The sequence below is a fragment of the Bombina bombina genome, chromosome 6 (genome assembly GCF_027579735.1).
Source record: "Bombina bombina isolate aBomBom1 chromosome 6, aBomBom1.pri, whole genome shotgun sequence".
NCBI lineage: Eukaryota > Metazoa > Chordata > Amphibia > Anura > Bombinatoridae > Bombina > Bombina bombina.
In genome coordinates, this window is record NC_069504.1 from 575,455,138 (window position 1) to 575,599,316 (window position 144,179).

Consider the following 144,179-nt stretch of genomic DNA (forward strand, 5'->3'; position numbering starts at 1 on the left):
GCTTTTATAAGATATACAAATTAGTAAATAATAAATATAATTGACTGTTATTTTAATATATATATATATATATATATATATATATATATATATATATATATATATATATATATATATATATACACACACAGGTATACCTCACTTTACAGCGCTTCACTTTACAGCGATTCGCTAATACAGCGCTTTGTGGAGCTGAAGTTCAACCTCCAAGGATTAGGAAATAGTGCTGTAATCATTGTGAGTTTGTGAGAAAAGTGACTGGCACTATTTTGTTATGCGCAGTTCACTCTGTTTACAGCTTTACAGTGCAATCTGTGTCTCAGTGCTATAGTTTGGCAAATTTTACTACAGTAATTGTCACTATTTTACAAGTACAGTATTTATTGAATTCTGTGCTGTGCTAGTGTTAAACTAAACCTAGCCCTATTGCACCCCTAATCTATGTTAGTTCAAACATGTTTTCAAGTTTTTAAACACACTGGCAAGTGGAAAGAAAGCTAAAACTGCCTTGTTTCACTTTAAGGCGGTTTTCACTTTACAGCGGGGCTCCGGTCCCTAACCCGCTGTATGAGCCGGGTATACCTGTGTATATATATATATATATATATATATATATATATATATATATATATATATTATAAATATTATTTAAATATTAATTTTAAAAATATATGTTTAAACATAAAAACATAAATTAACTAATGATAACTAAAATGTAATTAAATATAAAAAATATTTCCGTTTCTAGGTTGCAACATGTTTACTAACTGACCAAACTAATGTTGTCTGCCAGTTTCCAGACTCTCTCGTTACAGGTCTTGCATCGCCATAAAAAAAAAAAAAAAAACCTTTGTTCAGCCTGAAAACTGCATGCCAACTCCAAAATATTTATTAAATTTGCTGAAATATTATTGTCCACATTGGGTGGTGCCTCAATTCTTGATTCCTCTGATCTATCAGTATTTGTAGTACTTGAAGGAACCGGTGATGTCTGCTGAACTTCTAAATTCAAAACAAATTCAACATTGTCTGATTTGTCTGTATAAAAGAATAAAAAAGAATAAGATAAAATTAAACATACAAAGAGTGCACAATGTCACCTATATGGCACACAAGAACTAAGGCTGTCCGTTTGTAGCGTTCAGTGGTTAGCACAAAGATATCTGTATGGCACACATGAATTAGTAGTGTATAATTATCTTTAAAAATGAACAATGTTTCCTCTTGTTCTTCGACATCAACATCATTCTCTTCTTCAACATTTTTTAAAATAAATAAATAAGAATAACACATTGTAAAAAAAAAAAAAGTATACACACTGTGGAAAACTATACCTACCACCTTTTTGAGGCACACTACTACACTTGGCACTATTCACTGCGCCAGAAACGGCTGCAGCTTGTGTAGGAGGAGATCCTATTAAAAAAAAATAATTACATAAATTCAGTAAATAGTTCTTAAACAAAGTTTAAAAAGACACAAAAAACAACATTTTTATTTCATGAATGAAATAGAGCATGCAATTTTATACAACTTTATATTATATAAAATAACTACTTAAAGGGACAGTGTAGGCCAAAATAAACTTTCATGATTCAGATAGAGCATGTAATTTTAAACAATTTTCCAATTTACTTTTATCACCAATTTTGCTTTGTTCTCTTGGTATTCTTAGTTGAAAGCTTAACCTAGGATGTTCATATGCTAATTTCTTAGACCTTGAAGGCCACCTCTTTTCAGAATGCATTTTAACAGTTTTTCACCACTAGAGGGTGTTAGTTAATGCATTTCATATAGATAACACTGTGCTCGTGAAGTTATCTGGGAGCAGGCACTGATTGGCTAAACTGCAAGTCTGTCAAAAGAACTGAAATAAAGGGGCAGTTTGCAGAGGCTTAAATACAAGATAATCACAGAGGTTAAAAGTATATTAATATAACTGTGTTGGTTATGCAAAACTGGGGAATGGGTAATAAAGGGATTATCTATCTTATAAAGCAATACAAATTCTGGTGTAGACTGTCCCTTTAATTCTAATGGTATCAGTTGTTGTAAAAGTAACAATGCACTACTAGAAGCTATCTGAATGCATTACTTGAGCCAATGCCATTAGGCATACAAGTACAGTCACCAATCAACAGCTTCTGTACCTTTTTATGTATGATTTTTAGAAAAGGATAGCAAGAGAACAAAATAACTAATGTAATAGAAATAAATTGAAAATGCATTTTAAAATCACATGCTCTATCTGAATCATAAAAGGAAAAAAATATTGGAATGGATATCAATTTAATACAAATTCATGCAATACTAGAAACATAAAAAATGTTTTACCTGCATAATCATCCATGTCTCCTTGCACATCTAGTTCCTCAACAACCTCAGGACCCATTAAGTTCCTCACCCTTTTCCTGTTTTTTCTACTTCTGGAACCTTAAAGGGACATGAAACACTAAATAATTGCTAGATTGAATGATGCATTCAAAGAAAATATTACTCTGAGTATAATAGATTTATTTTTTAAAGTTTCATTAGCTGTTAAAATATTGACTAAATAAGTGTTAAGATACAACATGGCAACTCCCATTATTTTATAGACAATAGAACTTAAGTTATCTTCTCTGCTATGGCCCATTAGGGACAATTATAAACAGGCACTAGAGTGTGCAGGCAATGACTGTGCAGAATATAACAGTGTTTTGAACTTCCATTTCTAACATGAACTGAAAAGCTCACAATTTCAGAATGGAATTACAGGAAAAGGGGACAAAATAAATATTGAAACATATTGCAGAGGTTTTTTTATATTTATCCGATTTATTATTTTATATTACCCTCTCAAACACCTAGATTTAGAGTTTTGCGTTAGAAGGGGTGCGTTAGCTACGCGTGTTTTTCCCCCCCCCGCACCTTTTAAACAACGCTGGTATTTAGAGTTCTCTGAAGGGCTGCGTTAGGCTCCAAAAAGGGAGAGCACAGGCATATTTACCGCCACTTCAACTCTCAATACCAGCGTTGCTTACAGGCGCGGCCAGCTTCAAAAACGTGCTTGTGCACGATATCCCCATAGGAAACAATGGGGCAGTTTGAGCTGAAAAAAAACCTAACACCTGCAAAAAAGCAGCGTTCAGCTCCTAACGCAGCCCCATTGTTTCCTATGGGGAAACACTTCCTAAGTCTGCACCTAACACCCTAACATGTACCCCGAGTCTAAACACCCCTAACCTTACACTTATTAAGCCCTAATCTGCCGCCCCCGCTATCGTTGACCCCTGCATTTTATTATTAACCCCTAATCTGCCGCTCTTACACCGCCGCAACCTACATTATCCCTATGTACCCCTAATCTGCTGCCCTTAACATCGCCGACCCCTATATTATATTTATTACCCACTAATCTGCCCCCCCCCCAACATCGCCAATACCTACCTACACTTATTAACCCCTAATCTGCCGACCGGACCTCGCTGCCACTATAATAAATGTATTAACCCCTAAAACCGCCTCACTCCTACCTCAAAAAAACCCTATAATAAATAGTATTAACCCCTAATCTGCCCTCCCTAACGTCGCCGTTACCCAACTTCAAGTATTAACCCCTAATCTGCCGAACGGACCTCGCCGCTACTCTAATAAATGTATTAACCCCTAAAGCTAAGTCTAACCCTAACACTAACACCCCCCTAAGTTAAATTTAATTTAAATCTAACGAAATTAAATAAATCTTATAAAATAAATTAATCCTATTTAAAGCTAAATACTTACCTGTAAAATAAACCCTAATATAGCTACAATATAACGAATAATTATATTGTAGCTATTTTAGGATTTATATTTATTTTACAGGCAACTTTGTATTTATTATAACTCAGTACAATAGCTATTAAATAGTTAATAACTATTTAATAGCTACCTAGTTAAATAATTACAAAATTACCTGTAAAATAAATCCTAACCTAAGTTACAATTAAACCTAACACTACATTATCAATAAATTAATTAACTAAACTATCTACAATTAAATCAACTAAACTAAATTACAAAAACCCCCCACTAAATTACAAAAAATAAAAAAAGATTACAAGAATTTTAAACTAATTACACCTACTCTAAGCCCCCCTAAAAAACAACAAAGCCCCCAAAATAAAAAAATGCCCTACCCTATTCTAAATAAAAAGTTAACAGCTCTTTTACCTTACCAGCCCCTAAAAGGGCCTTTTGCGGGGCATGCCCCAAAGAAAACAGCTCTTTTGCATTTAAATAAACATACAATACCCCCCCCAACATTACAACCCACACCCACATACCCCTAATCTAACCCAAACACCCCTTAAAAATCCTAACACTAAGCCCCTGAAGATCTCCCTACCTTATTTTCACCACGCCGGGTATCAACCATCCGTCCAGAAGAGGGTCCGAAGTCTTCATCCTATCCGGCAAGAAGAGGTCCAGAAGAGGGTCCGAAGTCTTCATCCTATCCGGCAAGAAGAGGACATCCGGACCGGTAGACATGTTCATCCAGGCGGCGTCTTCTATCTTCATCCATCCGGCGCGGAGCGGGACCATCTTGAAGCAGCCAACGCGGATCCATCCTCTTCTTCCGGCGACTTCCGACGAATGAAGGTTCCTTTAAGTGATGTCATCCAAGATGGCGTCCCTCGAATTCCGATTGGCTGATAGGATTCTATCAGCCAATTGGAATTAAGGTAGGAAAAATCTAATTGGCTGATTGAATCAGCCAATCAGATTCAAGTTCAATCCGATTGGCTGATCCAATCAGATTGAGCTTGCATTCTATTGGCTCATCGGGACAGCCAATAGAATGCTTGGATGACGTCACTTAAAGGAACCTTCATTCGTCGGGAGTCGCCGGAAGAAGAGGATGGATCCGCGTTGGCTGCTTCAAGATGGTCCCGCTCCGCGCCGGATGGATGAAGATAGAAGACGCCGCCTGGATGAACATGTCTTCCGGTCCGGATGTCCTCTTCTTGTCGGATAGGATGAAGACTTCGGACCCTCTTCTGGACCTCTTCTTGCCGGATAGGATGAAGACTTCGGACCCTCTTCTGGACGGATCGGTGATACCCGGCGTGGTGAAAATAAGGTAGGGAGATCTTCAGGGGCTTAGTGTTAGGTTTTTTAAGGGGTGTTTGGGTTAGATTAGGGGTATGTGGGTGGTGGGTTGTAATGTGGGGGGGTATTGTATGTTTATTTAAATGCAAAAGAGCCATTTTCTTTGGGGCATGCCCCGCAAAAGGCCATTTTAAGGGCTGGTAAGGTTAAAGAGACGTTAACTTTTTATTTTAGAATAGGGTAGGGCATTTTTTTATTTTGGGGGGCTTTGTTATTTTTTTTAGGGGGCTTAGAGTAGGTGTAATTAGTTTAAAATTCTTGTAATCTTTTTTTATTTTTTGTAATTTAGTTTAGTTTATTTAATTGTAGATAGTTTAGTTAATTAATTTATTGATAGTGTAGTGTTAGGTTTAATTGTAACTTAGGTTAGGATTTATTTTACAGGTAATTTTGTAATTATTTTAATTAGGTAGCTATTAAATAGTTATTAACTATTTAATAGCTATTGTACCTAGTTAAAATAAATACAAAGTTGCCAGTAAAATAAATATAAATGCTAAAATAGCTACAATATAATTATTCGTTATATTGTAGCTATATTAGGGTTTATTTTACAGGTAAGTATTTAGCTTTAAATTGTATTATTTATTTAATAAGATTTATTTAATTTCGTTAGATTTAAATTATATTTAAATTAGGGGGGTGTTAGTGTTAGGGTTAGACTTAGCTTTAGGGGTTAATACATTTATTAGAGTAGCGGCGAGGTCCAGTCGGCAGATTAGGGGTTAATACTTGAAGTTAGGTGTCGGCGATGTTAGGGAGGGCAGATTAGGGGTTAATAAGTGTAGTTGGGTAGCGGCGACGTTGGGGGGGGGCAGATTAGGGGTTAATAAATATTATGTAGGTGTCGGCGATGTTAGGGGCAGCAGATTAGGGGTACATAGGGATAATGTAGGTTGCGGCGGTGTGTGGTCGGCAGATTAGGGGTTAAAAAATTTTATTAGAGTGGCGGCGATGTGGGGGGACCTCGGTTTAGGGGTACATAGGTAGTTTATGGGTGTTAGTGTACTTTAGAGCACAGTAGTTAAGAGCTTTATAAACCGGCGTCAGTCCATAAAGCTCTTAACTCCTGGCTTTTTTCTGCGGCTGGAGTCTTGTCGTTAGAGTTCTAACGCTCACTTCAGCCAAGACTCTAATACCAGCGTTAGAAAGATCCCATTGAAAAGATAGGATACGCAATTGACGTAAGAGGATCTGCGGTATAGAAAAGTTGCGGCTGGAAAGTGAGTGTTAGACCCTTTCCTGACTGACTCTAAATACCAGCGGGCGGCCAAAACCAGCGTTAGGACCCCCTAACGCTGGTTTGGACGGCTAACGCAGAACTCTAAATCTAGGCGAAAGTGTTTAATGTCCCTTTAATAGAATTACAGGGCTTAATGGAAAATTTCTGATATAGAGGTACACCACAAGGGGAATTTATTTTTCATGTCCACAATAATAGTGCATTTCATAAGCCAATTAACTTAGAGCTATTGCCTCTTTTATTTGCCTTTAACATCATTTCAGCAGGTCCACAATGTCCACTACTAGAAAAGAAAAACTACAAGGTGGATATCTGCAACCTAAACTAGAAGAGTTTGACATTAGCAGTCCTCAATAAAGTGGTCTGTGGGGCACACAGCTTTAACCAATTGTAATAATAATAGGGTCCCCTGCCAGTGGAGTTTACCTACCTAATGAGTGCTCTTCTCACCACCACCCCCATTATAATGCTATCCCTTCCTCCTCTCCCTCCCTTCTTTACCTCCTTTTCTTCCAATCTGTCCATCCTCTTCCTTCCCTCCTCGTTTCTCTTCCCTTCTCTCATCTTATTTACTTTGGAATTGTCATGTCAAATTAAAAAAAAAAAAACACTCCCTCAAAAATATTATGGCTAAAAAAAAAAGACCTAAAACCTGTGTGTGAGTGTGTGTGTGAGTGTGTGTGTGGGGTGGGATAGCAGAATTGTGAGTGCCTAGGGCAGAACAAAACCTAAATAGGCCACTGGGCTAATACTTTACTGCACGTGTCATTACCTTGTGTATTATAATAATTATTGTCCTAGAGGCATTGCATATCTGATTTAATGTATTCCTTGGGTGCAGGTATACATTATAGCCACTAGATGGCGCAGATACACCAGATCTTGCCCCAGCCATTCATTGCCCGGTATGCCGGTGATGCATGTTATTGGGTGACGCCTCCGTGCTCCTTTTGAAGAAGTCGCAGAGCGCTGGCGATGGTTGTGAGTGAGGGAAGTAGGAGGAGGTCTCTTCCTCTGGCTGAAGAAGGAGGTGGTGACCAGAGCTACGGGAAGAGGTTATAACAGTAAGGGCAGCCTAGGGCTGCATTGTGAAGCAGTGCCAGCTTCCGCTCCTCTGTGCCCTGCGAGGCAGAGCCGTAGGAGGGTCTGGCAGGCTCTTGCCTGGCACTAAGTATACGTCCAGCTATCTCTTGAGGGCCAAATGGAGTCCGGTACCCATCCAGCGCCAGAGCACGTGACGGCGCCAGGAGTAGAGCCTGGCATCTGGGATATGGGCACCCAGGTCCAGATCAGGGTGGCTATTGAAGCTGCGGAGGATGATGACCCAGAATCGTTCGATTACAGAGGTGGTCTAGAAGGAGGAAGCTGTAGCGAGGATGATTATAGTCGCGGCGATAGATACAGGTACACAATCCCTCCTGTACTCTTATGTCTGCTCATGCTACAAGCAAAGCCTCTCTGGCACTCTTACCCATCTATTGCATGTGTATGAGCAGCTGTGCAATGCGTTGCATATTAGCTAAGGGGTTAAATATGGGTGGAATCAGCAACAATGTATAGAGGAGCCAAATTGTTGCATCAGAAATAGGTTTAGCTTCTGTCTAAAATATTTTCCAATAGCAAACTGGACCTCATTCTAATTATATATGGATACCCAGATTGTAGTTTTGTCACCTTTTTGTCTCTAGATATTCTACAATTATTTAAATTGTCTGTCACAGATTTACTTTAAGGGAAGGTACCCAGTACATGACACACTTTTGTATAATATTTATGTGGTACTTAGGTCATCAATAGTGAACTGAATGGCATATGATGGAAGATGACACAGTTTATCTAATGTAAGCATTGTAAATCTATATGTTTCTGCCATTACCTTTCAAGCACTCATCACTACAGGACTGTCATTCTAAACGGGATGTCACAATGTCGTGGGCTTTTACAGTTTTAAGATAAAAGGAAGGAATACAATATTAGGCCTCGTTAACCAGTTTATGAAATGCATCATTTATTATTTTACATTTTTATATACAGATATTGTGTAGGATATATATATCTCAACATCTGTCACTGTCCATGTTGTTGATGTCATCCTTGACCAAAAAATATCTTTAGTTAAAAAAAACAAATATGTACTGGATGTAAGGAGTTAACACTGGCAGCTTTCCTTGCTCTGATTGTTTACCTGTCATTATAAAGGACTTCAAGCAGAGGAGAGCATGAGCAGCACTACAGTGTCTCTCAGGAACAGAATAGTCTCAGTCAGTGTCTGCCCTTCCTCCAATCTCTGACGCAGGTATCATCTGACAATGTCCTTTGAATAACATCATTGAATGACAGCTAGAAAAAATACCTTTCCATTATGTGGGCATTGTGCACCTGTGGCTCATCTAAAGACCTTCTACAATGGAGGGTACCAGGGTGTATTATTAGAAAGAATTAGAAAGGAAATGCCACTGTGACCTGCAGTGATGTCCTTGGAAATCCTTTTTATGTTTATCGCCTGCTGCATGTCAGTAGGGATTTATGGATTTTTATTACAGGCCCCAGGGTAAAAGGCATTTTTTTTTATTTTTGAACAGCTGTTTTAAGTAAACATTTATAAAAACTGTATATTTATTTCAACAAATGACCTTTACTAGACACAATGTAATGATCCAGTTTTTATGAACCTGTCTTTTTAAAATGTGTCATATACAATTAAGGGATCTATGTATCATTTTATACATTTGAATTTGTCTTGCACATTTATTGTCAATAGAAATGTCAAGATAACTTTAAAATAATTTTATAGCATTAATATTTAGGGATGTATACATTATCATTATGTGAATAGGTATAGATACTGTGCAGCAAATATCATTTATGTTAAATTAAATTATTTAGTCAGTGCCGTGGATACAACATATGTTTAAAAATCTTGAGCTTATAAACACAAGTGTTTAACTGTATAGAAGTGATCATTCTAGTTTGAATCTTAGTGAAAAATGTAAAATACGTAGGGGGAATATGTGATTTGGCACCAGTTTTCATACTTTTCTGTTATCTGCAAATTAAATGCAAAAAAGCATCCACAAAGAGTCAATAAAAAAATGCACTTACAGAACTTAAACCAGTAAAGAAAAAAGCAGGTTATTTATTTTGTTTTTAAAGTTTAAACTGGTTATGAAAAAATGTCACGTTTTGTATTATCTGCACATTTAAAGTGATGGTAAACTGTCCCCTTTATAAAAAAACAAACAAAAACAAAACAGATCTGGAATGCTTGCGATATTTTAGATGGAGTTTAATTCATTAGTTGTAATGAAGATGCGCTATAAGTTACTTTTTAATATAGTCCAGGTAAAGTTAGACTCAGCACATCACCACGTAAGCAGTAGCATGCAGAATCATAATATATGCACATTACCTTCCAGACCCCCTCAATGGGCCCAATCGAAAGTCCTCAGCAAAAAGAAGTGAAGGTGGAACTCATCAATAAGAGCAAACCTTTATTAGAAAGAGCAACGTTTCAGTCCCCAAAACATTGCTTTTCCTAATAAAGGTTTGTTCTTAATGATAAGTGGCACCTTTACTTATTTTTACTTTTTAATATAGATATGAAATTCTAATTCCCCACGCTTAGGCACCCACTTCAAAAGTCAATTTTTCTTTGAGCTAAAGGTTTGAACTGTTCTCCAATCAGCGCGCTCCCCTTTTATTGTAGCTAGAGCACTGAGTAGAGAACAGTTCAGACTGTTAGCTCACAGAAAATTTGACTTTTGAAGTAGGCGGCGGAGCCCAGGGAATTTGAATTTCATATCTGTATTAAAAAGTAAGTTATAGCGCAACTTCACTACAACTGATCAATTCAACTTTATCTAAAATATCACTAACATTACTGAGCTGTTTTTATAAAGGGGAGAGTTTACCATCACTTTAAAGAGATAGGAAAGTCAAAATTAAACGTCCATGATTTAGATAGAGCAGGTCATTTTAAGACACTTTTAAATTTACTTCTATTTTCAAATGTGCTTTGTTCTCTTAGTATCCCTTGTTGAAAAAGAATATGCAAATATCCTAACACTAGTGGGAGCTAGTTGCTGATTGGTACCTGCACACATTTGTCTCTCGTGATTGGATAACTAGATCTGTTTGACTAGCTGCCAATGTTCCTTTAGCAAAGGATAACAAGAGAATGAAGCAAATTTGATAATAGAAGTCAAGTGGAAAGTTGATTAAAATTGTATGTTCTATCCGAATCTTGAAAGAAAATTTTGGAGTTTTCTGTTCCTTTAAGACAGTAATGGCTGAGAATAAATATTGTGTAAAAGAGAAGAATCTCATTTTACCTTTATTTTGTCTAATAGTTTATTTATGAAAAAAAATATTAAATTATATTTATAGAATCAAACATATTAAAACCAATGTATGACACGTTTACATTGTAGTGGTGCCTTTATTAAATACAATTCATAATTTTTTGTATAATGGAGTGAATCTAATCAAGGAGTCATACTTTGCTTTTTATTATATTTGATACAAATGTCATTCTTTTTTCAACGTAAAGATAAAAAAAAACCTGAAAAATACTTAAATGTTTTGGAATATAGAGCAGTGGTCACCATTTTTATTCCTGAGGGACCAAGTCTGACGTATCTTTCCTGGAGTACAGATATTAAACAATAAACAGTCTAACACATTGTGTGCACTGATATGGTACTTATGTGATGTGGTACTGGTATACTGATACAGAGTGCTGGAGTAGGGACAGGAGAATTAATTGGCATATTGGTTTACATATTTGCGAGATTTCTGAACAATTTGCAAATATTGGCTTAAACTTTCTAATGGTTCGTTTTCTAATTAAATTATTTTTCGGTTTATTCAATTTAAAAAATATATTTTAAAAACACTATGAATCATTGAGATTAACATTTGAATGTAAATTCCTACTTTCAAACATATAATATCATAATCAATAGATGCATATTAAAAAGACAATACAAAAACACTTCTGAATTTTTTTTTTTGACAAATTTCAAAGTTAATTCCATTTTCCTCATCAGCCAATCACAAAATACATATACGTATATACTGCGTGCATATTTTAATAATGGAAGAGAATTGGAAAATTGTTTATAATTGCATGCTCTGTCTGAATAATGAAAGTTTAATTTTGACAGAAATGTTTAATTCATATAAAAAAAGTGACATTTGTTTTATGAAAACATTTTGTATGTGTAAACAAATCAATTATCAAGGGCTTGATTCTCTACAGCTCTCTGGTATGGCGGGATTCTATAAGATGCCTCAACAGCATTAAGGGGCCCATCAGGGATCGTTTTATAAGCTTTTTTATACCTTAGGAACTGTATCTTATTAGGGGGAGTTTTATGTTAAGGACAGACACTTACTTTATGTATAATGCTCAGTAAAATAGGCTGAACATTTCTCTTCATGCCAGTGAGTTTTTGAGAATCAGGCCCCAAGAGAGAACAGTAATTCTATCATATGGAAAACATTAATCTATCCCTACCCTAGACAATCACAACATAATTGTCCGTCTGTTTATTTTTTAAAGACAAACAGACTGTACACCTCAATGCACTTAAAACGGAGAAACTTACATGATTTAGACAGAGTACACATTTTTAATAAACTTTCCAATTCATTTCCATTATCTAAAATGTGCAGATTCTTTTTATATGCACACTTTCTGATTCACCAGCTCCTACTGAGCATGTGTAAGATTCACAGGATATATGCATTTTGTCATTGGCTGATGGCTGTCACATGAGAAAGGAAAATGTAATTGACTCACATTTGTCAGAAAAAATAAATAAATCTACTACTACAAATCTACCTGTGCACATATTTCAATGTTCTCCCCAGAGCCTTTTTAGTGGGTGCACCATCCGTCGGATTTTACTTACCACATGGCTAAAATCGTAGACAATATTAAGCTAAAATTTGTTAACATTAAAGTTTTTCATAGTTTATTGCACAAATTATCATTAAATAAATCAATGTTAAATAACAATGCAATTTTTTTGTGCTTTGGATAGCAGAAAATGTTATGATATTAGAAAATATTACACTGCCCCCACCCGGCTACATTTGAATGCCACCCAGCTGGCATCATTTTCTATGGAGAACACTGTATGTTTTTAGATGTGTAAATATACATAAATATATGCACATATAAACACATACATACTCATGAATGATTCAGCCTGAGGAAACAGTACATGATACTGAGAAACGCGTTGCTGTGTTTTTAATGTGTTTAAATAAACACTTTTATTGATACAAACTTGCTACTTCGCTTTTTATTTGGATATCCCTGTTTGGAGCAACTCTCCAATTGCTGGAGGTGGTATACTGCCTTTCCTGACATCCATACACCTTAACTTTGCTGGTGACTACTATCTTGGCTGCTGGGATCTTTAGCCTGAGAGGAGAGTTTACCGGACAACTTTGAGGTTCTGATTTGCCCAGTCAGCACCACATCTTGGTGCTTTCTTACACGTGAGTGCATTTGAGCTACAACTTTTAATTTGGTATACCATACGGAATTATGCTATGTGGCGCCTTCTCTGTTTCTTTATACTCATGAATACACAGACATGTATAGATACATATACACACACATACACATATATATATATTTATATATACACACACACACACACACACAGGGAGTGCAGAATTATTAGGCAAGTTGTATTTTTGAGGATTAATTTTATTATTGAACAACAACTATGTTCTCAATGAACTCAAAAACTCATTAATATCAAAGCTGAATAGTTTTGGAAGTAGTTTTTAGTTTGTTTTTAGTTATAGCTATTTTAGGGGGATATCTGTGTGTGCAGGTGACTATTACTGTGCATAATTATTAGGCAACTTAACAAAAAACAAATATATACCCATTTCAATTATTTATTTTTACCAGTGAAACCAATATAACATCTCAACATTCACAAATATACATTTCTGACATTCAAAAACAAAACAAAAACAAATCAGTGACCAATATAGCCACCTTTCTTTGCAAGGACACTCAAAAGCCTGCCATCCATGGATTCTGTCAGTGTTTTGATCTGTTCACCATCAACATTGCGTGCAGCAGCATCCACAGCCTCCCAGACACTGTTCAGAGAGGTGTACTGTTTTCCCTCCTTGTAAATCTCACATTTGATGATGGACCACAGGTTCTCAATGGGGTTCAGATCAGGTGAACAAGGAGGCCATGTCATTAGATTTTCTTCTTTTATACCCTTTCTTGCCAGCCACGCTGTGGAGTACTTGGACGCGTGTGATGGAGCATTGTCCTGCATGGAAATCATGTTTTTCTTGAAGGATGCAGACTTCTTCCTGTACCACTGCTTGAAGAAGGTGTCTTCCAGAAACTGGCAGTAGGACTGGGAGTTGAGCTTGACTCCATCCTCAACCCGAAAAGGCCCCACAAGCTCATCTTTGATGATACCAGCCCAAACCAGTACTCCACCTCCACCTTGCTGGCGTCTGAGTCGGACTGGAGCTCTCTGCCCTTTACCAATCCAGCCACGGGCCCATCCATCTGGCCCATCAAGACTCACTCTCATTTCATCAGTCCATAAAACCTTAGAAAAATCAGTCTTGAGATATTTCTTGGCCCAGTCTTGACGTTTCAGCTTGTGTGTCTTGCTCAGTGGTGGTCGTCTTTCAGCCTTTCTTACCTTGGCCATGTCTCTGAGTATTGCACACCTTGTGCTTTTGGACACTCCAGTGATGTTGCAGCTCTGAAATATGGCCAAACTGGTGGCAAGTGGCATCTTGGCAGCTGCACGCTTGACTTTTCTCAGTTCATGGGCAGTTATTTTGCGCCTTGGTTTTTCCACACACTTCTTGCGACCCTGTTGACAATTTTGAATGAAACGCTTGATTGTTCGATGATCATGCTTCAGAAGCTTTGCAATTTTAAGAGTGCTGCATCCCTCTGCAAGATATCTCACTATTTTTTACTTTTCTGAGCCTGTCAAGTCCTTCTTTTGACCCATTTTGCCAAAGGAAAGGAAGTTGCCTAATAATTATGCACACCTGATATAGGGTGTTGATGTCATTAGACCACACCCCTTCTCATTACAGAGATGCACATCACCTAATATGCTTAATTGGTAGTAGGCTTTCGAGCCTATACAGCTTGGAGTAAGACAACATGCATAAAGAGGATGATGTGGTCAAAATACTCATTTGCCTAATAATTCTGCACTCCCTGTATATGTATGTATATATGTATATATATATATATATATATATATATATATATATATATATATATATATATATATATATATATATATATATATATATACACACACACACACACATACACACACAGTAGCCCTTCCCAGTCAAACACCCTGTCATATACCATATCCCTTTTACCTCTCTTATATACATTTTTTGATACAAATATCATATTATTAATAATATAATTTTAATAATAATATAATAATAATGTTTTATGTGTAATACTTTATTTTAATGTGTTTTTAGATGTGTTTTGTGCAAAAAATTTTTTAACCCTACAGTTTACTTCTTGTCTAAAGTTGTCCTAAATATTCTAGAACAGTTTTGGCTTTCGCTCGAGCGAAAACTATAACTTTCAACTTATAATACCAGTGCAAGTTAGAGCAGTCGCGATATCCAATGAAAGTATAGGCTGCGCTCAAGGGAAGTTGGCCGAGCTAACCCTTCTCTGGTTGACAAGATTTACCATGGACTTGTAATATCAAAGTCTTGCACTAATGTTAGCGCTATAATTAGAGCTCCACTTGTAATCTGGCATTTTTTTCACTAGAGTTCTCTGTCTCTGTTTTTGACTAAAGCTTGTTTGTTTTAGGACTTATTGCAATTAAAGGGCCATAAATACAAAAGAAAATTCTCTTATGTTTTAGTTGTATGCATGAATTAGTGCAATAATAAAATGCTCTTTGTTTTTAACCTTTGCAAAGGAGCAGCAACTCACTTCTGGTGAGCTAATGAAGAGAGTAATGTTTGTGTAGCCAGCAAGCTTCAGCTAGCTCCCAGAAGTGCATTGTGTTCCTGAGCCTTCCTATGTAAACTTTTCAACAACGAATGTCAAGAGAATCAAGTACAGTCGGTAATAGACAAATACAAAATTATGATAAAACTGCATGCTCTATGTCACCTATTAAAGTTTAGTTTTGACTATTTTGATGTGGTTCTATCCAGTATCTGGACAGATAGGGGTTGATTTATCATATATCGAGCGGACATGATTCGCTATAGTGAATCATGTCCACTCAACATTTCTGGGGAAATGCTTGTGCAGGGGCTGGCACTCATCCCGATCGGATCAGGATTATTTCAATGATGGACAGGTTAAGGAGCAGCAGTCTTATGAGCCTGAAATGACTGGCCTCCAAAGCAGCATTCGCTGCTTCATAAATGGAGCCCATAGTCTGTTATTGTTCTATTACTCTAAATAGTACAACACAGGTACTGGCATTGGGTCCGTCCTCTCCTTGCTTGGTCATGATCATATATAAAAAGTTCAATACTCTAAAACAAACTTTATTATAAATGTGCTTCTGTGTAACAAGCATTTTTTTATAACAAGTTTAAGAGTATTGATAATTTTTGTTGATTGGCTTCCTGCATTGGGACTCTGGGTCGCCTGGAGCATATCTGAACGGATTAGCAGGGAACCCAGGAGGATAAACGCATCAAGCAAGGAGGGGACGGACCCAATACCTGTGCTGTACTATATTGTGCCATATACGTTTGCCTCTGCTTCTAAAATAGGTTCAAATGGTGAGTGTGTTTTTGGCTGTTTGATTAAAGTATTTTATGAGTAACTTTACATATGGCGCTTCTGTTTGTTCACTATTGCAGATTCGTATACAGTTTCTACCTACTCCAGTGGGGAGGAATACTGAAGCTTGGCCACCAATTAGAAGGATCAAAGCAAAATGAAAGAGAGAAACAGCCTTGGGCTCAACTCCAAATCACACACAACTCACCTGCTAGAAGTCTTTTGAGTCTCACACTTTGCTGCTTTTTGGTCAATAGCCCTCTTCCAGGTGAGACCTGTACATGTGATTCAGGAGTATAAGCCAGACGGTTTGTAAATCAGAAATGGCCAACTGGCGGCCCAAGGGCCACAAGCGGCCCTCTGCACTAGTTTTTGTGGCCCTCAGGAAAAAGTAGAGCTGAGAATGTTTGCCATAGTTTTTGTGGTCCCAGGAAAAATCAGAACTAAATATATTTGCTTTGGGGGCTTCTGGTTAGTGGGCAAACTCAAATAAGCCCTCTGAAGGGGAGAAGAGCAGATAGAAGGCACCCTGCAACATTAATTTATTCTGGTCCTGTGGTGCTACACATTATTAGTAACTATATTATTTGTGTATTTAATATCCATATCATTAATATGCTGCCCTTAAGGCTTCTAAAATATTGATCTGTGGCCCCATGTGTTGGCCCTCACTGTACTAAATAATCAAATTAGTCAATCTCTTTCAAACTGTATATATTTTTCATTTCACAAGCTTTTGATTCAAATCTGAGACAAAGTGTTGTGATTTGATTGTTATTTTTTTAACTGTTATTTATATGTTAACAAGAAAACACATCTCTTGCTATGGGAAGAGTTTGGAAAGTATAAATCACCTAACTCACCCTAGTAAAGGGTTAAACCCTTATTGATGGTTGACCTTTATAGACAGAACATTCAGGACAACTGTAATCCCCTTAACGTATTAACATTTAAAGAACAGATTGAATAACTTTAGTAACACATAAGAAACCATTTGTTTTTGCACTAATTTACTGTAAATTATGTATTGTTTGATATCCATAATAAAGCAAATTTGTAGCACTTTATGTTTAGAGGACGAGTTGAAATTATTTGTGATACGGAGCATTCAATGGCCATTAAATAGAGTAGAATTGCATAACCAACAAAGGCACAATAAAGAGACAATGCAAAATCACAGAAAAACTGATTCCCAACACTATTGCTTGACTAGTCACCCCACAGGGTTTCCTTACTGTGGGGTGAATAGTCAAACAATCGTTTTGGGAATCAGTTTTTAAACCATAACAAACATTGCTGTGTTGAGCAATTATTACTTTGGCAGCAATACATTTCAAAGTAGCTACAACCTGAGGGTGATACAGTGTTAGGCAGCCTGAACAAGCATTTTCAGTCTATGGATGTCACAGTGTACTTCAGCTGCAGGTCTCCAGCACTCATAGCAAATGCTTGTGACCTACTGCTGGGCCTAACGCAGGTTACATGCACATTGACAGTTATTAATGTTTAAAGGGACAGTCTAGTCAAAATTAAACTTTCATGATTCAGATAGGGCATGCAATCTGAAATAACTTTCCAATTGACTTTTATCATTAAATTTGCTTTGTTCCCTTGGTGGTATTTTTGAAAAGCTAAACCTAGGTAGGCTCAAACTGATTTCTAAACCGTCGAAAAATGCCTATTAGCTCAGAGCATTTTGAAAGTTTATCATGTGTTTCATATAATACAATAAAAAGTGAAATACAATAAAAATTGATGTTTAAGGATATATGTAGATTTGAGATCTACGTGGTATTTTCCAATTCAGTGATTCAAGTGATTTCTTGCCTCGAATAAAACAAAAATATATAGTGAAGTAAGTTTTAAAAGGTGATGATTCACACGGTGATTCCACCAAGGGGTTACTCACACTTTTTAGGGCCACCCAGGCTCTGGAGTAGACCCACACCTGGTTTTATACTGCCAGGTTCCCAGTATAACTCCAATTGCAGACCACTGCTTTGAAAAATGACAATTATTTTAAAAACATATAAATGTATGAAAAGCCACAAATTTACCACCATACACAAAGTCACTCGGGTATCTGTCTACATAAACTTGAAAGTGCGAAATCACAACAACCTGTTCGGATGAATGTGGATAGTGCGCTTATTATTTCTTTTTTAACTTTAATTGATGAAGCAGGAAGTGTTTGTATCGGTTTGGTGACAGTGTCATCTAATATGGCGGGGTTAATTTCTGTGTGTTTTGCCAATGTGCAACACCGATGTTCTAAAAAAAAAAAAAAATTTGGTGTATATTCAGAGACTATTATCTTCTCCCATCATCGTTAGTCCGAAGAGTATATATCCTTATGGACACTAACCTTATGAACCAGATTCATATGTATTTGTATTTTATTCTGCTTAGAAATGTTCACATTTTATTGTTGTGCATTATTCTTTATCTTAAAGGACCAGTAAATACAGTAGATTTGCATAATCAACAAATGCATGATAAAAGACAATGCAATAACACTTAGGGGCCGATTTACTAAGCAGTCAGTGCTGTTCAGGAGTTAAGAAGCTGCGGTCTCCTTAACTCATCCTCCACCTCTGAGGTAGCGGACAGCAATCATCCCGATCAGATACGATCGGGATGATTGACACCCCCTGCTAGCAGCCGATTAGCCATTAATCTGCAGGGGCGGCATTGCACAAGCATTTCACTAGAAATGCTTGTGCAATGTTAAATGCAGACAGCGTATGATGCAGGCATTTAGTGATGTCAGGCGACATGATCAGCTACAGCGGATCATGTCCGTCCGACATTTAGTAAATCGGCCCCTTAGTCTGAACTTCAAAATCATTAGTATATTTTTCTTTCTGACAAATTTCAAAGTTATGTCTATTTCCACTCCTCCTGTATCATGTGACAGCCATCAGCCAATCACAAATGCATATACATATATTATGTGAATTCTTGCACATGCCCAGTAGGAGCTGATGACTCAAAGTGTAAATATAAAAAGATTATGCACATTTTGTTAATGGAAAATTGTTTAAGATTGCATGCTCTATCTGGATCATGAAAGTTTAAATTTGACTTGAGTGTTCCTTTAATAAAGCTCATTTAAAAAAAAAATGGGATGCTGTGTTATAAGTTTAAGGGACCTAATGTCAGGGTTTTTTCCCTGCTTTGTTTGCCATGTGCTGCTGGCAGCCATTTTACTCACCTCTCTTGCTGACTAATACTGTGTGATGCTGCTCATTTCCTGCACTTCCTTTTATGGCCAGACTGGTGTACATCATCCGTGTGAGACAGGATGCAGTCTCAGAATTGTGATGTCATCACTTATTATTTAAAGGGCCTCTGTTCAGTATGCGTTGCCCTTGCGTTGTCTCAGACCTGTTTGTGAGAGCTCCTGTGTATTACCTGGCTGTCTGACGTCCCTCCTGGTTCCTGATCCCTGGTTTGTTCCTGACTCTGCTGTTCTCCTTGTTCCTGATTCCGGCTCGTCTGACTACTTGCTTTGGCTCCTGACTCGGCTTGTCTGACTACCAGCTCTGGTTTTGATTCCTGGCTTATTTGACTTGTGGACTTTTTTATTATTATTTTTTGCTATTAATAAAGGTGTGATTATTTTTGCACTTCTCGTCTAAGTCTGATTCCTGGCATCCTGACATTACGCAAGGGCCATGAATCCTCATGGTGCTAATAATCCACATTTACCTGCCATAATTTCCAAGATGGATGAACAGGATCACCGCTTGGATCAATTTGCACTAGCCCTGCTAACTCGCACTGCACATTTGGACCAAAGTGTCCCGCAAGATATGGCTGCTCCCGTTTCCGCTGCTGCACCTAGTCCTACCAGGAGCATGTCCGGTTCTGCACCTCCACCTCAGCGATATGGAGGCGATTCTAATCAGTGCAGAGGGCATTTTCTTTGAGATGTTACCTCAGGCGTTTCCCTCTGACAGAGCTAAGGTGGGATTTCTCATCTCGTTACTCTCTGACACAGCTCTTGCCTGGGCTAATCCCTTGTGGGAGACTAATAAACCTGTGATTTCAAATTACCCTGAATTTGTGGCCTCCTTTCAAAGGGTATTTGATGTTCCGGCTCGCTCCTCCTCTGCTGCTAAACAACTCATGTCCATTCAGCAAGGTACAAGATCTGTTGCTCAGTATGCCATTGAGTTCTGTACGCCGCAGAGGTAGGTTGGAACAATGAAGCCCTTATCGCCGACTTCTTTCATGGGCTCTCTGATGCAATTAAAGACAAAGTTGCTGCCAGAGATTTACCAGAGGATCTCGAGGCATTGGTGTCTTTTTTGATCCTAATTGACATCAGACTCAGAGAGAGGCCCTCTTTCAAGGAGCGCTTGCGGAAGCCTCCTTTTCAGTTGTCTCCTACGTGTTCGTTCCCACCCATGCCTCCCTCTCCTCCCATGCCTCCTGGTTCCGAGTCACCAGGTACTGCTGAGCCGATGCAGTTGGGATTCATGTGTCTCTCCACAGCGGAGAGGGCCTTTAGGAGGAGGGAGGGGCTCTGCCTCTATTGTGGGTTACAGGGCCACCTTTTGAAGTCTTGTTCTACACGGCCGGGAAACGCTCACACCTAAGGTCCTGTCGGGGGCAGACCTTGGGTGCTTTATCCTTGTCCCCGGAACCGCTAAAGGAGAAACCTTTGGTCACGGTTTTCCTTTCCTGTGTGGACTCCTCCATAGTCACCCAGGCTCTTGTTGACTCCGGTGCTGTGGGCTATTTCATTGACCGTGCTTTTGTATCAAAGCACTCCATTCCTGTTTTGCCTCGGTCCGTTCCGCTTGCTATTGAGGCCATTGATGGCAGGCCCCTTCAGCCCGCACTCATAACTCACGAAACTGCTCCATTATCTATGGCTGTTGGGGCTCTCCATTTTGAAACCCTCCAGTTCCAGGTGATAAACTCTCTGCATTTTCCGGTTGTTCTGGGTTATCCCTCACTCCAAAAGCACAATCCCAGTCTCAACTGGCACAGGTTCGAAATTTTGTTGTGGTCTCCGCAATGTATTTCCACTTGTTTTCGGAGACCAGTTAAAGTCTTGTGTACTTCTTCGGTATCTCATTTGCCAGAGGAGTTCCGAGAGTTCCTAGACGTTTTTGACAAGGTGCGTGCCAGTACGTTGCCTCCTCACTGGTCTTACAATTGTGCCATAGACCTGCAACCCGGAGTCATTCCTCCTCTGGGCCGGGTTTACCCTCTGTCTGTTGTGGAGAATTGTGCTATGAAGGAGTATGTTGCCGATGCTCTGTCGTGGGGGATCATCCGCAAATCCTGCTCTCCTGCAGGGGCTGGCTTCTTCTTTGTGAAGAAAAAGGGTGGCGAATTAAGACCATGCATCGATTATAGGGGTCTTAATCGTCTTACCATTAAGAATGCTTACCCTATTCCGCTCATTATGGAACTCTTTGACCGCCTCAAGGGAGCTACGGTCTTTACTAAACTTGATTTGAGAGGAGCGTACAAATCTCGTTAGGATCAAGGAGGGCCATGAATGGAAAACAGCATTTAACACCAGGAGCGGGCATGATGAGTATCTTGTAATGCCCTTTGGCCTATGTAATGCTCCTGCTGTTTTCCAGGAATTTATTAATGATGTCCTACGAGGTATGTTGCAACAGCAGTGTGTTGTGGTGTACTTAGACAACATCCTCATACACTCACTCACACTTGAGGCTCATCGTTCTGATGTTACACAGGTTCTTCAGACTACGTGAGAATGGCCTGTTTTGTAAACTCGAGAAATGCGAGTTCCATCAGACTCAAGTAACCTTCCTAGGTTATGTTATCTCCGTTGCAGGGTTCTCCATGGATCCTGACAAGTTATCTGCAGTTCTTTAGTGGCCTCGCCAAGTTGGTCTTCGGTCTATTCAACGTTTTTTGGGGTTCGCCAATTACTATAGAAAGTTTATTAAAAACTTTTCTTCCTTGGTCAAACCTATCACAGACATGACCCGTAAAGAGAATGATCCACTCCATTGGTCACCTACTGCTATTAAGGCCTTTGATAGTCTTAAGACTGCCTTTGCTGCCGCTCCATTTCTGGCTCATCCTAACCCTGTCTTGCCTTTCGTTCTTGAGGTCGATGCATCTGAGACTGAAGTAGGTGCCCTCTTGTTTCAACGTCCTACACCTGACGGTTCCTTGCATCCATGTGGTTTCTTCTCTAAGAAATTGTCTCCAACGGAGTGCAATTATGAAATTGGCAACAGGGAATTACTGGCCATAATTTTGGCACTCAAGGAATGGAGGCATCTTCTCGAGGGTACTAGCGTGCCAGTGCTCATTCTTACTGACCACAAGAATTTAACTTATCTATCTGAAGCAAAACGTTTGTCGCCCCGACAGGCCAGATGGGCGCTATTTTTGTCTCAGTTTAATTATGTGGTCTCCTACTTGCCTGGTAGTAAGAATGTTAGGGCTGATGCCCTCTCTCAACAAATTTTGTCTCTGTCCAAGGAGGAGTCTGTACCCACTCCAGTTATACCTCCTGACTATATTTCGGCTACCATACGTACTAATTTGACTTCTCCCTTGGGGGAGGAGATCCTGGCTGCACAAACCAATGCACCTCCTGAGAAACCTAGTGGTAAGTGTTTTGTTCCTGAGAATCTTCAAACCAAACTTTTGCACGCTTACCACTATCCTAAAGCTGCCGGTCACACAGGCAAGAATCAAATGATTTGGTCTGTCACTTGACAATTCTGGTGGCCAGGTCTTCATTCTGATGTTGCTGCGTATGTTGCCTCCTGCTCAGTTTGTGCACAGAATAAGACTCCTCAACGTCTTCCTGTGGGTCTTCTTCAACCTATTGCTAATGGTGAGCGTCCTTGGACACATCTTTCCATGGACTTCAGTGTCGAGCTCCCTGTTTCCGATGGCAATACTGTTATCCTTATGGTGGTTGACAGTTTTTCTAAAATGTCACATTGCATTCCCTTGAAGAAGTTGCCTACCGCTCAGGAGCATGCTTCAATTTTTGCCCGGGAGGTCTTCTTTGTACATGGGTTACCCAAGGAGATAGTGTTGGACCGGGGTAGCCAGTTTGTCTCCATATTTTGGCGTTCTTTTTGTGCTTAAATGGGGATCCAGCTTTCCTTCTCCTCTGCATATCACCCTCCATTCAATGGGGCTGCGGAACGGTCTAATCAAGCTCTGGAACAGTTCCTCCGTTGCTATGTCTCAGATCACCACAATAATTGGTCTGAATTATGGGTTTCAACCATCCTCGTTACCCGATTCATTCATGTCTCAGGGTATTCTGGCTTTGGAGGAGCATTTCCGGAATCTGCACCCACCCACGTGGGTGCAGATTCAGCGTTGCCTTCATCGTTCTATGAAGAGCCAAAAGTTCCAGGCTGATCGTAGGCGTCTGCCCGCGCCTTCCTACCAGGTTGGTGAGAGAGTTTGGCTGTCCTCCCGCAACTTGAACCTTCGTGTGCCTTCCAATAAACTGACCCCCCGTTATGTTGGTCCTTTTCGGATACTCAGACGGGTCAATCCTGTGGCCTACGCTCTTGACTTTCCTCCTGCAATGCGCATCTCCAATGTTTTTCATGTCTCCCTCTTGAAACCATTGGTTTGTAATCAGTTTACCACTGTGTTGTCTCGCCCCCGTCCTATCTTTGTTGACAACCATGAGGAGCATGAGGTCAGCAGCATTATTGACTCTCGTATGTCCAGGGACCACGTACAGTATTTGGTTCACTGGAGGGGCTAAGGTCCGGAGGAGCGTTCATGGGTTCCCTCCTCTGATGTTCATGCTCACGCCCTCCTCCGTGCCTTCCTTGCCCGTTTCCCCAATAAGCCTTTTGTCCTGAGGGGGAGGGGTCGTTGAGGGGAGGGTACTGTCAGGGTTTTTTCCCTGCTTTGTTTGCCATGTGCTGCTGGCAGCAATTTTACTCACCTCTCTTGCTGACTCTGGTGCATACTGTGTGATGCTGCTCATTTCCTGCCTTTCTTTTATTGCCAGACTGGTGTACATCATCCGTGTGAGACAGGATGCAGTCTCAGAATTGTGATGCCATCACTTATTATTTAAAGGGCCTCTGTTCAGTATGCTTTGCCCTTGCGTTGTCTCAATCCTGTTTGTGAGAGCTCCTGTGTATTACCTGGCTGTCTGACGTCCCTCCTGGTTCCTGATCCCTGGCTTGTTCCTGACTCTGCTGTTCTCTTTGTTCCTGATTCCGGCTCGTCTGACTACTCGCTTTGGCTCCTGACTCGGCTCGTCTGACTACCAGCTCTGGTTTTGATTCCTGGCTTGTTATTTGACTTGTGGACTTTTTAATTATTTTTTGCCATTAATAATAGTGTGATTATTTTTGCACTTCTCGTCTCAATCGGATTCCTGGCATCCTGACACCTAATTTGGATACCTAAACACACTAGACTGAAACCTCTCTCTTCTATCATTGCTTCCAATTTAAAATTATAGGATAAAATCCATAACCTCCTCACCCTACCCCTTCACACACGATTAAGGGTTTGTTGGTAACACTCACGTTGAACTTTGGTCTGAGAAAGATATATTTACTATAACAGATATTGTATGGGGGAGACACTATCTTTTCTTATCAGAACCTACTCCTTCAGTTTGACCCACCTATACCCCTCCATTTTGAGTACTGGAGACTTTGCAGCTTTTTAAGATCCTGGGGTTTTGTCTTGGAAGAAAGCCATTACACTGACTAAAAAGGTTGTTTATTGTATAACACTATACAAATTATACCTTAAAGTACTCTTACAGTGGCACCTAACACCAGTCAGACTATTTAAAATCTCCCACTCACCTAAATGTAGGAGGGGTTGCAATGCTTTGGGAACCCCACTCCACATTTGGTGGACTTGCCCTAAAATTACCTCCCTGTGGCACCAGACGTTTCATTATTGTACTATGGCAAATATTGTCATGAAATTTCTCCCAGTGTAGGCCTTTTCCACATATTCCCCCAATCCCTGTTACAATCAAAGAAACTATTTTAAATGTACCTATTTCTCCAACATAGGTGTGTCCGGTCCACGGCGTCATCCTTACTTGTGGGATATTCTCTTCCCCAACAGGAAATGGCAAAGAGCCCAGCAAAGCTGGTCACATGATCCCTCCTAGGCTCCGCCTACCCCAGTCATTCTCTTTGCCGTTGTACAGGCAACATCTCCACGGAGATGGCTTAGAGTTTTTTAGTGTTTAACTGTAGTTTTTATTATTCAATCAAGAGTTTGTTATTTTAAAATAGTGCTGGTATGTACTATTTACTCTGAAACAGAAAAGAGATGAAGATTTCTGTTTGTAAGAGGAAAATGATTTTAGCAACCGTTACTAAAATCGATGGCTGTTCCACACAGGACTGTTGAGAGGAATTAACTTCAGTTGGGGGAACAGTGAGCAGACTTTTGCTGCTTGAGGTATGACACATTCTAACAAGACGATGTAATGCTGGAAGCTGTCATTTTCCCTATGGGATCCGGTAAGCCATTTTTATTACAGAGTAAATAAGGGCTTCACAAGGGCTTGTTAAGACTGTAGACATTTTCTGGGCTAAATCGATTCATATATAACATATTTAGCCTTGAGGAATCATTTAATATGGGTATTTTTGTAAAATAATATCGGCAGGCACTGTTTTAGACACCTTATTCTCTAGGGGCTTTCCCTAATCATAGGCAGAGCCTCATTTTCGCGCCGGTATTGCGCACTTGTTTTTGAGAAGCATGACATGCAGTCGCATGTGTGAGGAGCTCTGATACATAAAAAAGACTTTCTGAAGGCGTCATTTGGTATCGTATTCCCCTTTGGGCTTGGTTGGGTCTCAGCAAAGCAGATACCAGGGACTGTAAAGGGGTTAAAGATAAAAACGGCTCCGGTTCCGTTATTTTAAGGGTTAAAGCTTCCAAATTTGGTGTGCAATACTTTTAAGGCTTTAAGACACTGTGGTGAAATTTTGGTGAATTTTGAACAATTCCTTCATATTTTCTCGCAATTGCAGTAATAAAGTGTGTTCAGTTTAAAATTTAAAGTGACAGTAACGGTTTTATTTTAAAACGTTTTTTGTACTTTGTTATCAAGTTTATGCCTGTTTAACATGTCTGAACTACCAGATAGACTGTGTTCTGAATGTGGGGAAGCCAAGGTTCCTTCTCATTTAAATAGATGTGATTTATGTGACACTGAAAATGATGCCCAAGATGATTCCTCAAGTGAGGGGAGTAAGCATGGTACTGCATCATTCCCTCCTTCGTCTACACCAGTCTTGCCCACTCAGGAGGCCCCTAGTACATCTAGCGCGCCAATACTCCTTACTATGCAACAATTAACGGCTGTAATGGATAATTCTATCAAAAACATTTTAGCCAAAATGCCCACTTATCAGCGTAAGCGCGACTGCTCTGTTTTAGATACTGAAGAGCATGAGGACGCTGATGATAATGGTTCTGATATGCCCCTACACCAGTCTGAGGGGGCCAGGGAGGTTTTGTCTGAGGGAGAAATTTCAGATTCAGGGAAAATTTCTCAACAAGCTGAACCCGATGTGATTTCATTTAAATTTAAGTTGGAACATCTCCGCGCTCTGCTTAAGGAGGTGTTATCCACTCTGGATGATTGTGAGAATTTGATCATCCCAGAGAAACTATGTAAAATGGACAAGTTCCTAGAGGTCCCGGGGCCTCCAGAAGCTTTTCCTATACCCAAGCGGGTGGCGGACATTGTAAATAAAGAATGGGAAAGGCCCGGTATACCTTTCGTCCCTCCCCCCATATTTAAAAAATTGTTTCCCATGGTCGACCCCAGAAAGGACTTATGGCAGACAGTCCCCAAGGTCGAGGGGGCGGTTTCTACTTTAAACAAACGCACCACTATACCCATAGAAGATAGTTGTGCTTTCAAAGATCCTATGGATAAAAAATTAGAAGGTTTGCTTAAAAAGATGTTTGTTCAGCAAGGTTACCTTCTACAACCAATTTCATGCATTGTCCCTGTCACTACAGCCGCGTGTTTCTGGTTCGATGAGCTAGAAAAGGCGATCGATAGTGATTCTCCTCCTTATGAGGAGATTATGGACAGAATCCGTGCTCTCAAATTGGCTAATTCTTTCACCCTAGACGCCACTTTGCAATTGGCTAGGTTAGCGGCGAAAAATTCTGGGTTTGCTATTGTGGCGCGCAGAGCGCTTTGGTTGAAATCTTGGTCAGCGGATGCGTCTTCCAAGAACAAATTGCTTAACATTCCTTTCAAGGGGAAAACGCTGTTTGGCCCTGACTTGAAAGAGATTATCTCTGATATCACTGGGGGTAAGGGCCACGCCCTTCCTCAGGATAGGTCTTTCAAGGCCAAAAATAAACCTAATTTTCGTCCCTTTCGTAGAAACGGACCAGCCCCAAGTGCTACGTCCTCTAAGCAAGAGGGTAATACTTCTCAAGCCAAGCCAGCCTGGAGACCAATGCAAGGCTGGAACAAGGGAAAGCAGGCCAAGAAGCCTGCCACTGCTACCAAGACAGCATGAAATGTTGGCCCCCGATCCGGGACCGGATCTGGTGGGGGGCAGACTCTCTCTCTTCGCTCAGGCTTGGGCAAGAGATGTTCTGGATCCTTGGGCACTAGAAATAGTCTCCCAAGGTTATCTTCTGTAATTCATGGGGCCTCCCCCAAGGGGGAGGTTCCACAGGTCTCAATTGTCTTCAGACCACATAAAGAGACAGGCATTCTTGCATTGTGTAGAAGACCTGTTAAAAATGGGAGTGATTTATCCTGTTCCATTAGGAGAACAAGGGTTGGGGTTCTACTCCAATCTGTTCGTAGTTCCCAAAAAAGAGGGAACGTTCAGACCAATCTTGGATCTCAAGATCCTAAACAAGTTTCTCAAGGTTCCATCGTTCAAAATGGAAACTATTCGAACAATTCTTCCTTCCATCAAGGAAGGTCAATTCATGACCACGGTGGATTTAAAGGATGCGTATCTACATATTCCTATCCACAAGGAACATCATCGGTTCCTAAGGTTCGCATTCCTGGACAAGCATTACCAGTTCGTGGCACTTCCTTTCGGATTAGCCACTGCTCCAAGGATTTTCACAAAGGTACTAGGGTCCCTTCTAGCGGTACTAAGACCAAGGGGCATTGCAGTAGTACCTTACTTGGACGACATTCTGATTCAAGCGTCGTCCCTTCCTCAAGCAAAGGCTCACACGGACATAGTCCTGGCCTTTCTCAGATCTCACGGATGGAAAGTGAACGTAGAAAAGAGTTCTCTATCTCCGTCAACAAGGGTTCCCTTCTTGGGAACAATAATAGACTCTTTAGAAATGAGGATTTTTCTGACAGAGGCCAGAAAAACAAAACTTCTAAACTCTTGTCAAACACTTCATTCCGTTCCTCTTCCTTCCATAGCGCAGTGCATGGAAGTAATAGGTTTGATGGTAGCGGCAATGGACATAGTTCCTTTTGCGCGCATTCATCTAAGACCATTACAACTGTGCATGCTCAGTCAGTGGAATGGGGACTATACAGACTTGTCTCCGACGATTCAAGTAAATCAGAGGACCAGAGACTCACTCCGTTGGTGGCTGTCCCTGGACAACCTGTCACAAGGGATGACCTTCCGCAGACCAGAGTGGGTCATTGTCACGACCGACGCCAGTCTGATGGGCTGGGGCGCGGTCTGGGGACTCCTGAAAGCTCAGGGTCTTTGGTCTCGGGAAGAATCTCTTCTACCGATAAATATTCTGGAACTGAGAGAGATATTCAATGCTCTCAAGGCTTGGCCTCAGCTAGCGAAAGCCAAGTTCATACGGTTTCAATCAGACAACATGACGACTGTTGCGTACATCAACCATCAGGGGGGAACAAGGAGTTCCCTGGCGATGGAAGAAGTAACCAAAATCATTCAATGGGCGGAGACTCACTCCTGCCACCTGTCTGCAATCCACATTCCAGGGGTGGAAAATTGGGAAGCGGATTTTCTGAGTCGTCAGACATTACATCCGGGGGAGTGGGAACTCCATCCGGAAATCTTTGCCCAAATTACTCAATTGTGGGGCATTCCAGACATGGATCTGATGGCCTCTCGTCAGAACTTCAAGGTTCCTTGCTACGGGTCCAGATCCAGGGATCCCAAGGCGACTCTAGTAGATGCACTAGTAGCACCTTGGACCTTCAAACTAGCTTATGTATTCCCGCCGTTTCCTCTCATCCCCAGGCTGGTAGCCAGGATCAATCAGGAGAGGGCGTCGGTGATCTTGATAGCTCCTGCGTGGCCACGCAGGACTTGGTATGCAGATCTGGTGAATATGTCATCGGCTCCACCATGGAAGCTACCTTTGAGACGAGACCTTCTTGTTCAAGGTCCGTTCGAACATCCGAATCTGGTCTCACTCCAGCTGACTGCTTGGAGATTGAACGCTTGATCTTATCAAAACGAGGGTTCTCAGATTCTGTTATTGATACTCTTGTTCAGGCCAGAAAGCCTGTAACTAGAAAAATTTACCACAAAATATGGAAAAAATATATCTGTTGGTGTGAATCTAAAGGATTCCCTTGGAACAAGGTAAAGATTCCTAAGATTCTATCCTTTCTTCAAGAAGGATTGGAGAAAGGATTATCGGCAAGTTCCTTGAAGGGACAGATTTCTGCCTTGTCTGTGTTACTTCACAAAAAGCTGGCAGCTGTGCCAGATGTTCAAGCCTTTGTTCAGGCTCTGGTTAGAATCAAGCCTGTTTACAAACCTTTGACTCCTCCTTGGAGTCTCAACTTAGTTCTTTCAGTTCTTCAGGGGGTTCCGTTTGAACCCTTGCATTCCGTTGATATTAAGTTATTATCTTGGAAAGTTTTGTTTTTGGTTGCAATTTCTTCTGCTAGAAGAGTTTCAGAATTATCTGCTCTGCAGTGTTCTCCTCCTTATCTGGTTTTCCATGCAGATAAGGTGGTTTTACGTACTAAACCTGGTTTTCTTCCGAAAGTTGTTTCTAACAAAAACATTAACCAGGAGATAGTCGTGCCTTCTTTGTGTCCGAATCCAGTTTCAAAGAAGGAACGTTTGTTGCACAATTTGGATGTTGTTCGCGCTCTAAAATTCTATTTAGATGCTACAAAGGATTTTAGACAAACATCTTCCTTGTTTGTTGTTTATTCTGGTAAAAGGAGAGGTCAAAAAGCAACTTCTACCTCTCTCTCTTTTTGGATTAAAAGCATCATCAGATTGGCTTATGAGACTGCCGGACGGCAGCCTCCTGAAAGAATCACAGCTCATTCCACTAGGGCTGTGGCTTCCACATGGGCCTTCAAGAACGAGGCTTCTGTTGATCAGATATGTAGGGCAGCGACTTGGTCTTCACTGCACACTTTTACCAAATTTTACAAGTTTGATACTTTTGCTTCTTCTGAGGCTGTTTTTGGGAGAAAGGTTTTGCAAACCGTGGTGCCTTCCATTTAGGTGACCTGATTTGCTCCCTCCCTTCATCCGTGTCCTAAAGCTTTGGTATTGGTTCCCACAAGTAAGGATGACGCCGTGGACCGGACACACCTATGTTGGAGAAAACAGAATTTATGTTTACCTGATAAATTACTTTCTCCAACGGTGTGTCCGGTCCACGGCCCGCCCTGGTTTTTTAATCAGGTCTGATAATTTATTTTCTTTAACTACAGTCACCACGGTATCATATGGTTTCTCCTATGCAAATATTCCTCCTTTACGTCGGTCGAATGACTGGGGTAGGCGGAGCCTAGGAGGGATCATGTGACCAGCTTTGCTGGGCTCTTTGCCATTTCCTGTTGGGGAAGAGAATATCCCACAAGTAAGGATGACGCCGTGGACCGGACACACCGTTGGAGAAAGTAATTTATCAGGTAAACATAAATTCTGTTTTTTTTGCAGTGAAGCTGGCCCTAGCACCAACTTGGGAGCAAATTGTTGACATTTTAGAATATATGAAACCGATGGAGTCATATGTCAAAAATAATACTTAGGAACTTCAGTTCTTGATCTGGGAATACGGCCTTGTATAGAGACTGTGCATCCCCCACCACAGATACCCCTACCCTTCCCCTCTTCCTTTTTTTTTCTTTTCTTTTTACTTTTGTCTTCCACCCAGTGGAAGTATTACATTTTCAAGATTTTATTGTAATATAAACATATACCCTTAATGCAAACCTGTTTTATTATGTTTTTTTTCACGTCTTGAGTATGCAAATCAATATACAAATGCAATGTATATTCAGTTTCTAGGTTTGTCTTCAGCTCAGTTAATATTGCCTTCTCTCATTAAGCATCATTATATTTGAATAGAGGCTCATTTAGTTTTCCATTCACACTAATTCACTCTTTTTCATTGGACTCAAAATGAACATTTCTTCCATCATCTTCCCTGTTTATGCAGGACTGTTATTTACTCACAACTGTATGCCATGTAACATGTTTGAATTACCTTTGGATAAAAGTGGAGCGCAAAATATTGTGCGCTGGTATTAAGTTAGGTGCAAAGTGAAAGTAACCTCGCATTCACATTGCACGGAAGCATTGCGCTCATGAGAGTGTGCTTCCATAGACTCTAAAGGATATAGGCATGAGAACTAGCGCAGCGGGTAAGTTGGGCAGCAAGTGTGTGTGTGTATATATATATATATATATATATATATATATATATACACATACATACATATACACACACAGTTGTGCTCATAAGTTTACATACCCTGGCAGAATTTATGATTTCTTTCAGAGAATATGAATGATAACACAAAAACTTTTCTTTCACTCATGGTTAGTGTTTGACTGAAGCCATTTATTATCAATCAACTGTGTTTACTCTTTTTAAATCATAATGACAACAGACACTACCCAAATGACCCTGATCAAAAGTTTACATACCCTGGTGATTTTGGCCTAATAACATGCACACAAGTTGACACAAAGGGGTTTGAATGGCTATTAAAGGTAACCATCCTCACCTGTGATCTGTTTGCTTGTAATTAGTGTGTGTGTATGAAAGGTCAATGAGTTTCTGGACTTCTGACAGACCCTTGCATCTTTCGTCCAGTGCTGCACTGACGTTTCTGGATTCTGAGTCATGGGGAAAGCAAAAGAATTGTCAAAGGATCTGCGGGAAAAGGTAGTTTAACTGTATAAAACAGAAAAAGGGATATAAAGAGATATCCAAGGAATTGAGAATGCCAATCAGCAGTGTTCAAACGCTAATCAAGAAGTGGAAAATGAGGGGTTCTGTTTAAACCAAACCACGGTCAGGTACACCAGCTAAAATTTAAGCCACAACTGCCAGGAAAATTGTTCGGGATGCAAAGAAAAACCCACAAATAACTTCAGGTGAAATACATGACTCTCTGAAAACATGTGGTGTGGCTGTTTCAAGATGCATAATAAGGAGGCATTTGAAGAAAGATGGACTGTATGGTCGAGTTGCCAGAAGATAGCCATTACTTCGCAAATGCCACAAAGTATCCCGCTTACAATACGCCAAACATAACAGAGACAAGCCTCAAACATTCTGGCACAAAGTCATTTGGAGTGATGAGACAAAAATTTAGCTTTTTGGCCACAACCATAAACGCTACATTTGGAGAGGAGTCAACAAGGTCTATGATGAAAGGTACACCATTACTACTGTGAAACACTGAGGTGGATCGCTGATGTTTTGGTGGATGTGTGAGCTACAAAGGCACAGAAATGATGGCAATATGTTATAAAAAAATACTTGAGGAAAATTTGCATTCATCAGCCCGGAAGTTGCGCATGGAACGTACTTGGACATTCCAACAAGAGAATGATCCTAAACACAAGGCCAAGTCGACCTGTCATTGGCTACAGCAGAATAAAGTGAAGGTTCTGGAGTGGCCATCTGAGTCTCCTGACCTCAATCTCATTGAGCCACTCTGGGGAGATCTCAAACGTGCAGTTCATACAAGACAGCCCAAGAATTTACAGGAACTGTAGGCTTTTTGCCAGGAAGAATAGGCAGCTTTACCATCTGAGAAGATAAAGAGCCTCATCCACAAATACCACAAAAGACTTCAAGCTGTCATTGATGTTAAAGGGGGCAATACACGGTATTAAGAACTGAGGGTATGTAAACTTTTGATCAGGGTCATTTGGGTAGTTTCTGTTGTCATTATGATTTAAAAAGAGTAAACACAGTTGATTGATAATAAATGGCTTCAGCCAAACACTAACCATGAGTGAAAGAAAAGTTTTTGTTATCATTCATATTCTCTGAAAAATGGCCAAGAAATCATAAATTCTGCCAGGGTATGTAAACTTATGAGCACAACTGTATATACACACTTATATATTTATGTGTTAATTTGCGTATATACACATAGTAACACAAAATATATGGCTAATTTTATGAGCGCTTGTAACAGATAGTTATTTATCATGCAAATTTGCCTGTTCATGGACGCACAATAAAATAGCGCTCCACTTGTAATCTAGCCCTGTTTATTTCTTTAATACCTTAATAAAAAAAATGTGTTCTCCAGGTTTTATCAAGATCTTTTAGATGTTGAATCTGCTAAGTGAAAAATAGCCCCCTAAGCGTCGCCCAGCATCAACAATATGTATTGTGATTAGAAAAACAGGCCTGGAGTTTGGTAATTATAGGGCCGTTTTTCCCCAAAATGATAACTGGGAAAGATGCTGCAGATAAACAATGAAAATGGCCATTTGAGATTATGTTCTCATGGAAAACGGCTCATCAGTTAACATGCTGCTCAAAATATAGATTGCACTCAACCCCATAGTACTTACAATTTGAATTGAAATAGAATTAGAACTCAAAGTTTTACAGGTTGTGCTGTCCTCATGACCTACCCATCAGAAGTGTGTTCCCTGAATTTAAGGACAGTTAGTATAGTTAGATATACTTAAATATTGTTTAAAATGGACATCTTTAATAGCTAACTAATAGTGGACTTTCTTATGTCATTCAGATAAAACATACCATTGTAAACTACTTTTCAATTTACTTTTTGTTTGTTTTTTATCAAATTTGCTTCATTATCTTGGTTTGTTAAGAGTTTCAGAAGAGGCAATATGTTGGCGCTTCATAAATAAAGTATAATCATAATAATATACAGTTTGGGCAGCCACCAATCAGCTCCCAATAGCACATTGCTGTTGTTGAGCATACCTAGGTATACTTTTAAACAAAGAATGCCTAGAGAATGAAGCAAATTAAAGGGACATGAAACCCAACATTTGTCTTGCATGACCCAAACAGAGAATGCAATGGTAAACAATTTACATCTATTATTAATTTTGCTTCATTCTCTTGTTATCCTTTCTTGGAGAAGCAGCAATGTACTATTGGGAGCTAGCTGAAAACATTGGTAAGCCAATCACAAGAGGTATATGTGCAGCCACAAATCAGCAGCTAGCGCCAATCTCCTGTGAATACAAATGTATGCTTTTCAACAAAGGATAACCAAGAGAATAAAGCAAATGAGATAAAATAAGTTAATTGGAAAGTTGTTTAAAATAGAATGCTCTATCTGAAACATGAAAGAAAAAAAAAATAGGTTTCATGTCTTTTTAACCCCTTGAGTGCTAATGAGGGCTCTGAGCCGTCACAGAGTTTCCCACTCTGGTGCTAATGACGGCTCTGAGCCGTCACTAGCACTCTCCCACCTTGAGGGATATCTGGGAGTTCCCACCCGCTCCTACCCCGGGGATCGTGCCTGTGAAGTGACAGGCATCGCCGGGGCTTCCCGTTTTGCGTGATGACGTCACCGTGCAACTTTATTTATACTTAACAATGTTAAGTATAGGAGCAGGGGGCATGCTGCTTAGAAGCCTGTATCTCAGGCATCTAAGCAGCTACAGACCCACAAGACCCACCCTTGGAAAGGTAATTGCCTAACCTTTCCAACAGTGTAAGCCGTGGGGGTCTGAAAAAAAATATTAAAAAAAAATGTTAAAAAAAATGTTAAAAAAATAAAAAAAATACAAAAATCTTAGCACTCAAAGGTTTAAATCACAGAAACAAATTGGAGATGGTTTATAATCACATGCTCCATCTTGCTAAGGCACTGTGGCTGAGCTCTGTAGCAACCCAAGGGTTGCAGGTTCGATCCCCGGCGAGGTCTACTCAGCCTTTCATCCTTCCGAGGTCGATAAAATGAGCAGCGCCTTGAGACCCTTACGGGTGATTAGCCGCGCTTTACAAGTACCCAACACACACATCTTGGTTTGCTGTTACTGGAGGGATTAAAATCCCAATACAAAATCAAAGGTTGCTAGTGACTTGTGTCTGGTATTAAAGGGACATTAAACAAAAATTGTAAGCTGCATGATAATGCACCTTTTATATCTGAGAAGAATTTTGCAACCAATTTTATGTTTTTTCTTTTCACCGATTTCCCCCAGAATAAAAGAACCCTTGCTAACCAATCATCAAGAGACTGGGGTAGCGCGCCCTCTTATATTTCCTTAAGGTGGTTTAGCTTAGTTACTTAGTAATTATTTAACAGGTATTTAAACAGACAGACATATATTCCTTTCTAATCGCCATCTAATAGCTAAATATAAATATGTATTTATGTATACACAGTAATATTCACATCTAAACTCCTTGAATATCCAGTTATTTCAAAGAATGATTTTCAATCATGATTCTTGATGCAAAACTGATAATTCACCTTAAAAGAACAAATGAAAACATACATGGTGAGGGAGGAGGGGGGGAAACAAAAGCTAAAAGTATTAACCCGATCCTCTCTGGGAGAAAGTGGAAAAAGCACAGATTTCAGATGTAGTTAACAGCAAAGGGAATCAAAATAAAAAATAAATGAATTTTGCAATTATGTTTCACTTTTAATAATGAAACATGTTATGCATTATTGAAATGATAAGTTTAATGATATTTAAAAGGGATATGAAACCTCAAAATGTTCTTTCCCTATTCATATAGAGCATGCAATTATAAACAATTTTCTAATGTACTTTTATTATCAATTTTCTTTGTCCTCTTGCTATCTTTTGTTGAAAAGCAGGGACGTATGCTTGGAAGCCGGCCCATTTCTGGAGCACTATATGGCAGTAGTTTTACAAGAATGTTATCCATTTTCAAGAGCACTAGATGGCAGCACTATTTCCTGCCATGTAGTGCTCGAGATGCCTACCTAGGTATCTCTTCAACAAAGAATATCATGGGATCAAACCAAATTTAATGATAAGTAAATTTGGAAACTTTTTTTTTTTTTTTTTTTTTAAATGGTACACACTGTCTGAATCACAAAAGACAATTTTTGGTTTCATATCCCTTTAAGTGAGAAGTATTTAGCAGATAAAAAAAAATATATCTCTCCTGCAATTGTGATGTAAAGTCAATACCTCAAAATTGGAAAAGTTCCACAGTTTTCATTTAAGACAAAAAAAAAAAAGTACAGAACATTATGTCCCACAAATAAAATAAGCTTCATATGCTTTTAAGATCATGAAGTTCCAATTTTAGAACGTTTCCTATGTGTGAACATATGCCAAAATTCTTCACTCCATTGATTTTCTGATTTATGGTAAATTGTTGATCTGGGGCTAGATTACAAGTGGCGCGCTGTTGTGCACGAACGATAAGGGATATATCGTGGCTCTTTGTGCACGTTGGAAGTAGCGTGTGTATTAGGAGTTTAAAGTAAACTTGTTCATTTGAGTGAAATTTAATTTAGTGCACGTCGGGTTAGCGTGCGAGTAAGGGTGCTAGGTTTTCTCCCCCACTTGTTGCACTCCATTGAAATCTACGAGGGGAATACGTTAACAGGTTCGCGATATTCAAAGTTTTGTTTTTTTGCGCTAGTTGGGTTAACGACTGTGCGCACTCTTTTTACTTTCAACTTATAATACGCTCAAAATTTCAATTTTGACTTTCGTGGTACTTATAGGTTTACAGCAGCGTTTCCTATGTGAAGTGCCATCTTCAAGTGCCACAAGAACACACAGGGTGTAGCACAAAACTAGGCATCCAATTTAAGGGAACTGGACAAAGGTCAATACTATATTCCACATATAGATATTTTAGTTTAATGTAAGGGACATTGTGTTACCTCTATTTGACCCTTAACATTTAATGATGTGGAGGGTTGCATACTCTCCTATACAAAAATACTGGACATCCTGTAGGTGACTACACACATGTGGTGGCTGAGGGTCACATAGTGCCCCTTAAAAGCCCAACACTAGGCCCAACCCTTGAACTAACGTATATTTTTAACAACTGAGCTTGACTCGCCTTGGCTACCAGTGTCATATGGATCTGTCATTGGCAGCAAGAGGTAAAATATTATTGAAGTATACAGTAGAGATTTGACCCCCTTGACTGCCAGGAGCATAGAAAGAGCGGTGATTTAACAGCTGCCTGTCATACAAAAGATAATTATTTTCCCTTTCCTTGGCTACCATTAACACACAGAACATGCACAGTGCAACTTCTTTTTGGGCCATATTTGTAATGCATAGAGACATAGGAGGCCTTTAACATTTAGCTGACATTCATTGGACTTTAAATTAAAATTCTATTGTCCAGCATTTTTGTGTAGATTTTACTGGACAACTTGCTAAAATACTCGACTGCCCAGTTGAATACTGGACATCTGGCAACCCTAATGGGAAGGAAGGAAGGAAAAACAAGGGTGCGGTTAGTGTTTAAAGTGGGAGACATTGGTAATTTAAAGGAGCATTTAAAGTGATGGCAAACTATATATAAACATTTTACAAAGGAGATAAAACGTGCAAATTGAGACAATACAGGAGGGAACTGTATGCAGCCACAAAATAAGACTGGAACATAAGAACTTTATGGGAGAGAATACAAAGAAAAGCATAATAATAATAATAACTTTATAAGTCATCTAAATTGACATGAAACCCAAAATGTTTCTTTCATGATTTGAATAGAGAATACAGTTTTACACAACATTCCAATTTATTTCTATTATTTAGCTTCATTCCTCAGATATCTTTTGTTGAAGAAACAGCAACGCACATGGATGAGCCAATCACACAAGGAATCTACGTGGATCCACCAATCAGTAGCTACTGAGCCTATTTAGATATGCTTTTCAACAAAATATATAAAGATAATGAAGCAAATTAGACAATAGAAGTAATTTGGAAAGTTGTTTAAAATTGTATGCTCTTTCTACATCACGAAAGAAAAAAGAAAAAATTGGTTTCATGATGTGTAGATATTGCACTGTATTTTTTTGTAAGGTCTTTGCTGACAAATTGCTATGGAACGTTAGGAGAAGGGCATTTGAAACACTTCTGTTTTGCAATTCCATTCTTTATTGCTCAACTGTTTTCATCATCTGTTTGTCTTCCTGCAAGATTTCCTATGTTTACTTCAGTCCAGATGTGAGTTAAACCCCGAGCCATTTTTTCATGAATGTTTTTTCATTGGGCGTAGATATTTCGTACAGCAGTCTTTTCCTGGTACAACACATCTCCAATAACAAGCAATATGTGACAGCATCTATTCTATTCTTGAAGGCTAAAATAACTGTATTTTGTAATTATTCACAAAAACTACATAAATGTTTCAGACATATACTGTCCTTATATTATTGATTTTACTTTATAAAAAAAAAAGTGTACTAAAACATTGCTGTCTATTTTGGGATAATTTCCATAGTATTTTACTTTCAAAAAAGTTGTGCTGTCACTTATTGATTATCAGGACTTGCAGAAAGCCTTGGTTACACACACACTATAGATAATTGAGTATAAGTAGTGGTTTTATCAAGTTTATTGCCACAACACATACAGACAGTTCTGATCTTTACTTTGTTTTCTTGTAATGATGTTATTATACAGTGTTGCTGCGCAATACGCAATTTCTAGTGCATGTTGGCAGATTTAAAATTAGCAGACGCATAAAGCTAAACCATGCCTCTTAGAATTTTATATATGACTCTTTATTTTTATTTTACATACTGTATAGCTACATACAGCCTTTTTGTGATGAATCAAATTTATTTAAAATGTATTAATCTCTGGCATATGGGAACTATGTGCAGTTGTGGACTGAATGTCTGTTTTCTCAAAGCTGCAAGTCTACAAGAGAAATATAAAAACCAAGAGCTGAAGATAGTTTAATGTGCGTTTCAAGAGCCCTCAGGCTACGGTAGATATAGCGCAAGCTAAACCAGGGAGTGGTGTGTAAATGGATGATGATGATCTGCATAATAGCTGTCATTAGAGAGTCAGTATACAGAAAAAATTGATTTTCCCTTAATGTCTTTCCAGTGACTTGTTATACCAGCAGTAGAGTACAAAACTGAAATTGTTTCTTTAGATTTTGTATATGAAATAGCTAGTTTTGTTCTTTTACACCACAACCCATCACAATGGGTTGAGTTTGCAGATCTTATGTTATCACTTTCTCTACACATAAATGCTTATCTTTGTATACCAAATCCCAATACTTAGAGAGAACAATTGGAAAATAACATTTTATTACTTAACTCATCTACCTTCCACTGGGAGTGTAATTTTTTTTTGCTGGCTAAATTTATAGTCTTGCAGGTAATTTTTCACCTGTACTTTAATTTAGTTAGGTTATGTATATGTTGATATAAAATGAAACTAATGGGTTGACCAGAATCTATTGTTTGACACTTATTGACATGTCTGCGGAATCACAGTCAGATATTTCCATTGTTTATTGGCACTAATTTTATTATCATTTCATTAAAAAAAATGGTCCTGTACTTGTGTGCCTGTCCTGTTTTTATGATCACAATGCTAATTCTAGATACAAAACAACATATATTAGAGGGACAAAAAAAACTAACAAATTATGCTTTCATGATTTGAAATAGAGTGTAAACATTTATAAAACTTTCTAATTTACTTTTATTATAAAATGTACTTAGTTCTCTTTGTATTCTTTGTTAAAAAAGCATACATGGCGACAGATTTATAATGGTTATACATTTGCTAGAACAGTCAGTGGCAGTAGTGTTTCCTGTCATGTACTGCACCAGAAATGTGCACACTATCTATCTAGTTATTTCTTCAACAAAGAATACCATCAGAACAAAAGTAACTGATACTTAAAGGGCCATAATACCCAAATGTTTAAACACTTGAAAGTGATGCAGCATAGCTGTAAAAAGCTGATTAGAAAATATCTCCTGAACATCTCTATGTAAAAAAGAAAGATATTTTACCTCAAAAGTTCCTCAGTAGCCACCTCCCATTGTAAAGGATTTCTAAGCAGCATTTTAGTGTGTCTGTCCTGGGACAGCTGAAAGGATGAGCGTCGTGAACTCTCATATTATTTCACCAATCAGGTAAAGGAAGCTTACTACGAAATCTCATGAGAGTTAAGTGAAATCTCATGAGATCACAGTAAGAGTTCATGACCTCAGCACTGCTGATGCTGATTGGCTGCTGTTCATTTTTTTTTTTTTTTTTTTTTACCTGCAGCTGGGAGCAGGTGAAGTATAACTTTTTACACAGAACTTACTCTGCTGAGCTGAGGAAATTGTGAGGTAAAATATCTTCCTTTTTTACATAGAGATTCTCAGGTGATATTTTCCTGTCAGCTTTTTACAGTTATACTGCATCAGTTTCAAGTGATTTAGCATATGAGTATTATGTCCCTTTAATTGAAAATATTTAAAAAATTGTATGCTCTGTCTGAATCACTAAAGAAAAATGCATGTCCCTTTAAAGGGCCTTTTTCATTTTTCAGTTAAAAGAACTTGATAGACCTCAGGCAACACTTTCAATGTATTACTAATTACCCCAGAAGTGTTCAGATGTAGCATTGGTTTCTTTCATATAATTGGCAAGAGTCCATGAGCTAGTGACGTATGGGATATACAATCCTACCAGGAGGGGCAAAGTTTCCCAAACCTCAAAAGGCCTATAAATACACCCCTCACCACACCCACAATTCAGTTATACAAACTTTGCCTGACTATGGAGGCGGTGAAGTAAGTTTGTGCTTGATTTTCTTCTATGATAAGCGCTTCTAAGCATTCTGAAGCCCAATTCCTCTCAGAGTACAGTGTTTGTCAGAGGGATGTGAAGGGTGTATCACCTATTGAATGCAATGGTTTTCTTACGGGAAATCTTTTTAAGATTTCTCTGTTATCGGTCGTAGGGATTCATCTCCTACCTCCCTTTTCAGATCGAAAATATACCATTACCTCTGCTGATATCTTTCAGTACTGGTTTGGCTATCTGCTATATGTGGATGGGTGTCTTTCGGTAAGTATGTATAATTATTTTAAAGACACTCTCAGCTATGGTTTGGCGCTTTATGTATTAATATAAAGTTTTAAATATATGTATTTTACTTAAATTTGCCATGAGTCAGGTCTATGTGTATTTCCCTTTGCAGTTCAGCAGTTTCGTTATGGGAATCATGTTTAGGAAGTTTGTCTTACCTGGGGTATAGTCTTTTTTCAATTTGACTTTTTTCTTCTTTAGAAAACTTGCGAGCAAATTAGGCTTGCGAGAGCGCAAAATGCTGTTATTTATTGTGTCATTCTTGGCGTGAGAAATTTTTTGGGCGCTAATGTGCGTCTCATGATGCAAGTTCGTCATTTCCTGCGTCTTAGTTGACGCTAGGTTGTTTTAGGAGAAATTTTGTTTGCTATGACGCGAGTTGTGTCATTTCCGGATGTTTGTTGGCGCCAAAAAATATCTCAACTTCCTTTTGGGTCGTGCGTCATACTTGGCGCCAAAAAAATTTAGTTTTATTTTGCCTCACTTCCTATATACTCCTTGCCTTCTTTATGCTCAGAGGGCTATGCTATTTGCTTTTTTTTGCCAATTTTTAGCATTTGCATTTTCTCCCCATTCCTGAAACTGCTATATGTGGAAATAAGATTTTTTTGTTTAATGTTATTTTTCTTTTTCTTACATTTCACAAGATGTCTCAATCTGATCCTGTCTCAGAAGCTGCTGTATGAACCATGCACCCTGAACACAGTTCTACCAAAGCTAAGTGTATCTGTTGTAAGATAGTGGAGATTATATCTCCAGCTGTAGTATGTAAGAGTTGTCATGATAAGCTTTTGAATGCAGAAAAGGTTTATATTAGTGCTGGTACAGTATCTGATGTTCCTTCAACATCTAAAGTACATGATATCCCTGTTGATATGAAAATTATATTGCTGATGCGATACAGAAGGCTACGGCTGCTATACCGCCTTCAAATAAAAGTAAAATGTCTTTTAAAACTTCTCATAATATTGATTAAATTTTTAATGACCGGCAACATACTGATATATCCTCCTCTGATGAGGATCTCTCTGACTCAGAAGATCCTACTTCAGACATTGACACCGATAAATCATCTTATCTTTTTAAGATTGAGTATATTCGTTCTTTGTTAAAAGAAGTGTTGATAACTTTGGATATTGATGAGTCTGGTCCTCTTGATAATAAATCCAGTAATTGTTTAAATTCTGTTTATAAACCTCCTGTGATTATTCCTGAGGTTTTTCCTGTTCCTGGTGCTATTTCTGATGTGATTGCTTAGGAATGGTCTAAGCCTGGTACTTCTTTTGTTCCTTCTTCAAGGTTTAAAAAGTTGTATCCTTTGCCAGAAGCCAATTTAGAGTTTTGGGAAAAAGTCCCTAAGGTTGTTGGGGCTATTTTGCTATTATATAATATTGCTAAACATACTACTATTCCTATGGAAGATAGTACTTCTTTTAAGGATCCTTTAGATAGGAAGATTGAATCTTATCTAAGGTAAGCTTATTTGTATTCTGGCTATATGCTCAGGCCTGCCATTTCTATGGCTGATGTTGTGGCTGCATCAACTTTTTGGTTGGCTAGCTTAGCACAACGGGAAAAAGACTCTGATTTGCATAGCATTGTTTGTTGCTTCAGCATGCTAATCATTTTATCTGTGATGCTATTTTTGATATCATCAAGATTAATGTTAAATCTATGTCTTTGGCTGTTTTAGCTAGAAAAGCTTTATGGATCAAATCATGGAATGCTGACATGGTATCTAAATCTAGGTTACTATCTCTATCATTCCAGGGTAATCATTTGTTTGGTTCCCACTTGGATTCTATTATTTCCACTATTACTGGAGGGAAGGGATTTTTTGCCTCCAGATTAAAAGTCTAAAGGCAAATCTAAAGCTTTTAATCGGTTTCGTTCCTTTCGTCAGAATAGAGAACAGAAAACCACTCCTTCCCCTAAAGACTCTGGCTTCAATTGGAAGCCATCCTTGAGTTGGAATAAATCCAAGCCTTACAAGAAACCAAAGCCAACCTCCAAGACGGCACGAAGGTGCGGCCCTCAATCCAGTTTTGCTGGATAAGACCTCCTGTGAGAAGATTTTTTCTCTCTCATGTTCCAACAAATCCTGTGAAAGCTCAGGCTTTTCTTAAGTGTGTTTCAGATCTAGAGCTTTCAGGAGTAATTGTACCAGTTCCAATTCTGGAACAGGGTCTGGGTTTTTATTCAAATCTATTCATTGTCCCAAAGAAGGAAAATTCTTTCAGACCAGTTCTGGATCTGAAGTTTTTGAATCATTTTGTAAGAGTCCCAACTTTCAAGATGGTGACTATAAGGACTATTCTGCCTTTTGTTCAGCAAGGTCATTACATGTCCTCAATAGACTTACAGGATGCGTATGACCAGGGTTTCTGAGATTGTCTTTTCTAGACAAGCATTACCAGTTTGTTGCTCTTCCATTTGGCCTAGCAACAGCTCCAAGAATCTTTTCGAAGGTTCTCGGTGCCCTTCTATCTGTAATCAGAGAGCAGGGTATTGCAGTGTTTCCTTATTTGGACGATATCTTGGTACTGGCTCAATCTTTTAATTTAGCAGAATCTCACACAAATCAACTTGTGTTGTTTCTTCAAAGACATGGTTGGAGGATCAATACCAAAGAGTTCCTTGATTCCTCAGACAAGGGTCACCTTTTTAGGTTTCCAGATAAAGACACTGAATCTAACAGACAAGAGACGAATGAAATTGGTTTCTGCCTGTAAACCTTCAGTCTCGATCATTCCCTTCAGTGGCTATGTGCATGGAAGTTTTAGGTCTCATGACTTCAGCATCGGACGCGATCCCCTTTGCTCGTTTTCATACGAGACCTCTGCAGCTTTGCATGCTGAATCAATGGTGCAGGGATTATACTCAGATATTACAGTTGATATATTTAAATCCCAACATTCAACTCTCTCTGTCCTGGTGGTTAGACCATCATCAGATTATTCAAGGGGCCTCTTTTGTTCGTCCTGCCTGGACTGTGATTTCAACAGATGCAAGTCTCACAGGTTGGGGAGCTGCCTGGGGGTCTCTGACAGCATAAGGAGTTTGGAATCCTCAAGAGGCGAGGTTACCAATCAATATTTTAGAACTCCGTGCTATTTTCAGGGCTCTTCAGGCTTGGCCGCTATTAAAGAGAGAGTTATTCATTCATTTTCAGACAGACAATAGAACAACTGTGGCATATGTCAATCATCAAAGAAGGACTCAGAGTCCTTTAGCGATGAAAGAGGTATCTCTGATACTTTCTTGGGCGGAATCCAACTCCTGTCTAATGTCAGAGATACATATCCCCGGTGTAGACAATTGGGAAGCGGATTATCTCATTTGTCAGTCTTTACATCCAGGGGAGGGGTTTCTCCATCCAGATGTATTTTGTCAGATTGTACAGATGTGGGATCTCCCTGAAATAGATCTGATGGCTTCCCATCTAAACAAGAAGCTTCCCAGGTACCTTTCCAGGTCCAGGGACCCTCAGGCGGAGATGGCGGATGCGTTAGCAGTTCCTTGGTTTTACCAACCTGCTTAAATTTTTCCGCCTCTAGTCCTTCTTCCAAGGGTGATGTCAGGGTTTTTTCCCTGTTTTGTTTGCCATGTGCTGCTGGCAGCCATTTTACTCACCTCTCTTGCTGACTCTGGTGCATACTGTGTGATGCTGCTCATTTCCTGCACTTCCTTTTATGGCCAGAGTGGTGTACATCATCCATGTGAGACAGGATGCAGTCTCAGAATTGTGATGTCATCGCTTATTATTTAAAGGGCCTCTGTTCAGTATGCTTTGCCCTTGCGTTGTCTCAGACCTGTTTGTGATAGCTCCTGTGTATTACCTGGCTGTCTGATGTCCCTCCTGGTTCCTGATCCCTGGCTTGTTCCTGGCTCTGCTGTTCTCCTTGTTCCTGATTCCGGCTCGTCTGACTACTCTTTGGCTCCTGACTTGGCTCGTCTGACTGCCAGCTCTGGTTTTGATTCCTGGCTTGTTATTTGACTTGTGGACTTTTTATTATTTTTTGCTATTAATAAAAAGGTATGATTATTTTTGCACTTCTCGTCTCAGGTCTGATTCCTGGCACCCTGACAGGTGATCTCAAGGATTATTTTGGAACAATCGCATGTGTTTCTGATAGCACCAGCATGGCCTCACAGGTTTTGGTATGCTGATCTTGTCCGGATGTCCAGTTGCCAACCTTGGCCGCTTCCTTTAAGGCCAGACCTTCTTTCTCAAGGGCCGTTTTTCCATCAGTATCTCAAATCGCTAAATTTGAAGGTATGGTAATTGAACGCTTAGTACTTAGTCATAAAGGTTTTTCTCACTCAGTGATTAATACTATGCTACAGGCTTGTAAGTCTGTTTCAAGGAAGATTTATTATCGGGTTTGGAAAAACCTATATATTTCATGGTGTTTTCTCATAAATTCTCTTGGCATTCTTTCAGGATTCCTAGAATTTTACAGTTTCTTTAAGATGGTTTGGATAAAGGTTTGTCTGCAAGTATCTTGAAGGGACAAATCACTGCTCTGTTTTATTTCATAGAAAGATTGCTAAACTTCCTGATATTCACTGTTTTATTCAGGCTTTGGTTCGTATCAAGCCTGTTAAATCAATCTCTCCTCCTTGGAGTCGTAATTTGGTTTTAAAGGCCTTGCAGGCTCCTCCTTTTGAGCCTATGCATTCTTTGGATATTAAACTACTTTCTTGGAAAGTGTTGTTTCTTTTGGCTATCTCTTCAGCTAGAAGAGTTTCTGAATTATCTACTCTCTCTTGTGAGTCTCCTTTTCTGATTTTCCATCAGGATAAGGCTGTTTTGCAGACTTCATTTAAATTTCCTCCTAAGGTTGTGAATTCTAACAACATTAGTAGGGAAATTGTTGTTCCTTCCTTGTATCCTAATCCCAAGAATTCTCTTGAAAGATCTTTAAATTTTTTTAGATGTTGTAAGAGCTTTTAAATATGTCGAAGCTACTAATGATTTCAGGAAGACTGCTAGTCTATTTGTTGTTTTTTCTGGTCCTAGGAAATGTCAGAAAGCCTCTGCCATTTCTTTGGCATCTTGATTAAAGCTTTTGATTCACAAGGCTTATTTGGAGGCGGGACAGTCTCCTCCTCAGAGAATTACAGCTCATTCTACTAGATCAGTCGCCTCTTCTTGGGCTTTCAAGAATGAAGCTTTGGTTGATCAGATTTGCAAAGCAGCAACTTGGTCTTCTTTGCATACATTTACTAAATTTTACCATTTTGATGTATTTGCTTCTTCTAAAGCAGTCTTTAGTAGAAAAGTTCTTCAGGCAGCTGTCTCAGTTTGATTCTTCTGCTTATGATTTACGTTTTTTTCTTAAAATGTAGGTGAAATTTATAAGAAAGACTTAATTTTTGTGGATTTAAATTTTTTCAGCGAAAATAGCCATTTTTATTTTATCCCTCCCTTTCTAGTGACTCTTCTGTGGTCTCCCACATCTTGGGTATTTCTATCCCATACATCACTAGCTCATGGACTCTTGCCAATTAAATGAAAGAAAACATAATTTATGTAAGAACTTACCTGAAAAAAATCATTTCTTTCATATTGGCAAGAGTCCATGATGCCCACCCTTTTTATGGTGGTTATGATTTTTGTATAAAAGCACAAATTATATTTCCAGTTCCTCTTTTTGTATGCTTTTTTACTCATTTTTTCACCCCACTACTTGGCTGTTCGTTAAACTGAATTGTGGGTGTGGTGGGGGGTGTATTTATAGGCATTTTGAGGTTTGGGAAACTTTGCCCCTCCTGGTAGGATTGTATATCCCATACGTCACTAGCTCATGGACTCTTCCCAATATGAAAGAAATGAATTTATCAGGTAAGTTCTTACATAAATTGTGTTTTTGTGCATGGACGCAACACCCTGATGTTACCCTCTCTATAAAGCATGGCAATGTCACCAGATACAAAGACTTCCTGCTCAATCAATTAAAGTTAACAAACAATAAAAATAAGCAAAATCCATAACCCAAGATGCACTCATGCCCACTATAGATAATGCCCCTATTCAAATCCCTTCAAACACACACACCTCTATGGTTTTAGAGCATAACCAGCTAATTGCCCACTTCAGCTATAAGCATCACTGCACACTATAAAAAGGGATCAACATTTGAAACCCCCAGAATTTACATTTTGTTTGTGGTTAATTGTGCAATTTGTGAAATTAATCCTTTTGACTGCTAAGCCATTTCCCACCTGGGTGCTAAGCTGGTTTTTAACTTTTTTTAAATATATTTGTAACTTTTTAACTTTTTTTTGCAGAACCTCAAGACTTATACCGTTGGAAAGGTTAGGCGATTACCTTTCTAACGGTGGGTCTAGGGGGTCTGTAGCTGCTTAGATGCCTGAGATACAGGCTTCCCCCATCTCCCTATACTTGTCATTGTAAACTTTAAATACATTTGCACCGTGACGTCATCACGTCATTGCGCATGACGTCACACCGCAAATCGTCAAGCCCCAGCGATGCCTGTCACTATACAGGCCAGATCACCGGGGTGGGAGTAGGTGGGAGCCCCCAGATTGCCCTCAAGGTGGGTGAGTGCTAGCGACGGCTCTGAGCCGTCGTTAGCACTCAAGAGGTTAAAAACACTTTTTTTCCCCCAGGGGCTTCAGGTTTATTAATTGCAGAAGCATTTTGGGATTATGATCACTGGAAAAACACTGAAAATACCAGCCAAAGCTTAGAAATCTGCTGAAAATAATCACAAGATTGTGATCAAATGCTGGGCTGGAAGCATCTTCAATCCTTATCTTCATTGTGGAGTCTGATTGCTCTGAGGACAAAAGTCTTCTTTGATTGTTCTCTTCTGCCAAGGAAATGTTTCATTTACAGTTCCCAGTTTGCTCATAATCTGGTTGAACTAAGATAACTGGGTTGATCATGTACTGATTAAAGTAAATATTTTTTTAAATCATTTGATGGCACTAGCTCTAAAAAAGGGACAGTTGGCACCTTGAGGTTTTTATACAAAATCCTCAGTTAATCCTAGTAAAACAAATGTATAATGTTATTTCCTTATTTATTTTGCCCTCTTCATGTAAATTTATTTCCCCTACATATCTTTCCCCAATTGACCCCAACCGATGACAAATGCAAAAAAAAAAAACATCATGACCATGGCTAGCCTTGACTGGCTCCCCCAAACAAGGCAAGTGGTGGGTGGAATCTAACCATTTAAAATGAATTACAGCAATCAAAAGGTTAATGTCTTTTAAAAAATGTTTAGTCTGGGTTGATATGCCATTCTATAGAAAGACAAGAGAAATGTCTTGCAATACCAAAGAGTTCACTGTCCCTTTAATAATGCAGATTTCTTCTTACGCTGAAGAAGTTATTACTATAACTTTACTGGAAAATGTAACTAGACGGAACTGTGATAAACAAATATGCATGTTTCCTCAGTGACAGTGATAATCGCCATCAGGAATTCAATTACCAGAAAACTCCAATATGGTGGCAGGATAGTCTCTGCTGGCACGTGCAGAACAGCCCATCACACTTCATTATGGAGGGATCAGGCTTGTTCACACAGATGCTTCTGCAGATTGAGGCTACTAATTTTCATCATGTAATCCCATATCTGTAGCTTGCTCCTTAGCATATGAGACCTTGGTTTTGTTGATAGTGGTAATAAAAAGGGAACTGAATAGCCACTTTTGACATCAATGACATGCTTTAAAACTTCTGATGACACAACTGCATCAAAGCTTCTCACAGCTGCTTGTACGAGTTCCTCTAGTGAGCGTGCTTTGTACTGAACCATTTTGTCAAGGACTGGATCACAAGACTTATGATGGCTTGCTATTTTTGTGTTGTCATCCAGATGATCAATTCCAGTCACTCTTACTTCTAGTCTACCTAATGGCTCAGAGAGCAGCCTTCCACCACAGCCAACATCCGGAAGTTTCACAGCCGATAATGGACACCCGGCATCAGGATTAGAATGCTTGCTCGTTAGAATGTCCCATATAAAAGGCACACAAACATCAATCATAGCATGGAAAGCACAATAAACCACTTTCTCATCCCACCATTTCATGGACCAAATCTGGAATTTCTTAATTTCCAAAGGATCCACTGATTGTGGTGTAGAATACATTCTTCTAATAGGACAAATTCTTCTTTTTACTGCTACTTCAGTCACTGGATAACACCTCAGATTCATTAGAACAGCTGTTGTTAGACATGTAGCTGAACTGTAAAAACTGCTTACTCCTGAGAGCCCTCGGGAAAGGCAAAGCTAATAAACTACATATATATATATATATAGCATCAAATAATGGAAATCCAGCGAACCATCTTGAAAGCATAAACTCCTTTATTGAACATCAGGTACAAAAACAATATATCTACATAAAAAAGATAAAAATAGCTAGTGCCATCAGATCAAGCCGTAGCCGGTCTTACGCGTTTCGGCTAGAAATGCCTTAATCATAGACCATGCAGCTACATCCGGCGTTAACCCTTATATAGTCACAAAAGAAATTAGTAATCAAGGATCAACAGCTGTTTCTGGACAATATGTGCTATTAGGACATGACAAAATATATATACATATATACAGACTGAAAGATACTATTCTAATGATACTGAGGGGTTAAATGTTCATAATGTACCACTAGCTAAGGTAAAAAATTCAATCTAGAATAAGTATACTTCATAAATTAAATACAGGTTTAATTAGGTTAAGTAACATTAGTAACTACCTATGCCAATAATTAGGATCCAGGGTATTAAACCTACTTTTCCTTAGTATAGCTCCGCTAACAGTACTCCGTTACACATAAAGGGAAGGAAAACTTTATTATACGTTAGTAACCTCCTAGAATAACTTAACTCTCTACTGCTAATAATAGGCTTGCTTGCTCTGTGTGTATTATGGTCCCTAGTGCTAACATGTTAAAGTACTTGTATATTTGTATACTAAACTGGCTGTAAACCATAAAAAAGTGACCTAATGAAAAAAATACCTTTGCTAAATGGAATGTTATAAACCAAATCAGCCTCTATTGGTTGAATAACATATGTTTTATACAACCTATCCACCAAGTATGGCACTATTTAGTGCATTTGGTTAGAAATAGAGAAAGTAAAAGAAAGAGAAAAAGAAAAAGGAAAAAAGGGAAAGGAATACTATGGTATTTTAGAACTGCCAATGATTGATTATATCCCCTGTGGCATTAAATCCTTGTGGACGTCTTGTCCGCAGGGTAAAGATCCAAAATGCCTCCCTATGTAATAGTTTAGCAGTTCTATCTCCCCCTCGCGGAGAATTTCTGATAAATTCAATAACTTGCCATCTAAAAGTTTTGACCACTTTATGATGTACTGTTATGAAGTGATGGACCAGATCAGAGACATCTATATCTTTTTCGATATTATTCGGGTGTTCTCTGATTCTGAACCTCACCTCACAGGTCGTACACCCCACATATTGTTTGTTACACTCAGTGCACTCTGCTACATATATAACATATGTGGTTCTACAGTTTGTGCAATTAGAGAGTAGAAACACCCTTTGTGTGACCCTGGACTGAAAACGATTGGTCACATTTGTGTGGCTACAAGCAATACAGGCCGTGAAATGGCACTTAAAGTGACCTTTAACTGAAAGCCAGCTACTCCCACTCGTTTGTGGTTTCTTAAGCACGCTGGGGGCTAAGATATTACCTATGGTTCGACCTCTTTTAGGGACAAAATTGCAACCCTCCTCCACAATGTTCTTGAGACTCTGATCACCCGTAAGCACTGCAAAGTGTTTCTCTATAATACCACAAATTTCACTGAATTGTGGGCTGAAGGTAGTAGTGAAAGTGGGTCTATTTAAATTAAAAGACTCATTCTGACTTATACCCTTCTTTAGGAGCATGCTGGATCGCTCCATTCTGTTAACCTCTACATATGCCCTCTTTACAGTTTTAGGGTGATAGCCTCTTTCCAACAGTTGTGCCTTAAGGGTAATAGCTTCTTTTTGGAAGTCAGAGTCAAGGGAGCAATTCCTCTTTAATCTAATCATTTGCCCTTTTGCCACTCCAAACCCAGTATGTCTCGGATGACTAGATTTGGCGTGCAAAATGGTATTCGATGTAATGGGCTTCCTATATAAAGTTGTTATCTTCTGGTTGATGATATCACCAGTAAGAATAACGTCCAAATAAGGAACCGACAATTTCTCCCAAGTAAATGTGAATTGCAAGTTCACTGTATTCGTATTTAAATACTCGTGAAATTGCACTGCTTCTTCCTTAGACCCTGTCCACACGAAAAGCAAGTCGTCTATATACCGCTTGTAAGACTTAATCTTGCTTCTCTGTGTGTTCAATTCTCCAAAGACGTGGGACCTCTCCCACCAGCCCATAAATAGGTTTGCATAGGCTGGGGCAAATTTAGCACCCATCACGGTCCCACGCCTCTGGAGAAAGAAATGATCTTCGAATTTGAAATAATTATGGCTCAAGAGAAATTGAAGTACTCTCAGTATGTAAGCCTTCAAGTTCTCATCATAATTACTGTACCTGTCTAGTGAAAACCTAATAGATTCTAGACCAAATTCGTGAGGTATACACGAATAGAGGCCCACCACATCCACCGTAATCCATGAACAGTTTGTGTCCCAATTGACTTGATCAAGACTGTTCAACAGATGGGTGGTATCTCTCAGGTAGGAGGGCAACTGCATCACCAGAGGTTGCAGGAGGGACTCAACCCAGGAAGAAATCCTCTCGAATAAAGACCCAATGCCTGAAACAATAGGCCTCCCTCTCACCTCCTCCAAGGTTTTGTGCACCTTGGGGAGGTGATGAAAAATAGGGATAGATGGTGTCTTAACGTTTAGATATTCGTAGGTGTCCTGGTCAATGAGGCCCTCCTGCAAACCATCATCTAAAAGATCTAGTAATTGTAATTTAAAGGTTGGAGTAGGATCTCTAGAGAGTGTTTGGTATACCGTTGTATCTAGAATTTGGCGCTCCGCTTCCTGTATATATTTCACTCTGTCAAGCACCACAATGCTGCCCCCCTTATCCGCCTGTCTAATAACTATTCCATCTTTCTCTTTAAGAGAATCCAATGCTTGTTTCTGTTGATGGTTCAGATTTGGGGGGGCAGCCTTGTGGTACCTTGACAATAGTATTAAATCATCCTCTACCAACTTGTGGAAGGACTCTAGGAAGGGACCTCTTTCTTTGGTAGGATAAAAAACTGAACGTGGTTTATAACCAATATGTTCAGTTTTTGCAAAAGAATTATGGTCACCCGACTCAAAGAAAAGATCTTGCAGAAGCTGGAAATCACATGCTTCCATAAAATCAATTGTATCTATTATGGGAGGTATGTCTGTGTATGTCTCTAGTGTGGCTAGAGAAGGGACCTGATTTTCCCCAGTGTTCCCCCTGTTGGAGAAAAACTTCTTTAGTGTGAGATCTCTCACCAGACTATTAACATCCGTTATCGTCTCAAACAAATCAAAGGGAACACTGGGGACAAATCCTAACCCCATACCTAAGAGGGAAATTTCATCCTCACTAAGTACGTTGTCAGACAAATTCACAATTTTTATATTTTGTACTTGTTGTACCGGCCCCTTCCTCTCCTGCCTTTTTGGGCTCTTCCTACGCCTCTTCCTCTTCCCCTCCCCTTCCCCCTCCTCCTTCTGTTTTCATATTAGCTTATGATTATGGATCAATATATGGCAAGGTTAGCCTTGTAATGCCTGCTATGCGCTTTTGCAAACCTTTAGATTATATATTAGACAGTCAAGTTACAATTTGCACATTTCACTGCTTTGATAATCTAATCGATCAGAGCCCCTTTAAAACAGTTATCTGTTTTAAAACAAGCTTTACTTTTCTGAGATTTAGTTAGCAAAGTAAGTGGATAGACAATTATTGGTTGACCAGTACTAATGTTTCAGTTGAAGTAGAATATGTTGCTAGGGAACAGCTAATCAGGTTAGAAAAGCTAAAAAGGTCCTAATCTCCAGTGTCTGCCAAAATAGTCTGTGGCAGAAATGCAAAGTCATACCATTTGTAGTCTATATGTACTGCTGTCTAATTAAGTGAGCTTTAACACAGTACAGGCTTACACATGTTATTGTAGCATAGCTCTTGCCAACTCGATTCCTCAGAGACTCTTAGATGAGCATGTGGAAAGATGCTTTCTCAGACAGTCATTAAACTCAAAATTGACTTCCCCATAAATGAATTAGTTAATGAAACATTATAATATACATTTATTATGTATAATACTGTAAAATACCTTGCTTGTATAAAAAGTGTCCTTGTCCCATGAGACAGAAAATTAAAGTTTAATTCTGTAACACAAGTGTGCTACAAAATAACAAGCTAAAATTACACAGTGATTGCTTAGAGCAGTGGACAGCTAAGTGGCCACAAGTGATGCATGATTAAGGGAACTGTTGCCAAAATGTTGCATTTGTTTGTACCTACTGGAATAAATTTCTAAAGTTTGTTTATAATATTTGGTGCTGTAGATTATTGCAACACTTGAATACTGGAGAGGAAAGCAGTGTCCTCTGTTCCACTGGCAAGCAAAAGAAAACAAAGAAGGAATTATGGTGCTGTTTGTGCATCGTTTGGTGCTGGCCACAAGTAAGGGAGATAAGATACAATTAATTTGTTCTATGCCCCACACACTATAGAGTTTAAAAAACAAAATCTGTAACCTAGGTTTTCAAAATGCTGCACATTTTCTAAGCCATCTATTTTATTTGCAATATACGGAATTTTCTTTTTGGCCCGTCTAAAGAGTATATAGGGCAAGCAAGTTGTTTTTTTGTTTGGGTTTTTTATACACAAAAACAAGTGGCAGTTAATCTCTCTTTAAAGGTATATTTTATTATATACATAATATATATTGGCAATTTGTACTTAAAGGCAAGGTAAACTTGTGTGCACTCGTTAACAAATTTATCAATAACAGACCAAATTAGCATAAGTTTAATTCATCATTTTCTCCAACATAGGTGTGTCCGGTCCACGGCGTCATCCTTACTTGTGGGATATTCTCTTCCCCAACAGGAAATGGCAAAGAGCCCAGCAAAGCTGGTCACATGATCCCTCCTAGGCTCCGCCTTCCCCAGTCATTCTCTTTGCCGTTGTACAGGCAACATCTCCACGGAGATGGCTTAGAGTTTTTTAGTGTTTAACTGTAGTTTTTATTATTCAATCAAGAGTTTGTTATTTTAAAATAGTGCTGGTATGTACTATTTACTCTGAAACAGAAAAGAGATGAAGATTTCTGTTTGTAAGAGGAAAATGATTTTAGCAACCGTTACTAAAATCGATGGCTGTTTCCACACAGGACTGTTGAGAGGAATTAACTTCAGTTGGGGGAACAGTGAGCAGACTTTTGCTGCTTGAGGTATGACACATTCTAACAAGACGATGTAATGCTGGAAGCTGTCATTTTCCCTATGGGATCCGGTAAGCCATTTTTATTACAGATAGAAAAAAAGGGCTTCACAAGGGCTTTTTAAGACTGTAGACATTTTCTGGGCTAAATCGATTTATATATAAACATATTTTATACTCCATAGCCTTGAGGAATTATTTTAATCTTGGGAATTATGTAAAATAACCGGCAGGCACTGTATTGGACACCTTATTCTCTAGGGGCTTTCCCTAATCATAGGCAGAGTCTCATTTTCGCGCCTGTATTGCGCACTTGTTTTTGAGAAGCATGACATGCAGATGCATGTGTGAGGAGCTCTGATACATAGAAAAGACTTTCTGAAGGCGTCATTTGGTATCGTATTCCCCTTTGGGCTTGGTTGGGTCTCAGCAAAGCAGATACCAGGGACTGTAAAGGGGTTAAATATAAAAACGGCTCCGGTTCCGTTATTTTAAGGGTTAAAGCTTCCAAAGCTTTGGTGAATTTTGAACAATTCCTTCATACTTTTTCGCAATTGCAGTAATAAAGTGTGTTCAGTTTAAAATTTAAAGTGACAGTAACGGTTTATTTTAAAACGTTTTTTGTACTTTGTTATCAAGTTTTTGCCTGTTTAACATGTCTGAACTACCAGATAGACTGTGTTCTGAATGTGGGGAAGCCAAGGTTCCTTCTCATTTAAATAGATGTGATTTATGTGACACAAAATTTAGAGAAAATGATGCCCAAGATGATTCCTCAAGTGAGGGGAGTAAGCATGGTACTGCATCATCCCCTCCTTCGTCTACACCAGTCTTGCCCACACAGGAGGCCCCTAGTACATCTAGCGCACCAATACTCCTTACTATGCAACAATTAACGGCTGTAATGGATAATTCTATCAAAAACATTTTAGCCAAAATGCCCACTTATCAGCGAAAGCGCGACTGCTCTGTTTTAGAAAATACTGAAGAGCATGAGGACGCTGATGATATTGGTTCTGAAGGGCCCCTACACCAGTCTGAGGGGGCCAGGGAGGTTTTGTCTGAGGGAGAAATTTCAGATTCAGGGAAAATTTCTCAACAAGCTGAACCTGATGTGATTACATTTAAATTTAAATTGGAACATCTCCGCGCTCTGCTTAAGGAGGTGTTATCCACTCTGGATGATTGTGAGAATTTGGTCATTCCAGAGAAACTATGTAAAATGGACAAGTTCCTAGAGGTCCCGGGGCCCCCCGAAGCTTTTCCTATACCCAAGCGGGTGGCGGACATTGTAAATAAAGAATGGGAAAGGCCCGGTATACCTTTCGTCCCTCCCCCCATATTTAAAAAATTGTTTCCTATGGTCGACCCCAGAAAGGACTTATGGCAGACAGTCCCCAAGGTCGAGGGGGCGGTTTCTACTCTAAACAAACGCACCACTATACCCATAGAAGATAGTTGTGCTTTCAAAGATCCTATGGATAAAAAATTAGAAGGTTTGCTTAAAAAGATGTTTGTTCAGCAAGGTTACCTTCTACAACCAATTTCATGCATTGTTCCTGTCACTACAGCCGCGTGTTTCTGGTTCGATGAGCTAGAAAAGGCGCTCAATAATAATTCTCCTTCTTATGAGGAGATTATGGACAGAATTCATGCTCTCAAATTGGCTAATTCTTTCACCCTAGACGCCACTTTGCAATTGGCTAGGTTAGCGGCGAAAAATTCTGGTTTTGCTATTGTGGCGCGCAGAGCGCTTTGGTTAAAATCTTGGTCAGCGGATGCGTCTTCCAAGAACAAATTGCTTAACATTCCTTTCAAGGGGAAAACGCTGTTTGGCCCTGACTTGAAAGAGATTATCTCTGATATCACTGGGGGCAAGGGCCACGCCCTTCCTCAGGATAGGTCTTTCAAGGCCAAAAATAAACCTAATTTTCGTCCCTTTCGCAGAAACGGACCAGCCCCAAGTGCTACGTCCTCTAAGCAAGAGGGTAATACTTCTCAAGCCAAGCCAGCCTGGAGACCAATGCAAGGCTGGAACAAAGGAAAGCAGGCCAAGAAACCTGCCACTGCTACCAAGACAGCATGAGATGTTGGCCCCCGATCCGGGACCGGATCTGGTGGGGGGCAGACTCTCTCTTCGCTCAGGCTTGGGCAAGAGATGTTCTGGATCCTTGGGCACTAGAAATAGTCTCCCAAGGTTATCTTCTGGAATTCAAGGGGCAGGTTCCACAGGTCTCAATTGTCTTCAAACCACATAAAAAACAGGCATTCTTACATTGTGTAGAAGACCTGTTAAAAATGGGAGTGATTCATCCTGTTCCATTAGGAGAACAAGGGATGGGGTTCTACTCCAATCTGTTCGTAGTTCCCAAAAAAGAGGGAACATTCAGACCAATCTTAGATCTCAAGATCCTAAACAAGTTTCTCAAGGTTCCATCGTTCAAAATGGAAACCATTCGAACAATTCTTCCTTCCATCCAGGAAGGTCAATTCATGACCACGGTGGATGTAAAGGATGCGTATCTACATATTCCTATCCACAAGGAACATCATCGGTTCCTAAGGTTCGCATTCCTGGACAAGCATTACCAATTTGTGGCACTTCCGTTCGGATTAGCCACTGCTCCAAGGATTTTCACAAAGGTACTAGGGTCCCTTCTAGCGGTGCTAAGACCAAGGGGCATTGCAGTAGTACCTTACTTGGACGACATTCTGATTCAAGCGTCGTCCCTTCCTCAAGCAAAAGCTCACACGGACATTGTCCTGGCCTTTCTCAGATCTCACGGGTGGAAAGTGAACGTAGAAAAGAGTTCTCTATCTCCGTCAACAAGGTTTCCCTTCTTGGGAACAATAATAGACTCCTTAGAAATGAGGATTTTTCTGACAGAGGCCAGAAAATCAAAACTTCTAAACTCTTGTCAAATAATTCATTCTGTTCCTCTTCCTTCCATAGCGCAGTGCATGGAAGTAATAGGTTTGATGGTAGCGGCAATGGACATAGTTCCTTTTGCGCGAATTCATCTAAGACCATTACAACTGTGCATGCTCAGTCAGTGGAATGGGGACTATACAGACTTGTCTCCGACGATACAAGTAAATCAGAGGACCAGAGATTCACTCCGTTGGTGGCTGTCCCTGGACAACCTGTCACAGGGGATGAGCTTCCGCAGACCAGAGTGGGTCATTGTCACGACCGACGCCAGTCTGGTGGGCTGGGGCGCGGTCTGGGGACCCCTGAAAGCTCAGGGTCTTTGGTCTCGGGAAGAATCTCTTCTACCGATAAATATTCTGGAACTGAGAGCGATACTCAATGCTCTCAAGGCTTGGCCTCAGCTAGCAAAGGCCAAGTTCATACGGTTTCAATCAATCAGACAACATGACGACTGTTGCGTACATCAACCATCAGGGGGGAACAAGGAGTTCCCTGGCGATGGAAGAAGTGACCAAAATCATTCAATGGGCGGAGACTCACTCCTGCCACTTGTCTGCAATCCACATCCCAGGAGTGGAAAATTGGGAAGCGGATTTTCTGAGTCGTCAGACATTTCATCCGGGGGAGTGGGAACTCCATCCGGAAATCTTTGCCCAAATTACTCAATTGTGGGGCATTCCAGACATGGATCTGATGGCCTCTCGTCAGAACTTCAAGGTTCCTTGCTACTGGTCCAGATCCAGGGATCCCAAGGCGACTCTAGTAGATGCACTAGTAGCACCTTGGACCTTCAAACTAGCTTATGTATTCTCGCCGTTTCCTCTCATCCCCAGGCTGGTAGCCAGGATCAATCAGGAGAGAGCATCGGTGATCTTGATAGCTCCTGCGTGGCCACGCAGGACTTGGTATGCAGACCTGGTGAATATGTCATCGGCTCCACCATGGAAGCTACCTTTGAGACGAGACCTTCTTGTTCAAGGTCCGTTCGAACATCCGAATCTGGTCTCACTCCAACTGACTGCTTGGAGATTGAACGCTTGATCTTATCAAAGCGAGGGTTCTCAGATTCTGTCATTGATACTCTTGTTCAGGCCAGAAAGCCTGTAACTAGAAAAATTTACCACAAAATATGGAAAAAAATATATCTGTTGGTGTGAATCTAAAGGATTCCCTTGGGACAAGGTAAAAATTCCTAAGATTCTATCCTTTCTTCAAGAAGGTTTGGAGAAAGGATTATCTGCTAGTTCCTTGAAGGGACAGATTTCTGCCTTGTCTGTGTTACTTCACAAAAAGCTGGCAGCTGTACCAGATGTTCAAGCCTTTGTTCAGGCTCTGGTTAGAATCAAGCCTGTTTACAAACCTTTGACTCCTCCTTGGAGTCTCAATTTAGTGCTTTCAGTTCTTCAGGGGGTTCCGTTTGAACCCTTACATTCCGTTGATATTAAGTTATTATCTTGGAAAGTTTTGTTTTTGGTTGCAATTTCTTCTGCTAGAAGAGTTTCAGAATTATCTGCTCTGCAGTGTTCTCCTCCTTATCTGGTGTTCCATGCAGATAAGGTGGTTTTACGTACTAAACCTGGTTTTCTTCCTAAAGTTGTTTCTAACAAAAACATTAACCAGGAGATAGTCGTGCCTTCTTTGTGTCCGAATCCAGTTTCAAAGAAGGAACGTTTGTTGCACAATTTGGATGTTGTTCGTGCTCTAAAATTCTATTTAGATGCTACAAAGGATTTTAGACAAACATCTTCCTTGTTTGTTGTTTATTCTGGTAAAAGGAGAAGTCAAAAAGCAACTTCTACCTCTCTCTCTTTTTGGATTAAAAGCATCATCAGATTGGCTTATGAGACTGCCGGACGGCAGCCTCCTGAAAGAATCACAGCTCATTCCACTAGGGCTGTGGCTTCCACATGGGCCTTCAAGAACGAGGCTTCTGTTGATCAGATATGTAAGGCAGCGACTTGGTCTTCACTGCACACTTTTACTAAATTTTACAAGTTTGATACTTTTGCTTCTTCTGAGGCTATTTTTGGGAGAAAGGTTTTGCAAGCCGTGGTGCCTTCCATCTAGGTGACCTGATTTGCTCCCTCCCTTCATCCGTGTCCTAAAGCTTTGGTATTGGTTCCCACAAGTAAGGATGACGCCGTGGACCGGACACACCTATGTTGGAGAAAACAGAATTTATGTTTACCTGATAAATTACTTTCTCCAACGGTGTGTCCGGTCCACGGCCCGCCCTGGTTTTTTAATCAGGTCTGATAATTTATTTTCTTTAACTACAGTCACCACGGTATCATATGGTTTCTCCTATGCAAATATTCCTCCTTTACGTCGGTCGAATGACTGGGGAAGGCGGAGCCTAGGAGGGATCATGTGACCAGCTTTGCTGGGCTCTTTGCCATTTCCTGTTGGGGAAGAGAATATCCCACAAGTAAGGATGACGCCGTGGACCGGACACACCGTTGGAGAAAGTAATTTATCAGGTAAACATAAATTCTGTTTTTATTGTATTATTTTTTTTTACCCGCAAATCTTATTTTTTAATCGGTGTCCTGCAACGATTCCTCGTCCGCCCGACTTTTCTATAGAAGTGATTGACACTTCTCTAACACTGTGGCGTCCAATCACCGCTTTCTCCATGTGGTGGTGAACACAGCATATGAGACGTCATCGGACCGCACTGTGCATGCGTCCGACCCGAAACATCTACACTGTTCAACGCGCTCGTTCATAACTAGCGCATGCTCCTTTGAACTGTCAGTCTAATTTTTACAATCGGCTGCGCAGACATCGTTCTCGATCAATAGTAAGTACAATCAAGTTTAGACTTGATCAATTCTACATATTTGTGAGTACTTGTTTTTAAATTTGACGAATATGGAAACGAAAAATGAATAAATATAACAATTGTAATAAGAATGATACAAAGTATCGTACGAAAATTGCGCATGCGCATACAAATTGTGGTCCGTGAACGCGCAAAATGCTGACGTAGAGTGCAGGTGGGTTGGGTCTCTACGATGAGAGCAAGAAAATAGGAAGTAGAAGCGGGGAGGAGTTTTACAATAAACTGTGCGCATATATTTTAATATTTTTCATGAAAATAACAAATCAATTGTGTAAAACAACTTAGCGACTGCATTGCAGTGCTAAATAGAAAAGTAAACATGTTTTAAAACGTAGCGAACTTTACCATGCCTTTAATTGAAAAATATCATATTAAATTTAAAAAAAAAAAAAAAACTGACACTTTATTAGATACAAAATGTTTCTCTGTTCTAACTAAATAGAATGTTTCATAATGTACTACACAGTCATTTGTTCTTTGGAAAGAAAAGAAAAAAAATGCTCCTGTACTGAAAAGATCACTTTTTTCTGTGATTAGTCCCTGTCAGTCTGCTGAGCAGAACTCAGTTGTACAAATCATGCTACAAGCTGCCCCCCCCCCCTCCCTCCCAGTTATATATTGGACACCTTGAAACCCTAAATAAGATAGAGACTTATCATTAAAGTAGCTTCCCGCTAAAGTCAAATTAAAAAAAAAAAAAAAAAAAAAAAAAGTAGCTTTATTGTACAACCACATACAAGCCTATTTTCCAGTGACCGTACGCTTGTTGAATGCTTAAATATTTTAGAATACGAAGTTTAATTACGTGCAGTAAATAAGGTAGTATTTGTGTTTTTAATTTTATTAGAATAAGTGGGGGCTTTTTGGTTACTGATGCATGCTTTGAGGATTCTATAACGTCCCAGCAACTAAAAGGCTTTCCTTAAAGAAACACTTTTCCGGATTTGGGCCACATTGGATCATGGGACTTGGAGTTTCAGGGAGATTGCATTCCATTTGCTGGCATCAGGGAAACTCCCTGAACTTGGAATGTCTGTGTTAGTTTGTAAGCAGAACTCAGTTGTGCAAATAATGCACTTCCTGTCAGTCTGCAAGCAGAACTCAGTTGTACAAACCATGCACATTTTTAAACACTATTAGAACATGTATTCTGTATGCCTGTATTTTCATGTGCATTGCTTAAAGAGACAGTAATAGTGGTTATTAAAAAAGGTCCATTTAAGTGCTGGGTGCAAGTCCAGTACAACGGTTAGTAATTACCATGTTGTTTTTCCTCCTGTGCTTGCATCTCTAAATCAAAGCTATTCACTTATTTTAACCCTTCCAAAGTGCTTGTTAGTGAAGCTTTGCATCTTAAAGTGAATGTAAAGTCATTCTGGCTGCTAAACACAGCATTAAAATGTATTTGAAAATAGGTATACTTTAATTGATGATTTTTGTAATAAATTTGTATTTACCGAGTATTTTGTATTTAGATAGCTGTGATCGTACTTTTAATCCTCCGCCCGCCATCTTTGATGATTGATTGACATAGTAGGCTCGATCTTGTCAACCAATCAGTGAATCCACCACGAGGGGACCAAACCTTTTTCTCTACGTCATGCGTCCGTAATGTGCTTGCATTAGAGCGCTGTTCTAATACTGATCTCAGACACGCGTTCACATTTTGCGCATGCGCTCTTCAACGATTTTGGGTCTTAGTAATTTATTCCCCAATTTTGGATCGCAAGGTATGTAGCGATCATACAGGGGCTGGCTCGATCGCTGCTGTACTGTCTTCAATGATAGTATTCAATGAATGTTTTCATTCATTGAATACTATGTTACTATACAATTACATTGGCGTGTAACGCATGCGCAGATGTGCCGATAGCCGGGAGCGCGCATTTCCTCTACGTAAACAGCAGGTGGGACCGCTGTATATGTAACATGGAACAAAATCAGGAAGTTGTGGATGGGAGGAGCTGGTCCATAAAACGGACCAAATTGGTAATAAAAGTATAATATTTATTTTACATTTAAAAAAAAAAAAAAAAAAGTGGCGGTTTGAATTGTACACCAAAAAGCAAATAAGATAAACGTTCAAAGTAGAGAAAATTTACATTCACTTTAACCCTGGGCGTCTCCATCTTGGATTTTAAGTATTCTTATACCCTGTGACAGAAGGGGTGCACAATGCACATTTACAAATCATTGAAATTCTTGTCTTCTTGACAGGCCATATGTTGCACTTAAAGGGACAGTCAACACCAAACTTGTTATTGTTTAAAAAGATAGATAAATCACTTTAATACCCAATCCCCCGTTTTGCACAGCCAACATGGTTATACGAATATACTTTTTTACCTCTGATTTTCTTGTATCTAATCCTCTTTTGACAGCCCCCTGATCACATAGCTATGTATTTATTATCTATTGACTTGCATTTTAGCCAATTAGTGCAGTGTCATCTACAACCCACGGGCGTGAGCACAATGTTATCTATATGGCTCACATGAACTAGCAGTCTCCTGTTGTGAGAAGCAAATAAAAAGCTTGTGACAAGAGGCTGTCTGTAGTGACTTAGAAACAGGCAGGAATTTAGAGGTTAAAATGTTATAAAGAATATTAATATAACAATGTTGGTTGAGTAAAGCTGAGGAATGGGTAGTAAAGGCATTATCTATCTTTTTAAACAATAACAATTGTGGTGTTGACTGTACCTTTAAGTTTAGCATTCACAATACTGAGTGCAAGCTGTACATCTCAATATTTTTCCTGATGGCTTTTTATGTTTGTTGTGTAATTTTACATTGTTTTAAAAAAAACTGCAAAAATATAACTCTTCTGCTTTCTAGTGTGAGTTCATCCAAAGTGCAATGTACAGCTGTCAAAAAGCCAGTAACATCACAATCTGTGAAAGTGCACTGCTTCTGTCTCAGGATGTAACAAAACACGTGCTGCTACAAGATGGCGGCTCCCAGTATAAAATGCAGAGCTTTACTGGCTGGCTTCTGTAATAGTTCAATAAGAGAGCTGCTGGTACAGGAGGAAAATCAATACCATGAGTAGTAGTAACCTGCTACTATTATAGTACTCAGCAGTTTAATGTCACTAAGTAACATTAGCTTAGCTGTACCTGTATGTTCTGAATACAGTGCAGAATTATACAATTAAAATGGACATAAACCCACAATTTGTTTCCAATTTACTTCTATTCTTTAAGTTGATTTTTTTTTGTTTCATATCCTTTGTTGAAAGGGATACCTAGGTAGACTCAGGAGCTACTGATTGGTGGTTGCACATATGTCATTATATTAGCTCAACCAATGCATTCAGCTAGCTCTCAGTAGTGCAAGATAATAAAGCAAATTAGATAATAGAAGTTAATTGGAAAGTTGTTTATAATTGTATTTTCTAGGGGCTTCATGTCCCTTCAATAACTAGGTTTACTGTCCCTTTAAATACCTCTTGGTTTTGTGTATAAATTGTAATTTGTCACACTTCCTAGAGAAGCCAAAAGGCAGTTTCTCAAATGCTGCATGTTGCATAAACCAGCTATTTGATTTTCAGCATTTCCAGGTTACATAATTTGCTTTTTTGGCCTCCTAGGGAGCATGGGACAAGCACAATTTCTTCACAAAAGCAATGCCCTTTAAAAGGGACAGTATACACCAATTTTTATATAACTGCATTTAATAGACACTGCTATAAAGAATAAGATGCACAGATACCAATATAAAAATCCAGTATAAAATCCATTTAAAAACTTCCTTAGAAGCTCCCAGTTTAGCTCTGTTGAAAAGGTTACTGGAACACCCACTGCAAGTGGTTCTATAGCAAAAAAAACAGAAACCTCCCTTCCTCTGCATATGAAAAGACCCTTTACACAAACAGAAGCAAGCTGGATTAGGTATACATCAGTATTCTTCTAAACCTTTGGGGCTTGGTCAGGAGTCTGAAAATTAGAGCAATGTTATTTAAAAATAAAGAAAACTATACATTTTTTTTTTTTTTTTAAACTGTATGGGCTATATCAATAGATCATCTACAAAACGTTTATACAAAGAAAAATCTAGTGTATAATGTCCCTTTAAAGTGCTACTATACGCTGTGCATGTTAAATAAAATAAAACTTTAAAGGGACAGTAAAGTCAAAATTAAACTTTCATGATTCGGACAGAGCAGGCAATTTTAAACAACTTTCCAATTTACTTCTGTTATCAATTTTGCTTTGTTCGCTTGGTATCTTTTATTGAAGAGTAAAAATAGGCATGCTCATAGAGCAAAGGAGTGTGCATGTGTCTTTAGTACTCTATGGCAGCAGTGTTTGCAACATTATTTGTAGCTTTTTGACTTTACTGTCCCTTTAATGACCTATACATTGTAGTACAAAACCAGGCAAACATGCAGCAGAATCTGGTAACATTTGAAAATGTCTTATGTGTATGCTCAATGAATTACTGAAGTACTTAGTGTGATTTTAGTCAAGTTTACAAAGGGCATTAATACTGTGCTTTTAGTAATACTATTCTGTATTACATTAATCTTGTATGCCCCATTCCAGGAAGGCAGAGAAAAAAACTGCATAGTGCCAAAATGTCCCAAGAACTATTTAGGAATTATACATAATGGTGTGCACTATTGACCCTGTCTGTGTGTTTTAGCTCTGCATATAGTTAAAGTTCTACTTGGGAGCTGCAGAGAACTGCTGGTCCCTAGCAGGCATGGCTAGTGAGATCATGCAAATACCATAGCTAACTGGCGTACAAGCCATGCTCATGATCAAGGGATCTCTGCAGTTCCTAAATTGGACTTTACCTATGTGTTTAACCGCAAAGACTTCCAAGGTCCTTACAATGTCCTTTAAAGGGATAGAAAAGTCATAATTGACATGTGCATACCTGCATTTCAGACTGAAATAGAAGCATTTTTTGCAATATACTTCCATTAGCAAAAATGCTTCTAGTAAAAGTCATTATTGTTTTCTGCAGCATACTCACATATCCTGTGAGGGCCTGTGCGCCAGTATTCAAGCTTACAGAGCACAAGATGGTGTGTATTGCTTCTGTGAAGATAGAACTTGTGTCATACATGCCACCACTGACTCTGAGAAGGTGTAGTGAGTACTGGTGCACAGGCCCTCACATAGAGTTGCTACCTGGACACTTATGAGTTACACATGCTACAGGGTGTGCAGAGGGAAACATGCATAATGCTGTTGGACAGCACACAAATTGTGACCCTGTACTGCACTATTCATGTTACTCCCTGCAGCATGTGTAACTCATAAGTGTCCATGAAAACATGGTTGAGGTAGCAACCCCTACCCTCACAGGATATGTGCGTATGCCCCAGAAAAACAGTAATACCTTTTACTAAAAGCATTTCTGCAAGTGGAAGTATATGGCAAAAATGCTTCTATTTCACATTGAAATGCAACTATGCAAATTTCAGTTTTGATCTTCTTTCTATCCCTTTAAGATTTTGCTCCAAAACACCTTACTGGCATCATGTAGAGGCTACGTCCGTACTTGGTTGGATCAAAGTTTAATTTTACGAGTTTTAATATAATCAGCAGCCACAGCTTGTTTTACATGTGGGAGAAAAAAGCACATTTGCAGTGTATTATATTTCTTCATATATAACTTGGAAAGAAGGGATATTTAAATATTTGTTGCCTAGAAAGGAATTATTTGCTACTCTGTGATACCTTTTTGAAATGATTAAACTTTGTTACAGATTTTAAATGTGTTTAACATTCTTAAACTTTAAACTGTTAATCATGTTTAACTGTGTATAAAGATACACAGTTTAACATGATTAACTGCAATGTACCTGTGGATAGAAACAGCAATTATTGCAAATGGAGAACTTCTACAATATCCTTTTCTATCAAAGAAGAGCAATTAGCAAACCTTGTTGCTGCTATGCATAATGTGAGTGAGAAAACCTTTTCTAATTAGTAAAGTTGAACTTGCTTACCTTGTGTGCATCTCCATTTTCCCCACACATTAAACTAATTAGCAATATCTGGGACTGGGCTTTTTTGCTTTTATCCAATTAATTCTGGGTAGTGTGTTAGCATCAGTGATTGGAGGATATATGATTGCTGTGTCCTCTCTTTTCAGCTGAGAACAGCAATCTGAAACTGTAGGAAGGAATACCTTTGATAAATCAGTTTTGGTTAACTATTAAGGCATCACATTGAAGATGTATGTGTTAATGGATATATTTGCTTACTGTTTTTTCTTCTTTTTGCCACCTTCTTTTCTAGACTTGCTATACCCTGGGGATTGGTGTGAAAGGATGGGTTTTAGCTGCTTGGGTGGTAGGAAGGGGAAAAACCATGTAGAGCATATGAGACAAAAGGAGGTAGTGGGAGGTAATGCTTTGCTAAAAACACAGTTTGGACAAGCTTCACTCCTTTGGGGATTTGGCACTCAAAGGTTTTGGGCAGTGTGGAAGACTGTAGACTGGCATCTCTGCTCTCCATTTTTGTTGCAAACCCTACAGAAAAGTCTAGGCTTGTCCAAGTCTCTTTATCAATTGGAAGCTATGGGGCAACAAAATATGATGCTGCAAACTAAGGATTGCTTTTCTGCTGTTTGTAAATCAAGCTCTACATCTGAACTAGAGCCTATAAGTCCTACTAGGGATGGAGAAGAATCTGATACTGCTCCTATAGAAGAAATCACAGAGAGTAAGATAGAAGTGTTTCCTAAATCAAAAGGCGAGTTAGAGACCCTGTTTCCAATGTCAGGACACCACTCTAAGCCAGAGCTCAATTCTGAGAGCTTTAACTCTGTGCTGTGTTCTGAAATTTACTGTAGTCATTCATTTGAAGATACCTTGGTGCCCTCAATTGAGTCTGGAAGAGAGTGTAGAGATTATTTTGGCGCATATGACTGCCAGATGGATGATGATTTAAGAACTCTGGTTGGTTATCTAGAAGATCCAATAGACTCTGTCGTAGATTTCAGGTACTCTGATGAAAATGACACGTGGCTGTCACTGGAGCCCAGTGTAACAATGCAGTCTGTTCCTGGGCAATGGCCAGATCTAGAGCAGATAGAAACTCCTCTCAAATCTGAGTTGGAATTTAGCTCATCACCAGAAACTGAGTCTGGTAATTACCTGGCACAAATCATCAGAAATGCAAAACCAGCTGAAATCCCTAGAGGAAAAAATAAAATTCTGGAAGGAGAAGGCTACAGTGACACTGATTCGAGACATGATAAAAACAGGTATTCTAGTTCATTTATTGTATAATGTGTCCACATTTGTTTTACATCATACATTACTGTGCATTTTAAACTAGCCATATATTCTTTACAGAGTATTATTAGTACTGGATGTTGTATTGTCATATCACTATTCTGACATTATAATACTTTAGGACAAATGCTCTGTGATATCATCATGTGTTATTTCCTTTTTAGATTCCTTTTTTTTTTTCTCCTAATTTGTAGCTTAACTGTCAGCGCCAGGTGCTTGACAAAGAATTGATTTACTGAATCTTCTAAGTAAATTTCAAGGATATTTTATGTATTGTAATGCTTTATGGTGCATCATATTTATACAACAGTATATTGCAAACTACTGGAAATGACTAGCCCAAGGTTAAACTGCAAGGCCTTTTAACCATTTGCATGCAGGGAAGACTGCAATATTGTGGTGCATTCCTCTTAGGCAGCTAAGGGGTTAAAACTTCTTTAACATTCTAGGCAATGGTTAGCAAGATGTTTTATCTAAATGTAATTACATGTGTATTATGCCATAAATCATGGTGATCCCCCTTTTTTATTTATTTTTATAAAAAAAATGCACCATTGTAGGAGGAAAATTTAATCCCATTTTTACCTACATAGTTAAACTAGAACCCATGTTTATAGTTATGTAGTACAGGCTTGACTAATGTGTTAAAGTCACCCAAACATTAGATGAGCAAGAGACTTTGTCTTCATTGTAATATATAAATCTAACCTCTAAAGTATTTTGAAATGTATTATGTTCTTTGATTTCTAAAAATGTGTTGCTATCCTTTCTTGTGGAGGTTTGTCCCTCTCTACCAATAGAACTGGTGGAGTTCTCCTCCATATGAGCCTGTGAACATTTTGATATTTAATTTTATTTCCTGTTTTAAAGGGACATGAAACCCACATTTTTTCTTTTTCTTTCATGGTTTAGAAAGAGCATGCATCTTTCTAATTTACTTCTATTGTCTATTTTGCTTCATTCTCTTTATATCCTTTGCTGAAAATCATATCTAGATAGGCTTAGCAGCTGCTGATTGGTGGCTGCACATAGATGCTGCGTATTATTGGCTCACCCATGTGCTTTGCTATTTCTTCAGCAAAGAATATCTAAAGAATGAAGCAAATTAGATAATACAAATAAATTGGAAAGTTGTTTAAAATTGTATTCTTTACCTGAATCATGAAAGAGAAAAAAAATTGGGTTTAGTGTCCCTTTAAGTTTAATATCGTTTAATTGCTTTTATGTGGAAATAGTTTAAAGGGCTTTACTTTGTCTTTAACAGTTTTAAAAGGATTAAACACATAGTCAAAGCTGTACTTCTTGAACACCCCTGTTTTACTTTTAATGGCAGTACAGAGAGTGATTGGAGCATATGCATATATGCCCGCTTCTCATTGCTCACCAGCCTTCTGTAGTTGCTCCACAGGAGCACAACTTTGACTTTGAACGGGGTTAGTAAAAAAAAAAAAAAAAAAAACCTGTTTTAAAAAATGAGATCTGGTGAAATAGATTCTGTCTTGGTATCTCATATGTTTGCTGCTTTTTCATGTGTACAATAGTTGTGGTGTGTGTTCAAGACTAGTGGCATGGTATTATGACAGAATGCTACTATTAACCCTTTAGGCCAGACTTACTCAGCCTGTGGGCCAGAGCCCTGTCTGAGAAAAGAAGACAAAGTGGCCTCCTCTTGATCCACACCTGACCCCTCCCTCTCAATTCTTTGTCTATGCACAGTGGGCAGAATTGCTCACAGCACGCAATTTTTTTGAGAAAAAACCCCAAACCCTGCTCTTTTCCAGCAAGACTAGGGTATGTGGAGCCTCGCGAGCCCCGATGCAGACAAGGCGAGGAGGACCAGTGCACAACGGTGGAGAGCAGCCATCTTTCCTTTACTTGCCGGGGCAGACAGACCACGTCACCGGAAGTTTTCCGGCAACCAATAACATAATTCCACCTCCTGTCTTTGGCCAGCCAATGGGCACTGACTAGACACTGGGCGTCAGCCACGTTTTAATAGGGACAATGACGTTCTTCCCTCCAATATCTTAGATTATATTTATAGTTTAACAAATTTACGTAATAACCACAACTAACTAGGCAAGTGGAATTATATGTCAGGTAAAGACATGCAAATTGTCTTTATGCTAAAATTTTGAGGGGGGGGGGGAGTAAGGTCAGCTTCCAATTTCAAAGATGGCAAAGACCCTGGAAATAGATGGATTGACTCAAGACTAGCAGCCAGAGAAGGACAACTACACCGTCACGGGTAAGCGGGAAACTGAAGAGCAGAGTTAGCTATGTTGTTCACATGACGACAATTCTGTCAGGTGTGTGCTGTGAGTTTATACTGGGACAGTTAAATCCTACTGTGGTAAAACCCTGTAGTTTTGTATGGAGGCCATTGGCATTAGAAAACAATGTAGAGGACTGTACTAAAAAATAAAAATCTGTGATACATATGAAAGAGCATCTATAGACTTGTAGAAGTATTTTTTGTCTACAAATAAGTTACTTGACAGCTGTTTTTAAATTGATACTAATACTGTGCATCTTAATTCTCACTGTCTTGTAAGGATAACTGCCTCAGTTTTAATGCTGGAGAGTAACACGTCTCTTTGTATTATACGTGTGACAAGAAATCAGTGATTGGTTCAGCACAGCAGCATGTGTGTTTAACAAAAACAACACAGAATATTAGATGAAATAAAGAAACTCCAAGTTGACTAAAAAAGCAACTTTCTAATTTAGTCCTATTATCAATTTTTCTTTTTATATCTGTAGTGTTAAAGGGACACTAAACCCATTTTTTTTTTCTTTCTTTCATGATTCAAATAGAGCATGCAATTTCAAGCAACTTTCTAATTTACTCCAATTATCAATTCTTCTTCTTTCTCTTGCTATCTTTATTAAGAAAAAAAGGAATTTGATGCATAGGAGCAGGCCCATTTTTGGTTGAGAACCTGGGTTTTGCTTGCTTATTGGTGGGTAAATGTAAGCCTCCAATATGAAAGCGCTATCCATGGTGCTGAACCTAAAATGGGCTGGCTGCTAAGATTTACATTCCTGCTTTTAAAATAAAGATAGCAAGAGAACGAAGAAAATTTGATAAGAGTAAATTAGAAAGTTGATTACAATTTCATGCTCTATCTGAATCACGAAAGAAGAAATTTGGGTTCAGTGTCCCTTTAAATATTTTTTTGTGATGGGCATATTGGGCTTTTTTTTCTTTCCTTTTTTGTTACAGATGCAAAGTATTATTTTTTTTATATATCAGCAATTAGTGCATTAAACTTTTAAAACTCATTTTGTTAGAGAATTGCATTATTATTATTATTATTATTATTATTATTATTATTATTTTTTTTTTAACACTTGTCTCCAGTTCCTATTGAGCATGTGCAAGAATTCAAAGAATATACATATATGCATTTGTGATTGGCTGATGGCTGTCACATGATAACAGTAGAAGTGGAAATAGACATAACTTTCACCTTTATCTGATACAAATCTGCTACTCATTTGAAGTTCAGACTAAGTGCTATTGCATTGTCTTTTTATCATGTATTTGTTGATTATGCAAATCCACTTTATTTACTGGTCCCTTACATAAACATTTCTGTTGTGTTCTAGAATTGCAAAAAAAAAAAAAAAAGTCTAACATATGTTTAAAACCAATGAAACTGAAACTATTTTTCCATAGCTTAACTCTACCTGCCATTTGCCTTTTTTGGAGGAGCCAATCTGGGCTTTAGTCTGCAGGCACCAAGGCTAGTCACGGACATAAAGTGAATTGTTTTGCAGTTGTTGAAGGGACAGTAAAGTCCCAAAAAAACTTTCATGATTTAAATAGGGAATGTAATTTTAAACAACTTTCCAATTTACTTTTATTACCAATTTTGCTTTGTTCTTTTGGTATTCTTAGTTGAAAGCTAATTCTAGGAGGTTCATATGCTAATTTCTTAGACATTGAAGACTGCCTTTAATCTGAATGCATTTTGACCACTAGAGGGCATTAGTTCATGTGTTTTGTATAGATAACATTGAGCTCGTGCACGTGAAGTTACCCTGGAGTGAGCACTGATTGGTTAAAATGCAATTCTGTCAAAAGAACTAAAATAAGGTGGCAGTTTGCAAAGGCTTTAGATACAAGGTAATCACAGAGGTAAAAAGCGTATTTCTAGAACAGTGTTGGTTATGCAGAACAAGGGAATGGGTAATAAAGGGATTATCTATCTTTTTAAACAACAAATTCTGGTGTTGGCCGTCCCTTTAACAGCTAAAGTCAATTAGGGACAGGCATGTAGCAGAATTAGCCTTCATACATCGGCACGGCGCATTTCAAGTAAAATAAACTATGGCCATAGATTACAAAGTTGTTTCATTACACACGTCTGCTGTACCACCTCCAATAATACTTTCAAAATAAGCTACATTTCAGTATTTATCCTATAGATTGTTTGTCAGATTTGTGATATGGCAGACTTTTTTTTTTTTTTTTTTCTTTTTTTTTCTGGCTCATGATATTGTAAAATTCACAATGAGTTTGAAGCAACTGCTCAATAACTGTCTGGCAGGGGGTTAGATACAGGGCCGAGATCAGGAATAGGTGGCAGGTAAATGTTACATGACCTTGTAAAACTTACATCACACAATGTCACTGTTTCTTGTTGGCCTCTGCTGACCTTTGTGGCTGCAGGATTATTCATGTATTAGTTATCTATTTTATGCCTTTGTGAAACTACTCAGCTGTGCTCTAGAAATAACCATCTGTCTTATGCTACCAGATTTGTTTTGTTGCTTAGAATAGTGAGTGATGCTTTTATTACAGTGCAACACACTCACAGATAGTTTAGGAGGCCTTTGTTTCCTTAGTACAGTTACTAATTAATATTAACCATTGTGTAACCCAGTTGTATATTTTGATTCTATTGCTGTCAAAGTGGACCCAGTGCATTAAAGGGACATAAACCCAATTTCTCTTCCCCCCCCCCATGAATTAGTGCATACAATTTTTTTAAACAACATTCCAATTTACTTATATTATCAAATTTTCTTTGTTTTTTTGTTGTTCTTTGTTGAAAAGCAGTAAAGTAAGCTCATGAGTGTGTACGTGTCTGCAGCAGTTTTGCAACAATGTTATACATTAGCAAGAGCACTAGATGGCAGCACTGTTTCCTGTCATGTAGTACCTCAGGCATGTGCACGCTACCTACCTAGGTATCTCTTCAACAAAGAATAACCTGAGAACAAAGCAAATTTGATAAAGAATAAAAAATTTAAAAAGTTTCTAATTTACTTCTATTATCAAAATAATGAAAATACATTTTTGCGTTTCATGTCCCTTTTAACCCGTTAACGACCAAGGACGTGCCTGGCACCACCACCTGGGGTTTCAAGCGCTGGAAGCCATCATGATTGCTTCCAGCCGCTTTCAGGTTATAGCAGTGATGCCTCGATATGTAGGCATCCTGCAATAACTACGTGTTTTTTTTTTTTTTTTTGTTTTTTTTTTAAGCATCCGATGCAAAGAGAGAGCCACAGTGATGGTGCCGATCATTGGTGGGTGGGCGGCCCATCGCTGGAGCAGTACCTTCTGATGTGGAGCCAGTTCTGGGATGGCGTCAGGAGCGTGCGCTACTTAGTCTATTTAATGCATAAGAGAGGGGGGGTAAGGGATCTGGAAGGGTGGAGGGTATTGAGGGGGGCAGCTACACTACATACATTATATATATATATATATATATATATATATATATATATATATATATATATATATATATATATATATATATATATATATATATATATATATATATATATATATATATATATATCAAATTAATTAGAAAAGAGCTCTAACATATCAAAAGAGCTAAAGCGGATACCTGGCCGCACCAACACACCCCTACAGTATACTAAGGAATGACATCCTAAACAGGTATGCTGAACATATGCTTTTAATAAAAACAAAGCCAAAAAAGATACATGCTGAGAAAAATGGCAACAACAAGATACAGCACACAAACATATACCAAGCGTAGTGCACTACTGTCAACTGTGAGCTAGCATTTGCATAGTATTGTTAACTCATGAGAAAGTCCGTTCTTGATGCCGGGCACTTAAGTGTTAAAAACACGCTCCGGTTTAAAGATTTAGACTGATTACCGTCCTTGATATCTCATTATGTGTATTTGTTCCGGTACCGGATTAAGGATATAATGTGAGAGTCCAAAGGATGGTACTAGTACTATTGCAAACTTTATCCCATGTGCTAATGACAGCTCCAACTTTAAACTTTCAGTGTGCAAGACTTATTACTGCATGGCTTACCTCCGCTATCTTCACACACTCTACGGTATTACCTGGCAGGATCTCATCCGTGGTGTGACTTACAGCGATGTATTCCGCCTATGCAGCTCTTCACTTGCTTGGTTGTGTTGTGTTCACTTGATATCGTCAGATTCACAGCATATCCACCATGCTGGCGTTCTCCACACTGTGTCTTGTTCTACACATTACGCGTTTCGCCCCTCCCCCTTTCCGGGCTGAACTCAGGGCTTCATCAGATGTGTCTAATTAGACACCACAGCAGACTTTATAACACTTGTGCAGATACAAAGTTACACCTCCTTCATGTATGTTAAAGGGAAGTGTATAGTGCATGTACATTTCAATGGCTACAATTAGATTACACTACACATTTAATATACAACTAATCTATACAAATATGGTATTTTGCAATTCACACATTTTTGAAAACTGCTTATTATATACTGATAAAATACAGCATTAGATTTAAATATACACTGAGAACCACTTATGTGAACATTTTTTCATGCTCATTACTAAGCTGCCGTGTATTATTTCATACACATTTTCTAACAGTGTTAATAAATAAGGAATACTTATAGAAAACAGGAAAATTCGATTTTTTTTCATTCAAACCAAAGGGAGAGAGGGTATTGAGTCTGTACATCCAGCGTGACTCATGCTGGAGCAGTAATTGGTCAGTATTACCTCCTCTCCTCCTTGGTTTGATGTGTTCAATACCCAATACTCTTAGGAGAGAGAAATCAGTCATGCATTTTTTGGAAGTGTCTGGCCACTGGACTGTCTGACTCCTTATCTTTAATGCTATCTCTGTGTTCCCTCACCCTTTCTTTTAATTCACGTGTCGTTTTCCCAATGTAAAATTTGGGACACGAACAGTGTAACATATAAATGACATTTGAGGTATTGCAGACTATTCTTTCATTGATGTGGTAAGACCTATCTGAATATTCAGTGCAAAAATTTGAGGCTTTAACGATGTACTTGCAGTACACACACATCTGCCACAAGGTTCGCAACCTTTTCTAGTCTGTGCCTGTGTTAGCCAATTTTTTGGGGTGTCTCTTTGGAACTCACTACGAACCAATTTATCCTTAATACTGGGAGCTCTTTTGGCTGTAAGCAGTGGGTACTCAGAAATAAATTTAGCAACTGAACTATCATTTAATAAAATGTGCCAGTGTTTATTAAGGATATTCCGCAATTTGTTCCAATGGGAATTATATTTTGTTATTAAACGAATACTATTCTCTTCCTTAGGCTTTTCAGTTGTTCTATATAATAATTCATTTCTGGGTTTCTGCCTAGCTCTAAGCCATCCTTTCTTAACTTGATTCTTAGAGTACCCTCTCTGAAGGAACCTCTGAGCCATCTCTCCGGCCTGCCTTTCAAAATCTTGTTCAGTGGAGCAGCACCTCTTGAGCCTCAAGAACTGTCCCACTGGAATGCCATTTTTTAAGGCCTCCGGGTGGTGGCTGGAACCATACAACAGATTATTAGTTGCTGTTTCTTTTCGAAACACTTTGCTTTTTAATAATCCATCTTCAATGGTGAGTTTGAGATCCAAAAAAGTAGTTTCCTTATTACTAATCTGGTGAGTTAAGAACAAATTTCTGTTGTTATTGTTCAGAATCTCAACAAATTTATTGGCTGAAGTTTCATCCCCTTTCCACAAAACTAGGATGTCATCCACATAGCGCAGCCATAGGACGACGTGAGCCTCCACCCATATATCTAATTCCTGGAAGACATCAACTGCCTCCCAGACACCTAGATGGAGACAGGCATAGGTGGGGGCGCACGCCGAACCCATGGCTGTGCCCCTTAACTGTCTAAAAAATTTGCCATCAAACATAAATATGTTATTGGTTAACACAAATTCCAATAATTTGAGTACCAAGGTAGTGTTGTCACTGTACTCTTCTCCACGTAGTTTAAGGAAGTATTCTGCTGCTTCCAAACCTACTTTATGTGGAATAGAAGAGTACAGTGACTCCACATCAAGAGTGAGTAGAAGCATATCTGGTTCCATTTTAATTTTATCCAATTTTCTTAAAACGTCCCCCGTGTCTTGCACATAGGAGGACAGTTCAGTTAAGAAGGGACGTAGAAAAAAATCTACATATCTACTTATCCCCTCTGTTGGTCCCCCAATCCCAGACACTATGGGACGTCCTGGTGGGTGTGTGATGCTTTTGTGCACCTTGGGGATGCAGTAGAACGTAGGAACTACTGGGTGAGTCGGACTCAGAAATTCAAATTCTTTTTTAGTCAGTAACCCTGATTCTTTTGCTTGTCTCAAAATGATGAATAAATCATCACAAGGTTTGTCTAGTGACAGCCTCATATTGTTCTTTTACACCTAGCTGTCTCAGGACTTCTTTCACATAGTCAGCCTGGTTAAGGATGACAATATTCCCACCCTTATCGGATGGTTTGATCTGAATTTCTTTTTTGCTCATCAAATCTTTAAGAGCTCTTCTCTCTTTTTTGCTCAGATTGTCACTCACTATGCCTGAAACTCCTATGTCACCTACTTCTCTTTCCACACATTTAACAAAAGTGTGGACACTGGGAGATAAGGATAGTTGGGGCATAAATTTAGACGTAGGTTTAAAATTTGATTTTTTGGGGTAAATGATACCTGTATCGGTTTCCTCCTGTTCTTCTAATAAGGATACTAAGTTTGCAACTGCCTCTGCATCCTCACTCTCAACAGGGCCACAACTCTGGGATCTATTACCCCAAAGTTTTTTCAATAATATTTTCCTTGCAAAAAGGTTTAGATCTTTCACGAATTCAAATTTATCTAAGCCATTAGAGGGACAGAATGATGATCCTTTCTTTAACAATTCAATGTGTACCATATTTAAACTAACTGAGGAGAGGTTAATTACTGACATTTCCTCTTCTATATTAGTTAGTTTGTGTTTTCCCAGAATTGACTCTTTCCTCTGATTCCTGGTTGTCATGCGATACTGGGGATTGCTCCTGTATCTCCCTCCTCTGCTCCTTTGTCTCTGTCTGCTGGAATAAGCTCGACCACCTCCCCCTCTTTCGTCTGCCTCCTCTCCGGGTCCTACCCCTAAAGGGATTCTCCCCTGTAATGCAGTTCTTATATTTTGGGGGGCATTCTCTAATTCATTCTCAGAGTTGTCTGTACCTGAGTCATATGCATATCTGGTACTGTACCAGATATGCATATGACTCAGGTACAGACAACTCTGAGAATGAATTAGAGAATGCCCCCCAAAATATAAGAACTGCATTACAGGGGAGAATCCCTTTAGGGGTAGGACCCGGAGAGGAGGCAGACGAAAGAGGGGGAGGTGGTCGAGCTTATTCCAGCAGACAGAGACAAAGGAGCAGAGGAGGGAGATACAGGAGCAATCCCCAGTATCGCATGACAACCAGGAATCAGAGGAAAGAGTCAATTCTGGGAAAACACAAACTAACTAATATAGAAGAGGAAATGTCAGTAATTAACCTCTCCTCAGTTAGTTTAAATATGGTACACATTGAATTGTTAAAGAAAGGATTATCATTCTGTCCCTCTAATGGCTTAGATAAATTTGAATTCGTGAAAGATCTAAACCTTTTTGCAAGGAAAATATTATTGAAAAAACTTTGGGGTAATAGATCCCAGAGTTGTGGCCCCGTTGAGAGTGAGGATGCAGAGGCAGTTGCAAACTTAGTATCCTTATTAGAAGAACAGGAGGAAACCGATACAGGTATCATTTACCCCAAAAAATCAAATTTTAAACCTACGTCTAAATTTATGCCCCAACTATCCTTATCTCCCAGTGTCCACACTTTTGTTAAATGTGTGGAAAGAGAAGTAGGTGACATAGGAGTTTCAGGCATAGTGAGTGACAATCTGAGCAAAAAAGAGAGAAGAGCTCTTAAAGATTTGATGAGCAAAAAAGAAATTCAGATCAAACCATCCGATAAGGGTGGGAATATTGTCATCCTTAACCAGGCTGACTATGTGAAAGAAGTCCTGAGACAGCTAGGTGTAAAAGAACAATATGAGGCTGTCACTAGACAAACTTATGAAAAATCTTGTGATGATTTATTCATCATTTTGAGACAAGCAAAAGAATCAGGGTTACTGACTAAAAAAGAATTTGAATTTCTGAGTCCGACTCACCCAGTAGTTCCTACGTTCTACTGCATCCCCAAGGTGCACAAAAGCATCACACACCCACCAGGACGTCCCATAGTGTCTGGGATTGGGGGACCAACAGAGGGGATAAGTAGATATGTAGATTTTTTTCTACGTCCCTTCTTAACTGAACTGTCCTCCTATGTGCAAGACACGGGGGACGTTTTAAGAAAATTGGATAAAATTAAAATGGAACCAGATATGCTTCTACTCACTCTTGATGTGGAGTCACTGTACTCTTCTATTCCACATAAAGTAGGTTTGGAAGCAGCAGAATACTTCCTTAAACTACGTGGAGAAGAGTACAGTGACAACACTACCTTGGTACTCAAATTATTGGAATTTGTGTTAACCAATAACATATTTATGTTTGATGGCAAATTTTTTTAGACAGTTAAGGGGCACAGCCATGGGTTCGGCGTGCGCCCCCACCTATGCCTGTCTCCATCTAGGTGTCTGGGAGGCAGTTGATGTCTTCCAGGAATTAGATATATGGGTGGAGGCTCACGTCGTCCTATGGCTGCGCTATGTGGATGACATCCTAGTTTTGTGGAAAGGGGATGAAACTTCAGCCAATAAATTTGTTGAGATTCTGAACAATAATAACAGAAATTTGTTCTTAACTCACCAGATTAGTAATAAGGAAACTACTTTTTTGGATCTCAAACTCACCATTGAAGATGGATTATTAAAAAGCAAAGTGTTTCGAAAAGAAACAGCAACTAATAATCTGTTGTATGGTTCCAGCCACCACCCGGAGGCCTTAAAAAATGGCATTCCAGTGGGACAGTTCTTGAGGCTCAAGAGGTGCTGCTCCACTGAACAAGATTTTGAAAGGCAGGCCGGAGAGATGGCTCAGAGGTTCCTTCAGAGAGGGTACTCTAAGAATCAAGTTAAGAAAGGATGGCTTAGAGCTAGGCAGAAACCCAGAAATGAATTATTATATAGAACTGAAAAGCCTAAGGAAGAGAATAGTATTCGTTTAATAACAAAATATAATTCCCATTGGAACAAATTGCGGAATATCCTTAATAAACACTGGCACATTTTATTAAATGATAGTTCAGTTGCTAAATTTATTTCTGAGTACCCACTGCTTACAGCCAAAAGAGCTCCCAGTATTAAGGATAAATTGGTTCGTAGTGAGTTCCAAAGAGACACCCCAAAAAATTGGCTAACACAGGCACAGACTAGAAAAGGTTGCGAACCTTGTGGCAGATGTGTGTGTACTGCAAGTACATCGTTAAAGCCTCAAATTTTTGCACTGAATATTCAGATAGGTCTTACCACATCAATGAAAGAATAGTCTGCAATACCTCAAATGTCATTTATATGTTACACTGTTCGTGTCCCAAATTTTACATTGGGAAAACGACACGTGAATTAAAAGAAAGGGTGAGGGAACACAGAGATAGCATTAAAGATAAGGAGTCAGACAGTCCAGTGGCCAGACACTTCCAAAAAATGCATGACTGATTTCTCTCTCCTAAGAGTATTGGGTATTGAACACATCAAACCAAGGAGGAGAGGAGGTAATACTGACCAATTACTGCTCCAGCATGAGTCACGCTGGATGTACAGACTCTATACCCTCTCTCCCTTTGGTTTGAATGAAAAAATCGAATTTTCCTGTTTTCTATAAGTATTCCTTATTTATTAACACTGTTAGAAAATGTGTATGAAATAATACACGGCAGCTTAGTAATGAGCATGAAAAAATGTTCACATAAGTGGTTCTCAGTGTATATTTAAATCTAATGCTGTATTTTATCAGTATATAATAAGCAGTTTTCAAAAATGTGTGAATTGCAAAATACCATATTTGTATAGATTAGTTGTATATTAAATGTGTAGTGTAATCTAATTGTAGCCATTGAAATGTACATGCACTATACACTTCCCTTTAACATACATGAAGGAGGTGTAACTTTGTATCTGCACAAGTGTTATAAAGTCTGCTGTGGTGTCTAATTAGACACATCTGATGAAGCCCTGAGTTCAGCCCGGAAAGGGGGAGGGGCGAAACGCGTAATGTGTAGAACAAGACACAGTGTGGAGAACGCCAGCATGGTGGATATGCTGTGAATCTGACGATATCAAGTGAACACAACACAACCAAGCAAGTGAAGAGCTGCATAGGCGGAATACATCGCTGTAAGTCACACCACGGATGAGATCCTGCCAGGTAATACCGTAGAGTGTGTGAAGATAGCGGAGGTAAGCCATGCAGTAATAAGTCTTGCACACTGAAAGTTTAAAGTTGGAGCTGTCATTAGCACATGGGATAAAGTTTGCAATAGTACTAGTACCATCCTTTGGACTCTCACATTATATCCTTAATCCGGTACCGGAACAAATACACATAATGAGATATCAAGGACGGTAATCAGTCTAAATCTTTAAACCGGAGCGTGTTTTTAACACTTAAGTGCCCGGCATCAAGAACGGACTTTCTCATGAGTTAACAATACTATGCAAATGCTAGCTCACAGTTGACAGTAGTGCACTACGCTTGGTATATGTTTGTGTGCTGTATCTTGTTGTTGCCATTTTTCTCAGCATGTATCTTTTTTGGCTTTGTTTTTATTAAAAGCATATGTTCAGCATACCTGTTTAGGATGTCATTCCTTAGTATACTGTAGGGGTGTGTTGGTGCGGCCAGGTATCCGCTTTAGCTCTTTTGATATGTTAGAGCTCTTTTCTAATTAATTTGTTTATATTCATTTAGGATTGCCAGCACAATACGCTTTACCCTTTAGTTCTATCTGTGTGCACCCTATCTCTTGTATCAAAATATATATCTATATATATATATATCTCCTAATTTTTTTTATATTTTTTTTTTTTTTCTTAGCAAACTGGGTACTGACAGCTGCCAGTACCCAAGATGGTAGGTAGAGGGGGGAGGGTTAGAGAGCTGGTTGGAGGCTAAGGGGGTATCCTATACTGAAGAGTGTGCGTGTGTATGTATGTATTTTATTTAAAATGTTTTTTTTTTTTTTATTTTAGTACTGGCAGACTTGTGGGGGAGAGAAGAGATTGGTTTGAAGGGTCAGGGGGTGGGATGTGTCAGGTGGGAGGCTGATCTCTAAACTAAAATTAGCCCTACAAGCTACCTAATTAACCCATTCACTGCTGGGCATAATACAAGTGTGGTGCGCAGAGGCATTTAGCGGCCTACTCTCACCTTGTGCTATAAATAAAGAAACCTATAGGTTTACATTACCTTATTTTTAGACTTCGTATATTCCAAGTGCACAGTCACTAGCAGTGTATTGAAACGAACATTATTCAAGCTGTGACTCTATCATCTAATAATGGTATACTATTCACCTATTATTTGAAGCTCTATCTAAATACGACAATTTAGCTATTTAAATCCTAGCTTACGATGTCCTCCCACTTACAACTAATCACATCCTGTTACATTTATCAATGAAAGTCTGTATTATCTAACAACTTTTGAGAACACTCTCATAAGCTACAATTGCCAAGTGTTGTTCGTTACTGTATACACCAATCACTCTACACAATATACCTTTCTGTGCTGTTAATTTTCATCGATATTAGCCTCACTCAGAAGGTCCCCCCAATCTGGCTATTTACATACATCACTCTTGGTGAATTTGATAATTTTCTGCATAATCAGTCCTAGCAGAGAGTATCACTGCTATTCTTCTTGCCCCTGGTTGTAATTTTAAATTTTAGATCCCTGCTTTTTAATTTTAACCCAATAAAAGTTATTTTATTCCAGTGTCCATGTACCCTTTCCCAAGTGAGTTCATGTAAATCTTGTTGGTAGTGATTTAATTTACACTTTTTCTCACGACTCTTGGAGTGCTATTAGTGTATTACTTTGTGGATCTCTTTCCACTGTCTTTAAATTCATAGTGTCTATACACAGCACCTCTCCCTTATAAACCGCATGTATTATAGTGTGGATATTTAGATAGGACAAGAGTCTTGGCATTTATATAAGTAGAGCCATTGGTTTATTTACCCTAGTAGTAGGCATTTAGCGGCCTTCTAATTACCAAAAAGCAACGCCAAAGCCATATAAGTCTGCTATTTCTGAACAAAGGGGATCCCAGAGAACCATTTACAACCATTTGTGCAATAATTGCACCCGCTGTTTGTAAATAATTTTAGTGAGAACACTAAAAGTTTGTGAAAAAGTGAACGATTTTTTATTTATTTATTTGGCAGTGAAAGGGTGGCATGAAATGTACCAAAATGGGCCTAGATCAATACTTTGGGTTGTCTACTAATTGGGTTGTCTCTCTCTTGTATGTGAAGGGTTATTCAGGGATTCCTTATAGATATCAGTGTTCCAATATAACTATCGCTAATTTTGAGAGAAAAAAAAAGGTTTGGAAATTGCAAAGTACTACAGTACTTGTATTTATTGCCCTATAAATTGCAAATAACATGTTAACATTGGGTATTTCTAAACTCAGGACAAAATTTATAAACTATTTAGCATGGGTGTTTTATGGTAGTTGTAGAAGTGTAACAGATTTTGCGGGTCAAAGTTAGAAAAAGTGTGTGTATCTGTGTTTGTTTTTTTATTTTATTTTGTTTTCCATATTTTATAAAAAAAAAAAAAAGAATTATAGTAAATTATGATATGATGAAAATAATGGTATATTTTAGAAAGTCAACTTAATGGCGAAAACTGTATATAATGTGTGGGTACAGTAAATGAGTAAGAGGAAAATTACAGCTAAACACAAACACCACAGAAATGTAAAACTAGCCCTGGTCCTTAAAGGGACAGTATACACTCCTTTTCATATAACTGCATGTAATAGACACTACTATAAAGAATAAGATGCACAGATACTGATATAAAAATCCAGTATAAAATGGTTTAAAAACGTACTTAGAAGCTCTCAGTTTAGCTCTGTTGAAAATTCAGTTGGAAAGCCCACTGCAAGTGGCAAATAAGACTGTTTGTACACTGTTTGTGTAAAGGGTCTTTTCATATGCAAAATAAGGGGGAGGGGGCCCCCTTATTTTGCATATGAAAAGACCCTTTACACAAACAGGAGCAAGCTGGAGAAGGTAGCTGACAGTATTCACATAAAACTTTGGGGCTTGGTTAGGAGTCTGATAATCAGAGCAATGTTATTTAAAAATAAGCAAAACTATACATTTATTTTTAAAAAAAAACGTTATGGGCTATATAAATAGATCATCTACAAAACATTTATGCGAAGAAAAATCTAGTGTAGAATGTCCCTTTTTAAAGGGACATAAAACAAGTTGGGATAGACAAAATATAATATGTACTTTTAATTACTTTACCTGCAAATTCTATACTGCAGTGCCTCGCCATTAACCCTTTCTGAATTGTACAGCTCTAACTCCCCCTCACAATTCCTTTTATGGCTGCATCTATATCCACCATTGCTATGGTAGAATTGCCAAGACTTTAACACTCATTATCTGGAGCATGCCTAGAAGCAAATAACTGCTGTGAACTCAGCTGAAATACAATTCCTGTATTTCTGATGCTAAACACTGATGAGGGGTGGATCAGGCTTCTCCAGACAGCATAGCTTTATAAGCAATTTTGCTTATTTTTGAAAATTATTTTAAAATACTTGCCAGCAATTTTTTTTAAACTCCTTTTTTTTTTTTTAATGCAAACTATTTTTTACTTAATTAGCCCTTTTTAGGATATGCACAGATCTCAACATGTTTTATGGCACTTTAAAGGGACAGTTTACGCAAAAAAAAAATCCCCTTTAATTTGTTCCCAATGATCCACTTTACCTGCTGGAGTGTATTAAATTGTTTACAAGTATTTCCATTAGCCTTTTATTAGCATTTAAAATAGTTTATTTATCCTGTGGTATCCCCACCCATCCTGAAAGTTTTTGGCCACGAGGCCAAGATCTGTAAACACAGCCAGCAGAAGAAATTACACTACCAGTGGGTTATAGAAGAGATAAGGTAATAAAATGTTAATTTTCCATTGTTCTGATTGGTTTATGGTCAGATATAAGATAAAGAAGCAGATATGTGTACACAATGTAATAAAGTAATGAGATCTGATTATACCTACAAGCTCAACCCATTTTATTAGGTTCAGGCTTCAAAACACAAAAAATCATATACACAAATAAGCCTTAAAAAGCAAATCTCATACATTTTATACTCTGCAGCTGGTAAAAAAAGTAATTGAAAACACATTAAGGGAAAAACAATGTTATAGTATACTGCCCCTTTAAGCTCTTTCTAGCCTGCTGAGATTGACTGAATGCATTCCTGATATCATTGGCTCTAAGAGGGAACAGGGCATATGAGACCTGGTCCTCACTGCATGACAGCTTCAGGAGATAGGAAGTGATTCTCACTGGGCAAAAAGGCGTCTTAGCAAGTGAAGCTGGTCACATGGACAGCAGTGTTCAGTGGGTAATATGTCTTGATTTTATTCTAGCTGTTTTAGTGTGTGTGTGATCAGATCATGATTTGGATTAGACCCATCTCCCTGCAGTGTCACATCAGAACTTAAATCACTCCATTGACCCTGCAGACCTTCTGTCACTACAGCTCCTTTTGCAGTCACACACCCATCTAAGACCAATGACCCTGCATTCTGTTAGTCACACAACCAAATTAGACCTTAGTCAATCCCTGTTCTAATAGTCTTGACCACATGCCCATATCAGCCCTTGGATTAGAACATTGCCCTTAACAAATTGTTCACATCAGATTTCAGATCATACATGTGGCCCTACTGCCCCTTTCAGCCACATGTCCACATAAGATCTCATAGCCTTGCATACCCCTTGGCAACAAACACACATCTGATTTCAGATCAGACTCCTGGCCATTAAGATAAGACCCCATGGTCTGGAAGCCCACTAAGCCACACTTTCAAATCAGAGAATGGTCACCTTTCCACCACATACAACTCTCTTGGCCCGGAAGACCCTCTCATTCACAGCACACCTTTTAGTTAGACTCTGACTTGGCACTCCCTTGGCCACATTCCCACATCAGACCCATGACCCTGTTGCCTCCTCAGCCACATGCCATCATCCAAGAGATCAGGTCATTTTTCCCTGCATGCTCACATCAGACCTTTTGATCAAGCATCCCCTCCAAGATACCTTCATCAGACCTGCAGCAACCACTTTTAGCCATACCTTCCAGACTCTTATATAAATCTACCAACAATGACTTAACATAGAAATTATACAAATTGCTCGGGAGAAGTAAGAGCATTGTACTAATCTGATAATGTTAGGTGTTGATGTGCACGTCATTCATTTCAGAAGATATTTGATATTGGCAACTAGTGGTTGTTCCTCTACATTTTACTATCTATATCTCCTATAAGCAGTCAGTAAATCTGATTTAACTTGCATAGCCTAAAATGTATGTGTTCATATGTATATTACAACTTGATACGAACCCCTCCACAGTGGAAGTTTGAACAAGCAATTCTAGGGTGATTGTTATGCCCACAGCAGAACATGCTGTGATCTGAGATATCGCAGAAAGAATGGGGCACATGCAGAAACTTTGCAGCGCTGCTCCACATCAGGCTGTTCTCTTCAAACTGCGCTGTTCTCTGGCTGCAATGTAAGTTTTCCTTAACACAGTACAACTATAGCGAAAAGAACAGTCAAAGAGCAGCATTGCCGAGGTGGCAGCGTATTGTGGGTTGTGTGTTTTTTGTTTGTTTTTTTGCTTCTATGTCCATATGATTCTCTTGATTGGCTCACTTGCCATTTCCCGCTCTGGAGTGAAAACGTGTTGCTGCTCCTGAGTGTGGATTCAACTGTATTTAAAGAGACAGTCGAGTTAAAAATTACAATTTTGATGCCCTATCTGAATAGTGAAAGTTTAACCAATTTTTGTTTTATAAAATTTAGCTTTGTTCTTTTGGCATTCTATGTTAAAAGCTAAACCTAGATAGGTAGGCTTATAAACTGATTTCTAAGCTGTTGAAGGCCACCTCCTTATCTTAGTGCATTTGGACAGTTCAGTTATAGTTTGTGTAACATATAGATAACATTGTGCTCACTCCCGTGGAGTTATTTATGAGTCCGCAAAAACTATTGGTGTAGACAGTCCCTTTAACTATAGTTACAAAGTAGCGAAGGCGTTATAATAAAAATTCTTGAACAAAGCATTTTATTATTCACATGTCCATTAAACCCTTAACAGGTAATAGCTATAAACCCTGAAAATGTGAAATAAATCAGTTTTACTTTTGGGTCATTTAAAAATTACTTTTTTTTTAAATGGCCCTATGTGAATTTTTAGGCGAAGCTGCAGCATAACTACAGTACTGTACATTATTAAAGGACCATTAAACTTGACATTTTAACAGCACATACATTGTTTCATTATTGCAAGTGAAACAGTATCGTAATATGCAATAATTATTTATTTTGCAGCCTTCTGCTGTAAAATACTTATAAAAATTGTGCTTGTTTCACTTTCTCCCAGGGAGGCTTGGGTTAATACTGCAATTTGTGAGCTTTGTTTACACTTCTTTTTTTTTTTTTTTTTTTTTTTTTTTTTTTCCCCCCTCCCTAAGTTTCAATGGTGTCACATGCTTTTTAAAAGGTGGATTATCAGCTTTACACCCAGAAACATGATAGTTATTATTGCAAAGAATGAGTTTCCTAAGTTGAATCGGTACTAAACCTCCTTAAGGGAATACAAGAGGGCAGGATACCCAAGTCCGCACATGTGCAAACAAGAGTTTGTGCTGTAGCTGGATATTAGTTTGTAATTGGTTAGTAGTCGTTCTTTTGTTCTGGGGGAACAGGGAAATTGGTGAAAACAATAAACTAATTTTGTTCAAATAAAGCTGCAGTTTTCATTGAAAAATTATTCTTATATATGAAGGTTCATAATTTATGTAGTTTACAATTTGGGTTTAATGTCCCTTTTTAAATATGGCATGGACATAGGAGTAGAGTTCCCCAGATTTTCTGGTATATATTACATATTTTATACTGTGCATAGTTTAAGATTGCTGTGTAATGTTTTGCTCTGTGGCTTACAGTTATGCCTTGGATCAGTTAAATTTATGTCCGGTAAAATAAATTGTAAATCACTCTTCTACTTCAAATTACATTTTATTTTTATTTACTTTTTTTAATTTTTATTATTATTATTTCTTATGCTGGACTCAATGCAGAATCCATTTAAAGCTATTGTTTCTGAAATAAAAAAAAAACATAATCTCTCACAGCCCAGCCAAATGCTTTAACACACTGTCTCGGCAGCCTTATTTAGAATCCCTGTTCAAAGTCCTTTTCAGGTGAAGCTACTTATAACCTCTCTCATTGTGTAAGTCTAGCAGAGGGTGTGACGTTTTAGATTCTAGTTATAGCCGTATGCTACCAGACTAGTCCTTGTCTTGAGTATCGGTGGAATGTAGATTCTCATAGATAAAATAGGGGTTGGCTCTAAGGAAAAAATGATGTGCAACAGGTTTGTAAAATGCCACTTTTAAAAGCTGTTTCCCTTTCTGCCACCGGGTTCTCTCTAGAATTGTTTAAAGGGATAGTCAACACCAGAATTTTTGTTGTTTAAAAAGATAATCTCTTTATTACCCATTCCCCAGTTTTGCATAACAAATGGTTATAATACACATTTTACCTCTGTAATTACCTTGTATCTAATCCTCTGCAGACTGCCCCCATATTTCAGTTCATTTGACAGACTTGCACTTTAGCCAATCAGTGCTCACTCCTTGGTAAATTCACGTGCGTGAGCTCAATATTATCTATGTGAAACACATGAACTAATGCCCTCTAGTGGTCAAAAACTTGCGAAATGCTTTTAGATTAGGCGGCCTTCAAGGTCTAAGAAATTGGCATATGAACCTCCTAGGTTTAGCTTTCAACTAAAATACCAAAAGAACAAAGCAAAATTGGTGATACAAGTAAATTGGAAAGTTGTTTAAAATTGAATGACCTATTTGAATCCATTAATTTTTTTTATTTTTTTTGGACTTGACTGTCCCTTTTTAACGACATTAATTTTTTTGTTATTGGAGTTGCCTTTTGTGTATTAAATAAAAGCAACCAGTAATCTGTATGGCTTTTTGTGTGTTGGCGGTTTGATGAACATACTGAATATTCTCTTGAGCTGACCCCAGCTTTCTATATGGAGACATTGATTCACCTGTTATAAATTCTGGCTGTTTTTTAATCAAATTTAACTGAACTTGATTGACTTCCCTATACTTGACTTGTTTATGGTTCCTGTTTTGAAATGTAACACTTGTTTGCTTACAGTTTCTGAGCTCTATCCTCTCTAATAGGCCAGATTTACTGTGTTTTATCTCTTTGGCTAATCAGTGGCTGCCACTATAAATATCGCCCAAAAAAAAAGTCCTTTTTACATCTGGTCATTTACATGTACAGTATGGGCAGTAGAGCACACCGTGCTACATAATTTGAGAATAAAAATGCCATATTTTATTTATTGCACTTTTGTAATCTTTATGCTTCAATCATGATGCCCCAGGGCCTAAAGGAGAATCACTCTGGAATGTATTGTAGACATCTTTTTAAACTGTAGAGCTCATCACATAATCTACGTGGCAGACGTGTCAAAACATGTAATGTGTTAGAAAACAACCTGTCATTTATCACGAGAAGGGGATAATTAGCCTCATTAAAATTACCGTAATTAGACCACAGTGTATAACCACTTTCAATAAGGTGTGTGTGTATATCTATATCATATTGAAGAGTGTTTTCAAGGGATGGGTTTAACCGCATTACAGTAAGGTAGTTTCATTGTCTTTCTCCAGTAGTATTGGTCATCTGACTGCCCATAGGCCTCATGCAGCTCCCCACTTTCTCTAGAGCCCAATCCTTTTTTTCCAAGGCAAGAAAAAAGCCTTATTTTTACCACCTGAAGAAATGGTTATACCAGTCTAAAAACCTGATGCAGAGGTGGGTGGATGTACACAGTTTTAAGGTATTTTCATTTATTATTTCTATCATTAGATTTACTTTGTTCTCTTGGTATTCTTCTTGAAAGATGTAATACGGGGAGCTAGCTGGTAATGGGTGGCTATATCTCGTGCGCTAACTGCGCTGAACTTCTGCTTTTTGTGTGCGTTACCGCATGTATTGCAAGTTGTTGAAAGTAAAAATATTTCCCTCCTGCGCTTGCTAAATTCTGAAGTTACAATATTGTGACTTTAACGTATTCCCCTATAGACTTTAATGGAGTGCACGCAAGTGGAAATAAAGTCAACGCCCTATTTGCTCACAAAAAAAGTGCGCTAACCCAACATGAAATAATATTTCACATTTCAATGTTCTTCACATAGAATATGTTCTATTTATGCATAAATACATCTCTCTTATCTTCTATCTGCCCCCTGATCATATGACTTATTTATCTATTGACTTGCATTTTAGCCATAGTGCTGTGTTGTGCTAAATCTTAACATTCTGCTCACACCCGTGGAGTTATTTATCTTATGGTCCACATGAACTAAAAACACATGAGAAAAAAAAAAAGCATGTGATAAGAGACTGTCTGTCTGTCTGTCTGTAGTGGCTTAGAAACAGGCAGAAATTTAGAGGTTTAAATGTTATAAAGTATATTAATATAACAATGTTGGTTGTGCAAAGCTGGGGGATGGGTAGTGAAGGTGTTATCTAACCTATTAAACAATAAGAATTTTAGTGTTGCTTGACCCTTTAAATTACCCAGTCTAACATTTCTGTTCAAATAGCAACTACACCTTAAAGGGGTATTGACCAGTGCTCCTTTGGTAAACAAAAAATAATGTTAAATCAAAGTAAATTTATAAAAAAGAAAAAGATTGTGCAAATAACTTGTTTTCTTGCAAACTTAGTACTTACAAATTCTCTTTGTAGATCTGGCCCTAATGTGATAGAGCAGAGAATTTTCAAAATCCTAAGGGTTGTGTTTTTGATTTTTTTTTTTTTTTTTTTTTTTTTTTTTTGTCAGTTCTGGGCATGAGCAAATAGAATCTCCCATTATCGAGTCTATTCACTAGCCTAGAAGTTTTGACATCAGGCTCAGATTAAAAGTTCCTGAAAAGTCTGCCTCCTCCTTGTGACAAGAAGCACAAATGTAGTGTAAAAAATAAAAGGTAAAATCCATTTAAATAGATAAATACTACATATTGCAGTGATTTCTATTAAAGGACCGTATAAAATTGCAAGCCCTATCGGAATCGTGAAGTTTAATTTTGACTAAACTTTCCAATTCACTTTTATCAAATTTTTGTTTTATTCTCTTGGTATTCTTAGTTGAAAGATAAACCTAGGTAGACTCATGCTTATTTCTAAGCCCTTAAAGGCTGCCTCTTATCTCACTGCATTTGACTGTTTTCACAGCTAGAGGGTGTTGGTTCATGTGTGCCATATAGATAAGATTGTGATCATGCCTGTGGCGTTACTTATGAGAGGGCACTGACTGAATAAAATTAGTCTGTAGAGGCTTAAAAACAAAATAATCGGAGGTAAAAGTATATTAACCCCTTGAGTGCTAATGACTGCTCTGAGCAGTCAGTTTCCCACTCGGGTGCTAATGACGGCTCAGAGCCGTCATTAGCACTCTCCCACCTTGAGGGAGATCTGGGGGCTCCCACCCGCTCCTACCCCGGTGATCGGGCCTGCATAGTGACAGTCATCGCTGGGGCTTCACGTTATGCGCGGTGACATCACACGCAATAACGTGATGTCACGGCGCAACTTTATTTATACTTAACAATGTTAAGTATAGCAGCAAGGGGCATGCTGCTTAGAAGCCTGTATCTCAGGCATCTAAGCAGCTACAGACCCCCAAGACCCACCAATGTAAGTCTTTGGGGTCTGGAAAAAAAAAGTTAAAATGTTGTTCAAAAAGAAAAACCCTTAAAAAATCTTAGCACCCAGGTGGGAAAGTGCTTAGCAATCAAAGGGTTAATATAACAGTGTTGGTTATGCAAAACTAGGGAATGGGTTAAGTGTGTGATTACTGGGTAACATTCACAAAAATATATGTATACAAATAGGGGAGTAGAAAAGCCTATTGATGTAAGTTACTTTTTAGCAAGGCAATCTACATTATACAAACTGTTATTTTTAATTACCATGTGTTAATTTAGTTATTGATTTTACTTATTTTTATAGTGGAACAGCAACAAGTGGCGGAGAGAATGATGGTGATGAATTGGACCAGGACTGGAAGCCTCCTGATCCTGAGCTTGTCCAAAAACTAATACTGCAGATTGAATATTACCTTTCTGATGAAAACCTTGAGAAAGATGCCTTCTTATTAAAACATGTGAGACGAAACAAAATGGGCTTTGTTAGCGTTAAGCTACTCACCTCCTTTAAAAAGGTTGGTAAGGCAGTGTTTTTATCTGTTTTTTCTTTTCATTTTCATGAATAGTAAATTTACCTGCTAACTTGTTTAATCTAGATCAATGGTTTTCAAACCTAACCTCAGGCCTCCCCAACAGGCCAGGTTTTCAAGATTACCATGGTTACTTTATTATTTCACATGTGGCCTGTTAGGGAGGCGTGAGGACAGGTTTGAAAACCAGTGATCTAGATGATATGTTTTGAAGAGAAATTAATTCTGCACAATAAAAAATTATTCATGCAAGAGTTTTGAATAATATGAAGATTCAATATTCTATTTAAATACCCATAGCAGGGAACAATTCGGGAGCAACACCATGTTAAGAAAATTGGTAAGCGACTTCCTCTAAAAAATATTGTGGCTGTTGGGTTATTCTGAGGGTTACATACTTGCTGCTCATAGTGGATAAGAGAGAGTGACTTTTCCTTATTACATATGACTACCAAATGTACAACACAAGCTCAAGGCACGTGTTGTTTGATGGACATGGGATTATTAAAGAAGCAAGTAGCAGGTTTCCCATAGTGAAGGTGATTGTGGGTAAATTTTCAAAATCACAAATGTAGAATGACTATAAGGACATGAAACCTAAACTTTTTTTTCTTTCATAATTTAGATAGAGAATACAATGTTAAAGGGACATTATACACTAGATTTCTTCTATAATGTACGACGAGTCCACGGATTCATCCTTTACTTTGTGGGATATTATTCTCCTGCTAACAGCAAGTGGCAAAGAGCACCACAGCAGAGCTGTCTATATAGCTCCTCCCTTAGCTCCAACCCCCCAGTCATTCTCTTTGCCTACTCTAAGTACTAGGAAGGGTAAAGTGAAAGAGGTGATAAAATATTAGTTTTTATTTCTTCAAGCAAGAGTTTTTTGTTTTAAATGGTACCGGTGTGTACTATTTACTCTCAGGCAGCAGATGGATGAAGACTTCTGCCTGGAGGATGATGATCTTAGCATTTGTAACGAAGATCCAGTGCTGTTCCCACAGAGGCTGAGAAGTACAGGAAACTTCAGTGTGAGGAACGTTTTCATGCTATATAGCAGTGAGGTATGTTCAGTCATTTTTTCGGGAGAGACTGTGTATTTCAGAAAGGCTGACAGTATCCCCATGAGGGTAAGGGTAAGCAGTAATCCTAAGAGCTATAGAAAGGCATTACTAAGCTTGCCTAAGGGGCTAATTAAAAAATGGTTGACACTGAGTTTTGAATGTTTGTGGGCAAACGTTTTTATGAACTGGGAGTGCTGTTAACGTTTTTTGGGCAAACTTTATTGACGTGACTCTTGGCTTATTTTTTAGAACCCACATGGCTAGTTTAAAACCGCTCTGGTGCGGTTCTTTGAGGCTGTAGAGACATCGAGTGAGATGGGCGGGGCCTATTCGCGACTCAGATGCGCAGTTGTTTTCTCGCAGCAAGCTCCAACTCCTGAGGGCCCTTGTAGATGTTTTGGGCCAAATCAAAGCTTTAACCCCATATTTACCATCCCTGAGGGCAGGTAGGGCCACAGCAGGGCTGTGGCAAGGTGCTGGGGGTGTTTTTTCCGGATTTAGGCTTTGTTCAATCCGGTTTGCACATTAAAGGGTTAAATTTCCTTGTGGGGCAAAGTTAACTACACATATTGAGCCTGCTGTAAAAAAATTGAAAAATTTGGTGCATTTTAAAGCATTTTTGCAGAACGTGTATGCTTTTTTTTTCTCTTAAAGGCGCAGTACCGTTTTTTTAAGATTATTTTTTTCACTAAATAAAGTGTTTTCATGCTTGTTTGTAGTCCTTACTAGCCTGTTCAACATGTCTGACATTGAGGAAAGTCATTGTTCAATATGTTTAGAAGCCATTGTGGAACCCCCACTTAGAATGTGTCCCTCATGCACTGAAAGGTCAATAAATTGCAAAGAACATATTTTAGCTACTAAAAGTATGTCGCAGGATGATTCTCAGTCCGAAGGGAATCGGGTTATGCTATCTAATTCTCCCCAAGTGTCACAACCATTAACGCCCCGCACAAGCGACGCCAAGTACTTCTAGTGCGTCCAATTCTTTCACCCTGCAAGATATGTCCGCAGTTATGAATACTACCCTCACAGAGGTTTTATCTAAGCTGCCTGGGTTGCAGGGGAAGCACAGTAGGTCTGGTGTGAGAACAAATGCTGAGCCCTTTGACTCTTTATTAGCCATATCCGATGTACCCTCACAATGTTCTGAGTTGGTGGTCAGGGATTTCTGATTCAGGAAAGATGTTCCCTCAGACAGACTCAGATATGACTGCTTTTAAATTTAAACTAGAACACCTCCGCTTATTGCTCAGGGAGGTTTTAGCGACTCTGGATGATTGTGACCATATTGTAGTTCCTGAGAAATTGTGTAAAATGGATAGATTTCTAGAGGTTCCTGCCTACACTGATGTTTTTCCGGTCCCTAAGAGGATTTCGGACATTGTTACTAAGGAGTGGGATAGACCAGGTATTCCATTCGCTCCCCCTCCTACTTTAAAAAAATGTTTCCCATATCAGACACCATGCGGGACTCGTGGCAGACGATCCCTAAGGTGGAGGGAGCTATTTTTACCCTGGCTAAGCGTACAACTATACCTATTGAGGACAGTTGCGCTTTCAAAGATCCTATGGATAAAAAATTAGAGGGTCTCCTAAAGAAAATATTTGTTCATCAGGGTTTTCTTCTCCAACCTATAGCGAGCATTGTTCCTGTAACTACTGCAGCTGCTTTTTGGTTCGGGGCTCTTCAGGTTGAGACCACATTAGATTATATTCTGGATAGAATAAGGGCTCTCAAGCTAGCTAATTCTTTCATTACAGATGCCGCTATTAAACTGGCTAAATTAGCGGCAACAAATTCAGGTTTTGCCATTTTAGCGCGTAGAGGGTTATGGCTTAAGTCCAGGTCTGCTGATGTGTCATCAAAATCTAAGCTTTTAGCCATCCCTTTCAAGGGTAAGACCCTATTTTGGCCTGAACTGAAAGAGATCATTTCAAACATCATTGGAGGGAAAGGCCATGCCCTTCCTCAGGATAAGACAAATAAGATGAGGACCAAACAAAATAATTTTCGTTCCTTTGGAAACTTCAAAGGTGGTCCCTCTATCTCTTCCCCTGCTGCAAAGCAAGAGGGGAATTTTGCTCAATCCAAGTCAGTCTGGAGTCCTACCCAGACTTGGAACAAGGGTAAACAGGCCAAGAAGCCAGCTGCTGCCACCAAGACAGCATGAAGGGGTAGCCCCCGATCCGGGACCGGATCTAGTAGGGGGCAGACTTTCTCTCTTTGCTCAGGCTTGGGCAAGAGACATTCAGGACTCCTGGGCTTTAGAAATCATAACCCAGGGGTATCTTCTAGATTTCAAAGATTTCTGTAAACCAGACAAAAAGAGAGGCGTTCTTACGCTGTGTAGAAGACCTATATACCATGGGAGTGATCTGCCCAGTTCCGATAACCGAACAGGGGCAGGGGTTTTACTCCAATCTGTTTGTGGTTCCCAAAAAAGAGTGAACCTTCAGACCAATTTTAGATCTCAAGATCCTAAACAGATTCCTCAGAGTCCCATCCTTCAAGATGGAGACCATTCGGACTATTTTACCAATCATCCAGGAGGGTCAATATATGACCACCATGGACTTAAAGGATGCGTATCTCCACATCCTTATCCACAAAGATCATCACCAGTTCCTCAGGTTCGCCTTTCTGGACAAGCATTACCAGTTTGTGGCTCTTCCCTTTGGGTTGGCCACAGCTCCCAGAATTTTCACAAAGGTGCTAGGGTCCCTTCTGGCAGTTCTAAGGCCGCGGGGCATAGCAGTGGCACCTTTATCTAGACGATATCTTAATTCAGGCGTCGACTTACCAACTAGCCAAGTCTCACAGGGACATCGTGTTGGCTTTTCTAAGATCTCACGGGTGGAAGGTGAACGTAAAAGAGTTCACTTATCCCTCTCACAAGAGTTCCATTCCTGGGAACTCTGATAGATTCGTGGACATGAAAATTTTTCTGACGGAGGTCAGGAAATCAAAGATTTTAACCACCTGCCGAGCTCTTCATTCCATTCCTCGGCCGTCAGTGGCTCAGTGTATGGAGGTTATCAGACTAATGGTAGCGGCAATGGACATAGTTCCGTTTGCAGTGGTCTGAGATGCAAGTGAGCAACTATGCATGCTCAAACAGTGGAATGGGGATTATGCAGATTTATCTCCTCAAGATAAATCTGGATCAAGAGACCAGAGACTCTCTCTCTTCTTTGGTGGTTGTCACAGGATCATCTGTCCCAGGGAATGTGTTTCCGCAGGCCAGCTTGGGTCATAGTGACGATGGACGCCAGCCTATTAGGCTGGGGTGCAGTCTGGAATTCCCTGAAAGCTCAGGGTTTGTGGACTCAGGAGGAGGCTCTCCTCCCGATAAATATTCTAGAACTGAGAGTGATATTCAACGCGCTTCAGGCGTGGCCTCAGCTGGCTTCAGCCAGATTCATAAGATTCCAGTCTGACAATATCACGACTGTAGCATATATCAATCATCAGGGGGGGGACAAAGCGTTCTCTAGCGATGATAGAGGTTACCAAAATAATTCGATGGGCAGAGACTCACTCTTGCCATCTATCAGCAATCTATATCCCAGGAGTGGAGAACTGGGAGGTGGATTTTCTAAGTCATCAGACTTTTCATCCGGGGGAGTGGGAACTCCATCCGGAGGTGTTTGCACAATTGATTCAGCAATGGGGCACGCCAGAATTGGATCTGATGGTGTCTCGTCAGAATGCCAAACTTCCTTGTTACGGGTCCAGGTCAAGGGATCCTCAGGCAGTACTGATAGATGGTCTAGCAGTACCCTGGTCATTCAACCTGGCTTATGTGTTTCCACCATTTCCTCTCCTTCCTCGTTTGATTGCCAGAATCAAACAGGAGAGAACTTCGTGATTTTGATAGCACCTGCGTGGCCACGCAGGACTTGGTATGCAGACCTGGTGGACATGTCATCTCTTCCACCATGGACTCTGCCACTGAGACAGGACCTTCTCATTCAAGGTCAGTTCCAGCATCCAAATTTAGTTTCTCTGCGGCTGACTGCATGGAGATTGAACTTGATTTTATCCAAGCGAGGTTTCTCTGAGTCGGTCATAGTTACCTTGATTCATGCTCGAAAGCCTGTCACTAGGAAAATTTATCATAAGATATGGTGTAAATATCTTTATTGGTGCAAATCCAAAGGCTACTCATGGAGTAAGATTAGGATTTTGTCCTTTCTCCAAGAAGGATTGGAGAAGGGGCTATCAGCTAGTTCCTTAAAGGGACAGATATCTGCTTTATCAATTTTACTGCACTAGCGTCTGGCAGATGTTCCAGACGTTCAGTCATTCTGTCAGGCTTTAGTTAGAATCAAGCCTGTGTTTAAACCGTTTCTCCGCCATGGAGTTTGAATTTAGTTCTTAAAGGGACAGTTCACCCAAAAACTTTCTCCCCTTTAAATTATTCCCAATGATCCTTTTTACCTGCTAGAGTGTATTAAATTGGTTGCAAGTAGCTCCTTTACTCATATTTCAGCATTTGAAATAGCTGATTTAGCTTGTGGTTTCCCAACCTATACTGAAAGTTTTGATACTGGCGTATACGCTATTGACAAGCCTAAGTAAACACAGCCAGCAGAAGAGATTACACTGTCAGTGGGGGGCATGATAGTTAAGTAATAAAATGATAATTTTCCATTGTTCTCTCTATGTATTGAGCTTTGGTGTTCCAGACAAATATAAGATAAGGAAGCAAGTCTGTGTACATAAAAGTGATAACATAATGAGATCTGATATTACCTGAAGCTCAACCCATTGTAATAGGCTGTGGTTTCAAAGCACAAAACCAGCTACTTCAGATACACAAATAAACCCGAAAATGCAATTTCTCAAATATTTTATACTCTGCAGTTGGTATAACAAGTTATTTAAAATACATTTATGGAAAAACAATTTTACAGTGTACTGTCCCTTTAAAGTTCTTCAAGGGGTTCCGTTTGAACCTATGCATTCCATAGATATTAAGCTATCTTGGAAAGTTCTGTTTTTAGTTGCTATCTCTTCGGCTCGAAGAGTTTCTGAACTATCTGCATTGCAATGCGACTCGCCTTATCTTGTTTTCCATGCTGATAAGGTGGTTTTGCGTACCAAACCTGGATTCCTTCCTAAGGTTGTTACTTATAGGAATATCAATCAGGAAATTGTTGTTCCTTCTCTGTGTCCTAATCCTTCCTCTAAGAAGGAGCGTCTGTTGCACAACTTGGATGTGGTTCGTGCTGTGAAGTTTTACTTGCAAGCAACCAAAGATTTCCGTCAAACATCTTCTTTGTTGTCTATTCTGGCAAACGTAGAGGTCAAAAAGCTACGGCTACACTTTTTTTTTTTTTTTTTCTGAAAAGCATACGAGACTGCTGGACAGCCTCCTGAAAGGATTACAGCTCTCTCTACTAGAGCGGTGGCTTCCACATGGGCTTTTAAAAATTATTATGCTTCTGTTGAACAGATTTGTAAGGCTGCGACTTGGCCTTCGCTTCATACCTTTTCCAAATGTTATACTTTTGCTTCTTCAGGGGCTATTTTTGGGAGAAAAGTACTTCAAGCAGTGGTGCCTTCTGTTTAACCATCTGTCTTGTCCCTCCCGTTCATTCGTGTCCTGTAGCTTTGGTATTGTATCCCACAAGTAAAGGATGAATCCGTGGACTCGTCGTACCTTATAGAAGAAAAGTAAATTTATGCTTACCTGATAAATTAATTTCTTCTATGGTACGACTAGTCCATGGCCCGCCTTGTCATTTTAAGACAGATATTTTTTTATTTTAAATTTAAGTTGCCTCTGCACCTTTTTAGTTTCTCCTTTTTCTTCCTGTACCTTCGGTCGAATGACTGGGGGGTGGAGCTAAGGGAGGAGCTATATAGACGGCTCTGCTGTGGTGCTCTTTGCCACTTCCTGTTAGCAGGAGGATAATAATCCCAAAAGTAAAGGATGAATCCATGGACTCGTCGTACCATAGAAGAAATTAATTTATCAGGTATACATAAATTTTACTTTTTTCTTTGCATAAATGTTATGTAAATGATCCATTTTATATAGCCCATGTGGGAGTGTTTTTGTAAAAATGTATAGTTTTGCTTATTTTTGACTAACGTTGTACTGATTTTTCAGACTTCTAACCAAGCCCAAAGTTTTTTAGATGTTTACTGATGTCTACAGATTCCTGTTTGTGTATAATGGGTCTTTCATATGCAGGAGATGGGGGGGGGGGTGGAGATTTTATATCTGTATCTGTGCATATTCTTCTTAACAGTAGTGTCTATTACATGCAGTTATATGAAAATTGGTGTATACTGTCCCTTTAAACAACTTTCCAACTTTAGATTACCCAATTTGCTTTATTCTCTTGGTATCCTCTGTTGAAGACAGCAATGCATGTGGGTGAGACAATATCATGAGGCATATATGTGCAGCCACCAATTAGCACTTCCTGAGCCTAACTAGGCATGCTTTTTAGCAAAGCACACAAATACCACAAACCAAATGAAATAATAAAATTTAAATTGGAAAGTGGTTTTAAAATTATATGATCTATCTGAATAGTGAAAGAAAAAAATGTCCTGTTCCTCTTTTAAAGGGACAGTATACTATAAAATTAATGTGTTTCCAATTACTTTTTTTTTACCAGCTGCAGAGTATAAGATTTTTTTATTTTTTTTTTTTATTTTTTTTTTTAAACCTTATTTGTGTATATGAATTGGCTGATTTTGTGTTTTGAAGCCACAACTATGTGCTTTAAAGTCATACATCAGAGGTTTTATACTTGAGTTTGTAGTGTTGTGAGAACTTGCTTATTTGGTTAGATGATATCATGTTTGTATGGAAGCCTCAATATGCCATCTATTGTGCTGTGCTAAGAATCGGAGCAGTACAGGAGCCATCTTAAAGGGACACTGAACCCAAATTTTTTCTTTCTTGATTCAGAGCATGCAATTTTTAAGCAACTTTCTAATTTACTCCTAAGTTTAGTTGCCAGCACATTTTGGTGAACAAAGATTATAGGAGTAAATTAGAAAGTTGCTTAAAATTGCATGCTCTATCTGAATCACAAAAGAAAACATTTGGGTTCAGTGTCCCTTTAAGACAGTTGGTGTGATGCAGTTATAGAGTGCAAGTGAAGAAGATTTGCAACTCGGATCAGACAAGTGCAGCTAATGGCCCCTATTTATCATGGTCTGGCGGACCTGATCCCACACTGCGGATCAGGTCTGCCAGACCTCGCTGAATACGGCGAGCAATACGCTCGCCGTATTCAGCATTGCACCAGCAGCTCACAAGAGCTTCTGGTGCAACGCCGCCCCCTGCTGACTCGCGGCCAATCGGCCGCCAGCAGGGGGGTGTCAATCAACCCGATAGTACTCGATCGTGTTGATTTCCGGCGATGTCTGTCCGCCTGCTCAGAGCAGGCGGACAGGTTATGGAGCAGCGGTCATTGTGACCGCTGCTTCATAACTGCTGTTTCTGGTGAGCCTGCATACCGAGCTTGATAAATATGCCCCAATAAGTCTAATATCAGCTAAGGATCAGTGCAGCTGGATATAGTATCAGCTAGTTAGGAAGAGTAAGAATGGTCAGTTACACATTACAGGTATAATTTACTAGTCCTAAAGCCTGTGTACATGGGCCATTTTCTGCAGTGCAGCGCTCCCACCCCCCTCTCTGCTGACTGATCCTTTGTTACGGTGTCAACGGCCAGGTATGTTTATCCTGACGCAGTCTCTACTGTGCATGACAGCTTCGGACAAACATACCTGAACTTTTATTATATACAATAAGTTGCCTGGATTACTATATTCAGAACAGACTATATATAGCTGGTCAGGTAGTTCCTTGTCATTGTGCATACTACCTAATACTGAGCTTACTATAGCATACACAGTGTACAGGACTGCTAATATAAGGAGCGCAGAAGCCATTCATTATAAAGGTCTATATTTGTGTATATATCCATATGTGTGTGTGCAAATCTACAGGAGCCAGCTTGTTATGTAATCATAGTAATTAAAGTGCCAGTGTACATTTAGAAGTTGCCAGTGCATCATTCATATAAATAGTTAATGTTTGCAATGTAAGGACAGCACAGAGTTTTAGATCAGTATCTATCTGTCCATATTCTTCTTTAGTCGTGTCAATTACATATAGTTTTAAGAAAATTGGTGTATACTGTCCCTTTAATCAGTAGGACATAAATGTGTATTCTACTATATCCTGTAGTGTTTCTCAAAACCATTATGAATACCTACAAAATCATAGTTTAAAAATAAAGGGGCATGAAACACACATTTTCTTTTATGATTCAAGCAGAGCATACAATTTTAAAAAACTTTCCAATTTACTTCTATTATCAATTTTGCTTTGTTCTTTAGTCTACTTTATTGAAGAACAGCAGTGCATTACTGGGAGCTAGCTGACCACATGAAGATATATGAAGAGGCATATGTGTGCAGCCACCAATCAGCAGTTTGCTCTCTGCTTCTGAGACTACCTATATATGCTTTTTTTTTTTTTTTTTTTTTAAGATACCAAAGGAATTCTGCAAATTAAATAATTGAAGTAAATTGGAAAGCTGTTTAAAGCAATATGCTCTATCTGAATCATGAAAGAAAAAAAAATAGGTTTCTCGACCCTTTTAAGGAATATATGTGTATTCTGGTATTTATTTGAATGGGATGAAAATCGTTGACATGCTAAATATATTGCTTGCATTAAATTTACTGATTCCAGAAAAGTAGATGTTTGTGCACGTTGGGTTTTACCTATTTATTTTATAATACTATATTATAATCTGTTTTAATTAGAAGTCCCACACATATGTATGAATGGCTCTCATGATGAAGCACACTAGCTAATAAATGTACATAAGTATATAGAAATGTATATGGTGGAAAAACAACGTGAGACCTGAAACCTTACTTTTATTAGTTTTGTTCTATTGAAACAATTTCTAGCTTAATAGGCCAATTATCAGAGCAATCTGAATACACTGAATTATTCAGTTTTTTTATATATATCACACACACACACATATATGTATGTAGGTGTGTGTATGTGTATTATAATATGTGTGTATGTTTCTACTGTATGTGTGTAGGTAATATTATATATAATCTGCTTGAATATTATATATAAAATCTGCTTGAATTTTCTGGTAACACAGCCTATAACTTTGCGAACCAATCTGCACTCGGTGGTGGTTTTGTTTTGTTTTTTTATTATTTTTTTTTTTTTTAAATTGTTTTAAGAAATTTAACCATGCTCTTCTGTTTTTGGAAATTATCAATTTGAGAAAAATGTTGTTGTGTTTTTTTTTGTTTTTTTTTTTAAATAATATATTTTTATTTCCCCCCCCCCCCTCAAGGTAAAACATCTCACACGTGACTGGAGAACCACAGCCTATGCTTTAAGATATTCCAATGTGCTTGAACTAAATGAAGACAATAGAAAAATCAGACGCAAGACTCCAGTCCCAGTTTTTCCCAGTGAGAACCTCCCAAGCAAGATGCTTCTGGTTTATGATCTTCACTTTATTCCAGAGTTGCAAGGCTTAAATAAGGAGCAAGAGAATGGAGGAATGCAAGAAAAAATAATGGAGCAACTCCTGAAAAGCTTTGGGACCTTTGGTGTTATTTCATCTATACGTATTCTGAAACCTGGGCGTGATCTTCCATCTGATGTGAAAAGATTTAGCAGTAGGTATTCCCAAGTTGGGACAAAGGATTGTGCAATAGTAGAATTTGAAGAGGTAGATGCTGCCATCAAGGCCCATGATACCTTTAATACAGAAAAGGATACAAATGATGGAATAAAGGTTATTCTAATTGGCATGAAGCCTCCAAAGAAGAAGTTGCAGAAAGAACGGAATAAAGATGAAGAATCTAAAAACCAGCGCAAAAATAAATCGCTTAATAAGAGAGTAGAAGAACTCCAGTATATTGGTGATGAGTCGGCAGCTTATAGCTCCTCGGAACCCGAGAGTGATCCCAACTCGCCAATGGTAGTACGAAAGATTCAGTCTAGTAACAAACTAAGCCCTTCTGCCTACCCAAACAATCATTTGAGCCCCAATGCATCACCAAGGTCTTCTCCATGGAGTAGCCCCTGTGGACAACGCAAAGGCGTAAAGCAGTCCCCACTTGCTGACAGCATGAGCCCAGAGACGGCTCGGAAGTGCACAGAGTATTCTTCAGATAGTAGCATCACTCCTTCCAGCAGCCCTTGGGTTCAGAGAAGAAGACAAGCTCAAACCATAACACAAGATAAGAGCCCAGCTTGCAGCCCAATGTTAGGACGGAAAATACAAAATGCTGATGGTTTGCCTCTTGGTGTTCTGAGGTTGCCAAGAGGTCCTGATGGTACAAAGGGATTTCACAATGGAAGTGAAAGGAATAAGCCTTTGCAGGATTTGTAAATGCCATGGAACCTTAAGGAACTGGATGCACCAGCCTTTTACATCAGCCTCTTAAGTAAATAGTGTCCTGATAGTATTGCAGTGCAGTGCTGCAGGCCACGCTCTTAGTCCGTATGCGTTTACTGCTGCTTTTGCCTGGCATTAAATATATTTTCCTGAAAGACTGAAATAAAGTCTGTATTTATTTTTTTAAAATCTGATTTAATTTCAAAACTGTTGTACATGTTCAGCAAATGTGCTGTATTTTTTTCATTTTGTTTTTAGCTTAATTTCAAACCATTTTATTTTTTTATTTCTGTGTTGCCAGGAATCTGTAGCAGTTATGGTTAATATAATGTAAGCTACACTAATGCCAGCAAATTAGTTGCATATTTCCCTGGGTCTTATTGCAGATAATGACTAACTTAGTGGGATGCATGAGGCCTTGTGCAGTGTTCTTCATAAGCTTCCAAAGACACCACTGTGTACAAAGAGTGTATATTCTGTGATGTGAATTAAAAAGAAAATCTATAAGCATCAAAAAGTTCAGCAGATGTCAATTTATCATATCCTTTTTTTTCTTTTCTTTTTTTTTCTGTAAATATAAATTTACCTTGTGTGAAAATACAATCATGTTTTAATTTCCATGGTGGCTGTAGATAGAAGGGCTCTAAGGCAAGGGGCTGATCTACAGTATTCCTTTTTCCTTCAGGAGACCATAGCAATAGATTACAACTGAATATGGAAGACAAAGCATTACTCTCTGTACATACGGGTGAATATATAGCAGCAAAGGGATGAGGGCAAAACTTGCTCTCCCAGGGTATAAAACCAGACTCAGCATGCAATATGTTTGCATGTTCCATACCAGTTACTGTAATTGAGTATTAGCAGTGGTATATGCTATGAAGTGGAACACCTGATGGGGCCGCATGTTATCATTCCATCACGGTCTTCTAGAGTTATACAATAGATCTTAGAAAGCAGTGCTGACATTCTGTGAAGATCCCAGATTTCCCACTAAAAGATCAATACGCCGTGTAATCCGATGTTAGTAGTTTTTGCATTGACTGTCCCTTTGAAAATACCTGTACATTGTTTATTATGATTTCTTATATGTCCAGTCTTACATGCATCACATGGAAATGTCAATAAACTTAAAATGCCAACACCTGAAAAAAATATCTTCAGTTATTAATTGTACTAGAAATGAGAAATCAGTTTGATCAAAATGTCTTATAGATTAATCCTGCTGTTTGTTTTATTAAATAATTCTAGATGGAGGGCAGAATTGCAAAATAGCTGACGTTCGGTCTAGTCATATACAGTAGTTTGACTCTTTTAAAGGGACCACATACTTAAGAATTAAATTAATTAAAAAAAAAAAAATATATATATATATATATATTTGTGTCACATATATACTTTTTTTTATTATTTATTTATAGTGAACAAATACATTGCCAGATCATGCAAGGTATTAAAATATACTATATACAAAGACGGGTTTGTCATGCTCATCAAAGCATAGCTAGACAATAATCTTCTTAAACACATGACTTTATATATCTAATGTAAAACAGAATGTTGACATTTTTCTATTAAAAAGAAGAAAGAGAAAGGAAAAAGACATATATACTAATATATTCTTTTTGAATTGAAACAAATCTGTATAAGTTGTGTACTTTGACTATTGGTTACTAAGCTGGTAAAGATAACTATCGCAACTTTATTGGCGCAGAGGGCTGGGCCTTTGTAAGCCTGACAAGGAAATGTGGTTCAATAAAAACAGGAACCTTTAATCTTTTAAAAAAGTTACATATTTTCTTTTAGATGAAACACTTAAAATTATTACTAACTACTTTCAAAATAATATGAACAAATGCAAATGAAGCAGACAATGTTCAGAAGAGCAATGATCTAAACAATGTGCACCCATAACCAATTTTTCTTTTTGAAAACTATTTTTCAGCTAATTTAGATATTATTATTATTATTATTATTATTATTATTATTATAAAATTGTCTGCATATATGTAATATATTTATAACTGTTTTTAATTGGGCCCAGTAGGTAACTTAAGTTTTACAATATGGCAGCTCTCATTGATTTATAAAACAAACAAAACTGTCCACAGCACCAGTGAAGTAAAAGGAATCTTCTTTATTAAATGTTTAAAAGCATACAAGACCGGTATGCGACGTTTCGAGACCGCAGTCTCTTAATCATGCATACACAGTAATGCACCTGTCTCTTAATTTAAAGGCAGTGTCAACCAATCACATTCAGGATCCAAGGTAACACACCTTGTGCTTGGATTAACCTTTTCATCTCTTATTTAAACATATGAACAATTGTGATTTAAGTATGTTATTATTTTTTACAATGTATGAACTCTTTATTTTAATCCTACAGAGCACGAGATATAAAAATTATCCTGCATAAATTATAAATAACTTTGTTTAAATTTATAACTCTAAACCTTAGGAATACACTCATGTTACAGCAATCAAGAGAATAAGTAGAGGGGAACTCAGACTTGTAATAAGAAGTTTTTTAACATCATACTGCCAGAAAGGGATTTAAAAGTGAGTTTGCTTAAAAGAAGACCGACAGATCCCATTCTCTGTTTAACCCCTTAGGGTACATGGAATCCAACCTGTGGATCCAAAATGCCTCTCTTTGTTTCAGAAACATTTCTCTGTCACCTCCTCCTCTGAGCACTCCCACTTGATCAATGATTTGCCAACGTAACTGGCTAATTTGATGGCCAAATTCCACAAAGTGGCAAGCTACTGGAGCCTTATCATCTTTCTTTCTAATATTTGACTTATGTTTATTGAGTCTATTTCTCATGCTTTGGGTCGTTTCACCTACATAGATACGGGCACATGGGCATTTAATTATATATACCACATATGTGGATTCACATGTGTAATGTGATTTCAACTTAAATTTATGACCATTTATAGGATGTACAAATTCCTTGCCCTTGATAACCGAATTACAATTACTACACCCTAAGCATGGGTAACAACCTACATTCCTCTCAGTGATATACCTTTCTTTATTTGGTCGTTTAGATCCTAAGTCTGATTTTACTAGAAAGTCTTCAAGATTTTTAACACGCTTGTGGGCCATAATAGGTTTGTTCTGCAATGTTTTTATTTCTTTATTACAATCCTGGATGATATGCCAGTGCCTTCTTATAATCTTAGATATCTTATTACTGAGTGTATTCCTAAGGTTTAGAGTTATAAATTTAAACAAAGTTATTTATAGTTTATGCAGGATAATTTTTATATCTCATGCTCTGTAGGATTAAAATAAAGAGTTCATACATTGTAAAAAATAATAACAGTACTTTGTTTAAAGGCTTTAAATTAAAAGAGTTGCAAAAACGAGATGTAATTATATTTCTGTAAGTGTACATCTGCTTTTTACCTATGTTCTGTAATTTACCTGTTCTTAGTGTAAATACATTGTTTTTATTTATGTCTCTATTTGTGGATGGCAGAATCTACATACTTAAATCACAATTGTTCATATGTTTAAATAAGAGATGAAAAGGTTAATCCAAGCACAAGGTGTGTTACCTTGGATCCTGAATGTGATTGGTTGACACTGCCTTTAAATTAAGAGACAGGTGCATTACTGTGTATGCATGATTAAGAGACTGCGGTCTCGAAACGTCGCATACCTGTCTTGTATGCTTTTAAACATTTAATAAAGAAGATTCCTTTTACTTCACTGGTGCTGTGGACAGTTTTGTTTGTTATACATTGTGGAGCTGGAGGTGGCCAGCTCGACCAATTTGCATCAAAGCCTAGGAAGGCATTGCCCAGTGCCGGTCTCATCTCACAGTGCTGTATCTCATTGATTTATAGACACTAAACCTTTACACTTATTTTGTCAATGTTTAAACAGCTAATGAAACTTTAATTAAAAAAAAAAAACCTGCATGTTGTTCTCAAACTAATATAAATATATATATTTTTATATATATATATATTTTATTTTTATTTTTTTAAATGCATCATTCTATCTAGCGTTTATTTAGTGTTTAATGTCCCTTTAAGGGGAGATACCGAATATGCTTTATGTTAAGGAGTGATACTTGCTCTACAATTTAATGCTCAGTATAATAAGCTGATGGATTTCAATGCTGTCAGGAAATCAGGCCCTTTTGAGAGAGAGAAAATGAGGCCGCCTCAGAAGTCTTCAATAAATGTACTAATGCCCAGAGTCATTTTTGTATCCCTTTTTTAATACCTGGGAACTTTTTTTTTTTTTTTGTTCATGTAGTACAACCATGTTCTTGTTTCAGCTTGTAAGAGTGTTGTGTTCGGAGTCTGCAGTACGGAAAGTACATTCTTACAGATATTTTATCTAATTGTTAATCCTGTTATCTGGTGATGGCTTCTCTACATGGATGTTTTTATACTTTTATTTGTTTAAGAATCTCAAACTTTTGATGGCATCAAGGAAAACTGCAAGGCTTCCAAACACTCTGATGGAAACAAGGATTCTGAATGTGTGTATATGTACAGTCATGTGAAAAATAAAGTATACTCTCTTTGATTTCTATGGTTTTACGTATCAGGACATAGTAACAATCATCTGGTCCTCAGCAAGTTTTAAAATGAGGTAAATACAACCTCAGCTGAACGCATCACATATTACTCTGTCATGATTTATTTAACAAAAATAAAGCCAAAATGGAGAAGCCATCTGTGAAAAAACTAACGCCTAGATTACGAGTTCTGCGTTAGCCTTAAAAAGCAGCGTTAAGGGCCTGGGTTCCTAACGCTGCTTTTTAACGCCCGCTGGTATTACGGGTCAGGCAGGAAAGGGTCTACTGCTCACTTTTTTTCAGCGACTCGAGGCTACCGCAAATCCCCTTACGTCAATTGCGTATACTATCTTTTCAATGGGATTTGCCTAACGCCAGTATTACGAGTCTTGGAAGAAGTGAGCGGTAAACCCTCTACCGCCAAGACTCCAACCGCAAAAAAAAGTCAGTAGTTAAGCGTTTTATGGGCTAACGCCGGAACATAAACTCTTAACTACAGTGCTAAAAGTACACCAACGCCCATAAACTACCTATGAACCCCTAAACCGAGGCCCCCCCCCCCACATCACAAACCCTATAATAAAAATATTTAGCCACTAATCTGCCGACCGGACACCGCCGCCACCTACATTATACCTATGATCCCTTAATCTGCTGCCCCTAACATCGCCGACACTTATATTATATTTAATAACTCCTAATCTGCCCCCCCCAATGTCGCCGCCACCTACCTACACTTATTAACCCCTAATCTGCTGACCGGACATCGCCGCCACTATAATAAATGTATTAACCCCTAAACCGCCGCACTCCCGCCTCGCCAACACTAAATAAATTTTATTAACCCCTAATCTGCCCTCCCTAATATCGCCGCCACCTACCTACAATTAACCCCTAATCTCCTGCCCCCAACGTTGCCACTACTATAATAGTTATTAACCCCTAAACCTAAGTCTAACCCTAACACCCCCCTAAGTTATAATTTAAATAAAACAAAATAAAATTACTATAAATAAATTAATCCTATTTAAAACGTAATACTTACCTATAAAATAAACTCTAATATAGCTACAATATAACAATATTAGTTACATTGTAGCTATTTTAGGACTAATATTTATTTCACAGGCAACTTTGTATTTATTTTAACTAGGTACAATAGCTATTAAATAGTTGATAACTATTTAATAGCTACCTAGTTAAAATAATTACACAATTACCTGTAAAAATAAATCCCAACCTAAGTTACAAATACACCTAACACTACACTATCAATTAATTAAATAAACTACAATTATCTAAACTAAAATACAATTAAATAAACTAAACTATAATACAAAAACCGCCCCACTAAATTACAAAAAATAAAAAAATATTACAAGAATTTTAATCTAATTACACCTAATCTAAGCCCCCTAATAAAATAAAAAAAGCCCCCCAAAATAATAAAATTCCCTAAACTAAATTACAAAGTAATCGGCTCTTTTACCAGCCCTTAAAAGGGCTTTTTGCGGGGCATTGCCCCAAAGTAATCAGCTCTTTTACCTGTAAAAAAAAAATATATATACAATCCCCCCCCCAACATTACAACCCACCACCCGATTGGCTGATAGGATTCTATCGGTAGGAAAAATCCAATTGGTTGATTTAATCAGCCAATCGGATTGAACTTCAATCTGATTGGTTGATTAATCTGATTTTTCCTACCTTAATTACGATTAGCTGATAGAATCCTATCAGCCAATCGGAATTCGAGGGACGCCATCTTGGATGACGTCATTTAAAGGAACCTTCATTCGGCCTTAGGGCATCGTAAGAAGAGGATGGCTCCGCATCGGCTGGATAGAAGATCGCTCCGCTCCGGAAGGATGAAGATAGAAGATGCCGCCTGGATGAAGATCTCTGCCGGTCCGGATGTCCTCTTCTGTCCCATCGGTGGCCGGCTGGCTGAACACGGCTCAAGATAGGGTGATCTTCAGGGGGGTAGTGTTAGGTTTATTTAAGGGGGGATCGGGTGGGTTTTAGAGTAGGGGTGTGTGGGTGGTGTGTTGTAATGTTGGGGGGGGGAATTGTTTTTTTTTTTTTTATTTACAGGTAAAAGAGCCGATTACTTTGGGGCAATACCCCGCAAAAAGCCCTTTTAAGGGATGGTAAAAGAGCTGATTACTTTGTAATTTAGTTTAGGGAATTTTATTATTTTGGGGGGATTTTTTTATTTTATTAGGGGGCTTATTAACCCCTAATCTGCCGACCGGACATCGCCGCCACTATAATAAATGTATTAAACCCTAAACTGCCGCACTCCCGCCTCACAAACACTAAATAAATTTTATTAACCCCTAATTTGCTCTCCCTAACATCGCCGCAACCTACCTACAATTATTAACCCCTAATCTCCCGCCCCAACGTCGCCGCTACTATAATAGTTATTAACCCCTAAACCTAAGTCTAACCCTAACACCCCCCTAAGTTATAATTTAAATAAAACGAAATAAAATTACTATAATTAAATAAATAAATCCTATTTAAAACGAAATACTTACCTATAAAATAAACCCTAATATAGCTACAATATAACTATTAGTTACATTGTAGCTATTTTAGGATTAATATTTATTTCTCCTGTTAAGTGTGATCAGTCCACGGGTCATCATTACTTCTGGGATATTACTCCTCCCCAACAGGAAGTGCAAGAGGATTCACCCAGCAGAGCTGCTATATAGCTCCTCCCCTCTACGTCACTCCCTGTCATTCTCTTGCACCCAACGACTAGATAGGATGTGTGAGAGGACTATGGTGATTATACTTAGTTTTATACCTTCAATCAAAAGTTTGTTATTTTATAATAGCACCGGAGTGTGTTATTCCTTCTCTGGTAGAATTTGAAGAAGAATCTACCTGAGTTTTTTACTATGATTTTAGCCGGAGTAGTTAAGATCATATTGCTGTTTCTCGGCCATCTGAGGAGAGGTAAACTTCAGATCAGGGGACAGCGGGCAGATTAATCTGCAAAGAGGTATGTAGCAGCTTATTATTTTCTGACAATGGAATTGATGAGAAAATCCTGCCATACCGATATAATGTAAACTCAGCCTTAAATGCAGTAGCAGCATCTGGTATCAGGCTGTCATGTATGTATATTTTACACTTCAGTATTCTGGGGAATGGTACTTCACTGGAATTACACTGTGTACATAAGACTTTAGCCTAATTTGCAGGGACTGGCAACAGGCTTTTTAATAACTCTTAATTTATGTTAAACGTTTTTTGCTGGAATGTAAAATCGTTTTCATTTTCTGAGGTACTGGGTGAATAAAATGTTTGGGCACTATTTTTTTCCACTTGGCAGTTGCTTGATCTAATTTATGACAGTTTACTGATCTCTCTCACTGTTGTGTGTGAGGGGGAGTGGCCTTTTTTTGGCGCTTTTGCTACGCATCAAAAAAAAAATTGTGTTTTTTACAAAGATTTGATGCTATAACCTTTTCAGTTTATTAATTTTCAACTGTCATAACTCTTTCTGTGCTTCTTATAGGCACAGTACGTTTTCATATCATAGTATTTTACTTGAATAGTATTTCCAAGTTGCTAGTTTATTTGCTAGTGTGTTAAACATGTCTGATTCAGAGGAAGACATCTGTGCTATATGTGCTAATGCCAAAGTGGAGCCCAATAGAAATTTATGTACTAACTGTATTGATGCTACTTTAAATAAAAGTCAATCTGTACAAATTGAACATTTTTCACCAAACAACGAGGGGAGAGTTATGCCGACTAACTCGCCTCACGTGACAGTACCTGCATCTCCCGCTCAGGAGGTGCGTGATATTGTGGCGCCGAGTACATCTGGGCGGCCATTACAAATAACATTACAAGATATGGCTACTGTTATGACTGAAGTTTTGGCTAAATTACCAGAACTAAGAGGCAAGCGTGATCACTCTGGGGTGAGAACAGAGTGCGCTGATAATGCTAGGGCCATGTCAGATACTGCGTCACAACTTGCAGAACATGAGGACGGAGAGCTTCTTTCTGCGGCTGACGGTTCTGATCCAAACAGATTGGATTCAGATATTTCAAATTTTAAATTTAAGCTGGAAAACCTCTGTGTATTACTAGGGGAGGTGTTAGCGGCTCTGAATGATTGTAACACAGTTGCAATACCAGAGAAAATGTGTAGGTTGGATAAATATTTTGCGGTACCATCGAGTACTGACGTTTTTCCTATACCTAAGAGACTAACTGAAATTGTTACTAAGGAGTGGGATAGACCCGGTGTGCCGTTCTCACCCCCTCCGATATTTAGAAAGATGTTTCCAATAGACACCACCACACGGGACTTATGGCAAACGGTCCCTAAGGTGGAAGGAGCAGTTTCTACTTTAGCTAAGCGTACCACTATCCCGGTGGAGGATAGCTGTGCCTTTTCAGATCCAATGGATAAAAAGTTAGAGGGTTACCTTAAGAAAATGTTTGTTCAACAAGGTTTTATATTGCAACCCCTTGCATGCATTGCGCCGGTCACGGCTGCGGCGGCATTCTGGTTTGAGTCTCTGGAAGAGACCATTAGTTCAGCTACTCTGGATGAGATTACGGACAAGCTTAGAGTCCTTAAGCTAGCTAATTCATTCATTTCGGATGCCGTAGTACATTTAACTAAACTTACGGCTAAGAATTCCGGATTCGCCATTCAGGCGCGCAGAGCACTGTGGCTAAAATCCTGGTCAGCTGACGTTACTTCTAAGTCTAAATTACTTAATATACCTTTCAAGGGGCAGACCTTATTTGGGCCCGGTTTGAAAGAAATTATCGCTGACATTACAGGAGGTAAAGGCCACGCCCTGCCTCAAGACAGAGCCAAACCTAAGGCTAGACAGTCTAATTTTCTTTCCTTTCGGAATTTCAAAGCAGGAGCAGCATCAACTTCCTCTGTTCCAAAACAGGAAGGATCTGTTGCTCGCTACAGACAAGGCTGGAGACCTAACCAGTCCTGGAACAAGGGCAAGCAGGCCAGGAAACCTGCTGCTGCCCCTAAAACAGCATGAATTGAGGGCCCCCGATCCGGGATCGGATCTAGTGGGGGGCAGACTTTCTCTCTTCGCCCAGGCTTGGGCAAGAGATGTCAAGGATCCCTGGGCGCTAGAGATAATATCTCAGGGATACCTTCTGGACTTCAAATACTCTCCTCCAAGAGAGAGATTTCATCTGTCAAGATTGTCAACAAACCAAACAAAGAAAAAGGCGTTTCTACGCTGCATACAAGAGCTTTTGTTAATGGGAGTAATCCATCCAGTTCCAAGGTCGGAACAGGGACAAGGGTTTTACTCAAATCTGTTTGTGGTTCCCAAGAAAGAGGGAACTTTCAGGCCAATCCTGGATTTAAAGATCCTAAACAAATTCCTAAGAGTTCCATCGTTCAAAATGGAGACTATTCGGACAATTTTACCCATGATCCAAAAGGGTCAGTACATGACCACAGTGGATTTAAAAGATGCTTACCTTCACATACCGATTCACAATGATCATTACCGGTATCTAAGGTTTGCCTTCCTAGACAGGCATTACCAGTTTGTAGCTCTTCCATTCGGATTGGCTACAGCTCCAAGAATCTTCACAAAGGTTCTGGGTGCTCTTCTGGCGGTACTAAGACCGCGAGGAATTTCGGTAGCTCCGTACCTAGACGACATTCTGATACAAGCTTCAAGCTTTCAAACTGCCAAGTCTCATACAGAGTTAGTACTGGCATTTCTAAGGTCGCATGGATGGAAGGTGAACAAAAAGAAAAGTTCTCTCTTTTCACTCACAAGAGTTCCCTTCCTGGGGACTCTTATAGATTCTGTAGAAATGAAAATTTACCTGACAGAAGACAGGTTAACAAAACTTCAAAGTGCATGCCGTGTCCTTCATTCCATTCAACACCCGTCAGTGGCTCAATGCATGGAGGTAATCGGCTTAATGGTAGCGGCAATGGACATAGTACCCTTTGCACGCCTACACCTCAGACCACTGCAATTGTGCATGCTAAGTCAGTGGAATGGGGATTACTCAGACTTGTCTGCTTCTCTGAATCTGGATCAAGAGACCAGAAATTCTCTTCTATGGTGGCTTTCTCGGCCACATCTGTCCAGGGGAATGCCATTCAGCAGGCCAGACTGGACAATTGTAACAACAGACGCCAGCCTTCTAGGTTGGGGCGCCGTCTGGAATTCTCTGAAGGCTCAGGGACAATGGAGTCAGGAGGAGAGTCTCCTACCAATAAACATTCTGGAATTGAGAGCAGTTCTCAATGCCCTCCTGGCTTGGCCCCAGTTGACAACTCGGGGGTTCATCAGCTTACATCAACCATCAGGGAGGGACAAGAAGCTCCCTAGCAATGATGGAAGTATCAAAGATAATTCGCTGGGCAGAGTCTCACTCTTGCCACCTGTCAGCAATCCACATCCCGGGAGTGGAGAACTGGGAGGCGGATTTTTTAAGTCGTCAGACTTTTCATCCGGGGGAGTGGGAACTTCATCCGGAGGTCTTTGCCCAAATACTTCGTCATTGGGGCAAACCAGAGATAGATCTCATGGCGTCTCGACAGAACGCCAAGCTTCCTCGTTACGGGTCCAGATCCAGGGATCCGGGAGCGGTCCTGATAGATGCCTTGACAGCACCTTGGACCTTCAGGATGGCTTATGTGTTTCCACCCTTCCCGATGCTTCCTCGATTGATTGCCAGAATCAAGCAGGAGAGAGCATCAGTTATTCTAATAGCACCTGCATGGCCACGCAGGACTTGGTATGCAGACCTGGTGGACATGTCATCCTGTCCACCTTGGTCTCTACCTCTGAAACAGGACCTTCTGATACAGGGTCCTTTCAAACATCAAAATCTAACTTCTCTGAAGCTGACTGCTTGGAAATTGAACGCTTGATTTTATCAAAACGTGGTTTTTCTGAGTCAGTTATTGATACCTTAATACAGGCTAGGAAGCCTGTTACCAGAAAGATTTACCATAAGATATGGCGTAAATACCTATATTGGTGCGAATCCAAAGGTTACTTTTGGAGTAAGGTTAGGATTCCTAGGATATTGTCTTTTCTACAAGAAGGTTTAGAAAAGGGTTTATCTGCTAGTTCCTTAAAGGGACAGATCTCAGCTCTGTCCATTCTGTTACACAAACGTCTGTCAGAAGTTCCAGACGTTCAGGCTTTTTGTCAGGCTTTGGCCAGGATTAAGCCTGTGTTTAAAACTGTTGCTCCGCCATGGAGTTTAAACCTTGTTCTTAACGTTTTACAGGGCGTTCCGTTTGAACCCCTTCATTCCATTGATATAAAGTTGTTATCTTGGAAAGTTCTATTTTTAATGGCTATTTCCTCGGCTCGAAGAGTCTCTGAGTTATCAGCCTTACATTGTGATTCTCCTTATTTGATTTTTCATTCGGATAAGGTAGTTCTGCGTACTAAACCTGGGTTCTTACCTAAGGTAGTCACTAACAGGAATATCAATCAAGAGATTGTTGTTCCATCCTTGTGTCCAAATCCTTCTTCGAAGAAGGAACGTCTTCTGCACAATCTGGATGTAGTTCGTGCCCTAAAATTTTACTTACAGGCAACTAAAGAATTTCGACAAACGTCTTCCCTGTTTGTCGTTTACTCTGGTCAGAGGAGAGGTCAAAAGGCTTCTGCTACATCTCTTTCTTTTTGGCTTCGTAGCATAATTCGTTTAGCTTATGAGACTGCTGGACAGCAGCCTCCTGAAAGAATTACAGCTCATTCCACTAGAGCTGTGGCTTCCACTTGGGCCTTTAAGAATGAGGCCTCTGTTGAACAGATTTGCAAGGCTGCAACTTGGTCTTCGCTTCATACTTTTTCCAAATTTTACAAATTTGACACTTTTGCTTCCTCGGAGGCTATTTTTGGGAGAAAGGTCCTTCAGGCAGTGGTTCCTTCTGTATAAAGAGCCTGCCTATCCCTCCCGTCATCCGTGTACTTTTGCTTTGGTATTGGTATCCCAGAAGTAATGATGACCCGTGGACTGATCACACTTAACAGGAGAAAACATAATTTATGCTTACCTGATAAATTCCTTTCTCCTGTAGTGTGATCAGTCCACGGCCCTCCCTGTTTTTTACGGCAGGTAAATATTTTTTAAATTATACTCCAGTCACCACTACACCCTTTGGCTTCTCCTTTCTCGTTGGTCCTTGGTCGAATGACTGGGAGTGACATAGAGGGGAGGAGCTATATGGCAGCTCTGCTGGGTGAATCCTCTTGCACTTCCTGTTGGGGAGGAGTAATATCCCAGAAGTAATGATGACCCGTGGACTGATCACACTACAGGAGAAAGGAATTTATCAGGTAAGCATAAATTATGTTTTTACAGGCAACTTTGTATTTATTTTAACTAGGTACAATAGCTATTAAATAGTTAATAACTATTTAATAGCTACCTAGTTAAAATAATTACACAATTACCTGTAAAAATAAATCCCAAACTAAGTTACAAATACACCTAACACTACACTATCAATTAATTAAATAAATTAACTACAATGATCTAAACTAAAATACAATTAAATAAACTAAACTATAATACAAAAAAACCCACTAAATTACAAAAAATAAAAAAATATTACAAGAATTTGAATCTAATTACACCTAATCTAAGCCCCCTAATAAAATAAAAAAGCCCCCCAAAATAATAAAATTCCCTACCCTAAACTAAATTACAAAGTAATCGGCTCTTTTACCAGCCCTTAAAAGGGCTTTTTGCGGGGCATTGCCCCAAAGTAATCAGCTCTTTTATCTGTAAAAAAAAAAATAAAAAATACAATTCCCCCCCCCCAACATTACAACCCACCACCCACACACCCCTACTCTAAAACCCACCAGATTCCCCCCTTAAAAAAAAACCTAACACTACCCCCCTGAAGATCACCCTACCTTCAGCCGGCCACCGATGGGACAGAAGAGGACATCCGGACCGGCAGAAGTCTTCATCCTATCCGGGCAGAAGAGGACATCTGGACCAGCAGACATCTTCATCCAGGCGGCATCTTCTATCCAGCCGACGCGGAGCCATCCTTTTTCTTACAATGTCCTAAGGCCGAATGAAGGTTCCTTTAAATGACATCATCCAAGATGGCTTCCCTCGAATTCCGATTGGCTGATAGGATTCTATTAGCCAATCGTAATTAAGGTAGGAAAAATCCGATTGGTTGATTTAATCAGCCAATTGGATTGAACTTCAATCCAATTGGATGAGTCAATAGAATGCGAAGTCAATTCTTGTGGCTCAGCCAATCGGATTGAACTTCAATCCGATTGGCTGATTGGTTGATTTAATCAGATTTTTCCTACCTTAATTCCGATTGGCTGATAGAATCCTATCAGCCAATCGGAATTCGAGGGACGCCATCTTGGATGACATCATTTAAAGGAACCTTCATTCGACCTTAGGACATCGTAAGAAGAGGATGACTCTGCGTCGGCTGGATAGAAGATCACTCCGCTCCGGAAGGATGAAGATAGAAGATGCCACCTGGATGAAGATGTCTGCCGGTCCGGATGTCCTCTTCAGCCCGGATAGGATGAAGACTTCTGCCGGTCCGGATGTCCTCTTCTGTCCCATCGGTGGCCGGCTGGCTGAACACGGCTCAAGGTAGGGTGATCTTCAGGGGGGTAGTGTTAGGTTTATTTAAGGGGGGATTGGGTGGGTTTTAGAGTAGGGGTGTGTAGGTGGTGGGTTGTAATGTTGGGGGGGGGGATTGTATTTTTTTTCTTTTTTTTTACAGGTAAAAGAGCTGATTACTTTGGGGCAATGCACCGCAAAAAGCCCTTTTAAGGGCTGGTAAAAGAGCTGATTACTTTGTAATTTAGTTTAGGGTAGGGAATTTTATTATTTTGGGGGGATTTTTTTATTTTATTAGGGGGCTTAGATTAGGTGTAATTAGATTAAAATTCTTGTAATTTTTTTTATTTTTTGTAATTTAGTGGGGGGGGTTTTTGTATTATAGTTTAATTGTATTTTAGTTAAGATAATTGTAGTTAATTTATTTAAATAATTTATTGATAGTGTAGTGTTAGGTGTATTTGTAACTTAGGTTAGGATTTATTTTACAGGTAATTGTGTAATTATTTTAACGAGGTAGCTATTAAATAGTTATTAACTATTTAATAGCTATTGTACCTAGTTAAAATAAATACAAAGTTGCCTGTAAAATCAATATTAGTCCTAAAATATGTAACTAATATTGTTATATTGTAGCTATATTAGGGTTTATTTTATAGGTAAGTATTTAGTTTTAAATAGGATTAATTTATTTAATTATAGTAATTTTATTTCGTTTTATTTAAATTATATTTAACTTAGGGGGATGTTAGGGTTAGACTTAGGTTTAGGGGTTAATAACTTTTATTATAGTAGCGACGACGTTGGGGGCGGGAGATTAGGGGTTAATAATTGTAGGTGGCGGAGATGTAAGGGAGGGCAGATTAGGGGTTAATAAAATTTATTATAGTGTTTGCGAGGCGGGAGTGCGGCGGTTTAGGGGTTAATACATTTATTATAGTGGCGGCAATGTCCGGTCGGCAGATTAGGGGTTAATAAGTGTAGATAGGTGGCGGCGGCGTTGGGGGGGGCAGATTAGGGGTTATTAAATATAATGTAGGTGTCAGCAATGTTAGGGACAGCAGATTAGGGGTTCATAGGGATAATGTAGGTTGCGGCGGTGTCCGGAGTGGCAGATTAGGGGTTAATAATATAATGTAGGTGTCAGCGATAGCGGGGGCAGCAGATTAGGGGTTAAGTGTAAGGTTAGGGGTGTTTAGACTCAGGGTTGATGTTACGGTGTTAGGTGTAGACTTAGTGTTTCCCCATAGGAAACAATGGGGCTGCGTTAGGAGCTGAACGCTGATTTTTTGCACGTGTTAGGTTTTTTTTTCAGCCAGCTCAGCCCCATTGTAACCTATGGGGAAATTGTGCACGAGCACGTTTTTCCAGCTTACCGCTACCGTAAGCAACGCTGGTATTGAGGGTTGAAGTGGAGCTAAATTTGGCTCAACGCTCACTTTTCTGAGGCTAACGTAGCCATTCAGAGAACTCATAATACCAGCGTTGTCTTAAGGGTGCGCTGGAAAAAAAAGGCTCGTTAGCAGCACAGGTCTTTTGCCGACAAAACTTGTAATCTAGGCGTAAGTAAACCTTATGATTTAATAGCTTGTCGAACCACCTTTAGCAGCAATAACTTGAAGTAATCCTTTCCTGTGACTTTATCAGTCTCACATTGTTGTGGAGGAATTTAGGCCCACTATTCTTTAAATCATTGTTTCAGTTAATTGAGGTTTGCAGGCATTCATTTATGCACAGCTCGCTTAAAGGGACATGAAATCCAATTTTTTTCTTTCATGATTTAGAAAAAAATTGTGTTGTTTTTTTTTGCTTGTTTTTTTTTAAACCATTTTCCAATTTACTTCTACTTAAAGGGACACTGAACTAAAAAAAATCTTTTGTAATTCAGATAGAGCATGCAATTTTAAGCAACTTTCTAATTTACTCCTATTTTCAATTTTTCTTCGTTCTCTTGCTATCATTATTTGAAAAAGAAGGCATCTAAGCTTTTTTTTGGCTTCAGTACTCTGGACAGCACTTTTTTATTGGTGGATGAATTTATCTACCAATCAGCAAGGACAACCCAGGTTGTTCACTAAAAATGGGCCGGCATCTAAACTTACATTCTTGCAATGCAAATAAAGATACCAAGAGAATGAAGAAAATTTGATAATAGGAGTAAATTAGAAAGTTGCTTAAAATTTCATGCTCAATCTGAATCACGAAAGAAAATTTTTGGTTACAGTGTCCCTTTAATTTGCTTCATTATCTTGATATCCTTTGTTGAAAAGCATATCTAGATAGGCTTAGTAGCTGCTGATTGATGGATGCACATAGATGTTTTGTGTGATTGGCCAACCCATGTGCATTGCTATTTATTCAACAAAAGATATCTAAAGAATGAATAAAATTAGGAAACAGAAGTAAATTGGAGTTTTGTTTAAAATTGTATTCTCTATCTGAATTGTAAAAGGAAAAAAAAATTGGGGTTTTGTGTCCCTTTTAAGGTCCTTCCACAGCATTTCAACCAGGTTGAGGTCTGGACTTTTAATGGGCCATTGCAACACCTTGATTCTTTTCTTTTTCAGCCATTCTCTTAATTTGCTGGTGTGCTTGGGATCATTGTCCTTTTTGCGTGACTCAATTTCAGCCAAACTTTAGCTGTCTGACAGATGGCCTCACATTTGACTCTAGAATATTTTGGTATATAGAGGAGTTTATGGTCGACCAATGGCTGTAAGGTGCCCAGGTCCTGTGGCTGCAAAACAAGCCCAAATCATCACCCCTCCACCACTGTGCTTGACAGTTGGTATGAGGTGTTTGTGCTGATATGCTTTGGGTTTTGCCAAACGTTGCGCTGTGCATTATGGCTAAATATCTCCACTTTGGTCTCGTCTGTCCAATGGACAATGTTGCAGAAGTCTTGTGTTTTGTTCAGATGCAACTTTGAAAACCCGAAGCCATGCTGCTTTTTAGAGAGACAAGGCTTTCTCCTGGCAGCCCTTCCATACAAACCATACTTGCTCAGTCTTTTTCTAATTGTACTGTCATGAACTTTAACATTCAACATGTTAACTGAGGCCTGTAGAGTTCGAGATTTAACTCTTGGGTTTTTTGCAATTTCTCTGAGCAGTGCACGGTCTGTCTTTGGGGTGAATTTGCTGAGATGTCAACTACTGGGAAGATTTGCAGCTGTCTCAAATGTTTTCCACTTGTGAATAATCTTTCTCACTATAGAATTATGGACTTTAAATTGCTTAGAAATAGGCCTTATAACTAGGCTGACCATATTGCCGCTTTAAAAAGGGACACATATGAAAAATACATGTGTCAGGGCTGTTTAAAGAAATGGTTTTGTATAAGAACCCTCACATATGTATTTTTCATATGTGTTCCTTCTTAAAGCGGCAATATGGTCAGCCTACTTATAACCCTTCCCAGAATGAGATCATTGTTGATGTCTTTCTTTCTTGACATTATGTTAACATACACCTGAATGCTCCAGAACAGCAAATTTCTAAAACTTTGGCATTTATAGAGGTGGTCACACTTGCTGATGATCAATTAATCAAGGGCTTTTGATTAGCATCACCTGGCTGCTACTTAGCTTCTTAATTCCTATGGAAGCAGTAAAGGTGTACTTAGTTTTTTTACACATGTCTTTTGTCATGAGATGCAGGACACAGCATAGAAGGTACAACTATGTTTTATTGCAGAACATAGAAGTTTACAGACTGCACATTACATCCAGCATAGTAATTCTGACATAGACTATAACGGCTATAGGCTATGCCCCATCCGGTGACGACATACTCCCACTCTCATCACATCTTCCCCTTTTTCAAAGAAACAAGCATACATTTTTATTTTTTTAGAGTTCAACAAATAAGGTCTACAAAAAGCATAACATTTTTTTATTTTTAAATGTACAAAAAATAACAAGTTATAAGAGAATAAAGAGATTACCCTAGTCCACAGTGACCATGGGATTATTCTGCCCATTCTTCTGGTCACTTGGTTCTGGAGAGAGTCTAATTACAGTGGCTGGCATCTTCCATTTCTTCTCATCATCCAGTTTAACTCTAACAGTCTGGCCCACATTCAGCTCCTGCCAGGGCCTCACAGAGTGTTTTCTGTCGTAAAAGAATTGGTAGCCCCTTTTCACCTCTTCATCCCTCCTTAGGACCTCCTCCCAAGGAAAAAGGGGGGCTGGCAGGAAGACACCCACAGAGGGTAGAGTGGTGTAGATATGTTGTCATAACATACTGTGCCGGCTAAAACCTGTGGCTTGGATGGGAGTTGCCCTATAGGCCAAGAGAGCTAGGTACGGCTCAGATTGCTTCAAAATTAAATTGGTTGTTTGAACTTCCTGTTCGGCCATTCCATTGGCCTGTGGTTAATGCGGACTTGATGTAGAATGGACAAAATCATATTCATTGCTGAAAGAACTGAACTCTATGGAAGCAAACTGCATTCCGTTATCACTCACTAGCTCCATCGGTATGCCCCACTGGGGAACAAGCTTTTGAGACGAGTGATGATGGCCAGACTAGTGGTTTCATTTAGGGGTGCAATCTCCAAATATCTGGAATAATAGATCACAGCCAGTTACTTCTTACCGTGGAGTTCGCACAAATGTCGGTACTGATTCCAGGCCACCATACCGCCGTAACTGCCCTTTCTCGGCACTTTGCAATGCCCAAGTGGCCATCGTGAATCCTGCTTAGCATCTCCTGCTGCATGCTAACAGGAATAACAATGCAGTCTTGATCATGAATTCTAAAATGGCAGCGGGTTTAGCATTGCCCAATATCCAAGATTATTATTTAGTGTCCTTGGCAAGGTTCGCCATAGATTGGATTACCGAAAAAGAACAAATTACAACATATAATTGGGAATCTAGTTTGGTTACCCAATTTCACCTGAAAGCCTTATTACATTGCCCGCTAACGTCGCTCCCTTCAAATATCTTTTCCTTAAGTACTTTCAAAAACGTTATAGTGGCTTAGCAGAAATTTTGTAAGGAGCTAGGTCTTTCTCCACATATTTCTCAATTTTTACCTATTAGGGGCAACCCTAATTTTAGCCCAGGAATTTCGAATAAGGTCTTTTAAAAATGGGCTGCAAAAGATTTAAAGTTTATAAGTCAAATAATAGGAGCAGACGGTCTTCCAACTACTTTTATAGATATAGCCACCAAATTTGACCTGCCAGCACGGGAATTCTATGCGTACTTACAAGTGAGACACTATATAAATGAACTAACTCAAAAATATGGTCTAGATTGGTCGCTGGGTGAACTAAGTAGCAGAATAGCTAGTTATCAAGCTGGGATATACGCAATTTCACCTTTTTATGGACTATTAATTAAAAAATCTTCAAATATGCAAATTGAGGATATGGTAGCAAAATGGTCTAATAAGTTTCCAGATATTAAAGGACCAGTCAACACTGTAGATTTGCATAATCAACAAATACAATATAACAAGACAATGCAATAGCACTTAGTCTGAACTTCAAATGAGTAGTAGATTTTTTTTCTCACAATTTTAAAAGTTGTCTTTTTCCACTCCCCCTGTACCATATGACAGCCATCAGCCAATCACAAATGCATACACAGTTATTCTTGCACATGCTCAGTAGGAGCTGGTGACTCAAAGAGTTTAAATATAAAAAGACTGCACATTTTGTTAATGGAAGTAAATTGGAAAGTTGTTTAAATTTGCCTGCTCTATCTGAATAATGAGAGTTTAATTTTGATTGAGTGTACCTTTAACGATCAGATTATAACAGACAGCTTTAAAATAATTGATCAAGCATGGGTGCCAACATCTTGGAGGGAATCTCAAATTAAGTTTAGTCTCAGGAGTTACCTCACTCCTGAAACCTTATCCAGATGGTACAAAACTTCTGTTCTTTGTTCCAGATGCAGATCAGCATACGCAGATTTGCTACATTATTTTTGGGAATGTCCGAAAATTTCGCAGTTTTGGCAAAAAATTATATATTGGATGAATGTGGTTTTACATTTAGAACATAAGATTAAACCAATTGAGATTTTTTTTTCCTGGTTAAAGCGCAAGGAGTCTCTAAGAATTTCAAACTTATAAATACGATCATACTAATAGGTCGTAATCTTATTCTTAAAATGTGGAAATCATGGTCAGCGCCTAAAAGTTCTCAGCTTAAAAACGCTCTGATTACACAATGTATGATAGAACAATGCAATTTATTACATCCTCTCGAGGAACACTTAAACCCCTTCTTTAAAAAAATGGGAATCTTTTATATGCTCACTACAAAAAGGTGTTCAAAAATGTTTAGTTAAACCCCTACTTAAATCAGCGTATGTACAAGCCAACATTTATGCAGGGCATTTTCCTAGATTTTGTTTGGTGAAAATGAATCTGAGCGGTGAGAGAGAGTATTGGTTGGGTTAACCCCCCCCTTTTTTTTTTTTTTTCTCCTTCCCACTTCCCGTGTTTTTGATGGGTTTTTGTTGTATTTTTAGTTTGGTTAACATAAAAGTATGAACAATTGAATCTGTAATATAAAGAATGGAGATACCTAATTTGTTTTTTTCCAGCTGTATGTCATTATTGAATGGGTCCTGTGTGACACCATCTTTTTCTTCTCACTCTTTGAAATATATATGTGTTCATCATGTGAAATTCATAAAAAAAATATTAAAAAAAACAACAATGCAGTCTTGGAACAGCACCAACCCATCCAGCTCAGTTAACTATGACCTTTCTGACTGGTAAGAACTCAGACATCCAGGATGCCCGCCTCTCGGGCCAACCTTGCTTTATATACTTGATAACTTTTTTAAGATCTGTGTCCAAGCGTGTCTCCTTCCTTATTTGCTCTAGCTTCCTTAACAAGATGGATTTAGATCCCAGAATCCACGTACACTTTCACATCTGATTCAGTCGAAGATCCTTCAGCAGCAGCCAGCGGGAGCCTGGAAAGTGTATCTGCCACCACCAGTTGTTTCCCCGGCACTTGCACTGCCTGAACGTTGAACCTGAGCATCCTCATCAGAAGTCTCTGGCATCTTAGGGGTGTCTTGTCAATATCATAGGAATTGATCAGAGGAACTAGTGGTTTATGGTCAGTTTCCAGACTAAACTTCTCCAGACCCACTAGGTAATGCTGAAAGTGCTCACAGGCCTAAACTGCAGCCAGGCACTCTTTCTCAATCTGGGCATATTTCGATTCTGCAGCCTTCAGTGTATGGGAACAGTAGGCAATGTAGTTTGTTCTCATTCAGCTACAGGAGAGTGGCCTCTAACTGCTTGGATTGGCACTAACCCCAGCAGGGACTTGACCTGTGTAAAGGCTTCTTCCTGTGGAGGTCTCCAGACCCAGGCAACATCTTTCTTTAACAAAGCGGTAATAGGGTGTAATATACTGTAGATAATTCTGGTAGGAACCTGCCCAATATTTGTCTCGGCTCATGTACATCAGATGGACTTTTCATCTGTTTAATAGCAAGGATTTTGTCAGGGCCTTGCTTGATAAAACTCCATTAAGGTGCCCAAAATAACATAACTCAGATTTTCTAAAATGGCATTTTTTTTAAATTTAATTTCAGCCTGGACTCTCTAATGGTCTGCAGCACACAGCTCAATCGCTGATCATGTTCCAGTGTGGACCCATACACTAAAATTTCATCCATGATGACAGCCGTGCCCACGTTCACTCTGGCGGGCCATTCTAATCGCCCCATCTAATGTTAATTCAGCCTCCAACTGTAACTTCAGTGAGACCTCAGCATCTGCAATTTCTATAACTATTCTGTCTCTGATTTGTTCTTCTTTAGCAACACCAAGCTCACAGAATTCAGCTAGTTCATACAGGCTGCGCACAAATGACTCCACAGATTCTCCCACACGTTGGGCACGTTTGTGGAAACAGGCCCCCTCATGAATCACATTATGTTTGGGCACAAAGTGCGCTTTGAGTTTGTTCATGACTATTTCAAAATCAAACTCTTCCCCTCCTTGGGCTCCATATCTTTCCCCATAGAATATAAAAGAGAATTAACTTGCACTTCATCACTCTCCTTGTCCAGCTTGGAAGCAATCCTGAAGCGCTGAAACCGCTGACGCCATGTGGGCCAAGCTGCAGGCTGAGAGAAATCAAAAGGCTCAGGTGGAGTAAATTTTGACAGTCATTAAAGGGACACTGAACCCAAATTTTATCTTTCACGATTCAGATAGAGCATGCAATTTTAAGCAACTTTCTAATTTACTCCTATTATCAATTTTTCTTCATTCTCTTGCAATCTTTATTTGAAAAGCAAGACCATTCTTGGTTCACAAACTGGGTTGTTCTTGCTGATTGGTGGATAAATGCTTTCCATGTCTGAACCAAAAAATGGCTGGCTCCTTAGCTTAGATGCCTTCTTTGTCAAATAAATATAGCAAGAGAACGAGTACTTTTGACTCCATGTTATGAGATGCAGGACGCAGCATAGAAGAAGGTACAACTCAGTTTTATTGCAGAACATAGAAGTTTACAGAATGCACAATACATCCAGCATAGTAACTCCGACATAGACTATAAAGGCTATAGGCCACGCCCCATCCGGTGACGTCATACTCTCATCACAGCTTTTCCATTTTGGCTTTATTTTTGTTAAATAAATCATGACACAGTGTAATATGTCATGTGTTGTTGTTCATCTGAGGTTGTATTTACCTAATTTTAAAACCTGCTAAGGACCAGATGATTGTTATGTCCTGATACGTAAAACCATAGACTTCAAAGAGGGTGTACTTTCTTTTTCACATGACTGTGTATATATTATATGGACCACCAGATGGGTAGGTCTTCCTTAAAGGGACAGTAAAGTGAGAATTAGACATTCACAATTTAGACAGAGCATACCATTTTAAACAACTTTCCAATTTACTTCTATTATTTAATTTGCTTCCTTCTCTTGTTATCCTTTGCTGAAAGGTTTATCTAGGAAAGCTCAGGAGCTGCAAAGAATTTAGGTTCTAGCTGCTGATTGGTGGCTGCAAATATATACAGATTGTCATTGGCTCACCCATGTATTCAGTTAGAATTTGCTCCTTCAACAAATGATACCAAGAGAATGAAACAAATTTGATAATAGAAGTAAACTGAAAAGTTTTTTTAAATAATGTATGTTCTACCTAAATCATGAAATACATTTTTGGGGTTTCATGTCCCTTTAACTCATTATGTGTGGATGATATGTGGCTGTTTCAACACAATGTATTTAGTAGCTTCCGGAGCTCATCATAGCCCCATGCACATCTTTCGTGGCATAGCAGTCAAGGATCACCAAGGGAATCTGGGAATGCTTTTGATGTCACCAAGCCCTGGAATTCCTGGGCAGCTACAGAAGGAAAATGAAACCCAAAATGTTTCTTTCATGATTCAGAGAGATGATGCAATTTTAAAAAAACTTTCTAATTTACTTCTATTATTTAATTTGCTTTCTTGTCTTGTTATCCTTTGCTGAAAGATTTATCTAGGCATGCTCAGGAGCAGCAAAGAACCTAGGTTCTCGCTGCTGATTGGTGGCTGCATATATATGCCGATTGTCATTGGCTCACCCATGTGTTGAGTTAGAAACCAGTAGTGCATTGCTGCTCCTTTAACAAATAATACAAAGAGAATGAAACAAATTAGATATAGAAGTAAATTAGAAAGTTGTTTAAAATTGTATTCTATATCTGAATCATGAAATAATTTTTGGGTTACATGTCCCTTTAAGTGATCTAGATGATGAGTAAGTATTCAAACCAATTGTCTAAGGAAATGTGCCTAAATCAAAGATCAAGCAAACTAAAAATAGTTTGCTTTCTATAACCCACACTAAAATTGGTAGAAAAAAAAAAAGTTAGATATAATTTGGGCTAATCTAAATAGGATTGCTAAATATCCTTTCAAAGATAGCAAATGTTATGAAAAAGCAGATTGTATGTATTAAAAACTAAATATCTATAACAAAGTATATAGCAGCAATCTGCATTGTCCACAACAATATGTTTCTTCTTAAATGGAAAGAGTCCACAGCTGCATTCATTACTTTTGGGAAATAAGAACCTGGCCACCAGGAGGAGGCAAAGACACTGCAGCCAAAGGCTTAAATACTCCTCCCACTCCCCTCCAGGGCCGGATTTACATCTCTGGTACACAAATACATACACCAATTGCAATATTTGTTGTAATGGAAGCTACACCAAAAATCAATATTCACTTAACTCAAATGGCCATACAATTTCTATTATGTATAACAAAAACAAATCATGTTAAACTTTTAATGCAAAATATTCTAAAGAAAACCCTATTTAAAGGGACATAAAATGTGACAGAAGTGTGTTAGCCTCTTGCAAAAGAGTTAAACACATAGTCAATGTCAGTTCTGAGACAGCAATACACATCTGTGCAGACCCAGATGGGCTCATAGGACATGTTTACTGACAAGCCATTAGTGTATTGCTTTTCTGGAGATGACTGACTATGTGCTTAACATTTTGTTGGAGTTAAACACAGTTTTGGGTAAACAATGGCAATAGTTAAACTAGCAGCATGCAAACTCATAAACAACCTTTGCAGCCAGTGGAAGAAAATATAAAATGTAGGTTTCTTGTGAACTCTGATATTTTTGGTACAAATACACACAGATGTTACATTTATTTTGTTCTGAAATATAAATATAATATGATGTTGCTCTCAAAGGAAAAAATGGAATGTTGTAGATTATATGTAATCCAGGGGTCAACAAATGTGTTTAAAAATTAGATGGCAGTAAGAATATTTAGGAGCTCTACTTTTAGGACCCATACAGTGGTATTTGTATGTAGATCTATAGTAAATAATCCAGAAAATTCAGGGGTAAAATTCAAATTACCACACAACACAAACATATAACACTTGATAAAAGAACAGATGCACAATATTTAATGTGATGTGTATGTATATACTGTGTCTGTGTATATATATATATATATATATATATATGTGTATTTCTCCAACATTGGTGTGTCCGGTCCACGGCGTCATCCTTACTTGTGGGATATTCTTTTCCCCAACAGGAAATGGCAAAGAGTCCCAGCAAAGCTGGTCACATGATCCCTCCTAGGCTCCGCCCACCCCAGTCATTCTCTTTGCCGTTGCACAGGCAACATCTCCACGGAGATGGTTAAGAGTTTTTTGGTGTTTAAATGTAGTTTTATTCTTCTATCAAGTGTTTGTTATTTTAAAATAGTGCTGGTATGTACTATTTACTCTGAAACAGAAAAGGATGAAGATTTCTGTTTGTAAGAGGAAGATGATTTTAGCAGACAGTAACTAAAATCGATTGCTGTTTCCACACAGGACTGTTGAGATGAAGTAACTTCAGTTAGGGGAAACAGTTAGCAGACTTTTCTGCTTAAGGTATGACTAGCCATATTTCTAACAAGACCATGTAATGCTGGAAGGCTGTCATTTCCCCTCATGGGGACCGGTAAGCCATTTTCTTAGTTAAACATAAAAGAATAAAGGGCTTCAAAAAGGGCTTAAAAACTGGTAGACATTTTTCTGGGCTAAAACGATTGCTTTACTAGGCATATTATGCAGATTCTAACTAATAATTGGTATTATAATCTTGGGGAACGTTTAGAAAAACGGCAGGCACTGTGTTGGACACCTTTTTCAGATGGGGGCCTTTCTAGTTATAGACAGAGCCTCATTTTCGCGCCATTAATGCGCAGTTGTTTTTGGAGAGCAAGGCATGCAGATGCATGTGTCAGGAGCTAAGAATCACTGAAAATGCTTATAGAAGGCGTCATTTGGTATCGTATTCCCCTCTGGGCTTGGTTGGGTCTCAGCAAAGCATATAGCTGGGACTGTATAGGGGTTAAATGTAAAAACGGCTCCGGTTCCGTTAATTTAAAGGTTAAAGCTCTGAAATTTGGTGTGCAATACTTTTAATGCTTTAAGACACTGTGGTGAAATTTTGGTGAATTTTGAACAATTCCTTCATACTTTTTCACATATTCAGTAATAAAGTGTTTTCAGTTTAAAATTTAAAGTGACAGTAACGGTTTTATTTTAAAACGTTTTTTGTGCTTTGTTGACAAGTTTAAGCCTGTTTAACATGTCTGTACCATCAGATAAGCTATGTTCTATATGTATGAAAGCCAATGTGTCTCCCCATTTAAATTTATGTGATAATTGTGCCATAGTGTCCAAACAAAGTAAGGACAGTAATGCCACAGATAATGATATTGCCCAAGATGATTCCTCAAATGAGGGAAGTAAACATGATACTACATCATCCCCTACTGTGTCTACACCAGTTATGCCCACACAGGAGGCCCCTAGTACATCTAGTGCGCCAATACTTATTACCATGCAACAATTAACGGCTGTAATGGATAACTCCATAGCAAATCTTTTATCCAAAATGCCTACTTATCAGAGAAAGCGCGATTGCTCTGTTTTAAACACTGAAGAGCAAGAGGACGCTGATGATAACTGTTCTGACATACCCTCACACCAATCTCAAGGGGCCATGAGGGAGGTTTTGTCTGATGGAGAAATTTCAGATTCAGGAAAAATTTCTCATCAAGCTGAACCTGATGTTGTGACATTTAAATTTAAATTAGAACATCTCCGCGCACTGCTTAAGGAGGTGTTATCTACTCTGGATGATTGTGACAATTTGGTCATTCCAGAGAAATTATGTAAGATGTATAAGTTCCTAGAGGTTCCGGTGCCCCCCGACGCTTTTCCTATACCCAAGCGGGTGGCGGACATAGTAAATAAAGAGTGGGAAAGGCCCGGCATACCTTTTGTTCCCCCCCTATATTTAAGAAATTATTTCCTATAGTCGACCCCAGAAAGGACTTATGGCAGACAGTCCCCAAGGTCAAGGGGGCGGTTTCTACTCTAAACAAACGCACTACTATTCCTATCGAAGATAGTTGTGCTTTTAAAGATCCTATGGATAAGAAATTAGAGGGTTTGCTTAAAAAGATTCTTGTACAGCAAGGTTACCTTCTACAACCAATTTCATGCATTGTTCCTGTCACTACGGCAGCGTGTTTCTGGTTCGAGGAACTAGAAAAATCGCTCAGTAAAGAATCTTCGTATGAGGAGGTTATGGACAGAGTTCAAGCACTTAAATTGGCTAACTCTTTTGTTTTAGATGCCGCTTTGCAATTAGCTAGATTAGCGGCGAAAAATTCAGGGTTTGCTATCATGGCGCGCAGAGCACTTTGGCTAAAGTCTTGGTCAGCGGATGTGTCTTCCAAGACAAAATTGCTTAACATTCCTTTCAAAGGTAAAACATTATTTGGACCTGATTTGAAAGAGATTATTTCAGACATCACTGGGGGAAAGGGCCACGCCCTCTCACAGGATAGGTCTTTTAAGGCTAAAAATAAGCCTAATTTTCGTCCCTTTCGCAGAAACGGACCAGTCTCTAATTCTGTATCCTCTAAGCAAGAGGGTAATACTTCACAACCCAAACCAGCCTGGAAACCAATGCAAGGCTGGAACAAGGGTAAGCAGGCCAAGAAGCCTACCACTGCTACCAAAACAGCATGAAGGGATAGCCCCCGATCCGGGACCGGATCTAGTGGGGGGCAGACTTTCTCTCTTTGCTCAGGCTTGGGCAAGAGATGTTCAGGATCTTTGGGCGCTAGAAATAGTTTCTCAAGGTTATCTCCTGGAATTCAAGGAACTACCCCCAAGGGGAAGGTTCCACAGGTCTCAATTATCTTCAAACCAAATAAAGAGACAGGCATTCTTACATTGTGTAGAAGACCTGTTAAAGATGGGAGTGATACATCCAGTTCCAATAAGAGAACAAGGAATGGGATTTTATTCCAATCTGTTCATAGTTCCCAAAAAAGAGGGAACATTCAGACCAATTTTGGATCTAAAGATCCTAAACAAATTTCTCAGGGTACCATCGTTCAAAATGGAAACTATTTGAACGATCCTACCTACTATCCAGGAAAATCAATTTATGACTACCGTGGATTTAAAGGATGCGTACCTACATATTCCTATCCACAAGGAACATCATCAGTTCCTAAGGTTCGCTTTTCTGGACAAGCATTACCAGTTTGTGGCACTTCCATTCGGATTAGCCACTGCTCCAAGGATTTTCACAAAGGTACTAGGGTCCCTTCTAGCGGTTCTAAGACCAAGGGGCATTGCAGTAGTACCTTACTTGGACGACATCCTGATTCAAGCGTCGTCCCTGTCAAAAGCAAAGGCTCATACGGACATCGTCCTAGCCTTTCTCAGATCTCACGGATGGAAGGTGAACAAAGAAAAAAGTTCTCTGTCCCCGTCAACAAGAGTTCCCTTCTTGGGAACAATAATAGATTCCTTAGAAATGAGGATTTTTCTGACAGAGGTCAGAAAATCAAAACTTCTAAGCTCTTGTCAAGTACTTCATTCTGTTCCTCGTCCTTCCATAGCGCAGTGCATGGAAGTAATAGGATTGATGGTTGCAACAATGGACATAGTTCCTTTTGCACGAATTCATCTAAGACCATTACAACTGTGCATGCTCAGACAGTGGAATGGGGATTATACAGACTTGTCTCCGACGATTCAAGTAGATCAAAAGACCAGAGATTCACTCCGTTGGTGGCTGACCCTGGACAATCTGTCACAGGGAATGAGCTTCAGCAGACCAGAGTGGGTCATTGTCACGACCGACGCCAGCCTAGTGGGCTGGGGCGCGGTCTGGGAATCCCTGAAAGCTCAGGGTCTATGGTCTCGGGAAGAGTCTCTTCTCCTGATAAACATTCTGGAACTGAGAGCGATATTCAATGCTCTCAGAGCTTGGCCTCAACTAGCAAAGGCCAAATTCATAAGGTTTCAGTCAGACAACATGACGACCGTTGCATATATCAATCATCAGGGGGGAACAAGGAGTTCCCTGGCGATGAAAGAAGTGACCAAGATAATTCAATGGGCGGAGGATCACTCCTGCCACTTGTCTGCGATCCACATCCCAGGAGTGGAAAATTGGGAAGCGGATTTTCTGAGTCGTCAGACATTCCATCCGGGGGAGTGGGAACTCCATCCGGAAATCTTTGCCCAAATAACTCAATTATGGGGCATTCCAGACATGGATCTGATGGCGTCTCGTCAGAACTTCAAGGTTCCTTGCTACGGGTCCAGATCCAGGGATCCCAAGGCGACTCTAGTAGATGCACTAGTAGCACCTTGGACCTTCAACCTAGCTTATGTATTCCCACCGTTTCCTCTCATCCCCAGGCTGGTAGCCAGGATCAATCAGGAGAGGGCCTCGGTGATCTTGATAGCTCCTGCGTGGCCACGCAGGACTTGGTATGCAGACCTGGTGAATATGTCATCGGCTCCACCATGGAAGCTACCTTTGAGACAGGACCTTCTTGTTCAGGGTCCATTCGAACATCCGAAACTGGTTTCCCTCCAACTGACGGCTTGGAGATTGAACGCTTGATTTTATCAAAGCGTGGGTTTTCAGATTCTGTAATAGATACTCTGATTCAGGCTAGAAAGCCTGTAACTAGAAAAATTTACCATAAAATATGGAAAAAATATATCTGTTGGTGTGAATCTAAAGGATTCCCATTTAACAAGATAAAAATTCCTAAGATTCTATCCTTTCTACAAGAAGGTTTGGAGAAAGGATTATCTGCAAGTTCTCTGAAGGGACAGATCTCTGCTTTATCTGTTTTACTTCACAAAAGACTGGCAGCTGTGCCAGATGTTCAAGCATTTGTTCAGGCTCTGGTTAGGATCAAGCCTGTTTACAGACCTTTGACTCCTCCCTGGAGTCTAAATCTAGTTCTTTCAGTTCTTCAAGGGGTTCCGTTTGAACCCTTACATTCCGTAGATATTAAGTTATTATCTTGGAAAGTTTTGTTTTTGGTTGCAATTTCTTCTGCTAGAAGAGTTTCAGAGTTATCTGCTCTGCAGTGTTCTCCGCCCTATCTGGTGTTCCATGCAGATAAGGTGGTTTTGCGTACTAAGCCTGGTTTTCTTCCGAAAGTTGTTTCCAACAAAAATATTAACCAGGAGATAGTTGTACCTTCTTTGTGTCCGAATCCAGTTTCAAAGAAGGAACGTTTGTTACACAATTTGGACGTAGTCCGTGCTCTAAAATTCTATTTAGAGACTACTAAAGATTTCAGACAAACATCTTCCTTGTTTGTTGTTTATTCTGGTAAAAGGAGAGGTCAAAAAGCGACTTCTACCTCTCTTTCCTTTTGGCTTAAAAGCATTATCCGATTGGCTTATGAGACTGCCGGACGGCAGCCTCCTGAAAGAATCACAGCTCACTCCACTAGGGCTGTGGCTTCCACATGGGCCTTCAAGAACGAGGCTTCTGTTGACCAGATATGTAAGGCAGCGACTTGGTCTTCACTGCACACTTTTGCCAAATTTTACAAATTTGATACTTTTGCTTCTTCGGAGGCTATTTTTGGGAGAAAGGTTTTGCAAGCCGTGGTGCCTTCCATTTAGGTGACCTGATTTGCTCCCTCCCTTCATCCGTGTCCTAAAGCTTTGGTATTGGTTCCCACAAGTAAGGATGACGCCGTGGACCGGACACACCAATGTTGGAGAAAACAGAATTTATGCTTACCTGATAAATTACTTTCTCCAACGGTGTGTCCGGTCCACGGCCCGCCCTGGTTTTTTAATCAGGTCTGATGAATTATTTTCTCTAACTACAGTCACCACGGTATCATATGGTTTCTCCTATATATATTTCCTCCTGTCCGTCGGTCGAATGACTGGGGTGGGCGGAGCCTAGGAGGGATCATGTGACCAGCTTTGCTGGGACTCTTTGCCATTTCCTGTTGGGGAAGAGAATATCCCACAAGTAAGGATGACGCCGTGGACCGGACACACCGTTGGAGAAAGTAATTTATCAGGTAAGCATAAATTCTGTTATATATATATATATATATATATATATACACACACACACAAATATGCCATGTGAGTGGTTTACACACATACACATTTGTATTTTGCTAGTTAACCTTTAGTAATCAAGCTCTTACTTTATAACAACAGCCTTACAGTCTACAAACATTGTTGTCAAAGTGCCCTAAAGGCAGTAAATCACAATCAGAAGCTTGTAAAAAAGAGCAGAGCACCTTGTCCTACATAACCTCCTCACCTCCAAGGCCTCTACAGAACAAAACCTTACATACTGAAGCAGAATTGAACATGTCTGGCAAAAATCGGAGGGGTTTAGTTTTAATCTTTGCCCTTCTCTCCTTCATGGCTCCCTGGACTGCTGTAACATATTCCCAATGAAACACTCGACTCTGTAAGCAGCTGGCAGCACAATTCTTACTAAAATTAATGCCCTCAGAAAAAAATAAATATATATATTTTTTTTTATTAAGATACACTGACAGGCAGGCGTCCCTCACTGCAATGCACCTGTAGGCACATGCCTTCTGTGCCTAATGCGAAATTCGGCCCTGCTCCCCTCATACCCCAGTCATTTTTTGCCTTTCGTCCCAGGAGGTAGGCAGAGAAGTGTCAGAATTTAATTTTGTCTCTTATGGAGGGTAGTACTCTTCGACATGGGACAGGAGTTTTAAGTAATCCTATCAGTCTCTCAGTGAGGGCTTGAATGAATGTTAGAGTCCGGAGATGCAGGGAGAGTATTTCTGCGAAACCATCCCGTCTCATGTTAACAGCTCCTCAAGCAATCAGCGTTATCGAACTTCGTACCGCTGCCTGCTTTCTTCTCTCAAGTCCATGGTGGAGGCGATGCTACTATCCGTCACACTTGAAGAGCCATGTTCCTGTTCCACGGCGTAGATTACTGTAAGATAGTTTCATTTTACTTTCTTCATGAATGTACTGTAATTCAGATGTTTTCCCAAGAGGCTACCACCTTGCGGGTCTAATTTAACATAAGGGTCTCCGTGAGTCTCCTTTAGTATCTTGGAATCAAGGGTTAATATCTCCTGAACAGGGGGGGTTTAATCATGTCTCTGGAAGTGACACAACTTTATGGTTGGGCGAGCTTTTTTGGACTGTACGGTTCACCTTGTGGCCGGACGTGATTACGTTCCGTCTTCCATTTCCGCATTCCTGACCGTGTGGCGAAGGGGAAATTCTAGTCCGCAGGGGGGTCTGGTTCAGAGGAGGTGGTGAATCCCCCAGCCATTGTGGGTGTCAGGTGCCGTTAGTTTTACTTTTTAGTCCATATTTGCATATCCTCTATCCAGTTATGGAGGATTCTGATGCTGAGACTGTTCAAATTCCATATTCAGTTAAGGAGGATTCTGATACTGAGACTGTTTGTTTGTTTTATTTTCAGATTCTGCGTCCGCTGACAAATCCGGATTGGCCTCGTTGGCACATGTGAACCAGTTATGTTCTGTATGCCATATAAGAGCGCCTTGTTCCTTGGGCTCTTGGAATCAAGGGACAGCTGAGTCATCCGCCTCTGGGGGTCCCATCCTTCGAGAGGCGAGTTCCCTACCACTACATACTTCTACACATGCGGGTAACCCAGTTTATGATTTTTCCTCCATGCAGGGCAATGTGTTCCCCCCGGAGGTTGCAGCACATTTTCGCTTCCACATACTTTTGGCGATTATTCATCGGCAGAGTCCAGAAGTTTATTTGCGATTGTACTCGTGCACTATTGTCCCGGGTCTCCTGCCTTTGGGAGGGCCTCTACAGTTCCCTGCGGGTGTAACTGTCCCTGAGTGTTGTGCCTTTCGTTACAGAATTGCGCGCCATCGCGTATTACTCAGACATGTTTTTTAGTTATTAAATGACCCTATGCTTATCGGTACAGGAATTTTCAGTCTGCTAATTTGAATGGTGCACCTCATTAGACATGTGGGGATGATGTAATCTCCTGATTGTTATTTTATTGAGATCTTTCCCAGTTTATGTAAGATCAGGGCTCCGTTTGGCTGGTCCTGCGGGTAGGCCTGTAATTTCTTGGGCGTTAACCTCCGGGTTGCCTTATATTTTCTTTTTTATCCAATAGGATTTTTTATTTTGCTTATTATTTCCTTCGGGAACCTTCTGGGTTCGATACACTTTGTTACTTCTTCGGAAGTTGTTTTGGACATGTTAGTCCTATGTTAAAAATTTCTGTTTTCCTTTCTTCCCCTCTGAGGGAGGATTTATGCAGCCTGCCAGTTAGGACCCTGGGTGCAGGCTGGTCCTGTTGGGTTTAGTTCTGTCTTGTGGCTGTTCAGACACGTGGCACTGTTCTGCTTGGCTGGTCCGGTCAAGGCGTTGAGTGTTCATGTTATCATTTGTTTTACATGTTTCAACTAAGCATTCAAGAGGACCTGTGGGTCCTTGAGGCGTGAAGAATTGTTCAGTCCTTATAGCCTTCAATCATGGATGACTGGGTCAGTGGAGTTTCCGCTCTCTTACGTCTGGTATTATCGGACCCTAGAGTTTCCTCCCCCCACGTAGTGGAGGGTTGGAGGGCTTAGCGCCCTCTTACTGCTGTTTGAGCAGGTTTAGTCTTCTTTTGAGGCTCTGGATTTGTCCTTTTTGGACTTGGTCCATCAACAGCTAATAGTTTGAATAGCTGATTAGCTTCTCCCTGTATTCCTCTGTTTGTATGGAGGTGATATGGAGACTAGCCCTGCTCGAGGGGTTTGACCTCGAGGTATCCCTTGCTTTGTTGTCCTAAGGCCAAGAAGTCTAGGGGCTCTAGGGTCGTTATACGACTTTTATCGCCTTGCTCCTTGGAGTGTAGGACTTTAGCAAGGGGTGGTTCTTTCCTTCAGTCGGGACTTACGAGTTCTTCTCATTATCCAGATTGATCTGGATATTGCATTCATAGCCCTTGTGTCTGTTTTTTTGTTTTCGGGTGTTAACGGGACACTGAACCCCAATGTTTTCTTTCATGATTCAGATAGAGCATGCAATTTTTTTTTTAAATATTTATTTATATCCAGCAGAGTGTACAAACAAAATAAATACAACCTCTTTGTGCCACACAGGGCCAGGTAACTATTACAAAGATCCTCAGAAAACAGTTTAAAGCACCAATTTCATTTTCCTTTTAACAAATTAATGGTCCCCTCAATATAAAGTTTGTACACTTGACTGGGGTTTTTCTTATTTTATTTACATTAATAAAAAAAAAAAAAAAAAAAAAGGGGGGGGGGGGAAGGGGAGGAGAGGGAGGGATGAGAAAAGAGAAAAAGGGATAGAAGGGGGAACCGCCCGTTTCAGACTACACTCAAATCTCAACCAAGCGCCCAGGAGCACCAATTCCGAGTTCCTGAAAGGGAATATAAGGTCATGCATTTCTGTGTCTGGTAGTGACTTAATGAAGGCTGACCATTTACTAAAGAATCGTCTAATGTCTAAGTCATTGTCTAGATTAGTGTCCCTTTGTTCTAAGAGGCATTGTTTTTTCAGACAATTCTTTATCTCTGAAATAGATGGTATTACACTCGTCTTCCATTTTTTAAAGATAAGGTATCTAGTTGCCATAATGGATAGAAATATTAATTTATCCTTTTGGTTATGATCCCTAAGACCAAAGACAATTAGTGACTGTGTAAGGCCCAGATGGGAGATCTTAAGGGTTTTGTTAATCCAAAACTCAAGTTTATACCAGAGGTTTCTTATCCTAGGGCAGCTCCAAATCATATGTATTATATCCGCTGCAGGGAGTGAACATTTTGGACATTTGTTAAAACTAGCATAGTGGATTTTGTCGCCTTTTTTGGGGGTAAAATATGCGTTGTGAAGAAGTTTGATGTGCATCTCACACCATGTGGCTGAGAGAGAGACCTGTGCTACTTTGCAAATTGAATTTTGGATGATTTTTGTATCAATACTCGATTGTGGTAATAGCTGATTCCATAGAGCAGGAATTTTCTCTAACTCTTCTTCACCTTTGCCTGATTTAATTAGCTGATAGCATGGGAAAATAGATCTGATGCCGTTTTTAAACAGGGTAATCCAGCCTTCCAATTTGCCCAAACTCCAGCTCCAACCTGTCACATTCACTAGTTCAATTAGGAGGTGTCTGACTTGTAGGAATGCAAAAAATTCCTTGTTATTGATGTGGAACTCTGTTTTTAACTCATCAAATGATTTAACAATATTTCTCTCTGAGTCCCAGAGTTGAATCACCCTACTCAGCCCTAAATCCTGCCATTTCTTGAATATTCCTGAACTAACTCCTGCGGGAAATTTCGGATTTCCCTGTATTGGGAGATATTGAGAGATTTTACAGTTTAGAGATAGTAAATTACCTGTTCTCCACCAGGCCCTTAATGGGTTGGAAAAAGATTTGAATCTTTTAATTCTGCCTGGTAGATCTTTTGGTGGACAGTGAACCAGCGCTAGCAACTGATACGGGCTACACATATTCTCCTCTAAAGATTGATTTGTAACATAATTACTCTGGGATATACAATCGGCTACCACGCGGGCTAGAAAGGCATAGTTGTAGGATCGAATGTCCGGTAGTGCGAGGCCACCGCTCTCTTTTGGTAAAGAAAGTTTGTTTAAGGATATCCTCGGTCTTTTTTCCTGCCAGAGAAATTTACTAAGTGAACCGTTTAGACAACGAATATCTTTCTCCAAGAGAATTAGTGGAATGTTCTGTAGAACATAAAGGAGTTTCGGGAGCAGGATCATTTTAAATAAAGCGATTCGTCCAGATAGAGATAGTGGGAGGGATTGACAGTTTTTAATTTTTTCCTTAATCATCACAAAGATTGGAGAGAAATTGAGGTTATACATATCCCCCGGAGATGAAGGGATTAAGATTCTAAGATATTTAAGAGATGTTTTAGACACGGTAAAGGGAATATTGCAAAGAGAGTCTTTGTTATGTCTCAGCCATAACAGTTCCGATTTTGCTTTATTAATCTTATAACCCAAGAAAGACCCGAATTGTGTAGTAATGTTTAATAATTTGGGGATGCTGATTTTGGTATCTGAAAGGTATAGCAAAAGATCATCCGCAAATAAAGCTATTTTTATAACTTGTTTCCCCACCTTAATGCCTGCAAGTTGTTGCCTGACCATATTTGCTAGTGGTTCAATCGAGATGTCGAAGAGAAGGGGGGACAGGGGGCACCCCTAACGCGTTCCCCTTCCGAGAGTTATCTGTGAAGAGGCTATAGAATTGATAATCAGGGTAGTGTGTGGTTCTTTGTAAAGATTCCTAATGAATTCAAGAAATTTACCTTTGAAACCAAAGTTTGCCAGGGATGTAAAGAGATGGTCAAAATGTATCAAATCGAACGCTTTCTCTGCGTTGATCGAAACAATAGCCAAATCAGGTGCCGCCCCCTCCCTCCGACACCTCAATTTTCCTGAAGTACTCCGTAATAAGCACGGCCTCTCTGATTTTAGCTGAGGAATTTCGGCCCCTGAGAAACCCCGCCTGGTCTGGGTGTATTACAGTGGCAAGTGGTACCTGTAGACGTTCAGCAAGAATAGAACAGAAAATTTTATAGTCTCCATTCAGGAGGGCTATGGGCCTATATGATTCTTTAAGGGAGGGATCTTTCCCTCCCTTTAGAATTAAAATAGTGTTAGAAGCAGAGAAAGAGGTGGCTACCGGGTCGCCTTTGATATACATACTGTTGTATAAGTTGTTAAGATAGGGGGTAATCTCAGAGTTCAGAATTTTATAAAACTCGTTTGGAAGACCGTCTGGTCCCGGTGATTTATTATTAGCAAGATCTGTAATTGTTTTGTTTATCTCTGTTTCAGTGATTGGGGCATTTAAAGAATTGGCCATTTCCGCTGAAATTTTTGGGCAGGATATTCGACTCCAGAATTGGGATGCCTGTGCGGTGTCTGAGCTCCTGCTTGCATAAAGGTCCTGGTAGTAGCTAGCAAAAACTTCTGCTATCGCTTCTGGATTATCAATGAGATTACCATCCTTTTGGATACTTTCAATAAGGGATGTTTTTCTTTCCCTTTTCACCAGGTTTGCCAGTAATTTACCAGATTTGTTACCGAATCTGTAGATTCTGGCTTGAAGTCTAAGGTCCCTCTGACTTTCCTGGAAGATTGCAAATGTGTCTTTAGTATTTTTGGCCCGGATGTATTTTGCCCAGTTTTCAAGTAGATAAGAGTTATATGAGTTGATTACTGAGCTGGTGATTTCTTTCTCCCTTTGTCGTATTTTCCTAACTCTTTCTACACTAAAAGCTATGATTTCACCCCTGAGGACTGCCTTTGCAGCCTCCCAAAAAAACTGGGGCGAGCCTATGTGACCCTGGTTGTGGTCGAGATAATCCAAGAATTTAAGGTTAAGCCAATTCTTAAACTTCAAATCGTTCGCAAGAAAGGAGGGAAATATGAAACGTGTTGGTCCCTTTTTGTAGCAGCTAGTCTGAACCTCGAGCGAGATGGGAGCGTGGTCCGATAGAAAGATAGGAGATAGGCCTGCTTTTACTTCTGACAAGCATATTCTATTGCTGATAAGAAAAAGGTCAATTCTGGACATCGTTTTGTGCGCTTTAGACAGACAGGTGAAGTCTCTGACATTGGGGTTTTGAAGCCTCCAGATGTCTCTTATTGCTAGGTTATGCATAATTGATTTTATTAGTTTGGCTTCTAAGTTATCCCGTTTTTGTTTAAGCGACTTACTAGAAATTCTAAGTCTATCTAATGGACACTGATATTGAAATCTCTGCCTAGTATTGAGTGTCCCTCCTGAACAGAAATAATTTTAGCCTGAATCCCGTACCAGAAACTGGGGTCTAATTTATTAGGGGCGTAAACATTGCACAGGGTGTAGATTGTTTTATGGATTTTAACTTTAATTATTACAAATATCCCATCGGGGTCTATATCACTATGGATAACCAATTGGCCAATTTTTTCCCCAATCAGGATCGCCACCCCTCTCTTCCTCCCCTCTCCCGGGGAAAAGAAAATTTCTTTCACCCAGGTTGATTTGAGTTACTGGGATTCCTCTGCTGTTAGATGTGTTTCCTGCAAGAATGCTGTATTGACCCCCGATTTCCACAGATATGTTAGAATGGCCTTTCTTTTAATCGGGGTGGAGATCCCACCCACATTCCATGAGATTAGTTTAAAATTTGCCATAGATATTTAACTAGGTATGTCTGCAGTCATCCTGAGTGTAACTGGCGCAGGTGGAGGGGAAAGGGGTGGGAAGGAAGAGAGGGGGGGGAGAGAGAAGAAAGGCAAGAGGGAAGGAGAAAAAAAAAAAAGAAAATCCACATATACAAACAGACAAATGAACATACAGCAATAACAACCACAGCAAACTTTGAATGAAAAGGAAAAAAAAAACAAAAAAAAACCTGGGGGGCTTAAAACCCCATCTATCGTATTTTCCTGGAGCAACATAATCCTGCTCATAGTAAAGAGAAGAAAATAAAATAAAAAGAAAAGGGGAGAAGAACTAAAGAACATCAGAAGACAAGGCCTGTTTTTAGCCTGGTGGATATGTGCCTGTGGTGTTAGAATCTTTTAGATGTTGTTCTACTTCTTGGAGAGTATTAAAGATGTAAACATTCTCAGCTTCTTTAATTTTAAGTTTTGCAGGATAGATAATAGTGGCTTGGTAGCCCTGTTGGATTAATTTTGTACACATAGGAGCTAGCACCCTCCTTTTGGATGATGTCTCAGCTGAAAAATCTTGAAAAAGAAGAATTTTCGATTCTCCAATGGTAAAAGGCTGGTTCTTACGATAGAATTGCATCAGGGTACCCTTATCTTGAAAATTTAGGAGTTTTGCAATTACTGGTCTGGGTCTGTGATTACCTTTGTTTTCCAACCAGGGTCTACCAAGCCTATGTGCCCTCTCTACTACTATCGGGGGATAGTTAGGTGGAATCTTATGAAGCTGAGGTAGGCGCTTAGAAATAAAGGAGTTTAAGTCCTCATAACTATTGTCCTCAGGTATCCCTATAAGACGAATATTATTTCTACGGGCGCGATTCTCAATATCTTCAAGTTTAGCCTGAATTGCGATTAGAGAGTGTTTGGTGGAATCTAGATTAGTGTTGTGTAGCGTGGTAAGATCTTCAAGATCTGACACTCTCTGCTCAATGTCATTAATTCTGCCTGCAAACTGTCTAATTTCCTGGGATAAAAGGGTAATGTCTTGTCTGATCTCTAATTTTAATACGTCAAAATTAGGAGCTAGTGCTTCCGCTATTTTAGTGACCAAAATTTGCATGTCAGATATATCAGTTAGGGAAGGTACAGTGGCAAGTGGTTCCTGTGGTTCAGCTGGGGTTTCTATGGTGTTCTTAACTCTCCTATCTTTATGCCTTGCAGCCATGGCTGGCGAGGGAGTCTTGGCATGAGAGTGAAGAAATGTATCCATGTGACACTTCAACAAAAAGAGGGGGGAGACGTGTTAGAAAGAATTGTCCGAGTGCTTGAATACGGAAGAAAGTGAGGAAAGGGAGTGAGGAAAACTGTGAGTGGATGTGAGAAGGGTACGTGCTCTTCTTTTAAGCCTGGTTTCCCAGTTCAGTTAGAAAACATAAGTGAGAGCAAACAAAGAAAAGAATATAATCCAGGGACCAGGATGTGAATATGAGACTCGCTCGTCAGAGCTTATGTGTACAAGTGAGAGATGCTAGTAGAGAGAACCACTAGTTCTATACGGAATCACTCCTCTTGAATGTTGCCTGTTATTTTTGTTCTATTGGCTGCGCAGGTGACCCTGGACCTTAAATAATCTTACTGAGGAGTATCAGAATCTATGTGTTTCTGTATCTAGACTTGTCTTTTAAAGTGAACAGATTATGGCTAGGTAGACGCTAGTTTTGAGTCAGTTGATTTAAAAATTCACCAGGAATAACCAGGTGGTCCTGGTAGATGACACCAGAGACCCTTTTTTGGGGGGGGAAGCCCAAATGGCTTAATAGAGATAGAGGGAAGACAAAAGAAAAAAAGTAAAGAGAAATTCCCTTATTACAGGGTCTAGGTTCGACTGAATGGTCAGAGGGCTTGAGAACTAGGCAGGTCTTTATGTAGCAAGATTTACAATATAAACCATCTTTAAAAGAAAAAAAGAAAAAAGGGTGTTTTGACTTTCAGCATTAAACATTAAACCTACATTCTTACATTTCAGAACAGGGGTACCAAAAAAGAGGGGGGAAAAAAAGAGAAAAAAAAAGAAAAAACCCCTCAGCAATAGGGGCAACCAGAAGGCAGCTCAAGATTTCGTATACCTATGTGTATTATAACAGCTTCCTAGGTAGTTAGGCTTATGTTAGACTATACTGAAACAATGACTAATAAATAGAATTAATAAGTCAATTCATGTCAGTTATTTTAAGCTACCTTTAACTATCTAGCTTGGGGTGTAGTGGTCCTAAATACTATTGATTGCAGCTATATTCAGGGGGACAGCATGGTATGGATGTTATATCTCCTTCCCCCCTATTCTAGAGAAATAGCTTCAGTAAGCCTAGGGGTTTATATAAACGTAAGTAGACTTTTAACTTATATTTGTTTGCAGTCTTGGTTTTACCGCCCCTCTGTATAACACAAAATCTTGCAATGGGGTAAGACTTATCTTTTTAAAATGAGTTAATTATTTATACAGATATATGGCCCTCTAGAGTGGTCTAAGACCCAACTTTAGTCCCAGAGTATTTTGAGAGCTTCTTGCTCCTTTGCCAGTTCCAGGCCAGACCTAGTCAGTCCTTAGATAATTACTTCATCTGTTTCCTTCAGTGTTTTCCGCTCCGCCCCCCCTCCGGCTATCAGTGTAAGCCGTTAACGACAAAAAGAAAAGAAGAAGGAGGACACGGAATATGCCAACTCTGGGAAACCTGTTTGAAAACTCACCCCCCTTCGCGCGTT

At 39.2% G+C, this 144,179-nt stretch overlaps 1 protein-coding gene across 1 annotated transcript; it reads left to right on the plus strand.

Moving 5' to 3' along the window:
* Positions 1–7,342: 7,342 nt before the first annotated feature.
* Positions 7,343–104,370, plus strand: LARP6 (La ribonucleoprotein 6, translational regulator). The gene is made up of 3 exons (XM_053717546.1): positions 7,343–7,780; positions 91,498–91,708; positions 102,160–104,370. The coding sequence occupies exons 1-3, from the start codon at positions 7,578–7,580 to the stop codon at positions 103,207–103,209; spliced, it is 1,464 nt and encodes a 487-aa protein (XP_053573521.1). The 5' UTR covers positions 7,343–7,577; the 3' UTR covers positions 103,210–104,370.
* The last annotated feature ends 39,809 nt before the right edge of the window (positions 104,371–144,179 follow it).

Excerpts from the sequence above, each read along its gene's own strand:
- LARP6 (XM_053717546.1), top strand. The coding sequence starts at position 7,578 with ATGGAGTCCGGTACCCATCCAGCGCCAGAGCACGTGACGGCGCCAGGA. Across the intron at positions 7,781-91,497 it reads AGTCGCGGCGATAGATACAG|TGGAACAGCAACAAGTGGCG; the intron begins GTACACAATCCC and ends TTATTTTTATAG. Across the intron at positions 91,709-102,159 it reads TACTCACCTCCTTTAAAAAG|GTAAAACATCTCACACGTGA; the intron begins GTTGGTAAGGCA and ends CCCCCCCTCAAG.